Genomic DNA, 112,071 nt, shown 5'->3' with positions numbered 1-112,071 from the left:
CCCCCCCCTCCCCAGCCTCGCTCTCCGAAATCAGGCAGGGCCCAATTATAACCGAAACAGATGTTTTGCATTTGCCGTGCATTCTGACACAAAGTAGACTTCTCCCCTCCCTCCTTTTCTGGGACCGGTAACATCATGTCTCGTTTCTTGAGCCCTTAAGTTCGCATTTGATTTTGTGCCCGGCGCAAAAGGAGGCACAGCACGTGGACGCCTTTCCCCCCAGTGTCTCGGTGTCTGCGATGCCGTGGAAAAAGATTTGCCCCGCTCTGGAGACGTGCAGCGCGTTTTGGACCCCCTTAACTCGCCATTGTGAGCAACCCCTTCCTGCAGTCATCCAGAACTCTGGCAAACAAGAGCACATTCCTAAACTGATCCCTGCAGGCATGACTTACATTCTTCTAGTCTTCCAAAATATTTAGCTTTGGAGCTGGCCTCATGAGGAATTTTTAAATGACAGAATTTTGACCGTCGGTATTTTCATACGAGATCATCGGAGCTGCTCAAATTGTGCGGCTCGTCGTGCTTTCGAGGCCCTATGCAGTTGGCTTTGGGCACCTTCTGTGCCTCGATGTTGTTTTCTAACAGGCACCAGGAATTTGCTCCAGAAACAAAAGGTGTATTTCAAGTGCAATGTTATTATCATACAGGTCACAGATAAATTTCTTTTTCTCTCTAGGAACTTTGTGTAGCCAATAATAGGGAAATTGGTTTGGGGGGGGGGGAGAAGAGAAGTATATTCACATAGGAATTATAAATTTATGGGGGAAAATATTTATTTTTAAAAGCTTTTTTTGCATCTGCTTTTATATTAATTCTTAAAGAAATATTTAAGCATTAAGTGGGGCAGGAGCTCAATAATTAAAATGGAGTCGAGGTTTAATAGCAACAGGCTATGTACTGAACTGTGGAGCTACTGGAAAGACGGGTTTATACTGGGATCATGTTCCTAAGCAGATGTGGGGGTCAAGTGACCTCTAGTGGGGTTTCCCAGGGCAGCACCTGGAAAACTGCTACGCTAGGAAAAGAAAAGGAGGAGCTTTGCCCACAAACTGGAAAGTTTAGGGTGCCATCTAAACCACTAGTTTCAGAACTGGCATAATTTTTCAGGCCTTCCTCCATAACCACAGCTCTGGGTTGGAGTAAGTTCCCGGAGTTCATGAACTGGTAATTGTGGAAGCTTACCTTAAGATGGTTTCAGAAGAAGGTTAGACAAACACGTGAGATAAAAGGCTATGGATACCCTACTAGTCCTCATGGCTGTAGGCTAGTTCCCAGGTCCAGAGGCAAGTTTGTCCCAGAATGTCACATGCTGAGACAAGGCTCAAACTGATTCAGTACTGGTTTAAATTTGCAGCGTAGACGTTCCCCTGGGTCTCTGCTGTGTGCGTTGTGCCTGATATTTCTCATGCAGTGGCAAACACTAAGAGAGCGTCCAGTAGCTCCTGGCAACTCTTTTAACTTTCTTTTGTACTATTTACATGTAAAGGGATTCCCCCCCCCCCCATTCTTCCACGGAGCGCTTTCACTGTATGAAAATAGGAATGTGAACGTATATCACCTTGTTTATTCAAGCGTCTCGAGCACTTACCGTATTTTTGTATAAATAAAATGTTTTAGATTAAATAGTTGCGGTTTTGTTTAAAAAGGTCCTTATCTGTAAACAAACCAACAAACCAAAACACCTCTTGTAAGTTTCTTTTCAGAGTGGGAGCGATCATCAGTTGGACTCGGTCACCAGATTTCTCTGCAGCAGTCCAAATGAAGAGACTAGTATCCTTTTTCTGTGTTCTATTCATTTCATACCTATGCTCTGCACATAACAGCCTCTGTGATTAAGAGGATTGGCTGGGTTAAACATCGAAACATATAAAAAAAATAAAAAATTGTCCAGTAGCACCTTTAGAGACCAACTAAGTTTGTTCTGGGTATAAGCTTTTGTGTGCATGCACACTTCTTCAGATACACTGAAACAGAAGTCACCAGACCCTTATATATAGTGGGAGGGTGGGGTGGGGTTTTTCTCAGGAGGGTAATAGGAGATGGGGGATTGACTCAATGGGTATGGTAAACCTGTTGGCGACTGTTAACGACTGCAATTAGTTATTAGTTATTAGTTAACGACCGCAATCAGTATGGTAAACAGGTTTACCATACCCATTGAGTCAATCACCCATCTCCTATTACCCTTCTGAGAAAAACCCCACCCCACCTTCCCACTATATATATATAAGGGTCTGGTGACTTCTGTTTCAGTGTATCTGAAGAAGTGTGCATGCACATGAAGGCTTATACCCAGAACAAATTTAGTTGGTCTCTAAGGTGCTACCGGACAAATTTTTTAATAAAAAAAAATGTTTTGAGTGCGTCAGACCAACACGGCTACCTACCTGAGTTAAACATTGACAAGGAATGCTGAAGTTCTAAGCAACGTGCACAGCTTTTTTTAATAATAAAAAAGTGCACTATGTGGTCTCGAGGCAGTAAATTGTGTGTCAGGTTCTGATCCCCCCCCCCATCTGTAAAATGGGAATTCTAGGTATACATTATGCATGGGGTCATTATCAGGATGAATAATTTACACATACAAGCCCCTCAATCCTTTCATTTGGAAACCGTGGTGTCAGAGAGTCTGCTTCGGAGTCTGGTTTCAAACAATTCTTCGCTGGGTCCCCTGTACAGGGAAGGTCGTGTAAGGTCAGTAACTTTTGATGACTACCCTGATGACTACGCTCGCTCCTGGCGTGTTCTCATTTTAGGTATGGTACTTTTTTGGTGGAGATTTCAAGGGCAAACTCAGCCAGGAGACGGTTTGTATGAAAGCTCAATGAAAGAAGTTAATAACACTACACACACAGAGAAAATTGCATTATATACCGTTTTGTTCTTCTGGATTATATATATCAGGGGTGGCCAACTTCCAAGAGACAGAGATCTACTCACAGAATTAAAAACTGGCAGTGATCTACCCCCATTTTTTAGGGGTTCAGGTCACAGTTGTAGAGGTTTTTTTTAGAGAGGGGGTTCGGGAGGCTGAAGTTGCTTTGCTTATTTTAGGGAGGGGGGGGTCGCCACATTTTTAAAGTCTTTTGGGAGAAAGAGAAACAACTCACAAAAGGATTGCGTGCGGGGGGGGGACAGATTCGGTTTGTAAACTCTGTCTTCAATGGAGGGCGGGGTGGGGTGAGGGGGCAGGGCCGGAAGGGGGCCAGCGATCAACCGCGATAGACAAAAACATTGCAGGGATCTACCAGTAGATCGCGATCAACCTGTTGGACATTCCTGATATAGATAACACAATTAGGTAAAACAAAAAAAATTCCTTCCAGTAGCACCTTAGAGACCGACTAAGTTACTGGTATGAGCTTTCATGTGCATGCACACAAAAGCTCATACCAATAACAAAATTAGTTGGTCTCTTAGGTGCTACTGGAAGGATTTTTAAAATTTTGTTTCGACTACGGCAGACCAACATGTAACTACAATTAGGTAAATCTAACTAATGGCTGATTGGTGAAAGTGTGTATTACAGCATCCCATTTTAAGAATATCAAAGAGAGAGAGAATACTAAAGGCTTAAACTGGTTTCAACTCTTTTAGATACAGTGTTACCTATGGTTAAGAACTTAATTTGTTCTGGAGCTCTGTTCTTAACCATGAAACTGTTCTTAACCTGAGGTACCACTTAGCTAATGGGGCCTCCCACTGCCGCCGCACAATTTCTGTTCTCATCCTGAAGCAAAGTTCTTAACCTGAGTTATTATTTCTGGGTTAGCGGAGTCTGTAACCTGACGCACCTGTAACCCGAGGTACCACTGTACAGTATATTCTTGATTGAAAGATTGAAAGAAAAACACATAATTGCAAGAGCACAGAGCACATGGGTACTATTTCTTTTCTTTTTGTGTCTCAAACTGTGTTTCGGCTCCAACGGCTTGTCAAAACTACAAGCTAAGAAGGGTTTCAGGAAACATGTTTTTGTGGAAAGCTCACCAGTCACGATTTCATAGTGCTGTTGCAAAACTGCAACTCCCAGGGTTTTTGCGGAGGGAGTCGACTCTGAAAATGCTTTCAGACTCCTCCTTGGTTGTAGTGAAGTTGTGCAGATTTTGAAGGACTTGTGTGTAATGTAAAGGAGGGGTAGACCACACTGCTTTGCTTGCAGGAGCTACCAAGGAGATGTTGAATCAGTTCCACACTTGGGAAGTGAAAGAAAAGCAGTTTTGTTACTCTGCTAGGATCTCTCTCTCTCTCCCCCTCTCTCTTTTAATAAAAAGCACATCTGTTTTGCTGTTTTCCACAAACCACATTTGCTTCATTACATTTGTGTTGTCGTAGTTGCTTGTGTAGTCCTGCTTTAAGTGTTTAGGTGTCGCCTGCCATGGCAGCAGAGGTCTTCTCTAGGGCTGCAATATGGGGATTGGTCAACCCATCTCAAGCCCAAAAGAAATTCTAAAACTTGGAGTGGCGGGAAAATAAAGTTGGGGCAGCCACTGAAAAGACCTCTGCTGCCATTGAATGGCACGGAAGAGAGGAATGAATGGGTGCAAGTGGGAGCAGTGGATCCATTCATGCATCGGTTGGTTGGTTTCAGCTAGACTGGTGACTGGGAGTGGCCGCCGGGACCACATAACACCGGTCCTGAGAGATCTGCATTGGCTCCCAGTACGTTTCTGAGCACAATTCAAAGTGTTGGTGCTGGCCTTTAAAGCCCTAAACGGCCTCGGTCCTGTATACCTGAAGGAGCGTCTCCACCCCCATCATTCAGCCCGGACACTGAGATCCAGCGCCGAGGGCCTTCTGTTGGTTCCCTCACTGCAAGAAGCAAAACTACAGGGAACCAGGCAGAGGGCCTTCTCGGTAGTGGCGCCCGCCCTGTGGAACGCCCTCCCATCAGAAGTCAAGGGAATAAACAACTACCTGACATTCAGAAAAAACCTGAAGGCAGCCCTTTTTAGGGAAGTTTTTAATGTTTGATATTTTTGTATTTGATTTCTGTTGGAAGCCGCCCAGAGTGGCTGGGGAAATCCAGCCAGATGGGCGGGGTACAAATAATAATAATAATAATAATAATAATAATAATAATAATAATAATAATAATAATAATAATTAGGGGGGAAACTGATACGGCTTTATTTGGTTCAATTTTTCATGGATTCCAAAGGAATCCCTGTTCCACACAGAGGGCATTTAAAATAGCCTCTCTTAGCTTGTTCCATTAATATCTTGTTGGATGGCTGTAGCTCAGTGGTAGAGCATCTGTTTGCATGCAGGTTAAATCCCTGGCATGTCCAGGTAGGCCTGAGGGACTCGTGCCTGAAAGCCTGGGATAGTATAAAGGGATTTCCTGTGTCCCTATTTGTGTTCTGCTGCTTATTTGTGAATGATTTCATCCTTGCCTGGTTTGTGCCTTGTGGCAGAAACAACGAATGAGAGTGTTGGTATGAAGGCATGAACTTGCGGTAAACATGCATCTTAAAAAAAAAAAAAAATTGGTGAAAGGCTCTACTGCAACCTGTAAAAATGGTTTTAGAAAGGTGTAAAAGCTGAATGGTCATAAGGATCTTTATATATAGAAAGACGGGGTGGAGGAGTAGGAGTCTTCATTTTATTTTATTTTGGTTTTTTTAGAAAGGTGTAAAAGCTTAATGGTCATAAGGATCTTTATATATAGAAAGACGGGGTGGAGGAGTAGGAGTCTTCATTTTATTTTATTTTGGTTTTTTTAAAAAAGCCCAGCCACATTAAATCCATTCACACATTTTAACATCACTGCTGGTTTTCCATGGGGGTGGGGGGGGGGAAGAAGGGAGATTTCATTCCAGCCCCCAAATAACCCCCAGAGGGACACCTGTGGGGAAATGTAAAGGTTGCTGATGCTCTTGGGAGAGCCCCTTTAAACTAGTAAGAAATGCAAGACACGCCTATCGTAGGCTATACCAAATATATATTCGGATCATGTTTGGATTTGCTTATTCTTTTCACTGCTCAGTCATCAGACAGTAATCCTCCCTATAAGAAGTGTGTGGATATATATAGGCTAACATGAAAAATGCACAATGATTTTCAAAGGCGCATATCTGGTGTAAGACTCATTACGATGGATTACTGTCAGACTCTTTTGACATCACAAGGTAAACAAGTGTTGTCACAACGAATGAAGGCATGTTAAGACGAGGCTTGGGGAATCAACCTGCAAGCTCTTTTGGCCTTGAAAAGAAGGTAGAGCAATATCTGCCAACACATTTTCCAATCAACTCGGTTGCATGCCGTTGTCATCCTATAGATGTATTTATTCCATACTTTTTTTTGCTGGCAGCCTTTAATTAGCGTGTCAATCACAACTGCAGTTTAAGAATCTCCCCCTCCCATCCCCCGATAGCATAAATCAAGGCTCAGTAGCATAAAGTTGTGGGAAATGGCAAACTACTTTTAATGTGATGGAAAACTTTCCTCCTAACTCATTATTACCATTAAGAAGCTGCCTCCCAATAGATCAGACTATTTGCCCATCTAGTTATACTGGCAGTGGCTCTCCCGATATCTTGGGCAGAGATCTTTCACATTGCCCGATCCTTTTAACTGGAAATGTATTGCACCTGAGATTTGTGTGTGCAAAACATACTTTATATTGGAAGTTCGACAGCAAGAATCATTCAGTTTGTAACTTAAGGGTCAACTCTGTTATTGGTCAGGCAGCTAGCCAAAAGGAGGAGGAGGAAGGGAGGTGTTGCTTAGCAACCAGTGAAGGTGGCATGATCTTTAGTGACGAGAAGCCTACTTTTGTTCAATTTTCTGGGGTAATAATAATAATAATAATAATAATAATAATAATAATAATACCACCTTTATTGTCAGTGTACAAACTGTGTACAATGAAATTGCAAGGGGCAAGGCTGGTGTATTTGGACAAATAGGGGCACTGCCCTGCCAACCTCAGTTTGCCCTCAGCTAGTCCCAATCTGCCCCCTTTCTGCTTAAAAACCCGCTCCTTCGTCTTGGTGTAGTCATTGCAAAACTCAGCAAGGAGGAGAATGGGGGCAAAACTAGCATTCGTTAGCTCTGGCGCCACCTAGTGTTTACCTCCCTGCTTTCTACTCCAGCACTTTTTGTTGGGCGGCTTTTGAAGACTTGCTGGTAGCCATTTGTGTTTTCTTCTATTGCTTTTTTATTTTAGACTTAGGGGTTAGTTTGACTGCTTTTTGATGACTAGTTTCCTATTGGTGCCCTTTGTATTGGTTCCTTTTGAAAGCTGGCTCTGATGAGACAAGAGTTATGTGTTTTAATAAAATAATAAATAAATAGAGCGGGTTCCGTTTCTTTTCTAAACATGATTCTCGGTAAACTAATTATTGTGTTAATTACGGGAATGGATTTTATAATCACAGCAGCTCCTGCAGCAATCATAGCGTGGCCTGCAGAGCCGCAAACTTCACTAGTAATTATTTTGCAGGAGCGCATTAGAGGCAATGCTGAACAAATCTGCATACATTAGTAATTCCATCTCCCACCCCATGTTTCTCGTATGACTTCTGTTTCAATGACTATGTTAATTGACAGCCGGAAGTAATGGAGAAGAAATTGCATGCACCCTTTAAGCTGCATGTACTTCCATTTAAATTGACAGTGTTTTATTTATCCTTTTGTTATTTTTGAATTGGCGGCAGAATTAAGCATTCTAAGCTATGTTCATCTCCCATAGGTGCACGTTAACCGCAGCAAGACTTTGGTCTAGATGCCGCTACGCACCAAATGCATCTCCCAGTTACCGAGGGGCAGCTTGACACCTCATGCTAGAGAGTCAGGTGAGCAGAGCGAGGTTATTCCACTTATGGAAGTATCGCCTCTAGAGAACTAGCTTATGCTGATTTGTAGGGCCTGCCCACCCATGAGGCAAGGCAAGGTGACTGCTTCAGGCGGCAGGATCCACAGGGGCAGCAGATTCAGTATTCCTCCTCTACACTGGCCTCTTTGTGAACAGGTGCTGCTGGTCTTCTCCCACTCTTGTTCCTGATGTAGATAGTCACTTACCCCTTCTTGCCTGGCAATGCCATTTTGTGGTTCGCCTCAGGTGCCAAAATGTCTTGGGTCATCCCTGCTGATCTGGCCCTTCCACAAGTGCTTTGTTGAATGGAGGCCAGAGGCTATTAACTTTCCATTTGCTGAGTTTTTCTATCTCTTAACTCCTCCTCCGTATCGCTCATTTACAGCGAGAACAAAACACAGAGGGAACAACTTATGAAACGACTCTCCTGTTGTCCTGTCACACGCTGTTAATTTGGTCTCGCATAAACTTAGCAAATCAATATTGCCCCAGACCCTGTGCAATCAGGTTCTGCACTCACCAAAGCACTTGCAAGAAGCAGGGGGAAGAAATGAAGTCTCATTCTCGGGTGAGAAATACTTTTTGAGAACTGGGGGAAGGGGGCAGATATTGGCACAGCGCAGGAAGAAGAGCAGCAGCACCAGCAGGGAACTGGGTGTAGTCTTCATCTCTCAGCCTGAGCAGTGTTGTTGCTGAGAAAATCAGGAAAACTGGGTGCCATAGCCACTTACACCTGCTCTTGTATTTACTGCAAAATGGCTCAGTGAGATTAAGCAACGAAAGCTTTGATTGAGACTGGGCAGAGGGGCAGGGAGCATCGATTTTAATAGCCTTCTAATGGACACCGTATTACTTCTGAATTATCATTGCATGATCATCTCTTTACCTGCACTCAGCTACATTAATCAGCCAAATCTCTTTTATGCTAAGTGATAAAAGCAAACTAACTGAGGACACAACTATGTTTCTCAGGTGCTGGCTGTTACACAGATGGGATGAAAACATTCCCTTCTTATAATGAGCACTGCCATTGTTTATTAAATCCGGAATCCCCTTTTCCTTTCACACAAGATGCTACACTGAGACTTTAGAGGTGTGAACATAGCAGCCAACTACTAGGGGCTGAGGGGTCTTTGGCCTCCCCAGTAAAATATTTGAGGGGGCCGGGCCCCAAAGTTGATGGGTATTGCCATTCAAACGGTGTGCGTGCATCATGTGGTTGTTTGTGCAGGTTGGGGCTTACCTGCCCCCCCCCATTTTATTCAAGTTGCCAGCCTTGGGTGTGGATATGCAATGTTAAAGAGAGATGATTCATCTACTATGCTCTGCAGCGTTGCTGGGGAACCTGTGGCCTCCCAGATGATGTTGGACTCGCCCTCCCATCTTCACTAGCCTGTGGCCACGGTGGCTGAATTTGGTGGGAGTTGGAGTCCAACAAGGCCGCAGATTTTAAGTTAGTCCCTCCACGGAAATCAGTTGCCGAGACTGGTTTTAATTTTCTTGCTGCTGAGCAAAATTGCTGTATTTTTCCATTTCATCTTAATAGTATTCCTGCTTAATTATTTTCAAGTAACAAAATTAGTGCAGCGGGTAATTTAACATTTGAAGCGCAAGGATCTAATTTTGTACGTCTTGCTTTAATTTAATTTTTTTTTTTTAAAAAAAACTTATTTTCCCCACATTACACAATGCATTTGCCAACCAGAACAGCTTCAAGTTCGTCCAACCTGCAATTAGTATGTTTAATCATGACATAGTGAATTTGTGTGCAATTACATTATTTGTACAATTACAATGCTTCAGCATGTAGTAATAACATTTTTGCATAGGATAGTGGCCAACCTGCAGGTGTAAATAAATAGGGGAGTGGATACTTCCCAGGCACTTGATAACCAGCCTGGATTTGCTGACAAAATTAAGGAATAAGATTATTTCAGATTCACAGTGATAAGTAAGAAGGGAAAAGAATTTGGCCATCTGGAGCTGTTGCAACAACACATTGTGTGCTAATTCAGAAATAAAAATTGGATGTAGCATAAGCTCATTATCCAAGCTGCCTATGAGAGACCAAAGCAGTTTGGTTTCTCAGTCATTCTAATGGTTTTTTTATAACTCCTGCTAATGGCAGGAATCCTTTATGGGTGGCACTGTGGTCTAATCCACTGAGCCTTCGAGGCCTGCCGATCAGAAGGTTGGTGGTTCGAATCTCTGTGAAGGGGTGAGCTCCTGGTGCTCTGTCCCAGCTCCTGCCAACCTAGCAGTTCGAAAGCACGCCAGTGCAAGTAGATAAATAGGTACTGCCGCAGCGGGAAGGTAAACGGCGTTTCCGTGTGCTCTGGCTTCTGTCATGGTGTCGTGTTGTGCCAGAAGCAGTTTAGTCATGCTGGCGACATGACCTGGAAAACTGTCTGTGGACAAACGCCGGCTCCCTTGGCCTGAAAGCGAGATGAGCGCCACAACCCCATAGTCGCCTTTGACTGGACGTAACGGTCCAGGGGTCCTTTACCTTTTTACCTACACATCATTTCCTTGCTCATAGGATTACAAGTTGGTGGGTTAAAGTCTGGCAATGGAAAGGGCAGCAAAAGCAGGCATAACAATTCCTTGGAAACTCGCGAGATCTGAACTGTGGGTACAGAGCATCCATTCCTGTCCATAAGGACTGTTCCAGAAGACATTTAAATGGAGGTATAACCAAGGGGTGAAGAACGCACTCCTGCAGTGAATGACGGAAAGCTAGCTGAGAAAGGGACTGAGCAGAATTTGTTAATATATTATATTTCCACCCCACATTTCCTGCGAGGAGCTCAAGGTGGAAAACATGGTCACCCGTCTCCCCATTTTATCCTCACAACTACTCAGTGAGCTTCCTGTCTAAGTGGGGACTACAAAACAAGACAACAAAATAGCTTCTGAGTAGGTAAGAGACTCACCACCAGCAACCCAGGGCAGTACTGTATATATAAATTGATTTAATATTTAAATGGTAAGGAGGTGTCCATCAGAAGGAAACTTCTCCTGGGACTTACTCAGGCCTACTAGTTCTGGGAAGCTGAGAAATACGCGAGGTCCCTCTTTAACAAGCATTCAAGCTCCATTTTTAAGAAGAAGAAATAGTCTGGATTGGTTTTTAAGAGTTATCAATGCCTTTTTATTCAAACATTCAACTAAGAACACATATATTTTGCACATTAGATTTAAATGTGCTGCTACAGAAAGCACTTCTAGGCAATTTGTTATGCACTATACGTATCACATAGATCTCACAGAAGCAGGTAAAATACAGATCTCTAATAAATTAATCATTACACGATGCCTGCAAATATAGCAAAACTTCTACATACAGCAATAATGGAAGAACAAGACCATGAATTACAAAGCAATTTGTTAAAACACACTGCAATAAACAAATTAAATAGAATGGATTAAACCTAGCATGGGTCTTTTCAGCTTCACAGAAGTATTTACTGTAAAATTACGTCTCTGGATATTATGGACAGATTTCAACTTATTGCAGGCCTATATTATTTTTTTAGTGTAATCGCCCCATTTATACTCTGCTCAAGTGAAATTTGATAGTTTTTACATCTTTAGAAACACACCAGTGGATGAATCGATACAGTAATCCTTACCTTAAATAGCCACACAGCATAAAAAAATACAACTCTAGGAGATATATACACACACACATACACATGTGGAATTTATTTAACTTCAATAGGCCTCTAAAATGCTTAAGAAATACCTTGCTGATGTTTTAGCAATAGAAATTTAATACAAACTGTCTTAGAAACTGTGTACAATCTCTCCGCCCCAAGATAAAAACAGAAAAGGATGATGTGCAAATTACAATAGGATGGATTCAGACTGAATCACACTTTATGAACTTGGATCCCATTGAAATCATCACCCACTTTCCCCTTGATTTTAATGGTACCTAAGTAGAATTGACTTAGTCTTCCCCCAACCCAGTATTTTGTATATAACATTTTGGATGTTTCCAGGAAAAAATGGTGGATGATAATGAGTGCACAACACTTAATTTACTAGTTAGTAAGAAAAAAACCACCTCTTGCATAAGTAGAGCCCACCAATCCTGAATGTCTAATCTTCACAATGCATATAAAGGTAATTTTTTACTTAATACCCACTGATCTAAACCTGGCCCTACCACAGTGATGGCTTAACTCCATTCACTTTAATTAATTTATAACAATATATGTTAGTGGTTAATGAGGCCCATTTTAGCATTCAGTTATCAGCCAATGACATATCAACGTTAGACACTAATTTCCTGTTTTGAAAAGCAGTGTCTCTTTATTACAAGCAAGGCTACAAAGAATGACTGCCACTTCTCCAGGAGTTCCTGGCAGTGGCTTCAGCCAGCTGGGCACTTATCTATGGATTACATAGTCTAATACCATCATGTCTCAAACATTCTTACAGTACAACCCTAGACATGTCTACTTAAAGGTCAGTCCCATAGAGTTCAAGGAGGCTTACTCCCAGAAAACTGGGTATGGGGGTGGCTAACCTTTGGCCTTCCAGATATTGTCAGACCCTATCTCTCACCAGCCCCGGTCAGCATGGCCGATGGTCGCAGATGATGGGAGTTGTAGTCCAGCAACATTTGGAAGGCTGCAGGTTGGGCGACAATGCTGTAAACTCTGCACAACTAAGGAAAGCCTAGCGCTGTGACGCATCAACTACAAGTCTTTGCCTAGTGAGTCAATCTCATCAAGCAGGAAGTCCATGTCCTCTCGGCTCACCTGGGGGCTGATAATGACTTGGCGGAAGAAGTTGACTTTGCCACGATGCGGCTGGTACCCCAACATCATGCTGCCTTTCTTCATCAATCTCTCTTTAATGATGGGTGCAACCTGAAGGAAGGAAGGAAGTCATATATTAAGGGTGACAGTTTGCAAAGGGACTCAAGTTGGCAAGAAAGGGTCGAAATCCTTTAAAAGAAAATGAAAAAAAGGGAGAATTATTTATTGAATTTATATACCGCCCTATACCTGGAGGTCTCACGGTGGTTCACAGTGATCCACATATATGTATCAAACCTTACATATGCTTGGTTTGATAAGAACCTGCAAGTTTGTACTGGCCTCCTTAGGCTCTGCTTGTTTGCTCCACCAAATCCCCCCCTTCCACATTGCTTCTACATATGGAATTCTGTCCCACAAACTTTCTGGTGAACCCAGCAACTGACCTCTCTCCCACACGCAGGGAGATGTGCACACAACAACACATTGGCAGGATCATGCCTCATATCAGCAGAATTAAAAACTATGGTTTAGATAAAGGGGGGGGGGTGCAACCAAGCAGCTAAAATTAACGTTATAAAACAAGCACAATAAAATATACATGGCGCCCCTTTATGGGTGGTAGCATACATGCTCATAAGCAAGAGGTGCTCACTGTTTAATACCCAACCCATTACGTTACAAAACTCAAAATAGTTCACTGGATCTGCATTGTCAATGGCAGAAAATGACAATTTTGCAATGAGCGGCTAGAACCTTATTGGCACAAAGGTGGAGAACAAGTACAGTGCACACTAAGGCAGTGTAAAATGTTCAAATATGCTGAAGTGGCTGGTCTGACGAACAGGGTAAGAGAAAACGAAGATAAAGAATATAAGGAGGAATGGATAATGTTTACTGAATATTTTAAGAACCAGTGTAGACAAATACATAGCTTAGCAGGTCTCAAGTAAATCCACCAGAGTTGAAATAGCTAGAGTATTTAATAGATAACCAACTGGATGATTAAAAAGCTGTGGATTACGCGGAGTAGTAGAAAAGCAAAGGAATCGGGGAAAGTGTAGAAGGGAAGTCATAAGGTATATACATGCTGTATTTGGTACGAAGTTTTAAGTGGGATATGGGGAGCGGGAGGGGGTAAAATATGCTCTGTTCCTGTTTTTGAAAATGCAAATAAAAATAGAATAAAAAAAAATTCTGGCGCACCGCTTATTTTGTTATTACCTTTGTTTTTCTCAGTCAAAAGAATACACACAAACTATTCAGTTAGTTAATGTATTGAGAAATAAATGTTGGATTAAAACGTATCACTTGAAAATGAGAACTACAAGGGTTAGATTCTGCTCCCTGATATAATCTCTCTTCAAAACAAGCAATGCTGCTTGTTTTGAACAGCTGGCCTTACAAGCAGTGTCTTTTTGGGAGTGGGGCATGGTATCCAATGGAATGGGACATTCCACAGCAGAGTCACCAATTTGGGCAGGTCCCATCTCTGCAATACACTGACTATAATGCCTGTTGGAGCACTGTACGACCAAAGGCCTCCTCAGCTGAGGACAGCTGGTCCAATCTGTAATGTCTGGTAAAGGTGGAAGATGATGACCAAGTCCAACATGCGCCAGAACGTGAGATGGACGAAGTAATTTAAGGGAATCGTAAAGCCATGAAAATATAGGCATTAATCCACCCCACTAAGGTTGCTTTGGAAACTTTAACCCCTCAGGTAGACGGGTGAAAGGATACAAATAGTCTGTTTTCCTCCATGGCGGCCATTATAAAACAGCAAAGAGGCACACACACAAACACACAGATAGCCTCTGATTTTCACCAAATAAACTCAACTCCTTTTGCCATACCATGGACCGGTAGAATAAGGGGGCAAAAGCCTCACACCAAACCACTCAACCCCGATTGCCACACTGTGGACCAGGAGGGGGGGAAAACAGAAGCTAGACACACATTCCCCTTGTCACAGCTACCGACCGGGAGGATAAGGACGAGGGCAGGCACTCCGTCACTGCCAAAGCGAACTGGGAGGCACTCAGGGCTCAATTTCAAAGGCAAATAGAAGCAGGCAGGCAGGGACGTAATAGGAACGCTCATTCCGTTGCCTGTGTTAAAACAGCGAACCGGGAGGAAGTGGCCAAGTCGTTTTTAAATCAGAGCAAGAGAATGCAAACGCCACACCACCAGTCACACAACTAGCACACACACCAAAACGAAAAAGAAATACAATTGTGACCCCAGAAAAATGGTGGCAGCCGCTGAGGGAAAGGAAAAGAGTGTGCCGACAGAGGGCCGGCGCTCCTGAAGGTGGGAACAGCCGTTGGTGCTGTGGCAAGGGCAAGGGTTCTGGAAAATTTATCCAGGTAAGTAAACAACTAAGGAATAAAAGAAGGGTGGCAAATAAGCAGAACGACCAAACGTAGAGAGCAAATGAAAGGGTTTGTTTTTTTGTGGAAAAAACCACAATGTACGGACAAAGAATGTAAAACTAAAACGACGATAAGGAAAATCTAAAGAAAAAAAGGAGGTTTCAGAAATTAGTAAAAATCTTAGGTGAGTCAGGAGAGCTGGGAGAAACGTACTGTCTGCGTCTAGATACGAGGAAAAACTTAGGGTTTAGCCTACTTCCCACAAGTCTTTGTTCCCATCTAGTGTCTCGTGACATGTGAACATCCATTCCATTGGATACGACGCCTCACAAACTAAAACTAGTATATAACTCAACCTTTCCCTTGTTCTTCACCAGGTTTACACAAACACACAAAACCCAAGTTCACTTTACAAAGGCAACAAGCTGGTGGTAAATTATTCTTATACACTCAAACCTTTTTCTCATCGTGGCACAACTTTCAGATATAAATATTTCTGATAAGGAGGAAGGATTTCATGAAAGGAGAGGACACAGCATCTTCCATTTTGCAAATTAAGTCCAAAATAACACGTAGCGCCATCCTACACATGTTCAGGTTTACTCAGAGGATATTGAGTTCATTGGGACCACTTCCAAGTGAGTATGCTTTTAGGATTGCAGCTTCAGCGTGTGATCTCAGGCACGCTTACTTGAAAGTGTGTGCCATTCAAATAGGCGTTCAGAAAAGGAGTGTTGTTCGTAACATAGGTGTTCCACGAATAATCATAGCACAGAAATTCACCCAAGAGTAGCCACATCTAGGTCTTCCCAGACTATGCTGGAAATCTTTGGCCTGACAAGTGCTTATTTAGAAAATAAATACTTGCCATATAACCTTCAAAAATACAGCTTCCTTTCAACCTGCTCTGGGCTCCTTCCTTGAAATGAGCAAATATACTGCCTGCTTTGATTTTGAAACTCATTTGCTCAACCTCAAAAAGGCAGTGTCAGAAGTTGCCGATCGATCGATCTGATATGATGATGCCTACCTTTACTTAATAGCATTAGTTCTCCTGCAACAAAGATACACTTCACTTGATAAAGCCCAGGCAATTAATTTTAATATAAATGTCAGAAAATTACTCAATATATTTCCCAACCTATCATATTGTACACACATCCCTTGCTATTTTAATATCTAATGTGCAAGAAAATGTTGGCTTGAAATCAATGTTAGATTCAAAAGATGGCATGTTTTTCACCTGAATCTGCCTCTGCTCATTTCGATTTGCTTTTGCGGTAAGTCCTGCTTTTTTTTCATTATAGGCCAACCCACTCTCTGGATATTAATTACACAACACAACATGACACAAGCACGAATCAATGAACAAAAAATACAGAATGTGATACACGGCCCGAATTTTCATTTCAATTTTGAAAGTAAGGAAAAATACGAGAGAGAGAAAGAAAGAAAGAAAGAAAGAAAGAAAGAAAGAAAGAAAGAAAGAAAGAAAGCAGATATTGTTAATAAGACGTGTGTTGCAAAAGATCTAGGCATAGATTAAGAAATGTATGGACAAGGTTAAATGATAATTAGAATTGTTGATACCTTATGGAATTCCTTTCACCCCCTTAACCAGCCTTGTAGAAAAATTCACTAGACTGGAAAAAGAATTTTCCTACCATTTTTCTGTGCAGCCAGATGTGTCACTGGGCTGTTTTGAACGGGTAAGCGACATCTCTAAAAGGAGTAAGAATAGCTATAACATTCTCTCTTCAGATGATGAATGTAACCTAAACCTTGTTTTTGTGTTTTATCCCAGACATGTTCGTAATATTGCTGCTCAGTTCATAATCTCATCAATAGCTTGCTTTCTTCTTAAAAAATGTTCCCATACAGAAGAATGGGGATATGCATAAAGCAATGTTGTTGCACAACCTAAATACTACAGTACTTTAAATGAAGCCCATGTAAAAATTGAAGCGGCTTAGCTAAGTTTCTTCCCCGTGTCCTTGTTTTGAAATTTGTAGGAACTTGGCCTAGTGAGGGTGGACCTAGGTCCAGGAACAGTAATTTATTCTTGACCTATTTTGGAGCAGGAGCTTAAATTAATTTGAATTTGGGAACATTTCACTGGCCTACATGCCAATATTCAGTTCTAGTGCTTGAGGACAACCCTGTGGCTTAGTGAAATTATCATGAGTAACAGTGATAGATGCTCATCTTGTAGGATGTGCTTGGGTACTTTGCAAAGACGAAAATGTTTGGGAGATTGTCAATATTTCCCTGCTCCTATGTTTGTTTGTTTTTAAAAAAGTATTACTTGGCTTTCCTCAGTCTTATGCATTGTTCCCCCCCCCCCATGTCATTTGTATATCACAAAAATAGCATAATAAATGTGGAAAAATATCTACAACATAGGTTTCATTATTAGTGGTCAATGTATGAGTTCTTGGTTTATGAATTGGTTTAAACAATTAGGAAGAAGAAGAAGAAGAAGAAGAAGAAGAAGAAGAAGAAGAAGAAGAAGAAGAAGAAGAAGAGGGGGGAGTAGTGGGGGGGGTCGGGTGGTTATGCTTCTACTATTCTACTTAGTGTGTGACAGCGGTTGTGTCAGCATTACTTGTATGGGTTCTCTTACTATTCACTTGTTGTATGCATTGTGATTCAAAAATTGTAGGCTCTGAAACATGATTTTTAAACATTGTGTTTGAGACCTTACAAGTTCTGGAGGCTGTCACTAAAATACCTAAGTCTCTTTCTTACCCAGGCTTCCTTAACTTCAGCCCCCCAGCTGTTTTTGGCCCACAACTGTTTTTGAGCCCGGTTTGGCGGGGAAGGGCGGGGTATAAATAAAAATTTATTATTATTATTATTAACTCCCATGATCCCTAGCTAGCAGGACCAGTGGCCGGGGATGCTGGGAACTGTAGTCTCAAAACATCTGGAGGGCTGAGGTTGAGGAAGCCTGCTCTTACCTCACATGGAAGAAAGAGCAAGCTTGTTTTCTCCTGCTCCGGAAGGTAGGACTTGAACCAATGGCTTCAAGCGCCAAGAAAGGAGATTCCAACTAAACATCAGGCAAAACTTTCTGGTGGTAAGAGCTGTTTGACAGTGGAACAGTCTCCCTCAGGAGGTGGTGGACTCTCCTTCCTCGGAGGTTTTTAAGCAGAGGTTGGATGGCCATCCTGTCATGGATGCTTTAGCTGAGTTTCCTGCCTTGCAAGGTGTCAGATAATCCCTTCCAACTCTACAATTCTATGATCTCATAGCAGACTTTGCAGTGGTCCTGACGCAGTTGTGAAACGGACTGTGGGTAGATGCCAATCATAAGGACATTCCCAAGTCCAAGACAAAAACACCGAAACAAATCACTGCTGTAGACTTTTCTGGGCTGAAATGCAACCCATGATACCACTACCGTCATGTGTCAGCAAAATTCAGTTACCCATTCCCTTTCACCAGTCATCATTCTCCCATGGCTGAAAGGAGAGCAGATTCTCTTAATCACTCCTGAATGCTTTTTCCTTTTCCTTTTCCTTTTAAAAAAAGCAAGATAAATTTAATTGAAATGAAGAGCAGCATTGTTTCAGAAAGAGCTGCAGCCCCCAGAACACATTAGAGAATCAGGTACAAAAATACCAAATAATAGGTCTTGATTTCAGTCCTAGGAACTCATCACAACCCCAAAACAGGCCATCACTTCACGGTGTTAAAACTGCACCCTTCATTTACTGGCGATTAAAAAAAAATCAGTGAAATGCCACAAATACTTTGCTTGTTTATTGCTTTGTATTGTGAAATTGGTTGCAGATGAATGCAAAGGCTTTTTTTTTCATCTCCAGCGGTAATTAAAACCAAACCCAGGTCATTTGTCAGCTGTCACCCCGACTGGGATAAACGAAATACCAAATGTTGGCACTCCCAATTGCAGCTTTGGTCCTTTTGCCAAAGCAGTCTGTAAAAACCCAAACATGTTTTTCTTTTGTCTAGAATTTGTTCTGGGCCCACATCCCTAAACCACTAATAAATTATTGCTGTGCATGAGTGCACCAGAGTTTCCCTTGCACTGCATCGTACAACAAAATGGAGAGATAAAGGCATTTGTCAAAATAATTGTAACCGCTTCCACATTCCTCAGAGCTACTGGATGTTATGAAGAGGAAGAAACAGATGCCTCCGTATTTGCCCTATCCGTTTCATTTATGGGGTGTGTGTGTTCTGGCTTAGACATGTTTAGTCATAATTCCAAAGATGGCAGGTTCACCTCATTGACTTTACCACCAGGCACATAAGCCAGATGACCAGTCAAGTGTCTTTGTTTCTGTCAGCTATGATATGGGGAATTGCGGCCTTAAACATCGTGACCTGAAAGCAGACTTGAGAAATACTGCGATTAGCTAAACAAAAACTATGTAGAAAACCCAGGTTGTGAAACACTAGGGCTGGAATCCAAAGCGATACTGCATAGGAGCGCCCGCCCTGCTGTATTCTCCTGTGGTGCCCAAAAGCAGCTGCCAAAAGTCAGGAGACTCTCTAGGACTTGGGAAAAGGAAATTAGCAAAGCCCCATTAGGTGCACTGAAGAGTTTCAATGTGTTCTGTATATGGAATAAGATCAAAAAGCCTAGTGCTTTCTGGGAGCAGAAGACCTTCCTTTGTTGTTGTTGTTCAGTCGTGTCCGACTCTTTGCGACCCCATGGACCAGAGCACGCCAGGCACGCCTATCTTTCACTGCCTCCCAAACTCATGCTAGTCACTTAGAGAACACTGTCCAACCATCTCATCCTCTGTCGTCCCCTTCTCCTTGTGCCCTCTATCTTTCCCAACATCAGGGTCTTTTCTAGGGAGTCTTCTCTTCTCATGAGGTGGCCAAAGTACTGGAGCCTCAACTTCAGGATCTGTCCTTCCAGTGAGCACTCAGGGCTGATTTCTTTAAGGATGGATAAGTTTGATCTTTTTGCAGTCCATGGGACTCTCAAGAGTCTCCTCCAGCACCATAATTCAAAAGCATCAATTCTTCGGTGATCAGTCTTCTTTATGGTCCAGCTCTCACTTCCATACATCACTGCTGGGAAAACCATAGCTTTAACTATACGGACCTTTGTCGGCAAGGTGGTGTCTTTGCTTTTTACAGAAACCAGGGACTAAATTCCCATGTGCTCTACTATGGATCCTTCCCAGTCCTCAAGGCTTAACCGATGACATGGAACTAATAGTTATAAAACAACTTGTTTAAACAACTTTTAAGAAGTTATGAAGCTTTTTCCTCATTTGTCATGCATTGTGGGGCGAGGGAGGGCAGGGACCCATGAAAAGCCATGAAGACGTAATGAACATTGTGCTGGGCTTGGCTACGGAAGGGTCCAATCCTGGTGGCGTCTCTGTTCTATTTATGTGCTTGCAGTTCTTTCTGAAGAAATCTCTGGGAAGCATACATGCAATTAGCTTGTTTCATGCCAGTTATCTATTTGATTTGTATACCGCTGTTCATCCGTAGAACTCAGCGTAAAGATACAAGATTAAAAACACAAAATACATAATGAAAACAAGAAAATAATAAAGGTAAAGGTACCCCTGACCGTTAGGTACAGTCACTGACAACTCTGGGGTTGTGGCGCTCATCTCGCTCTATAGGCCGAGGGAGCCGGCATTGTGGCCAGCGTGACTAAGCCGCTTCTGGCGAACCAGAGCAGCACATGGAAAAGCCATTTACCTTCCCGCCGGAGTGGTACCTATTTATCTACTTCAGTGTTTTTCAACCTTTTTTGGGCAAAGGCACACTTGTTTCATGAAAAAAATCACGAGGCACACCACCATTAGAAAATGTTAAAAAAAATTAACTCTGTGCCTATATTGACTATATATAAAGTAATTCTCTTGAATTTTTCAATTTTCCCCACGGCACACCAGGCAACATCTCGCAGCACACTAGTGTGCCGCGGAACAGTGGTTGAAAAACACTGATCTACTTGCACTCTGACGTGCTTTCAAACTGCTAGGTTGGCAGGAGCTGGGACCGAGCAACGGGAGCTCACCCTGCGGCGGGGATTCGAAGAGCCGACCTTCTGATCGGCGAGCCCTAGGCTATGTGGTTTAACCCACAGCGCCACCCGCGTCCCCTAAATAATGGTAAATAAAATAAGAAGATGATCTTGTTGGTGTTCCGCAGCATAAAAACGCAAAACACAGAATAAAAATTGAGCAAACCAGTAACACCCCTCGCACAACCATGTTTAGAAAGATATATAATTGCTCTTCCAGGTAAATAAAGCTGGGAGACAAGCCTGCTGTGAGCCTTCTTTTAGTCATGCTATTAACATCCCAAGGAGGAGGAAGGCGGAGAAGAGAAATTTTGCTACCCTGCTGGCATGACCCTCTTGTTCAGCCTCCATGAGATGACTGCAGGGAGAGGAGGGAGCCTGTGCTTTTTAGAGCCATGGTCCTCCAGGCTTACGAAACGAGCCTGCAAAGTAGAGAAGGCTCCTTGCTGCACACAGATGGCGTCCAACTGATGGAGAGTGACAGAGGCAACTGGGGACGAGTGTGCTTGCTCCCTTCTCCTCCTACATGCAGAAAAGGTGGTGTGTAGATAATAGCTACCAGCCAACATTTCCTTCAGTGTGAAGGAGGAACTTGTATACAAGCTCTAACCTCTTATCTACTTCTTCCACACACTGGTTTTCATGCCACAACCACTCTTCCTATAATACGAGTAGCATTTAGCATTTAATGGGATTTATATACCACTCATAAGGTCTAAGCGGTTTACATAAAAATAAACATTAAAAACACTGATAAAAATCTAATGTCAAAAGCAAGTTAAAGATTGATCAAAAGCCAAGTAAAACCAGATTTTTCTTTTTAAATGTACCTAATAAAATAAAATTGCTAATTAAAATTGTATTACCCTAATGGGGTAAAATTAAACAGGAAAGTATTTAACAATGTAGCAAAGCTGCCTGCCTAATATCAATCCTTGCAAATACAAAGCACGAAGGTCACCAAGAGCACGGAAAATAAAAATTAAAGGTGGTCTATTAATTAGCAGAAGTGATCCTTATCATTGTAGTGAGTCCCGGTTGGTCAGATCAAAAGTACAAGAGCTACGGTGTTAAAATCTGTATCAGTATCTATCTATAGTTATTTGTTTACACACAACCAGGTCATTTACTTAATACTCATCTATAAAGCATGTCATTAAACTATTGTTCAGATCAAAGTCCCCAACCTCTTGCAAAGTGATCCCCACCACCCCCCAGAGTAAATAAATTGCAGCAGGGTATCTCAAAAGAATATTTTAAAGATCTTTTCATAGTTTGTGTGCACTGGGATGAATTTTGTTTTTTGTTGCTCTCTTCCTCTAGGGGAACAAAAAAAATCACAGTACGAATGTACGTTCAGTGGGAAAGGATGCATTATTTGATGATTGGCTATTAAAAGGAGAGAGAGAGAGAGAGTTGTACAGTACTGTAGAAAAATAAATGTCTCATGAGAGATTTGGAACGGTTCCCTATTATTCACACTGAATATTACCGTTATCTGAGCTAGCATGTGTAGCATCCTCCAGATTTGCATTGCAGTAGGGATTAAAGAGTTATAATGATAGTTGTGCCTCTGTTTTAGGTAGCTCTAAAGGGAAGCATTAACATTTGAGTAAGCCCAAACTCTTGTATACGGTTTAGCACGAAATCATTGCAACGACCTTCAGATAAACTCCAAGGAAAGTAAAAGAATCAGCAAAATATGCAGTGCTGCGTGGCCATACAACCTCATTAAAAAGAACTGGGGGAAACTTCCACTTCAAAAATCTATCATCCATGTTCTTTATTCTAATGCCTTTCTTGGGATTGTTTAAAATCGGTCCTTCACATCTCTGCATATTGAACCAAGAAGATACTATTGCAAGCAACTTGCATGTGGCAGTCATGTGTGGACCAAGGCTGTGCTGAAAATTTCTCTTGTGTGTGTGTGTGTATATATATATCTATATATATCTATATATCTACATATCTATATCTATATATCTATATATCTATATATATATATATATATATATATATATATATATATATATATATATATATATATATATATATATATATATATTCCTTACCTTTCTCTATCAATTTATGAGAAAAGAACATCTGAAATGTGAAAGAGAGGGTAACATTTTGCAGAAAGTTCATGGGCAAGGTATATTGCTTATTTCACTTTCAAGTTGGCCAGGGGGTGTTTTTGAATGCCCTTCCTTTCATTCTCCAAAGCATCTTTCCAAAGGTCTACATTATGCAGCCTCCCTAGCTGCCCACATTTCTGGAAAACTTCATTACATGCTCACTCGGGCTTTCCTGTAAGCATGAGAAGGTGGGGAGGCTGCCTGACGTTTTCTAAATAGTGGTAAACTGTGAGTGTTTTCTTTAATGGTTTTTTTTAAAAAATATTTATTATATTTGTATACTGCTAGCACATTTGCAAAGCAAAGCTGGGTCTGGTATGGTTTCGAATTGGATGGGGGACCACATGTTAAGATTCCTGCACTGCAGGGGGTTGGGCTATGATCACAGCATAAAAATACAAAATGAGAATACAAAATACGTAATAAAAACAAACTCCCACTTCCACAAACACATTTTAAACAAAATAGAATGTTAATCAGCCAAAGGCCCAGCTTCTTCGCCTGGCGCCTAAAGATATGTGATGAAGGCGCCAGGCGAGCCTCCCTGGGGAGAGCATTCCACAAATGGGGAGCCACCACAGAAGAGGCCCCGTTTTTGTATTGCCCCATACCTCTCGTGGAGGATGCGCACAAAGAAGGGCGTCAGATGATGGGTTGGTTCATATGGGGAGATGTTGGGGGTGGCGGCGGTCTGTGAGGTATTGTGTTCCTGAGCCATTTAAGGCTTTATGGGTCAGAAACAGCACTTTGGGTTGGGCCTGGAAACCAACTGGCAGCCAGCATAGTTGGACCAGGATCAGTGCAACATGCTCAAACTGTCTTGCCCAGGTAAGCAATCTGACACGCTGTAAATTCAGGTTTTCTAAACCTAGTTTTTCCACCCAAAAAACTAGGCTACAAGTTCATTTGTAATTTTTTTAAGGCATTTATAAAATCTTGAGAGTGCTGGTGTATTCCCCCCCCCCTTGAAATCCTCATCATTTTATTGGGCTCTGTGTAAACTTTCAAAGAGATCTGATCATTGGTTATGGAGGAGAAAAAATAAAATGTACACATCGGTATATTGTGCCAAGGGTCTCAAGAGGGACAGAGAACACAGATTTAACGGAACTTTGAAGTGCTATAAAATTTAAACCATGTGAGATAGAGGGGGAAAAATTAGGGGGTTTCTTTCAACCATAAGGGAAGGGTGTACACCAAATTTAATCAACATCCGAGATGGAGAGTGACATGACCTCGTTGAAATGACGTGGAATGACATGTTTTTAAACAGATGGTTAGCCATCTCTCAGGGTTTATTTAGCTGTGATTTCTACATTGCAGGGGGACACATGTAGATGACTTTTTCAACTACCGGTAGATGATTCCTTTCCAACTCTGCAATTCTATGGTTTGTTGGCAGCTTAAGATCCAAAATAGTTTTTAACACAGGTATTGCTCACAATATGCCTTTTTAAGCGATCCCAGGAGCATTCACTTTTTAAAAAAGAGAGGTTATCTATGCATATTTTCCTGGGATAGTCTCATGTCAGTTTCATAATTCTAGCTGCAATGTGTTTTTAGGATTAGCCCTGGAAAAGCTGTGTAGATCATCACAGTGTAACTTTTCCCACTTTTCCCCAATAAAATCTTCCTGGGAATACCAAACGTTACATTAGAATCAGTTCTAAATTAAGAGAAAATAACCATATCCGATGTCCACGGAATATTTCTGCTATTTCTTTCTTTCTCTTTCTTTCTTTGCTAAAAGGAAAAAAGCTGTTCACCAGTTGGAATTCTAATTCTCTTTATAGCTATATTGCCAATAAACAATTTTATTAAATGCAGTTATATGGTTCTCATTAAATATTTTACAACTGCTCCAATAAAAACTTTAAAATTAATGCTTGCCCTAAAACGCAAAAGAGTAGTAACCTTTGTTATGTGAGAACATCCCAATCCAAATATTATAATTAAAAATGAGTAGCAATAAGCCTTCACCATTGATTAATTACTGATTAATATTTTAAGCAGAGTTAAGAGTTCACCTTTTCAGAAATTTTAAATCTAGAGCCACTTCACTTTTTCCAGAAAGCCCAAGGGAATCATGAATAACAGTGGAAATAATTTGCAGGGGCTTTAGCTATCTGCTAATGTAAAAGGACATATTTATTATTTACTGCATTTTACAAATTACTTTGAAAACAAATGATGGGGGGGGGAACACAGTGATGACAATATGGATCCTGAATTTTTTGTTTGGAATATGGTTATTATTTATGGTCCATAAAATAAAGTGATGATTTTAAAAAATGTTTTAACCACTGAGTATCCTTCAGAAGGGACCCAGGTGGCGCTGTGGGTTAAACCACAGAGTCTAGAGCTTGCTGATCGGAAGGTCGGTGGTTCGAATCCCTGCGACGGGGTGAGCTCCCGTTGCTCGGTCCCAGCTCCTGCCCACCTAGCAGTTCGAAAGCACATCAAAGTGCAAGTAGATAAATAGGGACTGCTCCAGCGGGAAGGTAAACGGTGTTTCCGTGTGCTGCTCTGGTTCGCCAGAAGCGGCTTTGTCATGCTGGCCACATGACCCGAAGCTGTCTGTGGACAAACGCCGGCTCCCTCGACCTATAGAGCGAGATGAGCACCGCAACCCCAGAGTCGGACATGACTGGACCTGATGGTCAGGGGTCCCTTTACCTTTATCCTTCTTCAGACAGGAATGTTTTGTTGGCGTATTCACAACCAGAAACAAATTATGCTGTAATAATTTGTTGTGGTGGGATGCACCATGAAGAATTTTTGGCCTTTCAGCCTTATCGTAACCACAACCAATGCTTAAAAAAGTGAGCACAGTGTTACAATCTGCCACATCATGTGCTTACTCTGTATAGATGCTGCTCTTTATAGCAAAATTAATAAAATGCGGTGAGTTTTATTCAGAGCCAATTTTCAAACAGTGTTTTCCAGCTGTGCGGTTTAGTGGTTTCCACATGCCACACTTTAATATGCTGCTTAATACAAAAGTCTCGAAACCGGTGGAGAGCCAGCTTAGAGGGTAGAAGGAGTCGTCGAGAAACACAGAAAAATTACAACTGAGCTGAAGTGTCTCGCAAACTATTTCCACTATTACAGTGGAAGGTCCCCAAAAACATGGTGATTTAGGGGCTTGCAGCTAGTCCAGAATCCAAATGCCAGTTTGTTTGCTGGAGAGGACAGGGAATTAAAGAACAAATTAGTTACCATAATAATATCGGGTGCTGGTATCGCATGAAATCAAGGTCTAGAATTACAGTCTTGAGCCTCAGGCTCCCCTTGAATGCAGAGATCATAAGTTCTGGTCCAGGGTTGAGTCTCCTTGATGGGAAACATTGGTTTGCAGGCAAATTATTGCACATATAAGTTTGGATGAAACAGCAAACTACGGTTTGCTCCTAAACTAGGATTGGGAACTCTTTAACCACCACACATGAGGTGGTAGAAGGAAGGGGAAATGGAGATGAAGACCATAGCTTAGTGTCACATCTAAGTAGGGTCATTTTTTAATAAGGTTTCTTTATGCTGATTCCTCCCTGCCAACTTAGTAATCTCGGTTGAAAAACCTACCTTTCGAAGGAAAGGACTAGGGTGCTTCTGTTTGTAATCAGTAAGAAGACTCCTAATCTTCTCATTGATTTTTCAAACAGGGAGAAAGTAAAGGAGGTGGGAGAGCTGAACCGCACAAACACTTACAGAGTCCTCTATATGGATTCAGGTGCCAGTTTAAGAGAAGGTCAGAAATAAGATTTATTGACCTCATATTCTAGAGGCCAATATTTATTCAAAGAGCTATAAATCTCGCTGTTTTGGCTCTCCAACAGATGTTAATCCTCCTATTATTCAATCCGTTCTATTAGTGTTAATTAAATTCAGTACACTTGTGAGTCATGTGTCAATATTCATTACCACAACGCAAGTCGCAATTACCGTAGTCCCGATTATTAAATCTAATAATATTCAATATATCAAAATGTTGCTGTTTTTTAAATGCCATCACTTGTATTTCTGGGGGGGAAAACACCCTGTATTTATAATTTGTGGGTTTAGCTTTTCCTTATATCCGCTCCGGCCTGAGAAGAATATAGCACTGACATGACAAACGGAGATGTGGAAAGTTAAGAATGTAGGCATCTATAAGCACACGTGGAGAATTAGAATGATGTTAAAAATAAAATAATGAGAAAACATTTCGGTCTCTGGACCTAAAACCAAATGATTCCTTTCTTTTGAGATGCTGTGGTTGCAATACACTCTCCTGCTGCCATGACTCCAGGATACATACTGAACAGTTGTCACAAGCAAGCAATTTCTTACATCTTATTATATACACTTTCAGTTTTACATTGCTGCATTATTACTTTTATGGAAATACCTGGGAATCAGAAGCGTTATTCTTTTACACCATCAGATGCATTCCAAACTGAATTAGGACGATGGCATATTAATCTTCTCTACTGCTTAGTAGTCTGGGTGCATTCCCTGACGGCAGCAAACATCGCTAATGTACAAGTAGCAGCTAGCTTCGCCCTAAATTATTTTAGTTTACTTTCACACCTAGAATGAACGTTAGGCTCACTCTCTCTCTCTTTTTTTATATAAAGCTAGCTGTTCATAACGTTCTGACAGTTTTGTGTAATTCTGATGCAGAAAGCCATGCCTTAATATAGCAGCTATACTATCACAAGGATTTTGACATGAACGACATGGAACAGAGAGGTAACAGCAAAGAAAGGTGTTTAATTTTGCTTGTTCTTCCATGTTTCAGAAATTCAGAAACCTAAAAGGCATTGGGCTTAATGGCTTACAAAAGCCTTTCCGGGGCCATTACGTTGGACCCCTTCCGCCATCTCTAATAATGCAGCCCAAGAGTCGGCCCAGTAAATGGGAATTTGAAATGCAGAATAAGTTTATCAAAGCTTCAGATAAGGAATTGAAATTCCTTGCTTGGCTCTGGAGTTTGGAGCTGCCCTGGCCATTCGTTACAGCTTCCATTCCAGTGGCCTCTCATGCCACAGTGCGCCACAGTCTTCTTGTGACTTTATTGTGTGTCTTTTAGCAAACCGGTGGTTGTATTTAGCATACTTGGTTCAATTACGGGTGCCACAGCTGTACATTCAGGTGCAGAATCGTGAGACAAAAGTACTGTGATCTCCTTTGCTATTTTGGACAATATAAGTGGTTCAGCGGTAAAGTGAAATTGCTTTGACTTTCCTGGGCACCTATGATTGGAGAGAACAGAATGAGCCAAGTTCTCTTATGACAAGGGATAGCTGCTCTTCACTGAGACGTCAAAGGCGAACAGTGCTGGAGTGACGTATTCCCCTTCTGAAGACAATATGGGAGTAAAATACTGCTGTTTGGAAAGACGGGTGCGAATGCATCCAGAATCAAGGGGGGAAATACTCCTCTGATAGCACAGTGATGCTCTGCTACACAGAATGCACCAGTCAAAGATGTCTTGAGATCTCCATTGTCAAGATTATTGCATAAGATTACTCCATTACTCCTGTTGCAGTTGTGCCCTGCCACCATATTAATTACTGGTTAAAAGTTGCCATCCCCTGGCCTGCTGAGCTCCACATTACATGTGCTGTGAAGACATGCTGGGCTGATGTTTCCAAGTATATAAAAACTTGTTTTTTATGACCTACAGTCAATACGAAATAAATAGCCACATTGTAAAATTCGTGACCCCATGGACCAGAGCACACCTATCCTCCACTGCCTCCCGCAGTTTGGCCAAACTCATGCTACTCAATTCGAGAACACTGTCCAACCATCTTGTCCTCTGTCGTCCCCTTCTCCTTGTGCCCTCCATCTTTCCCAACATCAGGGTCTTTTCCAGGGAGTCTTCTCTTCTCATGAGGTGGCCAAAGTACTGGAGCCTCAACTTCAGGATCTGTCCTTCCAGTGAGCACTCAGGCCTGATTTCCTTAAGAATGGATAGGTTTGATCTTCTTGCAGTCCATGGGACTCTCAAGAGTCTCCTCCAGCACCATAATTCAAAAGCATCAATTCTTCGGTGATCAGTCATTATATATATATATATATATATATATATATATATATATATATATATATATATATATATATATATATATTTTCTGTAACAGTTCCAGTGACTGATGCTACTACTACTTGAACATTTGTTTAGCTCCGACAGCTTTCGAAGTGCTGGAATCAACACTCTGGAACTGTGAAGAGTTCCTGTGAAGTATTACCATATAATGTTTATGAGTCAGTCAGACAGATTTTTATTGTTTGTGCCCAATGGCCAGTACAATGTGACTCACTAAAAAAAACACAAAAAACCCACAACCACAAACAAGATAACACAAATGTAGTAAGTTAAAATACATCGCAGAGTTCCCAGAATCGTTTAGATTCATAAATGCATCTTGGCAAATCAGCACTGTTTCTGGAGAAAAAAAGGTAGCCCATAATTGTCTTACTGCTAATGTATATTATTACCCAATTGGTAACAAGTAACCCCCAGCCAGCGACCATCTAATTTTGAAGTCATCTGACTGATGAAATGAGCAGAGGAATCTATTGCTAGGTGAGTTGTATAAAGGGACCACTTTTGGTTATCTGTTTTAACACAGATTGAGGAAATGCCATGGCTCAGTGGTGGACATCTGCTTTGCATGCAGAAGGTGTCCGGTTCAACCCTTGAACCCAGGGAAGGATGCCTGCCTAAAAGCAAGGGTTGGACTAGATGACCCTTGTGGTTCCTTCCAACTCTACAATTCTATGAAAAAGCAGCTCTTCCTATGTTTTCTACAACAGTTCCTTCCCAGCAAGCCTACAACTAAGCAAGGAAGGTTAGCCGAAGACAGGGCAAATCCCTTTTCACATATGTAGTATAATTCCGGAGTTCCGAAAGCTAAGGAGGTATTTACATAATAAATATCTTCATGTATCTGAGAATCATGGTTCCCCAAGACTGTCCATCTCCCCATAGCCCAGGCTGCTACTGCAACAACTATAAGAAGAAGAGGAAGAAGAGAAGAGTTTGGATTTGATATCCCGCTTTATCACTACCCAAAGGAGTCTCAAAGCGGCTAACATTCTCCTTTCCCTTCCTCCCCCACAACAAACACTCTGTGAGGTGAGTGGGGCTGAGAGACTTCAAAGAAGTGTGACAAGCCCAAGGCCACCCAGCAGCTGCATGTGGAGGAGCGGGGACGCGAACCCGGTTCCCCAGATTATGAGTCTACCACTCTTAACCACTACACCACACTGGCTCTCACTTTTCTGCCCAGGTTTCGCTGCTTCCAAATATCATTGGTTTCAGGTTCTGACACACACACACACACACACACAGAGAGAGAGAGAGAGAGAGAGAGAACCTTGTAAAAGGTGATAAACCAACCAAGAGTTGCTCTTTTAACTGCCTTGGGAACTACTCATAGCTTCCAAGACACAGATTGGCCTTGCTGCTATAGATTAATTCCTCTGTTACAAGAATAACAATCTAATTTTATTCTGCAGTTATGGGTCACTTTATTATGGTCAGCTGGTAACGATAGGGAGAGAAATGGCTTCTTTTATGCCGCAAAATAAACAGCACGATAATTGCTGTAACAATAGCATGTAACGATTTAACAGTTCAGCATCCCTCCAAACCTTCCCTTCCAAAAGGATTGTGGGGGGAAAAGATTAATCTTTCTGGAAGTGGAAAGAAAAAGTTTAAATGCTTGGCAAAGGAGGTAGTCGATATGTTTTCATTTTCTGCTGGGTGACTGAGGGAAAGGAGGGGGGGGGGTATCATTTACGTTGCTTTTGATCTCCATCTAGCGAGTGAATTAAGGAACTGCGCACACGGCGGGGATAATTTCACAATGGGCTGTCATCTCTACAACAGGATTGGGATCACTTTTCAGCACGTCCAGTGGGCTCCCTTGAAAGGCTGGATGTTTTAAATGTTAAAGCCAGTATCTTCAAGTATCAGATGTCCAAGATATTTTGGGTAACAGAAGGCAAAATCGCAGGAACACAATTTAGCAAAAGTAAAAGCAATTATTGATAGAGACGCATACGAGGTAGCAGAAGAATACAATGGACTTCGAACAATACAAGCCAAGGCCATTAAATGAACACAAGCCATTATGTAAATAACATTATAGTTCTTCAGATATATAGGATTGCATCTCTTTTCCTACTTTTTCAAATACCAATTGGAGACTATACATGGGTGACAGCTATTAACCCATTATTCAATCCATTACATATTCCTTTCAGGAAAATATCACTCCTGTAAATCTTGCTAAGATTCTGTGGCATGCTCCTGGACATTTCAGTGCAACCAAAGGGGTTGTTACACCAAACACTGTGGTCCAAAAATGAGCAATCTTTCATTTGTAGAAGAGAGGTGAATATATATATAAAGATAAAGGGACCCCTGACCATTAGGTCCAGTCGTGTCCGACTCTGGGGTTGCGGTGCTCATCTCGCTTTATTGGCCGAGGGAGCCGGCGTACAGCTTCCGGGCCATGTGGCCAGCATGACTAAGCCGCTTCTGGCGAACCAGAGCAGCACACGGAAACGCCGTTTACCTTCCCGCTGGAGCGGTACCTATTTATCTACTTGCAGTTTGACGTGATTTCGAACTGCTAGGTGGGCAGGAGCTGGGACCGAGCAATGGGAGCTCACCCCGTCGCAGGGATTCAAACCACCGACCTTCTGATCGGCAAGCCCTAGGCTCAGTGGTTTAACCCACAGCGCCACCCACGTCCCATATATATATATATGTCATCTCTTGTGTTTTACAACATTATTTTTAATGCAAAAAAAAAAAACCCTGCTGCAAAATTTTGCAGTTGAGGTGGTGGCTGGTCAGGTGTGATGGAGAGATCAATAGGCAAACTATGTGTGTGTATGGGGAAGGAGAAGGCAACTAGCTCTCTATGGCTTCACTTGGCTCCCCCCCCCCCAAGTCAGGCAGTAAAAAGGCTATGCTGGCTAATGTTATTTCCACCATTTGAAAAATGATGCATTTGTAAAGAAATGCCTAGTTAGAAATGGGTAAGCTGAATCCCAGTACATCCTCAAAGTTGGGAAAGATGGAAGGCACAAGGAGAAGGGGACGACAGAGGATGAGATGGTTGGACAGTGTTCTCGAAGCTACTAACATGAGTTTGGCCAAACTGCGAGGGACAGTGGGGGATAGGCGTGCCTGGCGTGCTCCAGTCCATGGGGTCACGAAGAGTCGGACACGACTGAACGACTGAACATTATTATTATTATTATTATTATCATCATCATCATCTCTCTTCAGGATCTGCCCTTGCTTAAGTACATGAAGTCATCCTACCAGTGCTTTTTTTTTTCTTAATAAATGTTTAGGGGTACTCTCATTTTGACTCAAGAAAACCACCATTTTATAGTTCAAATCAGGAAAAATAAATACAGTAAATGGACAAAAGTACAAAGATTCACAAAATGTTTAGGGGTACCCCTGCACGCCCCCCCAAGCACTGGATCCTACCCAGGAATATTGGACATATACAATTGCTGTGTGGAAATACATCTACAAACCTTAATATGTAAATAAGAGAAAACTTCATTGACCACTACTGTGAAGGCATCTTCAAATTAAAGTTCTGTTTAACAGGCAGGCCAGGGGATTATCAGATCATCGCTCCTGTTTAATTTTACAAAACCTCCAAATGCTAACGTTTTCTAAAATATTCTTACTTTATCATGCATCCTAACAGTGACTGGGGCGTGGATACCTTCAATTTTTTCCTGAATTAATATTAGGTGCATATTGACTTTCAAGTTATGCAGTAGTAAGAAATGCCTATCCACAAAGCCCTCCTTTGTATCTCTGCATGAGTCACTGTTCTGGATATGTGTTCTGCTTTGAAGGAAGGAAAAAAAGCCCAGGGACAAGCTCCCTGCAATGGCATGCAGAGACACAGTGAGCAGGCTCCCTTAAATCCAATAAATTTTGTTACATCACTAAATCGGGAGTGAGTGAATAATCCAGCCACTCTGATACAAAGACAACAGAATTAGCCCTCTTTGGGAGAGTATGGTTGGAAGGATGCAATGCCAGATTAAAAATGAATGTAAACATGCACTGGGCAGCCTCCTTTGGGTTCACAGAAGACTTTAGAAACTTATTTTTTCCTTTATAGCCCACTAATGTGTTCTCACACATTTGGCGAAATTAGGCCCTAACTGATGTTTTCTGAACCTCTTTTAACAACTTTTGTCATCCTGCTGGCCCCCATTTTATAAATACTATACTTTCCAACAAATAATAGTTGTACTCAAATATAGACAGATCAAATTTACTAATGTCCCGGACAATCTTTCCCGCAAAATGAGAAGTTTATGATACACTTACTGAATTTATACCTGCTAACAACCAATATTTGTAGGCGCTTTTCTCAGCTTCAATAAATAGACCTTTCCTGTTTTACCAAAGCCACCTGTAAAAAACCTATTCTTACATAGGGATTTGTGTCCTATTACTTTACTCCTAAGCACCCTTACGAGGAAGCAAATCCAACTGAACACAGTCTCTCTCTCTCTCTCTCTCTCTCTCTCTCTCTCTCTCTCTCTCTCTTAAAAAAGATATGAATTAAAGACTCAGAATTCTTAAAAAAAAACCAAAAAAAACCCAGTACATAAAGTCTCATATAAGAAAAGAAAACAGATTTTTGCCTGGTGGAAGGCGGAAGACAATACTAACAAGCTGTAAATTATTCCCTGGTAGTAGCTTAGCTCCCCAGAAAAAAACAAACCAGATCATCCTATAAATGCATCAGAGGGGAAATATGCTGATGTTCAAAAATATATATTAAAAACTGGAGCAGATTTTTCTTTTAGATTAAGATTTGCATGATTGCACCAAGAAGAGATTAACAACATGCACACTAATTAGAAGTTTAAATACATTTCTGTTGCACTGGTGCCCCCTGATGGCCTATTCTTTCACTGCTGGTCAAGACTGGTTTGATAAATGTTGTGTGTGTGTGTGTGTGTGTGTGTGTGTGTTTTGTTAAAAGATGGGGTAATTCGGATAAAAATAAATTTTTGGGGGGCATATTTCCTGTAACAGTTCACCCTCATTTAAAGCTGATGGAATTAAGAAGATAATTATGTGATGAGGAAAGTATAAGGAAAGGGGGGGGGCGGGGTGAGACAGGCTTTCTTCCTTCAAAGACATGCTGGGATATATATAGTGGTATCTTGGTTCTCAAACTTAATCCGTTCCAAAACCAAAGCGTTCCAAAACCCAGGCGCTCTTTCCCATAGAAAGCAATGCAAAACAGATTAATCCGTTCCAGACTTTTAAAAACAACCCCTAAAACAGGCAATTTAACGTGACTTTCACTATCTAACGAGACCATTGATTCATAAAATGTAAGCAATAGACAGTGTACTGCAGTCACACAATCAATCAGTAGCTGAACTGGGTTCCGCACAGTCACAAAAACAAAAACAAAACAAAGAGCCGCAGAAACAAAAACTCAAAATAAATAGCAAAAACAAACAGACCTCAGCGTAACACTCAAAACGGAAGTGTGGCACTCAAATTGGAAGTGTAACACTCAAAACGGAGCACGTCCGGCTTCTGAAAAAGGTTCGCAAACCAGAACACTTACTTCCGGGTTTGCAGTGTTTGGGTTCCAAGTTGTTTGATTACAGAGACGTTTGAGGACCAAGTTACCACTGTATCACTTTTTTTTTTTGCCAGCAATGGATACTATGTGCCTTGCCATTTCTTTTTTTCTTCTTGTAAAACCCGAGCTGCAACTGCTTTAGGCTCTGGTGAAGTGGAACAATTCTGAAACACACCGACTGGATTACAGCGAAAGCCACTTGCCTCTGGTTTTATTTTCCCTGGCATTTGGTAAAAGAACAGCAGTGGTTCCATGCTTCATACATATGGCTGACTGGCAATGAAGGGTTGTTGTAGCCAATGCTAGTCCTATTGACAGCAGACCCATTGAAATGGATGGACCTAAATTAGTCATAGTCATTAAATTCAGAGGGTCAACTTTGAGTAGGACTAGCATTGGATACAAGGTGACCTGCAAGAGCCGGCGCCATTTTGGTTTAGAATAAATGTAATAATAATAATAATAATAATAATAATAATAATAATAATAATAATAAAAAATTTTTATTTATACCCCGCCCTTCCCCGCCAAACTGGGCTCAGGGCGGCTAACACCAATAAAATCACAACAAAAACATAAACCAATTCATTAAAATACAGATTAAAATACAATTTAAAATTAAATCTAAACTTCAGCCTCATTTTTAAGTAGCCCACCAATCACACCAAAAGAACGAAACATCAGGGTTAAACTGAAACCAACCCAAAGGCTAGGTGGAACAGCTCCATCTTGCAGGCCCTGCGGAAAGATGCCAAATCCTGCAGGGCCCTGGTCTCTTGTGCCAGACTGTTCCACCAAGTCGGGGCCAGTACTGAGAAGGCCCTGGCCCTAGTTGAAGCCAACCTAGCATCCTTGTGGCTCGGGACCTTATGATTAAGGAATGAAGAATTCGCTCCTTGATATTGCTACAGCAGAGAATGAGAAGTCTCTTGCAAAAGGTTGAAACAAATCCCTTAGCATGAAAGGTTTAAGGAGGGTGAAAATACGGTCCTCATATTTTTATGGAACAGTTTGTTGCAAAGAATGAACTCTGTTAAGAAATCACTGCAGTTGAGAGATGGTCATGTATTGATGGATGCAGAATTGTGGATTGCTCTTAACATTTTCATCAAGTAAGAAATCCGTCCCTTGAAAAGGAAGCATTTTCTCTAACAGAATATATAGTCAATCCCAATGAAGACTCAAGTGAGAAATGTTTAAGGAAAAGGAAAACGTTCTGAGGATGCTGAGGAGAACGAAACAGATTTAGAAGGTAAACAAAAGTTTGTGATGACTTTGTTGTAGAACGGGGGGGGGGAGAGATCCTACAAAATCAGCTTTGGGTTTATTTCCAGGTGCTTTTGGTAAAGAACATTGGCAAGGCAAAGAAAGATGACAGCATCCAGATATTACTGAATATGTACTCAGAGGACATTGATTCTGTTGTTTTTAAAGATGAATTGCCACACTTCCTGCATTTTGTCAACAGTGTAGGCTTTATATTTTCACATGGCACTTTACAAGCTCGTTATTGGTGGTTCGAGTGCCAAATTTCCAAATGTAGAGACAATTTATATCATTTTATAACATTACCCACATCAAATGCAACTGGTGAAAGGCTAAAAAAAAAACTGTCTACTGTATCTCAAGAGCATTTAACAAGTTCAACAAATTTAGCAATCAAAAGTTTTGTACTGCATGATTTAAATTACAACAAGCTAATCACTGATTTTGTGCAAATGTCAACGATAACATGTAAATATTTTAGGGATACATAGGAAGATTTGACCCAAATCTTTAATTTTCATTCATTTTGTTCCTTTATATAAATTTTCAGATGAAGTGTTTTCTTTTTACCTCTCTATAGGAGTGGGTCATTAATTAGAAACCCCAAAAAGCTATTTAATATATTATACTAGTGAAAAAAAGACAAGCCATGTTATTAACTAACTAATTCTTAGCTCTGCCAAAGGTTTGGACATAGTCATGTCTATTTAGATGAGCACAGGGTCCTTAGGACTGTAAATCTGCCACTGCAGTTGGTGGTGCAAAAATATTTTACTTAGGCTTAAAGAAGAAATATCAATGATAACTAATATTGCTCGTTTCTATGTCATAACACATAGTGCTTATGGTTAGGAAATGGCTGGAATTCATTTTCAAAAATTAAGGTCAGAATGCAAGATGCTCTGTTTTCATTAAGTAACTATAATGAACTGGCTTCTAACAATGAATGCTTAATTTTACACGTTAATGGTAATGCTGCTATGACAGACTGAGCAAATAATAGCAGCCCCCCCCCCCGCAAACACACTTTCCCCTTCCCTTCTAACTTGGCCTTCTCCAGCCTGGTTCCCCCCAGATGTTCTGGACTACAACTTGTGTCTTTGCTGACAACTGGCCATGGTGGCTAGGGCAGATGGGGGCTCTGTTTAGGATGCCATTTTTGATGAGCGACTTTCCTATGCCTGATGTCAAATACATATACCAGGTACAAGAAACAGGTAGGTAGCCGTGTTGGTCTGCCACAGTCAAATCAAAATAAAATAAAAAATTCCTTCCAGTAGCACCTTAGAGACCAACTATGTTTGTTCTTGGTATGAGCTTTCGTGTGCATGCACACTTCTTCAGATACACTGAAACAGAAGTCACCAGACCCTTAAATATAGTGAGGGAGTGGGGAGGGGTATTACTCAGAAGGGTGGTGGGAATGGGTGATCAGCTGATAGGTGTGCAGACTGTTAACGACTGCAGGTACAAGAAAGTTCAAGCTGCAGCTGCTGCAAAGGAAGAAACAGGAGTGTCCATTCGTAGGAAAAATATGCTGCTTTTAAAATTTTGTGCCTTCTCCTGTCAACCGGCGGGAAATGGTAACTTTTGCCCACAAAGCATTTTTTTTTGGGGGGGGGGGGTTCTGCAAAGGAATATACTTTGAGTGTGCTCTTGGGTCTTCCTTATTAGCCACAACTTGATTTCAATAATAATTATATTATATATCCCTACCCCTGGGTGTGTCTGTAGTCAGCATACAAGTGACTCCTTGTGTCGGTGGATGATGGAAGCCAAATTTACCATCTTCACAAAAGTGTCCCAACGTAAAGCACTTTATTTTCTAGAACGTCAGTGAAATGTTTTGCTTTTCTTTCCGATGGGACAAAGTAGAGAAGTTTCCTTAGCGACATTACTTGGGGAGGAGACAAAACCGCCCCCTACTCATTGATAATCAAGCTGGTCTCTGTCAGCAGAATCCCAACCAGTTCCTTCGTAAAAGTACGACAGAACACTTGAAAAAGAACTTTTATCATGTACAGACAGAGCAATATAGGAATGAGCTCTCACGGCATGTGTGGTCTTTCTGAGGCACCTAGATCTGTACAGCGGTACCTCCGGTTACGAACTTACTTCATTCCGGAGGTCCGTTTGTAACCCGAAACTGTTCTTAACATAAGGCACGCTTTTGCTAATGGCGCCTCCTTCTGCTGCTGCTGCGCCACTGGCGCCCGACTTCCGCTCGCATCCCGGGGCAAAGTTGGCAACCGGGAGCATCCACTTCTGGGTTAGCGGAGCTCGGAGGAGGGCGGTATGTAACACGAGGTTCCACTGTACTGAAATAACTCAACACACAGTCTATTTCACAAAACATTGGTCTTCAGGCCAAAAACAGGAATGGGTCACACTCTCTAATCACAACTAATTAGGGGCTGAGATAGCAGGTGCAAACTAGCTGGAGTCACTTCCATAATCCATCTCCATTGTGCAGGATTTGTCTTTCTAAAGTGTATGAAAGCACGTATTTCAAATTGATAGCATTTCACGGATGAAGGAAAGTAATGTTTGAATTTCAGCCCCAGACCCACAAATGCATGACACAGAGCAAAACACCATCTTTATAGCACTCTATAGGTCACAAACATCCCTTCCTGTTGGGTTTAATTGCGTAATTCTTGTAAGTGAGAAGAAGCGAAAATTCCACCAGGGGGCATGTACAGTACTAGCAAAAGCAGCTCAAGGTTTATCCCACTATCTACAAAGCTACAGAAGTTTCAATTCAACAGTAGTTTTCATCATAAGGTTAGCAAAAATTATTGTCATATCTGCAAACTGCTAGCTGTTTATAACATTGGGTTTCCATTTGCCAGGTTATATTTTTGCACAGACAGAAATGCTTTCCTTGTTTCTTACACCTGCATAATCATGCTTATTCAATGAGCCCTGTTTAGCAAGGGATTCACGATCACAGTCATCTAATTGCTCACAGCTAATTACAAGTGACATAAGCTCTTAAGGGCAAATACTGATTACATCTTGGCTTTATCATAGTCACCATATTTATTTCATAAAGTAAGCCAACATATATAATAGACGCGCTAAGCCCAAGTGTATGAATCAGTGCTTTAAGCACTTAACATCTTTTAAGGGAACAGAATCATCTACTGGGATTAGACATTCATAAAATTGTTGGTTCCTTAAATCAACCTGAGACAGCCAGTTTAGGTTAAATGTGAAGCTCCAAATTGTACAGATTTGCTCTGTATGATATCAAGAGGGAGACAGGGAATAGGCTCATCCATCTTGGCCTCAGGGTGGCCAAAAAACAGGCAGTCAAATCCAGTTGGTTCTCCCCACTTTGACAAAGAAGCTAGGACTTTAATTGAGGAGTGCAAATAAAACCCACAAGCAGCAACAGAGACCACTTCTTTCCATGTGAAAAGAACAATGATAACCAATGCATTCCATCATTTTAAGAAAACTTTACAACAGGTAGTAGATTAAGTCCTAATCCCATTTACCTAGGTGCATGTTTCACTGAATTCAATAGGATTTGCTTCTGAGTAGAAATGGCTAGGATTGGAGTATTAGTGTATAAAGGTTGCCTCTAAACAAGACTTCAGAAACAAGAAAAGCAGAGAAGCACCTAGATACATCAATTAATATGTAAATAATGTATACTGCAAAGCCATTTATGCATCAATTTACGCATAATGTGTTCATAATAAAAAGTAACCTTAATTGTACAGACCTACATTCAAAAGCTTTCCATGCTGCAACAGGGGTTGAATGGGCAGCCTGAAGGAAATTCACCTGCTAATCCATTTTCAATGGATTCCTTTTACATCTCTGGTCCTTCAAAATGTTGTTGTGATATCCACTCCCACCTGTCCTAGCCAGCATGACCAACGGTCAGGGATAATGAGAGATTAATCCAGCCACAGCAGAATCTAATATCCAGTAATATAGGACCAGAATTAACTACACATGTGCTCTGCTGTTGAATTTCAGCTACATTTGGCTTTAAAGCTACTTTGGCTTTATATTCCAAGTGTTTAATATTAAAGATAGCAGGAGGAGGGGTGGCTGGAACAAGGCACAGTAAGCAGTACAAGCTATTCTGTATCTTGCTTATTGCATTTCCCCCCTTCAATTAACTTGCTGTTCAACACCTTTTATCAAAAGAATCAGCTGCTAAATGCCCCCCCCCCCAGCTCTTTCTTCAAGCTCAGGCATTTCCCATCATTTATAAAGGTTACCCCCCCCCCCAAATAAACTCTTTGCTATGAATTCTACCAGAGTAGTGCATGCTCTAGTTATCTCCTGCCTGGACTACTGCAATGCGCTCTACACGGGGCTACCTTTGAAGGTGAATCGGAAACTGCAATTAATCCAGAATGTGGCAGCTAGACTGGTGACTGGGAGTGGCCGCCGAGACCACATAACACCGATCCTGAAAGATCTTCATTGGCTCCCAGTACGTTTCCGAGCACAATTCAAAGTGTTGGTGCTGACCTTTAAAACCCTAAACAGCCTTGGTCCTGTATACCTGAAGGAGCGTCTCCACCCCCATCGTTCAGCCCGGACACTGAGGTCCAGCTCCAAGGGCTTCTGGCAGCTCCCTCGCTGCGAGAAATGAGGTTACAGGGAACCAGGCAGAGAGCCTTCTCGGTAGTGGCGTTTGCCCTGTAGAACGCCCTCCCAGCAGATGTCAAGGCAATAAGCAACTATTTTACTTTTAAAAGACAACTGTTTAGGGAAGTTTTTAATGCTTGATGCTGTATTGTTTTTAATATTTGGTTGAAAGCCGCCCAGAGTGGCTGGGGAAACCTAGCCAGATGAGCGGGGTATAAATAATAAATAATTAAATTATTATTATTATTATTATTATTATTATTATTATTATTATTATTACCCCATTCTGATTTCTAATTCCATTTACAGGCTGTACCAGCTAACCATGCTTACTAATAAGTCAAGTCCTATTGAATTTAATGGGGCTTGCTCACAGGTTAAGTGGGGTTGGGATTTCAGACTTAAGATTCCCCCGCCACCCCCTCATATTATCCATTGATAATGCAGAGCAAGTTCCAAGGACAATGTTAAATGTCTAAAACAGGTAATGAATGCTCTGTCTAGACAATGGATGCAGGCAGAGTTGTTCATCTTCGCTCAGCTCTGCCATCTGTTAGCAGCTTTGATAGCAAGCGGAAGGCTTGTATAATGTCTGCATCTATTATATTAGGTGGGGGGGAAACGTAATTAGCCTTGTCTAAACTGAGATCGCTGCAAACTTTAGAATCCTGCAGATACCTATCTAGGTTCAAAATAACACTCTGAAGGTGAACCAGGCTTGTGAGCACGTGGCAAAACCAGATTTCACTTTTATTCCAATGCGTATCAGGAACATAAATCTTCAACCAGTGTACAGGACTGTGGTTGCCAACTTATTCCCTCCTGATAGGGCTCCTGTGCCTTTAAGAGCTAGAGGACAAGCAGAAATCCAACAGATGAAGTTATTAACACAGTGCATACTGGGAAAAGCACCACCTGCTGAATTTCTGTTTGCCACACAACCGGCACTTTTTTAAAAAAGCAGGAACTCGAACTCAGTTCCGGCACCTCTCAGGTGGGCGCCATTGCCATTATAAGAGAACAAGGAAGGTGTTCATGGAGAGTTCTGGCATCTCCTTCTCTAGAAAACCAGCCCTGCACGCAACTGTTTAAAGCACAATATCCAAGTCAGAAATCCTATGAACAAAATACGGTACTCACATGATTGAGCTTCTCCCAGAACTCCTGCCCTTTTTCCATGTTTCTCAGACTAGGTGGAATGTACCAGAAGCAAATATTTGCATACTCCGGCTAAAGGAGAGAAACAGTTTAAAGTTTTCAAGTTGCATAGGAAGAAAGTTGGCAAATCTACCACTCATTTTGTACATGTACGAGAGTCAATACAGGAAGAAGGTAAATCCCACTTCACCCATGACCTTAATAACAAGCCTGCCCTGCCAATCTCATTAAGTGTCATTAACTGTCAATTTAATATTTCTTTATAGCAACACAAAGGTTGACCTTTTACTGATTCCAGGTCTTTCATTCACCCGTAATTGCAGCGTGGGATTCCATTCTTTCAAGTAATGTGTGAGTATATGTGTGTGTACACCCACCCACCCACCCACACAAGAATTAAAGAATGAAATTCCCCTCTCCGGCTGGATCTAGACACATCAAAAAAGCATTTCAGTAGTTTAAAGCGTTGTAAATTTAAACGGGAAAACAGGTAGAGAAAAACGGGACTCCACGTCGCTATCTGGTGGCACAACGTTATATCTCACATACAACGCATATAAATCGCTTTTTCTTCACCAGGCTAGCTGAGTCCTCTATCAACGTTTTCGCTGAAAATATTTTGCAAAGGAACAATAGCAGCTGCAGCACATTTCCTCCCGCACATAGCCAGTTCTTTCCGAACACTTCCGATTAATAAAAGTTGGCGGGGGCGGGGGGGGGGGTAGACCATAATGGGCGAGGGAGAGAAGTATCTACAGCGCATTGTCATTTCCCCCCAGTGTGAACACTACCTCAATTACAGTTCTAATCTTCCTCCCAAGTGGGTAGAAACTACCAGCTGTGCTAAATTCTTTCATGAAAGGGCACTGGTTCTTTTCATAATATCATTTTCTGCCTTCCTTCAAAGAATGTATTAAATACGGTTTAATCATCAAGGAGAATACGGTTGTCAGCAGGAAGAGATCAGCAAGCATGCCACCTGCTGCTATGAAATGAGATGAAGTTAAGCTTTTCCTCTAGCATGAACTGGGCCCAGGTATGCTATGCACAGACTTGCTCTTGATGAATACTGAATTTAGTTTCCAGGGACAGAAAGGGAGAGCCCTATCACCTGACTATTTTGCTAGGCACAGATAAGCCATTGGGTCATTAAGACTCAGACTTCCTGCCGTACTAAGTAAAGCTTGTTCCTTATGGAGCAAGCAATCTGGGCCTATTCATTCAAGAAGAATTCACACTGGCAGCATATGTTGTTAAAGTTTTATTTTGCTTTTTTAAAGTTCTCGGACAGCAGCTCAGTTAGCTGTAGAACTTACATTCCAAAGGTCTGCTCTCTCGGAAGCCATCAGGCTGATGATATGAAATATAAATTCAATAAACAACAACAACAACAACAACTGCCTACATCAACTAGCTTTGCACCACCAGTTTCAAAATGATTGTACATGCACAATATTTGTATAGCACTTGGCACAAACCTCCAACAGCAGCTGGAATCCTTCTCTCTTCTTAATTTCATCCACTAGGTATCTGCAAATAAACATAAAGATATGCATGAATACACTAACTTTTGAGTTTAAAGATCCTGCCAACCGCCTACATTTCTGAATATGAGATGCATTGTTAAACACGCGGTTGGTGTAAATTACGAAGCCTGATCCTTAGCTACAAAATTTACCATGCCTTGCTCAATGTATACACTCATATCTAAAGAATATACATTTGCTTTGGACTAAAAGACACGGAACTAATTCTCCAATTCTACTCACCATACCAACACAAAACTGGTCCAAGAAATTAGAGAGAATTTATTTGCCTAAAATGACTACTGTATGCTTGGTGGGGTTTGCAAATGGAATATCGGTGGGCCCTTCTTATTGATCCTTCGCGATGGAACTCAAAATGATGCAATGGTGACTGAACGTTTCTGCAGAATAACTTAATATTAATTCCCTAATTCCCAAGGTACCCAAAGTCTACAGTCATGAGAAAGTGTGTGTGTACACACACACACACACACACACACATTATAGTATTCCTGTTCTCTGACTAGTGTTAAACTAAGGCTGTGCAGAAACATAGTATGAAAAAGGAGCCACTGCAGTTTCCTCGGGGGGGGGGGGCTTCTTCCTGCCATCACAATGAATGGCAGAAATACTTAGCAGTGATTCAGTTGCTGATACAGTCATTTGTCTTGCCTTTTCCCCAAGACTGCAAGGAGGGAGTCTGGGGTTTTTGTTTTTTTTAAAACTACTGCATGTACATTATTTGACTAAATGTGAATTTTGAACTACTTTCAATTTGTGGAGGACAGAAGAAATATTCAGTGGAATAATGTACATGTTGTTGCTTTTGCTGTCATCTGTCTGTCTCGAGAGACAATGGAGAGTGCGCCTTTGGAGGTGAAGTCAAACTGCTGCACTAGCAGCACCGAAGTGATGTTCCAAGGTGTGCAAGCCTGTGTGGTATGCATGGGCTGCCCAGATGACAAGACACTTCTCTCAGCCTCACTGATGTGGTCCAAAGGAAAGCAGAGCAATATGTTTGCACATGTAGCGCTTCAAATATTTAAAGGAACAGACAGCCTGCCTTCCCTGCAGGGAGGTGGGTTTATGACATCACACGCCCCAGCCTATCAGCACCGAGCACAGCCGTTTTCCGCAGTAAACATACAGAAACCATTTCCCCTAAACTTGATCAAAGGCTGCACAGAACCAGGTGAGCGGACTTCCACAATAGCCTTTCCTTTTACTGTCCTTTGGTGGCCTGACTTCCACAGCAAACCCTCAAGCACAAGAAGTAAAGGATGAAGTCCAAAGAAAATATGTAAAATGAAATACAACCTAGTTTTAAATGGTTGTGCACTTTCAGAACCATCCATGTATACGGCAGTAAAGATATTTTTATCAAGACTGCCCAGGGAGTCAATGAAAGGAACACTCTACAGAGTGTTTATGTCAGAGCATGGGGAGTTGACAAGATGTTTATTGTTAACAAGACTTGCGCATGTGACTTCTTTCTCTTCAACGCATATCCATGCAACCAAGATTGCCATGGTGAACTGTTGCCACTAGCACCAACACTGTCTAAATGAATGCACTGTAACAAAAACGATAATTTCAACTCATGCTTATCATTGCATTAGTATCATTATAACCTTCAATTGCCTGGAATGCTCTTTTTTATTCCTTCTCAGAACACACTGCACAGAAGGTTGCTATTATTCACATTGTGCAGACCAAAAAAAGAAGGCAGGGCGAGCACACAACCAAGGAGCACGCAGCAGCGATGCTGTGCCACAAGCAGCGAGGCAAACATAGCTTTGGAACATATTGCTCAAAGCTCAAATTAACAAGAAGGTTTCTGCAGCACTGCTACAAAGCTCACACAATGTCTCCTTAGGGATCGGCTGAGCCCTCTGTTGCACTTATCTGGAATGCTAAGGTCTTGTAAGGAAAATGACTCAACACAAGTCTCGGATCTTCCATCTAATTAGAAGCGGTGGAGCCCAATACTGCCCAGAAAGCATGGGGAAATGCTAATAAATGGTGAAGGTGCACTGATGGTGCAAGACACAAACCACACTGCAGCACGAGGGCGGGGGCAGAACCTTTGCAGTTCAGTCTGGCAATGCAAAAAATTCTTGACATCAAAATATAAGGTCAGTAGGCTAGCTCCAGAATGAAGACAAGTCTATATTCAGGGTCCTTGAAATATTATCTCTGCAGCATCAGAGTGAAGCTTACTGTAACATATCCGGAAACATGCAGTACAGTTGGTCATGTAGCTAAACAACCTGGCTTATTGCCCAGAGAAACTGATGTTTCAGCTGTAAAGTCTTGGTGCCTAATGCTCCAGAGCTTAGCTCCTGTGCTGAATATCGCTGCTGGTCATTATCAGATGAAGGCAATTTTCTCCTTTGGAAAACAATGCCACTTTTGCTTAGATACACCACTGGCTAAATGCTAACCATCAAAGGCAAGTATTGATCTCAACAGGATCATTAATCTGAATATTCTTAGCAAAGTGAACTTGGGGAGAGTGACCCTGATGAGCAATTCTTTTGCTGGTAGGGGGGAATCAACCAACAGACTCTGAATATACACAGGATAATAGGATGTGCCTCAAATGGTTTGTTCAGCAGGCTTCAAGGACATCTATCTAGCAAAACCACAGCGGCTTTGTTTTTCAGAGTATTTGCCTCTAGAGAACTTCATCTCTGACTGAGCCCATGGAAACATTCTAGCTGAGTCTTTTCTGCAGCTGTAATCCTGGAGGAGGAGGGGGGGGGGACCCAGGATATTACCAGATGAAATCAGAAACCATAGGATTGCTTCTGTACTTCTGTGAATGTCCTGGGAAAATCGGGCAGGCTCGGAGATGTAAACGATGAGTCCAGGACCCTGGGAAATGTGTGCCAGGCATTGGCACTAAAAGAGGCCACAGAGCTTGGGACCCTGTGCTGCTGCCACATGCTAAAACGGTTCCCTGACAGGGTGGCCGCGCATGGCCAAGTGAGGAAGGCAGTGGCCAGTGCCAACAGCAGTGGCACCATGGGGGGCTGGAGCCCTCACCATGCACTCCATCAAAAGCCCCCGGAAAAATATTCCCCCCAGATGCCATTTTAGGCGTCCAATTTCCGTACATCCAGAATTTTCTGGTAAGCCTACATTAGGGCACTTAGTAAAAAATACATGTTAAGCTTATCACAACAGCTCAGTTGGTTAGAGCATGGTGCTGATAATTCCAAGGTTGCAGGTTCGATCCCTGTATGGGACAGCCGCATATTCCTGTATTGCAGGGGGTTGAACTAGAATGATCCTCAGGGTCCCTTCCAGCTCTACAACTCTATGATTCTATAACTTATCATTCCTTGACACGATTTTATACGCATGGTGTCAAAACCTTCAGAATTGAAAGGCAGTACCTGGCTAACGCAAGGGCCCTGTTTACTCTCTCCTCCAGGCCAGTTGTGCCCAGGGCCTTCCAGGTCATCCAGAACTTGAACGCATCTGCTCTTCTGCTACACTGGATCGATTTGTCACCTGTGTCGTAGCTGACGTCATAGAACTTGTCTTGCTGGAACAGGTAGGACGCATTGGCAGAGTAGCATCGCTTGAGCAAGTCCTGTTATAAGAGGCAACATGAGATGAAGCAGCGTGAGCCTTACCTTTGCAGTATTTGTGACAGGTAATTAAAAATGCTGGAATGCAGTAATGCAGCTTGTGCTTCCTTTTTGTGTGTGGAGCACGAACCCTTTAAGTTCTGGCTTTGCTGTAGGAGCTACGGTTTCAAAACAGAAGCCATGGTTACCAAGATACCAGCAAAGTAATGAGCTCAGAAATTCCAAACCTCTTTGGGGGAAAAAGGACCAAGATTTAAGGGAAATGAATTTGGGTAGCTGGTGGCTAACTTATCGCCATCTGTATTAGGAACTGAATTTCATTCCATAAATTAGTAGGACCTTGATTTTATTCACAAAACAGACCTGCCGTAATTTAAATTTAATGCAAGGCAATGGGTGGAATTCTATAATTACTCGGCACATTCAATCCCTACAAACCTTGTGCTTGAATTGCACTATCCAGTTCTGCACTTGTCCTATAGCTGGGAATAACTGCTGTAAACTCTTTCCAGAAACTGACTCAACAGTAGCCAAGGAGCTCCAGGAATTTGTATTTAAAACACAGGCACACAACATCTCAGGCCAGGATGTTTTTATGTTTGTTTCTCTCCCCCCCCCCAAATAATAATCCTATCCTCACTTACTTGAGAGCAGGCCCCATTGAACTCAGCAGGGCTTATTTCTGAGTAGACACGTATAGGATTGCACCGTTAAGTAAATTGCTGCTGAATATTGTTCTAGGCTACATGATGTTTCTTTCACAATCCTCAGTGGTTTATGGGCTTCAGAGACAAATGCATGGCCACATGCTAGAAGGTTTTCCACATTACCACCTGCACCGCTAGGCAGTGAAATGTTTCATTATTACCATGCGCAGCCTCTAAATATTATCATATAACTCTCTCACTCCGCACCATAAAGATACACTCAAGTAGAGCATCAACTCTGATCTCTCTCTAAAATTCTATAGTGCTTCACATTTAAAACCAGGCAGCAGGGAGACCATTTTATTACACGATGATTCCAGCTTTAAAATGAAATTATTTCACTCAGTGATTCATTGGCTTCTTACTCTCCAAATTAATTCCATAGAAAATGCCATTGCAAAACATCTGAGTGGTGAAGAGCACTGGAATCTTAAACTGCAGTGAATGTGCCTTGAAAATGAATTTCAGGGACACCACCTGCAAAGAGAATGCAGGAGGGATGGGAAACACAGGACTAAAAGTAAGAAATTGAAATGTAAAGGCGAGGCGTCTCAATAAACAGTCAATATAAAGCCTGTGGATAGCAGATACTTGCTGTGCAATTTTTATTGGTTTCAGAAGGCCTGTGTAGTGGGGAGGGAAAGGTAAGAGGTGGAAAAATTATTAAATATCCTGAGGCAGTTTTAGGCGAATAGTGATTCCAGAGACTCTCACACAGGGCTTTGCAACCTTGTGGTACACGATATGAACCATCACATGGAAGATGGAGCAAGCTTGTTTTCTCCTCCAAACCCAAACCAATGGATTCAAGTTACAAGAAAGGAGATTCCAACTAAACATCAGAAAGAACTTTCTGACAGTAAGATCTGTTTGACCAGGCTTCCTCAAACTTGGCCCTCCAGATGTTTTGAGACTACAATTCCCATCATCCCTGACCACTGGTCCTGCTAGCTAGGGATCATGGGAGTTGTAGGCCAAAAACATCTGGAGGGCCAAGTTTGAGGAAGCCTGTGTTTGACAGTGGTACGGACTCCCTCAGGAGGTGGTGGACTCTCCTACCTTGAAGGTTTCTAAGCAGAAGTTGGATGACCATCTGTCAGGGATGCTATAGTTGAGATTGCTGCATTGCAAGGGGTTGGACTAGATGACCGTCGGGGTCTCTTGAAACTCTACGCTTCTACAATTGTGTGAAAGTGGCTCTAGTTTATCCAGCAACCTGTGTCTTTGCCTCTTTATTTCTTATCTCCTAAAGCAAAACACCTGAGTAGCGATGAGCACTGGAATAGTAAACCACAATGAACGTGTCTTGAAAATGCATTTCAAGGACAGCAAAATCATCCAATATAAGCACTGTATCTAAAGAGCAAGCTGAAGGAATGAGAAACACAGGGCTAAAAATAAGCTACTCAGATTAAAAGGTGAGATGTCTCAATTGCTATGCAATTTTTATTGGTTTCCGAAGTTTTCTTAGAATTCTGACAGTCTAACCTTTGGTATTTTCTCTCATGGTTATACAGAAGATTGTTGGAAGAAGACATAGAATGGCCCTCCCATCCCCACCCTCGAACTATAACATTTTATAAACCTAGGATTTCTAAGACTACGTCTTGAACTTAACCATTAGGTTTAGGAATCTACAGATAACATTCTAGTAACTGTTGAGGGCTGGTACAAAAACCTTTTCAGCAGAGAACCTCAACTGATATGTCAGCAGATGAATATTTAATGCTACTATCACTTTTGTGCACAGAAAATGTACAAAAAAAAACACATCGATGAGACCTCTGGGTATAGGGTGGTATATAAATTCAATAAATAATAATAATTCCAGGTAGTTTCTGACAGGTGTGAACTATGGGAAAGATTCTAATCTCACATCTTAGCTACTAAACCACATGAGCTCTGAATATCTGATTTTTGTGTTAATAATTTATGATTACTCAAGGTCAGCCAACATAGTATCTTCCAGGTCACTGGCCGGGGTTGATAGGTATTGGGGTTCAGCAGAATCTGAACAGTACCCTAGACTTCCTGTCGATGTCTTGGGAATGTAATATATTCCCAGCGTGGTCTTCGCAGCTGGGTACATATGAAGAGCCTGCTGGATCAGGCCAATGACCCTTCTAGTCCAGGATCCTGTTATCACAATGGCCGACCTTTTTCCAGCACAGTCATCATAGCTAGAAGCCACTGGTATCAGTATCCTCCAAAAATATGTCAAACCCTCTTTTAAAACCACCCAAGATGATGGCCATCACTGCCACTTTTGGGAGTGAATGCTGCAGTTTAACTATGCGCTGTGTAAAGAAGTAGCTCCTTATACCTCCCTGAGTTTTCCAACATTTAGCTTCACTGCACGTCCGCGAGTTCTAGTCTTGCGAGAGGGTGAAAAACTCATGCACTGTCTCCCATGCCATGCATGGTTTTATACATTTCTGTCTTAACTTGCTCTTTCTCTGGACTAAGAAGTCCCAAATACTGCAACTCTCAAAGGGGAGTCACTCCAATGCTACAATACAGTGGAATCTCAGAAGCCAAATGCCTTTGAACTCAAACGTTTCGGCTCCCGGACGATCGAAAACCGGAAGTAATTGTTCCGGTTGTCGAACGATTTTCAGAAGCCGAACGTCCAACGCAGCTTACGATTGGCTGCAGGAAGCTCCAGCAGTCAATCAGAAGCTGCACCTTGGTTTTCAAACTGTTCCGGGAGTTGAATGGACTCCCAAAACGGATTAAATTTAAAAGGTACGACTGTACTCTTTTTAAGGTGAGGTGACCAGAAGTGTACGCACACCATAGATTCGTATAATGGCATTATGAAATCAGCACTTTTTTCTTCAGGTTCTTTCCTAACAATCCCTAGCATAGAATCTGCCTTTTTCACAGCAGCCCAACACTGAGTTTACATCTTCTCCGAACTATCCTTTAAAAAATAAATTTTAAAAAAGTTTATTGATACTTATTCAAAGATATACAAAAATACATACCCATTACAAAGTATCTTTTTTATAACGCACTGAGATAAAACAGCTACTTGGTCTAAAAGAGAACAAAGCCAGAAAGGAGAAAAAGACAAGGAGAGGAGAAACCTAAAGAAAGTGATAAAAGGGAAATAAAGAAAAAACTAAAGAAGGATAAAGAAGAAGAATAAAAGGACCTCTGGATCTTTGTCATTCCTTAAATTCCAACCATTCTATCTTCTGTAAACCAGTATGTTTCTAATCCTCAAATCCAGATTTTACAAGTTCATTTTCTCTTTCATGCAAAAAGCCCGTAAGAGATTTCCAACCCTTAACAAATGTTGGTAATGAACTTTCTCTAATTAAACATGCCATCTCAGCCAAGTCCAATAGATTTATCAGCCATTCTTCTATAGTGGGTAGGGCTGTGTCTTTCCATATAGTGCATATAGCAATCTTGCCGCTTTCACAGAACTATCCAATACGACCCCAAGGTCTTATTCCTGGTCAGTCACTAATAGTTCAGTGTATATGTGAAATTATTATTATTATTATTATTATTATTATTATTATTATTATTATTTTGCAACGACATACACCACTTTACAAAGTGATGCATGCAAGCTGATAAAGTGACAGGCCTTAAGAAGGACCATAGCTCACTGATGGAAGACATGTCCTGCATGAAAAAGGTCCCATGCCCAATCTCTGGCACATCTAGTTAAAAGGAATTCAATACAGGCTACTGTCAGTAAGCATACCACATCCTTCAGACTCCATGGACCTACTTTGCTTTTAACTAGAACTCTGAGGGCCACCACCTGGAACCAGGTGTAAAACTGTGGTTCAGATAGGGGCATACCTGCTGCCACCGATGAGCAGTAGGGCTGGCTGTGATAATTTGCACCCTCAAGTCTAATTCTGGGTTGCTACAAGTGAGGGATCCTAATGCAAAAGTCTAAAACTGGCCAGCAGAACAGCATTCAGACCTGCGTGCTTACTTGCATTTTCTAAGGACAGCATATTGTGTCGACAATCTCCAACAAAAAGCCCAACTATAGCCAGGAAGCAAAGCCTTACTGTATGCTTGTGAAACATGGACCACTTATAAATGCCATCTCCAACTCCTCGAAAGTTTCCATCAATGGTGTCTCCGGAAAAAATTACACATCACTTGGGAAGACAGGCAAACTAATACCAGTGTACTGGAAGAAGCAAAGATTCTTCAACATCAACTTTGTTGGACTGGTCATGTTGTGCGGATGCCTGATTATCATCTTCCAAAGCAACTACTCTATTCCGAACTTAAAAATGGAAAGCATCATGCTGGTGGTCAACAAAAGAGGTTCAAAAACTCTTTCAAGGCAAATCTTAAAAAAAATGTAGTATAAACACTGACAAGTGGGAAACACTGGCCTGTGAGCACTCCAGTTGGAGAACAGCCTTTACCAAAGGTGTTGTGGGCTTTAAATACAAATAATAAATTATTATTATTATTATTATTATTATTATTATTATTAGACACTCAAACTCAGGATGCAAGGGAGAAATGTGCTTAGAGGAAGGCACGCTTGGCAAATCCACACCATGATCAACTCCCGCCCGGAAACCAATGTCCCCACTGTGGAAGGACGTGTGAATCCAGAATTGACTCCACAGTCACTTACGGACTCATTGTTAAAACCGTGTTTATGGAAGACAATCTTACTTGGCTACGAGTGATCGCCAAAGATCACTCAGGGAGCTACTGGTAGACACCCCATGTTTCCCAAGTTGCTAAGTTCTGACCACTGAGTCACAAAACTGAGCACATGAAAAAGTGAGAAATGCTACAGAGAAGGTCTTGAAAGAGTAAAAGGATGAGAAGAAAAGTCTCTGCATCAATCAGGTACGAATTCTGCACCAAATGTTTTGACTACAAAATGCTGCACACATATGGAAGTATGGAAATACTTGGAAATGCATTAGAGGCACACAGGTCAGAATGGAAAGTTGTGGGAGAAGGATGCAGATTGATAACTGGGCGAGAGGCGCTGAGCAAAAAGCTACTGGAAGCATGTAGTCAGAAGGTGCTGGGGAAAAACAGAAGAGCTAGAAAAGAGAATTAAAGCCAGTAATGGGAGCGATTTCAATTCTGATTCAGCTCTGTCCAATAAGTTGCTTTTGGAAATATAATTGGCCTGCAAGCCAGTGTTCAGGTTAAAGATATCCTGCCCAATTTCCCAGCAGAGCATGAAGGCCATAGAACCGCACACCAATTCATAATGATATTGCCGAATATCATCTCACAACGGAGCACACAATCCACTTTTAAATTGAATATAGAAGATGTGCACTGTGAACAGACAGAAAATAAGTTTAGTATTTGATGCCACTTCTGTGCACCACTTCTTGCCTGCCTGCTGTAGGAAAGAGTTTACAAGGACTCTGACATTATGCCTAATGAAAGTGTCTGTATTTCTGTAACTGAATGTACAGCCTTTAATCTGCATTACAATATAGCACAGATAACTCTGTCAAGCTTATAATAAAACAGAGGGGGGAATGTGTCAAGGCAAAACCTAAAACATATGCATACCAGACACAAGCTATTCAGCATCATGTACAAAACGCAAGTCCTGGATTGAAAAAGAGCCAATTTTCTCATCTTACGTCCTTCTATGGGTACTGACAGGTTGCAGCAGAGCCTTCTTCTCCGTGTATCTATCTTTTCAATATTCATCTACTAAAACATTTACACCCCGCATTTCCTCGCCAAGAAAGCAGAGTGAATTAAAACAACAACTTAAGCATTTCTAAAACAATTCATAATAAAATAATAATAATAATAATAATAATAATAATAATAATAATAACCTTAAGCATCTATAAAGCACTAAAACAGCACACAATATTAAAAGTACAAATAGCTTAAAAAAAAATTTTTTTTTTTAGCCAGACAGCTTCTGACAATCTACTTCAGGAAGAGAGCAGCCATTTATAGTCCTAAAAGGGAAAGTTTTAACAATCCTTTAGGGAGGCCACTGGAGAGAAAAGACTAGATGTCAATCGGTCTTGCTCTAAATTTAGCATCACTGAGGGAGAAGGTTTAAAAGATGCAAAACACCCATACGTAATGTAACAAAAGAGGCCCCCCCTTTCTAATCCAGCATCCAGATTCTACAGTGGCCAACCAGTTGCCTTTGTTGACCCAAACACAGCACATGATAGCAATATCCTTCTCCGACAGTTGTTGTGCAGAAAGTGGCGTTCAGAGGCACCCTTCCCATCCTGGAGGCAGCATGTAGCCATTGTGACCAGCAGCCATGGATAACCTTAACTTCCATGGGTTCGTCTTCTCAGCCCTTTTAAAATCCATCTATCCACCTATCACTACATCTCATGGAAGCAAATTCCGTCAGTTTAACTATGTGCTTGAATGTCAGGGACTGGATTGAAGGGGACGAGATGGAGGAGGAATGGTGGAGATCCCCTCCCTCCCCCCGCGCTTCTCCTGAAGCTTCCAGAGAAGAGGAAGGCAGCATTGAATTACAGCAGTGGTTTGTGGAAGGTCACAGCTCAGAGACAGACGGACAGAGGAGTTGGGAGAAAGGAGGGGGGAGACAGAGCCAGGGGAGGCAGAGCAGCCAGCTGACACGTTCTCACTGGAGAGTATTTCTGAACCGCCCCCCCTTCTCCCAGAACTTGGCGTTCATTGAGAGTGCGAGAGCCAAAGACTCAGAGACAATTAGCCCCTGGCAGCCACCATAAGGGGAAGTGCTGTTGCTAGGGAGGGAGGAGGGAGGAGCTCAGTTGGAGCAACGCCATTAATGGGAGACGGACTGCCTTCCTTCGTCTCTCGCTGTGATGATTGAATAAACTCATTAAGAACTCTTCTTTGTTTTTCTATGCTTCTTGCTGCCACCGGGGGAGGGATAGAATTCCCCGAAGAACATTGAACAAGATAGATAGATAGATCAATGGAAGTCTCTAGGAGAGTATTATCTATCTATCTATCTATCTATCTATCTATCTATCTATCTATCTATCTATCTATCTATTAAAAATATTTATATACCACTGTATAAGAAAAAAAAATCACAGCCGTTTACAGCAGTATGAAAACATAAAAATCAGTCGATAAAATCATAAAATGTTAACAGAAGAAAACAAACACCAACTGACCATTGTTGGGGGTGTACTCTTAATTGCCTGGCAGAACAGGAAAGTTTTCAGTAGGAACTTAATATCCATGTGCAGTATGACATCTCACAAATGGGTGGCTTGCAGATCTCCACGGGCACCACAGTTCTAAGCAATTTGTGCGACAACCTCCCTGATCAGGTGATTTTATCCAGGGTTGTCATAAGATGGAAGAAATCTCTGCTGATTAAGCAAGGATTTTAGACCTTGATGCATGTAAGTTTACATTATTTGAAAAATAGTTCTAAAGAAAAAAATAAGGACCTTTCCCCCCAGTCAATCAAAATGTTTTCAGACAATTCACCTAACCCATTAACTGACTAAACATTGCAGCCCACCCCAACAAACTGACAAATAATTATGCATGGAAATTAAGAATGAGCAGCACTTCGTCAGCAAGAAGCAAATCATCTTCCTCATGAAGATGGGTGGCTGCAGTGGAGTGATTAACAATGCAATCCTAGACATGTCACCTGGAAGTTAAGTCCTCATGTATTCAATGTGTCTGGCTCTCTATTATGTTTGTGGGTTGCAGTATGAGGAAATGAGCTTGGAGCCACCAAGTCCTCTGGCTCAAATATCATTTCAGCAATGAGCTCACGGTGGCCTCAGGCAAGTCCTAACCCCTTAGCCTTAACCCAAGAGGAAATAAATGAAGAAATTGAAACATTGACTCAGGAAATAGAGCCTGCAGATTGAATGGCAAAAAGAAGGAAAAGACCGGCGAATATATCTTTGTGATCAGGCATGTCCAAAGTCCGTTTCGGGGGCCTAATCCGGCCCGCCGGTTGGTTTAATCCGGCCCCTGTGGCAGTTTACTTCCTGGGGTAAAACCCTAAAAAGACTCAACAACTTTGGGGTAAAATCATAAAAAGAAGCTCAACAACCTCAATCCTAAAAATAGGTCAATAACTCTTGTTGGCCCTTTGGTCAGCCCTCACGGCCCTTCACTTCATCAAATCTGGCCCTCTTTGAATAAAGTTTGGACACCACTGACTTAGATAATTATCTCAAAACTGCAGGAATTCAACATGTGTGTACTTTCAACCACTTCCAAGTATGGAAACAGGTATCTTCTCAAAATACTGTAAACCTTAAACTTCCCCCCTCCCTCCCTTCCTTCCTTCGCAAGTGTCTTGGTTGTAAGCATCCTTGGATGAAGAATGAAGAATCAGGGGTATACATATGAACCCAGCCTTACAGTGGCCATGGATATGTTTTTATTTCATGCCTATTGCTGCCCATCTGCCATCACTCCCTGCATCTCTCCCCCCCCCCACTGCAAAAACAAAAAACAAAAACTAAATTACTGGTAGCAATTCTTTGAGAAACTGTGTCTTGGAATACAAATTATGGAAAGGTTTCTCGGTTTGCAAACATTATTCTCCAGTGGTGGAACTCGACCTTTCAAAGTTGTGGAGCAGACTTCCTGACGCGGTTTCTGACACCCTTGTCAGTTAAGCTTGAGCCATATTGTGCTTCGATACATAACCATGTTTTCTTTTTCCGTGTAATGCTTTTTGTTCTTTTATATCTGTCCACCAATGCATGAGTATCTCACACCTGTCTAGCCACTGGTATATACAGACACAGAGTTAGGATGCAAACGAAAACTCAGTGATTCTAATGTGCTACCCAGGCTCTCAATGCTCCTTACGATGCTGATGAACAATTCATGTACATTATGAACTGTGTGCATGAAACATCTTCCCCTGCCGAAGTGAATACTCATGCAGTATTTCTATATGTACATTCTGCTCTATGCCAGCACAGATTAACTGGATCCAAAATAATTACAGACAAATGATATGGGGGGGGGGGGAAACATGGTTGCTAAATTTACAGAAATCTGGAGCCTTTATATATTTGATGAACCAGGGTGGATAAAAATCAATTTTTAAAAAAATTAAAAATCATATTTTTAAAAAATTTAAATTGGATTTTTAAAATTTAAAGTGGATTTTTAAAATAAAATGCTTTTGGAGGAAAAATCTTTCTAAAGATAGTTTTCTATTTAAGTTACATTATAGTCCAAAGGCTATTCATCAGGAAATAGGAATTTGTTTTAAGTTTTTAATATGTGCTAAAAGTCAGTCTATTGTGTGTGTTTGTTTGTTTTTTAAATTGTTTAACTACATCAGTTAACAAACATGGATACATATGCTATACTGTTATTATTTTAGTTAAATAAATTGTTTAAATTGTTATTAAGGAAACAATAATTTTTCTCCTTCCATTAAAGTATAGCAGAAAAGTTGTCCAAAAATAAACAGTTAACTTAGTAAACGTCACAATGATTTCATAATTTCTATCAATGTATTTCTAATAGTATAACCAAATCAGTAATTTTTTATATAACTGTAAAAACTGCTCTGAAAATATATTATTCCAAAAATGAAACCTTCATCTGGTTGTAAATATTAATATTATACCAGCAAGAATGAGTCTTTATGTAAAAAAGAAGTTTTAAATCAAGTCTTACTGACTAGTGATTTAAATCGTGATTTAAATCGATTTGATTTAAATCAAATCTACCCTGTGATGAACAATGTTGTGATTTGGAGATGCAGTCAAACATCAACTTTTGGTATATATATATTTAATGACATTATATCTATATCATGTTTTTTCAGTACAGTGAACATTTTATTTTCTAAAGGATCTCAAACATATAAAGGCTGCATGGCAGCTTACTTGGTTATGATTCTCCTAGCTAAACAGGCAGACACTTAAATGCAAGCTTGTGTTGACAGGGTTCGTTTAGGGAAAGGTTTATTTTAACAGGACAGCGTGGGAGACATTGTGCTCTTCCCCAGAACTTCCTGTCAACGTAAGAGGACACCCAGCAATTGCTTTGATTGATCTGTACTTTTACAACAGATTTACTAATCTCTGCATTTCACTGCCTCTGCAGCCCAAGCGCTTTCCCATTTCAATCAATTAAAAAACCCTTTCACCTTCCCCCAACTTTTTTTTTGTTAATTCAATGACATTCTAACATGCCTTCCCATATTTTCCTAAGTCCTATTTAAGTCATTATTTGCCCACTAATGCATTTAACTTCTAAACACTTCCTAATTCCGTTGATTCAGAAAAGAAGGGAAAAAAATATATCAAATAGAATAATAAAACGTTAACTGTATCTATATCTGTAGACTCCAATATAAATTTCTTAAATTTGATCCGGATCCAAACCTATTTAAAGTCATGCAATCTACAGTGGTACCTCGGGTTAACAACTTAATTTGTTCAGGATGTCCGTTCTTAACCTGAATATGTTCTTAACCTGAGGTACCACTTTAGCTAATGGGGCCTCATGCTGCCTACGCCGTGCGATTTCTGTTCTCATCCTGAAGCAAAGTTCTTAACCCGAGGTACTTAACCCGAGGGTTAGCAGTCTGTAACCTGAAGCGTCTGTAACCCGAGGTACCACTGTATTGCTACTTGAAACGGGCATGCGCACACTCCTAAATTAGCTAATCAGAGCTGCTAATTTAAAAATACTGGCAGTTAAGTAGAAGTTTGGGTGTCATTCACATGCAGAAATCACGTATTTTCCGCCACCCCTCATTAGCACCTCATGTGCTGTTTGCATTGTCTGCAATGTTATGCTTTTGTATTGGAAAACCTAAGTTGATTTATCTATTTTCTCAATGCAGCAGAAACACACTTCAGTTGCATTAAAAAAGACTTACAGAACTGTCTTTCACCAGAAGGGCACAACACTGGATCCCTGCCATTAGCATCTTATGAGGATTCCATGCCACCGAATTGGCCCTATGAAAGTGATAAATGGACAAAAGCAGACAATTACTTTGCAACTGCAGTGTGACCGCATACGATAAAGCAGACTTTTTCTTCATCTTTTTTTCCCCCAGGTTTCCAATCATCATCCTCATAGTGAGCATGACACAATTTATCCAAAACGAAGCGTGAGTGTCTGTGGTTTCAATGAGAAATGATGGTCTCCCTGAAGTCAATGGGACTTCCAAAAATGCTTACGTTTGGCTTCAATTATCCCCTCTCCAAATTAAACGCCATCTACCTGTGGATGCCTTGCAGAAGTTTGCGGTGCTTCCTCGACAGCAAAGCTGAGCCTCCCCACGATGCCTGTGGAGATATTTATTAAAAGTTATAAAGTGTTAGTTCAGCACTGTATAATTTAATTGTTACTCTCTTCATAGGTCCAGTTACAGGTAGGTAGCCGTGTTGGTCTGCCATAGTCAAAACAAAATAGAATAAAAAAATTCCTTCCAGTAGCACCTTAGAGACCAACTAAGTTAGTTCTTGGTATGAGCTTTCGTGTGCATGCACACTTCTTCAGGTGTTTTTAATGTTCAGACGGCAGCGGCGGTACTGACTGGATTCTCTTGATTGCGCCACTTATTTCAAAGAATCCAAAAGAAGATATATACTGGCTTGAATAAGGCCTTGCTTACACAAGCACAGTATGTCACTGTAAGTACCTTCTCTGAGCTGTATACGTACACTGCATGGGTCAATCAGTCTAAAGTCTGTTCGAAATTCTTCAGAAATATTTTACTATTGTTCTGCCAGCAGAATAAGTTACGGAACATTGGACAGCTGAATAAAACCAAAGGTGTTTATTTACATGAGTAATCATTGAAACTAACCATAACTAGTGAGAATCTTCAAAATGAATTCTGGAAGATTTATATTCCCATCTCTTTGTCTTTTGCATACATTCAAGCAGAGTGAAATCCAGCAGTTATTCTGTCTAACTTGATATTGCATAGCCCCCAACATTCTTTCAATGAAAATGGGCAGCTGCCAACTTATGTAAAAACACAACAAAACATTAAACATTAAAAAACTTGACTATACATGGATGTTAGTTACAGTTACAGGGGGGTAGCCGTGTTGGTCTGCCATAGACGAAACAAAATAGAAAATTCTTTCCAGTAGCACCTTAGAGACCAACTGAGTTTATTCTTGGTATGAGCTTTCGTGTGCATGCATCCTTCTTCAGTGTATCTGAAGAAGTGTGCATGCACACGAAAGCTCATACCAAGAACAAACTCAGTTGGTCTCTAAGGTGCTACTGGAAAGAATTTTCTGGATGTTAGTTAGTTAGTTAGTTATCTCTTTGGCTCTGAGGTTGCATAATCCCATACCCTCCAAGATGAAAATAGGAAAGCTATGGTTTTCCCAGTAGTAATGTACGGAAGTGAGAGCTAGACCATCAAGAAGGCTGATCGCCGAAGAATTGATGCTTTTGAATTATAGTGCTGGAGGAGACACTTGAGAGTCCCATGGACTGCAAGAAGATCAAACCTATCCATTCTCAAGGAAATCGGCCCTGAGTGCTCACTAGAAGGACAGATCCTGAAGTTGAGGCTCCAGTACTTTGGCCACCTCATGAGAAGAGAAGATTCCCTGGAAAAGACCCTGATGTTGGGAAAGATGGAGGGCACAAGGAGAAGGGGACGACAGAGGATGAGATGGTTGGACAGTGTTCTCAAAGCTACTAACATGAGTTTGGCCAAACTGCGGGAGGCAGTGTAGGATAGGCGTGCCTGGCGTGCTCTGGTCACGAAGAGTCGGACACGACTGAACGACTGAACAACAAAAACAAAAGGAAAAGCGGGACATTCTGGGATCAAATCAGAAACTGGGACGGTTTCTGTGCATCCAGGACTGTCTCTGGAAAATAGGGGCACTTGGAGGTCTTTGCATTATTGTCAATTTAAGGAATAATTGCAATGCTGGACTGCTTTAGGAGGAAGGGAAGAATAAAAATTTAATAAATGATAAAATAACCAGACAACACTGCAAGTTCCACACACAGCCACTACTGAAAGTGCTATGCCATCATGGAATATGCTCTGAAGTTGTGGAATATTCATAAGCATTCTAGTTGCACAGGTAGAATTCAGAACATATGGAAGGTGAAAGGCCATTTCAGCAGAAAAGAGTGTTTCATGGGATTTAGGAATAAGAGAGCAGACTCATATAGGATCACGCTGTATATAGCCTTGGGTCATAAATAACAGCCTATATTTGGTGATCTAAATCTGTTCCCAAGCCACTACAAATTTAGCACATTTTATTTATAGTTTTTTCTCAGGAGGCCTGAACAGAAGAGAGTGATAAATTACAGCAGACATGCCCTTGATAGACTCTGCATCCCTCCCTCTGGGATCAGCTCACACCTGGAGACATTTTTCCACATCCTTAAACAAACAAAGAGACTACTTGGGCCAACTCTGTAGAGAAATCTTGCCACCACAATTATGAATGGTGCCTCTTCTTCCCAAGGGAATCAAATAACATCTCTATGACAGCTACATCAGCCGATGACATGAAACGTAATACTAGGGAAGCAATTTATTTTTAGCTTCTCCAAATGATTTACTCTGAAGAAATAAAGAGCCTTATCAAAGGCATTATTGCCAAGCAATCAACAGCTCACTGATTCCGAAAGAAGGCACTTTTGACAACAAAAAGATTTGCATATTTCCAATAACCCATCTGCAAGAAGATCAGGAAAATAGCAAAAACTCTCAAATACAGTGTGGGGGGGGGGGAAGCTTACCAAACTTTCATGTTATGTTAATCCTCCTTAGCTGTGTTTGCAAAAACTGCTTTACTGAAAGCCTACACTACAGTAATACCACTTAGGTCAGTGGCGTAGTGAGAGTGGGGCGTTGGGGCGGTTCGCCCCGTGTTCCAGCCTGGGGAAGGTAACACACTGCGCCACCCCCCACGAGTGCGACTCCCAAGCCACCGCCCAGCAGCTCTTCCACCCAGGCTGCTGGGCGGAACCCCTTTTCCGTCCCTTCCGTGTGGTGGCTGCCGGGTGGCAGCTTGGGAATCGCACTTGCGGGGGGTGGTGGTGGCCGGGAGACAGCTTGGGAGTCCAGGTGGACTGCACATGTCCACAGCAGCCCGCAGGACTGCACATGTGCGGACATGCGCAGTCCGCCCGGGCTGCACTCCATAGTGCATGCTTCATGATGTCATGACGCTTACGCTACGGAGTGAGGCCCTGCCCCCAGGGGGTGCCGCTTGGCTTACTTAGGTAATTTGAAAATTATTCAGTCATTCACCATGAATGGATATTTCTGCAAGTCATACAGTTTTGGAATGTTTAGATGTTAAGCAAAAAGAACTGTGCTGGAATTCCCATAGTGAAACTTACCAGAAGAATAAGAAATCATGATAACAAACTTTTTTTTTTAATAAAAGAATGGAAATGGTTTATTGAATATTTACAGATAAATTGTAAACAGATAAAAACACTGGCAGGATTCTTGTAATAACCTGCAGCTATATAAGAGTATGTACCGGTATATATATATATATAAAGATAAATAAATAAGTTAATTTGGATATGCAGATGACATTAAAAATAAATTTAAGGAACCTTAGAAAGAGGGGGAAGGAAGTCAAGTTTTAAAATTAAAATCAGTGAAGAGTATATATCTGAAAAGTATTTAAAAAAATTATAAAGGAATTCCCATAGAGAAATAATGTATTGCTAAAGGATAGCGCCACTGGCACAGAAATGGAAATCTAGGAGTCATTCTAGATATTTAGGATAAATAACTCAACATTCACTAAACAATAGGATAATAACCTCCTAACCACCATCGTCCTGGACTCAGGAGACCAATGGCTCAGCCCACCAGACTAATATTTTCTGACTGTCTCATGATGTTTCAGGAGTTTGAACAGACATGGGGAATTGCTCCCACTGGGAGATTGCAAGCAGGCTTCAGGGCTCTCCCCTAATCCTCTCATAGTGGCAAGAAGGGGAACACAGTGACTGGAAGAAGTCCCCCTCAAACTCCCCTTCTTCCACTAAGGAGCCTATGAAAGAACCATGAGCACCTTGGAGGAATAACACAACCTTTGAGGAAAAGTCCAAGTCTACAAATAACAACACCCTGAAGATTCCGGGCCACACAGAGATTAGACTGGCCTCGACCAGAGCCAGGGCCTTTTCGGCTATGGCCCCGCCCAGCCTGGTGGAACACTCTCTCGCAAGAGACCAGGGCCCTGCGAGATTTGACATCATTCCACAGGGCCTGCAAGACGGAGCTGTTCCGCCAGGCCTTTGGTCAGGGTTCAGTCTGACACATTTCTCTTTGTATAAGAACAAGCATGAAGGAGGTTTCCCAGCCCACGCACAGGTCCTTATAATATCAGTGGAAATGGTTGGTCCTGGCGAGTATTAACCGCTTTCAATTTTAACCTGAGGATTATCATTTGTCCAGTTTTAATTTTAATTTATTTGAATTAATTTTGGGATGCATTTTAGTCGATTGATTGCTTGCTTTTATTGTATTATTTATATGATGTTAGCTGCTCTGAGACCGGCTCCGGGGAGGGTGGGGTAAAAATAAAATTATTATTATTATTATTATTATTATTATTATTATTATTATTATTATTGCTGTGCAGGCAAGCTCTTAATATTACACAATGAAAAACTAATGTAATGTGATACAGGGCTTAGATAGTGGAAGTTACAAAATATGTTTGGGCAAAACAACCTCTCAAGCTAAGCTACATCAAAATAAAAATAAAAATGCTCTGAACTCTTCAGAGGGAGACGGTCCACAGATTTATACATTTTTTAAAAAAATGTAGTTCGGTTTTTAGAACACCATTAGTTGAGTTTGCAAAATCGGCTGCACTTCCCCCCCCCCCCAGCAAGTGTGAGAATGGCTCCGCGGTTAAAAAGAAGGATTAATAAAGTGAAACAAAGAACAAATGTTAATAAAACTAACTTACATCAACGTGCAGCCAAAGGTCATGTTTCTCGCAGATGTCGGCAATTTCATCCAGAGGATCAAATGCTCCCAGAACTGTAGTGCCTGCTGTAGCACTGACAAAAAATGGTGCTGAACCCTGTGGAATGATCCAAAACAAAAGATTGTTTGCACTGTTCAAATTCTCCAGTGAGGGTGACACACTAAATACAATAAGGTCTGGGAATCTAGGACAAGACTAACAATGTCTACATTTTACATTCTAGGCAGCAAACTGGTCTTTAAAAGTATTCTATCCGAAACATTGAAAAACCTGGGTTACTTAAAGTACCAGAATGTCAAACATCAACTGTCAATGATCAATGCTCTCTCGCGGTATTATACAATCTGGTCCCAAAATCTTTACACACATGTCACTGGAAGCAAACTGATTATCTCTTTCTCTAAATTCAGGTTGGAAAGATTTCCGTTATGGCAGGGCTAGCTTAAGACATCTGCAGTACCTGAAGTGGAAAATCCAGATTGCAGCATAAGCAATGGTACACCCTCCCAAGTAGTGGAAAATATAACCAATAAACAATTGACAATTTCCTGCCTTTTAGATGGTATCAAAGAACACCGCCCCCAGAAAAAAACACCTGATGGTGCTGCCAGGTTCTGCTTCATGGCAAGGCAAGGCCAGCCCTGCACAAGACTACTGCAATATTTAAGATGATGATGATGATTATTATTATTATTATACCCCGCCCATCTGGCTGGGTCCCCCCAGCCACTCTGGTTGGTTGGGTCAACTTTAAAGAAGTGGGTTCTTCTGTAAGGGAAAAGTTGTGCCTGGAATTAAATGCCTTCCTGAATTTAATGTGAATCAAAACCAGCAGCTGAGGCATGTGGGGGTAAGTACCCAAACCTTTCCTCCACTGCTATGGTCCTAATAAACCTGCCACACCCCAGATTGCAACTTGCTTCAGGGGGGAAGAGTGATTTTCAGCAAGCTCACAGCATGGGAGACAAGGATCAATTGCTTTTAAATGTAAAAATAATAAACCGCGCCCTTCCTGTGTGCCATGCTCCTGATCTGGATCAGAAATCCGAGGGGCTATTTCAGATTCCCCCCCCTTAAAGGTCACATTTCATGCAGTAACTAGGGGGTGCATGAGAATCGCGTTGCACGTCCCAAAAGAGCCTTGATTCTTTGTGAGCGCTCCAAACACAAATGCACTAGCCATTCTAAGCAAGAGAGCACAAAAGGGATTTATCCACTGTAAGGGGAAAGTGCCCTCCAGCTCTTCAAGGGACTATCACATTCCCACCAGGAGGGCAGGTTCAGTATGGGTCCCAGATACACTAAACCCCAAGAGTTCTCACTAATGGTTCCTCGTCATCCTGGGGGGGGAGTGACAAGTGGGGTGCCGCAGGGTTCTGTCCTGGGCCTGTTGTTGTTCAACATCTTTATAAAGTCAGGCATTGGCAAACTCGGCCCTCCAGATGTTTAGGGACTGCAACTCCCATCATCCCTGGCCACTGGTCCTGTTAGCTAGGGATGATGGGAGTTGTAGTCCCAAAACATCTGGAGGGCCACGTTTGCCTATGCCTGATAAAGCACTTGAATAAAGGAATTGGGGGGTGCTAATAAAATCTGCAGGTGATATCAAACTGGGAGGGGTAGCTAATGCCACAGATAACAGAATTGGGATTTAAGAAGACCATAACAGATTGGAGAACTGGGCGCAAACTAACAAAATGAATTTCATTAGAGAGAGATGTCAGGTTCTACACTTAGGCAGGAAGAACCAGCTGCACAAATATAAAGTGGGGGACACCTGACTAGCCAGTAGTACATATGAAAAGGATTTAGGGGTCTTAGTAGACCACAAGCTTAACACGAGTCAACAGTCTGATGCAGTAGCAAAAAAAGCCAATGATATTCTGGGCTGTGGGGACAAAAGTAGAGTGCCCTGGTCAAGGGAAGTCACAGTACAGCTCCAGTCTGCCTTGGTCAAACTACGCCTGGAGTGCTGTGTCCAGTTTGGGGCACTACAATTTAAGAAGAATAAGCTGAACGTGCGGCAGAGGAGGGCGACCAAGATGATCAAAGGTCTGGAAACCAAGCCTTAAGAGGAACAGTTGAAGGTGTTGGGTATGCTGAGCCTGGAAAAGTGGAGACTGGGGGGTGGGGGTGGGGAGACATATCATAGCAATCTTCAAATATCTAAAGGGCTATCACACGGAAGATGGAACAAGTTTGTTTCCTCCTGCTCTGGAGGCTAGGACCTGAACCAATGGATTCGAGTTAGAAGAAAGGAGATTCGGACTCAACTTCAGGAACAACCTTCTGACAGTAAGAGCCATTTGACAGTGGAACGGTCTTCCTCGGGTGATGGCAGACTCTCCTTCCTTGGAAATTTTAAAGAAAAGGTTGGGTGGCCATCTGTTATGTACGCTTTAGTTGAGATTCCTGCATTGCTGGGTGTTGGGACTAGCACAAATGGACATGATGCACAAATGGTGCATTGGGGAAGGTAGTCTTTGTGCCCTATTTTGCAGATACATAAAGCTCCACTGCCCCTGCTGCTGCCCCCTTCCTAATCTCTTTCTCTGTGTAAATTTGGAAGCTCGATGGGAGCGGCAAAGGAAGGAGTGGTATGGGTTCAAGATGTATACTGAGCCCTTTTCTCAAATAATGAACCAGAGGCACTCACTGTTATAAGCACCTTTTGACTATTAACACATTTAAAGAAATGCACAGTGTAGCCTCGAATTTCACCTTTGTCAGAAACCACAACGTGAGCAGATGACAGCATAACTAGGTAGGGTGCTACTACTACCACCTCGCCATAGCCATGCCTTTCTATAGCCTAGCTATCTTTCTCCCTTCCCTGTTACTTTCTTCTGAATTAAGAGTAAGAAGAGTCCCTGGTATTAAATGCTAATAACAACATTCAGTTGATGATAGGACTAATTAGCTCAGCTAGGAGGCTACCCATGCAAGGAAGAGATTCCTCACCTCTCAGGGGATCTTACCCGCATTACATAATTAGTGCTTATTTTTCCTGCCATCAACAATCTTGAATCTGCCGCCAAATGTAAATAGAAGGTCTACAAAAGGACAGGATGTATGTGCGGCAATTTCCCATGCAGTAGCAGGAGACCATGTGCATGAGAAGTGGACAAGACAGGCCCGGAGAGGCAGGACGCCCCAAAAGCACAAATCCCACCAGGCACCAGGTGTGGAACCACCACAGACTGAAGTTATTGGGATGAGTAGACTGCAGGGATTGGATGTGTGGCAACTTCACGTTCAAACCCCTTCAGAACTACGGTTATGAAAGAGCCCTGACCCAATGACATATTAATCACAATTGGTGAGATCTTGAGGGAGGGAAAGCCCTGCTACTAGGTAGGATTTGTAGACAGGTAGCTGCATCCTATGGTCCAAGGAATATGTAGCAGGGCTATGAAGTAGCCCCTTTTGACCATTGTGTGCCATAACCCAACTCTCTCCAAACTTCAAGAGTAGCAGCAGACAAAATGTTAGGTGCTGCAGTTGGAAAGCAAAAATCAGATAATGCTGATGTGCATAAACTCGTTGGGTCTCCATCTCAACATTGGCATCGTGATCACGCAAGTCTTCATCAATCCGCTGGAAAAGACTTTCCACCCAAAGTATTAAATTTACAACAGGAAGTAGGATTTCTGTTATTTGTTTCCAAAGGTATGAGTCTCAATTGCCGCATAGCACTAACACTAAAATTTCAAAGTGCACACTATGGCCTGGTTTGCACAACACAGTAAGCCAAACTATGGTTTACAGGGACCGTGCAAACCATGGTTTAGTGTGTCACCTGAACAGAGTCTCATATTTAAGCTCTCTCCTCACTAATTGTGAGCTGTAGCAAGTTTTCTTCAGGTGACAATACTAAGCCAGGCGTGGGGAACCTTTGGCTGCCCAAATGTTGCTGAACTCCAAATCTCATCTTCCCTGGCTATTGGCCATGCTTGCTGGAGATATAGTTCAACAACATCTGGAAAGTCAAAAGATTCCCCACACTTGCAGTAAGCCACGTTTTTGGCTTACCCCCGTGTTGTGCAGGAGCAAAAAGGTATGGTGAGAAACAAAGAAGCTGAAAACTCTTATTTGGGAGCCTGCATCTTTCTGCGGTCCCAGAAAGTCATAGTTTCATTTACTGTACTGTGCAAACCAGGCCATTATATGCAGCTGTTTGTGAACAGGAGTGGGTGGAGCCTTATATTGCGTTTATACATTTGCTGAAGCTATGGAGCTAACAACACGCCCATCTGCAGTACTTAGGACCTTTCTTTTAAATTCTTCTCACTGCAATATCTTAAGAAACGCTATCTCCTGAAAAGCCAAACACAAAAAAACACTAAGTAAAGTTTTCCTCCCAAAGCAACAACTGTAAGTTTTCATTACGTTGAACTATTGATTAAAGTGACTTTCAGGTTACGAACTTAAAACACTGAGCAAAAAAAAACCAAAATAATTTTTGCTGCAGCCAATGGAATAGCCTCATAAATCCCACTAAACTGGATTCTTTTGGCTTTGATGAGACTTTAAATAGGTTTTTAGCTTAACATTGGGGGGGAAAGGAGGAGTACTTTTCAGAAATTGTCTTTTCACTTTGCCATGTGACACTGGAGCTAGCTGAAATGATTGCCAAACGCATTTTCAGCGGAAAATATTTTTTAATGCTTCAATGATATTGACATGCATTCGGGCAGAAGGAAGGAAAGGGGAGAGATCCTGTGCATTAAACAGGCTTCCCCCACCCCCTCTTCCTTCTTTCTCTCCACACTTCATTCTGGATAATTTTAATGTGAATTTAAAACCATAATCTTCCATGAATGTCAGGCTAAAATAAAATCATACTTGCTGCAGTCCAGTGACTTCTTCTGGGGAAAGGTAGCTTCACAAGCAACTTTATTCAAACAGGCATAAGGATTCGTAGAGAGAATGGCACATTGCCTTTGAAAAGCACCTAGAAGTTTCAACTGGTGCAGAGTACAATGGCCCAGTTATTAATAGGGGCTGATCACCACAGCCAGCATCTAGTGAATGTTTTCACAGATTGAACAGTTTGCTTCTGGACCCAAACCAAAGTGCTCATGCCATACCCTCCAATATTTCTCTGATGAAAATAGATATGTTCTGTTCCATAATGATAATTTTACTATTTTGACCCCCCCATGTCTTCTTGGGTTGCCCCAGGGCAGCTTCCAACATATATAAAAACATTAAAAAAAACTTTAAACATTAAATAAAAACCTTCCCTATACAGTGGTACCTTGGTTTAAGAACAGCTTAGTTTATGAACAACTTGGATTAAGAACGCTGCAAATTCGGAAGTAGGTGTTTTGGTTTGTGAAGAAGAAGAGTTTGGATTTGATATCCCGCTTTTCACTACCCGAAGGAGTCTCAAAGCGGCTAACATTCTCCTTTCCCTTCCTCCCCCACAACAAACACTCTGTGAGGTGAGTGGGGCTGAGAGACTTCAGAGAAGTGTGACTAGCCCAAGGTCACCCAGCAGCTGCATGTGGAGGAGTAGAGACACGAACCCGGTTCCCCAGATTACGAGTCTACTGCTCTTAACCACTACACCACACTGGCTCTCAGTGAACTTTACCTTGGAATAAGAACATGTTTCGCTTCCTGTTGAGTGTGTTCCATTTGTAAACTGAGTCCCCCACTGCTATGGGAACGCATACCTTGGTTTAAGAATGGACTTCCGGAACAGATTAAGTTCGTAAACCAAGGTACCACTGTACAGGATTGCCTTCAGGCAGCTCAGAAGTTGGATAGCTCCATACCCTCCAACATTTCTCCAGTGAAAATAGGGACATCCTAAAGAAAAGCAGGACATTCTCCAAATCAGGGACGTCCCTGGAAAATAGGGTCTGTCATGCTCACCACTAAAGCTAAGTGGCTGACCAGGATCTGGATATAAAAAAAAACCCAACTTCTTCCAGAGGGATCTTTCTACCAATTCAGATCCTCTTCAGAAGTCCTTCCCTGGATGTCCGTGTCGTCCAAAGTTCGGAGGTGACTCAAGAAGGTCTTTTCAGTGGTGGCACCCAAATTCACTTGGCACCACCACTGTTGTCCTTTAGGTGCCTGTCAAAGTCTATCCTATTCTCAGATGCTTTTAATGGTGCTGGAGTCTCAGCTATTTATATTTTCTCTGCTCGCTTCACTGGCTCTTGCAAATTGCTTCTTACCTGTTCTATTTATTGTGGATTATTATATTTTGCTTTTTTTACTGCAAGCTGCCTTGAGGCTCTTTTGGGAAAGGAGGGGGGTAAACATACCTTAAAGAAAAGAAAAGAAAATGCTGTTCCTCCACTGAAGTGAATGAGAAAGCAGGGAGCTCTGTGTGCACATTGCAACAAATGAAGAACTCTGGAACCGTGTTAGGGAGCAACCCTAACACATCACAACACAGACAGAATATCCCATCAAGAGGATACACACAACATAGTTCTTTTTTACCCAATACCACAACAAAAAATGGTAATGACACTACAACTTTTTTGGGGGGTGGGGGAGGGTTAGATAGATATTACAACCATCAAGGCCAATCAATATGAAAACTATAGGATCAAAATAAAACTATTTCAAGCTGCAGTTTGCTTCTTTTACTGTTTTAAAGCCTCTATTTCTGCCGGACCAAGATTGTGTGTATCATTCTAATTTTGTGTTTGCTGTTTTGCAACTTTAAAAAAAAAATTATTTGGCACATAAAAGTAACTGAGGAAAAAACCCCTCACAAAATTTGCATTTATAGGGAAAACCTCTTGAATGAATTATATACCATAACAAATTTTGTTTTCATGGGGCAAGGTCTCCATAACTGGACCATGTATCCACCTTGCATTTTCTCTAATGCTTGAAGAAGAAGTCGGTTGCATTCAGGAACCTGCCCTTTAGACTATCATGAGCTGAGGAACCGGAAATATGTTTCCCATGTCTCTGTATCTGTGGATCTCCTTTCAAACATAATGAATCTGTTCTGTGAATACCCAATGAAAACACAGGCACCAATCTTTTTCTGTAATCTGTGAAGCACTGCACAGCAAAGCAGAAATATGTCGTCTCCCACACCAAACACTGTTATCAAATGGCATTCAGCAGAGACACTTGCAAACATGAAATGAGATAAGAGAACATTTCAAATGCTTAATTTTCATTTCAAGGAAATGAAAACATATTAAGCACAGATAGGAGCATCCGTAAGGATGTTTTTAAAAGAAGAGTGCGGGACAAGAAGCTATAGCCAAGTACTGTTTTCACTGCAAAACACTTTAAAATCAAAGGAGATTTTATCATCAATAATCCATTTAAACAATGAAGAGAATGCCGTTTGCTTGTCAATAGTTATTTTGCCCAGAAAAGAGCAGCTGATCTTTTATTCATGAACAGATTTATTTTAATTCTATTCCACATTTCTCCTATCTGCTCAAACTGAATGAAATTTCTGATAAGATGCCACAGTCATTAAGCATATACTGTATCCTGAAGGAATCTACTGGCCTACTAAAGCTGGGATGTTCCTTAATTTTGAGCACAATTATAGATATAATCTCAGCGAGAAGCATAATGAGAATGGCTCGGGTTTGCAGTGCAAGAGTTATTATTCTGTGCCGTTTTGTGAGTTCTGGCATTATTATTTTTTAAGTGATGAACTAGAATACCTGGAGGGCACACTGCCCATTCACGACTTACCGTGCAATCTGTAGCAAAGCAGACTGGACCTGAAACATTTGTAACACAAGAAACTACCCTGTTTTAACTTTCATTCATGTTCATTCACCCTTTTTCCATTCTAACAACACCACCATAAATTGAATTTATGATTTTTGTTGTTGTTATGGCCATCACGGCCTTTCAACCACCGCTAAAAAAGAAATATATGCATACTATACAAAATATACACCATTACAATGTAGTATCACCCTATTTGTACATAATATATATATACACACAAGCTGAGACAAATAAGCTTCTAAAATTCATTTCCAATCAGATCTTTACTTTCCATCATATTATCCTTAATGCACCTTCTTCTCAATTTTTGAGCAGCAGCTGCAGCTGCAAATCTTGTGACGTTGTGTTGCAAGATTCACATGCATGATCCGACGAAAGAGGCTGAGGTGGAGAGCCAGGACAGGCCACGATTCATCCCCCTGGGAGCGGGCCAGGGCGGCACTCATTGGCCGGCTGGGCCGACTCCACCCCCAGAAAGCACCTGCCCAAAACAAGCCAGCATTGGTCAATCGCCGGCTGGCAGCCATCCACCCCAGCCATTCGCCAGGTCACTACCGTGGCCCGTGGTCCGGGCGCAACACTGCCCCCCATTGGAGCAGATTTCCATACACAAATGCACATAGGTATTGCTTTCACAGGGCACACATACTCTCTCTTGCTCTCTCACTCTCTCTCCCCCTCTCACCTCTTTCCTTGCCCGCTGCACTTGTTTCTCCAGTTCCTCAGGTATCATCTTACCTCTATGGGACACAGATTTAAAACTTTTCAGTTATGTAATAGGTTACTCGCTTTCAGCACTACTTCAGCATTTTAAAAGGATCATCAGGCGGCTTCGACGGCTTCGGTCGCCTTACCTTTCGTCACTTTTGACGAAGTAAACGTTTTGTGTGCCGATCCCCAAGAACGATGCTGCCTTCTTCACGGAATAATGACACTGAGTAAGGGTAAAAACCAAACAATTAACAGCAGGCATATCGCCGATAAGTTTCCTGAGGCACACACGTTGCCGATTTTGGGCAAAAATCAAGGCTTCACAAAACCAACGACAGCCACAGAATTGGAAAATTAAGCGAGCATTATCCTCCCCTCTCAAAACAGGGGAGGGAGGGGGGGAACGCTGAGCTTTTTTAACCTTAAATTTAGTTAAGCACTGGACGTAAACCCCTGGTTTCATGGCTCAAAGAAATTGCTCTACTGACTGAGCTATCTAGAAAAATATACGAGAGCTTATTTATTTTAGTAGAATAATAATGATAATACTAAAATAGGGAGGAATAAGAAACTGGAGCAAATTGTTATGTTATTTAAGGGTTAAATTAATATATTTGCCAACCACCCTGAAAACGCCTTAAATTGTTCCTTCGAATACAGCAGGTGAAACCAGGTGGTTAATTAATTCAGTTTTCTTCAAGAGAGTTCACACAAAATGCAGTTAAGGAGGAACATAATTATGAAAAATACCACACTTTAATGTGTGGGTATGAATATATTAAAGGTATTCAATCCTGTCACACTTTTTTTCTGATGAGATGGATCGCCCCACCTTTTTGACAGGGCTTCCCCTTCCCCCCATTTTTAAATAAATGCACAGAAGATACCATCAGCTGCCACCAGCCAATCTTTTCTAACACGGCACATTCACAAAGGCTTTAGAATCCATTCACTCAGAGTAACATAACATACATAGGTAGATAATTAATCTTCTGTTACATTGAATTACATCAATAATGAAATACGTGTGCAAAGCTGCAATGTGGCACTCGCTAGAGATTTGGACTCTTTAAGCAGCAAGGTTTCATTCGAATTGCGAGTGATTCTCACAAAACGGCTCCTTATTAGTAAGCTATGAGTCACCTATTAAGCTCGATCAAAGGGAATGTGACATTGAATTACTAGAAAATGTCAAAACCCCTCCGGGCTCAGAAAATAATAGATCAGCAAAATCTCCAAAGTGGGCAGTGGGATTGGGGGTGGGGGGCAAAGGCAGCACAATGAATCACAGCTCTTGTTATGAACGGTATGTAAGTATGAGAAGATCACAATTAAGGGCCCACGATAATTTGGTGCTCCTCTACTCTAATTTCAGTTAGCTAAAACAAACAATGGAGTTCTCAGAGTACAGAAATAATGGAGAACTGTGGTTGGTCCTGAAGTGGAAGCTTTCAAGAGAGGGGGGCGCATGCAACCTTTGGCTCATGTAGCCACATTCCCACAACAACCAACCATGGCTTGTCATTACATCCATACCTGGTCAAAGCCCCCCAAAATTTACTCCAGACAGTTTATAGAAGTGTTTTAATGAAGTATTCCGTCTGGCATTTTTCTTACGTTTTGATCTGATGAAACTACCTGTACATATGTTATGTACTGAGTTGAATAGGATCCAAAATGCAGCAGTCTGATTGGTCCTAGAACAATAGGATTGAGATTGCAGCAGTCTGACTGGTCCCAGAACAATAGGATTGAGATTGCAGCAGTCTGATTGGTCCCAGAACAATAGTGTTGAGATTGCAGCAGTCTGATTGGTCCGCAGGAGCCACCCAATCCAGCTCCAGGTGGAAGTGAATCTGCACTCCGATTGGCATACAGGAGTATCCCGGAATTAGCCAATCACGTGGGGCCCATTGTGTAAATAGTGTATATAAAGCAAACGTTTTGGGGGAACTGCATTCCTCACTACTATGAGCTGAATAAAGAGCATGAAATTCACACTTGACTCTGAGTATATTTCAACATATGAGGTGTTCTTTCACTGAACGACAATGTCTCAGGCAACAGCTGGGTAGCTGACAGCAGCCCATAACTGTTCCTGGGACAAAATGTCCCTGAGAATGATGCAATGCCATAGTGTTTTGTTGTTGCCAAGGGCATCCTTGATGGCAAAAGGTGGCTGCCCCCATAATATAGCATGGTTTGTCCCAGTAACAAAACAAACCCTTTGCCGCCTCTTACTTGAAAGGTAAAGGATTCAACCTCCTTCCTACCCACAAATTATTAGAATGCACCTTCCCCGCAAAAAGACATTGAATATCCCAGACACACTTCTAAAGAGGATAAACATTCCCACAAAAGTGGGGAAAACATTTCGCCGTTTCTAAATTGTTTTGTCATGGGAAAAAAATGCAGATTAATGCAAATTGCTGTTAAAACACAATCACTGAAGAACACAACATTCCATTTACATCAGCTTGAAATAAGAAACTCTAAACAATGCATTTCAATTTGTTCCTGGACTGTATTGTTGCCTCTTGACAAACCATTAAGAACGGGGGGGGGGGTGTTTGTCACTTTTAGGGAGATGTGATTTGTCATTATCAGTTGAGTAGCGTGTAATAATCAAGTAAAGAAAGCCCCTTGAAGTACAAAACAGATATTTTTGTTGTGCCGTTGTTATTTTTTATTTTAACTGAGAAATGAGCGTGGAACAGTTCTGCTTTAATTTAAAACAGTATCTCTCTACTCCCAACACTGGAGCGGTAGGTGGAAATAAATGGATGTTTCGTCACTTAACTCTCTCACTATAGGAAAGCTATCTCCCAGGGAGAGGAATACAGCAAGGAACAGAAAGACTGCAGGGTAAGCAGACATGTGTGTCTCTCTCCCCCCACCCCCCAATGTAAATAAAGTCCATCAATAGGATTCTCACTGAGGGCAAAACTTGCAGGGAGGAGGAGGAGGAGGAGGAAGAAGAAGAAGAATAAGAATAAGAGGAGGAGTTTGGATTTGATATCCCACTTTATCACTACCTGAAGGAGTCTCAAAGCGGCTAATATTCTCCTTTCCCTTCCTCCCCCACAACAAACACACTGTGAGGTGAGTGAGGCTGAGAGACTTCAGAGAAGTGTGACTAGCCCAAGGTCACCCAGCAGCTGCATGTGGAGGAGTGGAGACGCGAACCCGGTTCCCCAGATTACGAGTCTACCGCTCTTAACCACTACACCACACTGGCAAGAGGGCAGAGCAAGTGAAGTGGTGCAGAAACAGCATATTGTCTACTACATGAGCTTAGAAAAGAGCAGAAGAGAAACAGTTCTGGAAAGATTTCCAATGAGACTTCTTACAATTTTATTTTATTTTTTGCTAACTGGGCTATGTACACACTTCCATTTACTCTGCATCCACTGTGATCCCACCCAGTGCCGGATATACATATAAGCTAAAAAAAGCTACAGCTTAGGGCCCCACTCTCTTGGGCCCCCCCCAAAAAAATTAAAGAAAAAATAACACCTGGATGTACATTTCCAAAATATAAGATAAAAAAACAAATAAAATAAAACCTACATACAGCAACAGTGTTTTGTGTTGTGTAGGCTCCTATGATGTAAGTAATGGACCCCGCCTGCTATATAAATGGCCCCATTACCTTCAATAGCTTAGGGCCTCATCAAACCTAAATCCGGCCCTGATCCCACCAACACAATCCATATCAATCCTGCCGTTTCTTATGAAATGCTGTGTTTCCATGCATTTCCCCCTCAACTAACTTTTGATCCGAATTGAGGAAAAAGAAGAACCGAGCTGTGTTTTAACCGGGTAATGTGTACACAGCCTCATAGATTCAGGAGCGGACAGAACCAGTTAGTTGAAGCCTGGATCCTAGATCAGCATTGATTCTCTATGCTAGTGGTAAGCCTTTTATGCTTGCTATAACAAATACGTTTCCTCGAACAGGGCCGGATTTAGGTTTGATGAGGCCCTAAGTTACTGAAGGTAACTGAAGGGCCCTTTATATGTCCAGCTGTCCTTTGTCAACAACAAACTGTCCCTGTTTTTTGTGTTGAACATATGCTTATATGGTCATTTATGGACCTAATAGGTCTCTAAAGCCATTTGCACATGTTGCAATGCAGAATGTAGGCACCCTATATATAGAAATGAGCAAACCAGTGATATTTTAGGGAGCAAACTAGCAGGCACGGCCCATTACTTACATCATAGGAGCCTACACAACACAAAACACTGTTGCTGTGTGTAGGTTTTATTTTATTTGTTTTTTATCTTATATTTTGGAAATGTACATCCAGTTTCCCCCCCCCTTTAATTTTTTGGGGGGCCCCCAAGAGAGTGGGGCCCTAATCTATAGCTTGTTTAGCTTATATGTAAATCTGGCACTGAATCTGCCCTCCAGCATAATGTACTGTTTGAGTAATTACAAAAGAGGAAGGGTGGTTACCTCTTCTGACGTAAATACCACCAGTCGGGGCATCCCGGAAAGGCCACTTTCCTTTATGTCAGGGCAGTATCTGTATCTTGCTAAGTTCATGGCATACATATTAGAAACAGAGCCGCCTTTAAAAAAGGAAAAGGAAAAGATTCATGCAACACTCATACTCATTAATACTTTGCATTTCCAATTTATAAGCACTGAGGAGCCCAATGTTTTGGCGTGGACATTTGCCATGTCAGCAAAGGTTTACCAGCAAAAATTAGCCACATCAAGGTACAACTTTCTGAATGTTTAACAGGATTTATATACCACATATGATTTTTTTAAAAAAAAACAACCTCTAAGATGATCACATGAAACCATATGAAATACGCATTTAAATTATCAATGAAATCAGTGTGTTAAAACAAGCTGACCTGATTTTTGTAAGGTAAACAAAATCTGAAGTTTTAAAAATAGATACGCAGTAATACATTTAAAAGATAAAAGCTTTTAACAGTGCGTGAGGAAAAAAAGTTTAAAAACATTTTAAAATTAAAATAAATCTGGGCTTTTGGTTACTTTCGAGGTTCCAATGGTAACCTTGTTGAAAATGCTTTCAAGGATATTGATGAAGAATGAATGAATAAATAAATAAATAAATAAATAAATTATTTTATTTTATTTTATTATTTGTACCCTACCCATCTGACTGGGTTGTCCCAGCCACTCTGGGCAGCTTCCAGCATATACAAAAACTTCCCTATACAGGGCTGCTTTCAAATGTCTTCTAAAGTTTTATAGTTGCTAATCTCCTTGTTATCTGATGGGAGGGCGTTTCACAGGGTGGGCGCCACTACCGAGAAGGCCCTGTAACCTCACTTGCCTGGTTCCCTGTAACCTCACTTCTCGCAGTGAGGATCATATTTGGAAGATCATTTGTACATTGGTAGCACATCTGAACCTCAGAGCACACTGAGATGGTACAGATCTGGCCTCATATTTCACTGCTGTGGAAGGAACCACCATGAACTATGCAACACAAATTGCTTCTATCCCTCTGTAGGGACACAGGTGGCACTGTGGTCTAAACCACTGAGCCTCTTGGGCTTGCCGATCAGGTCGGCGGTTTGAATCCCTGCAAAGGGGTGAGCTCCTGTTACTCTGTCCCAGCTCCTGCCAACCTTGCAGTTCGAAAGCACGCTAGTGCAAGTAGATAAGTAGGTACCGCTGTGGCGGGAAGGAAGGAAGCCTTTGACTGGACTGAACCATCCAGGGGTCCTTTACCTTACCTTTTTTATCCCTCTGTAAAAACCAGGTTGCCCAAGCAGGGAAAAGTACCTGCCTAAAGCAAGCCAACTCCTGTATGAACAATGCCTAAGAACCACTCATGACCTAACCAAGGCTTTACTCCAATACACAGCAATGGCAAAAGCAGTAAAATATAACTTTAAATTAAATCATATGCAAGAAGAAAAGGGGGGGATACCTTCTTACCTGGATTAAATATACCGTCACCTTCTTCCCACCCAATGAATTCAATCATTTTCTTTAGGACTGCTTCTTCCACTAACAGAAACACTGGGGACACTTCATAGGTGTATCTGAATATATATGAATGTGACATAAAAGGCAACTGTCTGAACAATGCTTTGACAAAATGTGTTGAAGAAAATTGAATGAAAAGGTAGTGAGGTAGAGAGCATGAATAGCTGAACAAAGAAGAATACGAGCTAAATGATTGATCCCTTCCTTGAGTGTAGTCAGTATCCCAGGGTACCATGGATAACAGCATGAGGTTTTATAGTAGACTACAGACAATGGCAACAGGGGAAAAAATGCATATGATGTGAACTGAGACTTGAAGCTCTTGAGTCTGTCAGCCTCTTCAAGTCCCCCCAGGTAATTTTTAGGACCCCTAGAATGAAGTGGCTTACCACAAGACCATCAGCTCAAGGGTGCTCCAAATTTTAGTTTTGCCAGCTAAAGATCTGGCAAGTCCGGAAAACTACTGGTAAATATGCTGTACCTTTTATACTGTATAATGCACCATTACACTGGCCATAAGATTTCACAGTTCTTGGTCATGTGACACCCCCTGCCTCAAAGCTAATACTGCAACTCAATTCTTCATCTGCCATTACTTTCTATGGTTTTGAACATGTATTTGTGGTGGGCTCAGGGATATACACAAAGGTGGCATACTTGTACTTGACCAGTGTAGAAGGATAGATACCAAAAACGTAGGTAATGTATTTTGTGGCTAATGAACTTCTTTTGTTGTTTCCTTTGCGTCAACAAGAGGAAGGTACACAGTAAAAGTGAGCTTTAATAACCTCCTGCGTATGGCAGTGGTGGGGAACTTAGGGTTGAATCCTATGCAAACAGAGTGTTGGACTAGTGTTTGGCCTGATCTAACATGGGTCTTCTAACATTCTTAAGCCAAGAGTTTCCTCTACATCTTTACTTTAGTGTCTATACTGAACTTACAATATGACAAAATAAGCTTTAACTCATCCTTCATCTGAAAAACACACCCCTATCATCAATGCTGTTAATGCACATGGAAATCTGCAGGAAATAAGAATTTGCTGCACTGAAACAGCATGGCAGACCCAGCAGATCAATTAAAAACAAAATGCACTTACACACTTGGGTTTAATGCTTCAGTAATGAAACGCGCTGCTAAAGAGTAATAATCAATACCAGCGTACAACTGATTAAAAAATCTTGGGTGATCTGTAAATTAAAAAGACATAAATCTGGTTAGCATAAGTGGTGCATGAAGACCAATGCACAATCCCTCCTCTCCGTTTCAGCTAGAGATGATGCTCACCCCTTCCTGATAAATATCAAAGGGCAGAGGATGTTCATATCACTTGCGTGAAAAGGGAGGATTTTTAAGTCCCACAAGTACCTGCAGGAAGAGATACACTGTGTATCACTTGCAGCCTCTTCTGAGCAGATAGAAGCTCCGCGCTGACTGTTAACCCTTCCCCCTGGCTCTAGCCTTTTTCCTTTACCTGAGAGATGGACTGTCAGGGAGGGACAAAGGTAAAGCACAGGACCACTGCAAAGCTGATTTTGAGCCAGGCCTCTTCAAGGCACACCTGCTTATTGAGACACCTGTGTCCCCTGTAGAATTGGGTCTGAGCTATTTGATGAGGTGAAACGCCTCCCCCAAATGAAATAATAACCCCAACTCTGCTTCTAACTACATAAATACAGAGATCTCTAAATTGAAACTGGGTGGCATAAAGACAAAAAATATAGTTTCTTGTTTAAGTATTTTTTTTGGGGGGGGAAGGTTGTCTCCGTTTCGTCGCTAAGAAGGTAAAGCTCTCCACACCTAATTGCAGGGGTTCTGGAAAAACGGAGCTTTTGAAATTTCTATTATCTGCCCTCTCTTTCTTTTTTAGTTTTATTTCATTGATAATAACAACATAATATAACAATACATCCCAAAAAAAGAAACATAGAAGAAAAATTCCAAATCTTGCTTTTTACAACACATATCCAATAAGGGGGGAAAAGAAAAAAGAACAGAAAAGAAAAACACAAACACAAAAAGAAAGAAAATAAAAGAATAACATTAAAGAAAATAAGAAAAACTAAACTAACCTCTTCTCGTGACCGTATTCATCTTTACAAAACCACATAAATAGACCACACAACACTTCCTTTCAATCTTTTTAAATCTTTCTGTATTTCCTTGTCTTCTCAAACCTAATTTTATTGTTTTATATAAATCAGTATTCACTCCTTTTTCTCTTCACGAAGTTATTCTAAACACAACCAGATATTTGCTTTTGGACCTTGTTTTTTTAAAAATATTCATTCAAGCAGTCCCATTCCTTTTTCACTAAACTTTTTGTCTTATGTCTTACTATGTCCGTCAATTTCTATATACAATGAGGAGAAGTTTACCCAATAGGAATAGGGGATATATAGAGCACATTGGGATTAAAAATCTGCATGGAAAATTACGGAGACTTAGTGAAGACCTTCCCCTTTTAACAAACCTTTGAAGGAGTGGTCTTCCCTGGTCTGCACCTGTACTAGAATTGTTTTTACATGTTTTAATTGTTTCATCACTTGAAAGGAAGGGCAGGATATAAATTTTCATATTATGTTGTTGTTGTTGTTGTTGTTGTTGTTGTTGTTGTTTTGTTGTTGTTGTTGTTGTTGTTGTTGCAGTTTTATCATTGATGTTTATGCTCTTCACAGCCCGGATTTTTTTTTTTCTTAACTTAGGCAGTATATAATTGTTTTGCAAATAAATATATTATTACACTGCCCATAATTTAGGGGGGGGGGTTCTCCAAAAGTTTCAGAAAGATTTCCCCCCCCCCTTATCTATACTTTCTAACTTATGCTGTCCCCTTTAAGAGACACACACACAGGCTCTGTTAAAAGACGAATAATTAAAAGCTTATCAGAGTTTGTTATCTTACATGGGAATAGTTCAAGCTGCATAAGCAATAGGTAAACAGCATCAATAATGAGAAAGAGCATATTAAAGCTATCTAGCATTCCGTGACAAAAAATAGTTAGAATTAGATCCAAAGCTACAACCTTGATCATATGGGATGTTAGAACATTAAAGTACACTTGGGAATTTTACCTCTGAAGTATTGATTAGCTACAACCAGTGCTTTTTTCTTCTTCTAGAAAAATAGGTGCTACTACTCACCATGAAGTTGTTACAGTAAGTGCCACACTTTTTTACAACAACAAAAAGAGGTGCTGGTTCTGTGTACCATTGAGTACGCCCTGAAATAAAGCACTGTCTACAAGTCCTAGAATACCTGTTCCCTGAATTGCCAGCCTTTTTCCACCTGGCCTGGGAAGGCGGGGCCTGGGTTGACTCCAGCTACAAAATCAAACAGTACTTGATTCTCTTGCTAATTATGCTGTTTTAAATGTGCATTTTATATTCCTTTAGTAATGTTTTCTTTTGAAATGCTTAAGATAATTTTGTTTTGTTATCTTTGCTGCACTGTGTGTACATTCTGTAGTTGACCTCCTTTGTAATGTTTTATTTTGAAATCTTTAAGGTAATATTTTAGTTTCCATTTAGTTATGTTGCTTTGAATGTATACTTTATATTTGGCTTTCTTCAGTAATGTTTAATTCTGGATAGTTTTATTTGATGTTTTAATGTAGGTTGTAAACTACCTTGAGATTCCCCCTGCCTTAAAAATATAAAGCGATATAGAAATGAAATTAATAATAATGGCAATAGATTAACATTTACTGTGGGCTCTGTCTGCACATTTATTTTCCTCCCACACCCCTACATAATAAAAGCTTTAGAAGAAGCCGTGAAATATTCATTTCTTCATAAAGTTAGGTTTAAACTTAATTATACCATGATTTGCATTTTCATTTTACAGGAACATTGTCCAATATATTCCTTACCAATAAGTCTTGACATCATGAGAAAAAATATCCTCAGTCTGTGATATTATATAACGTGAACCAGGGCCATCATGTACTGATTTTTTCTGCTGACCGCCAATGGCATATTGGCAGGGAAACTCAATTCATGATGTTCCCAATTCATACAGTAAGTGCAGCATCACATTAAGGCAAGACATAGAAAACTCACCCACAGATGTCAGTTTTCAGAAACTGCCCCAGAGCGACAGTAAAACAAACTCTTACAGACTTAGGTTCCTGGCTTCATAAACCACAGTTTATGGAGTCAAGAACGAATACTTGAGCCATGCCATTCTTCCTGCTTTCCATTTACACACCAACTTCAGCATTAGGATGTTGCTTTGTTTAAACCAGGAAACTCTGTTGGTTAACCAACCAGAATATTAAGCCACAGGGATGAGAATCAGGAGGCGATGGAGAAGTGCACAGCCCTGATGCTCAATCACAGCTTCATAAACCATGGCTTATGAAGCTGGTGTCGTACATCCGAAATGGGCGTTATGGGCCTTTCTGGTTTGACATAGCAGAAAATGAAGAATCTGTCAAACTGTCACCTTGTTTGTCAGACAGCAAAAGCAAGAACAGCCTGACGTTCCGAAAACCTATTTCTAAGAGCATCATAGTACTTAATGGAATAAAAACAGTAGATAATAGGCATAGGATCCGTACTGGTTTTGACACTGAAACGTATAATATCCTGGCAAAACTGCAGGAGTCTCTGATGGGTCTCTCCAGTGTCTTTCAATTCCAAATCAAGCAATGTTTTCAGCTTTTCAGGAGGGTGCCACTCACACACCTAATTTGGGGAAAATATCGGGTTAGTGGAAAGAAACTTGCCAAGGACACAGCTTTCATATAATATCTCCCACTACCAACCCTCAGTTAAATACACAAATGTAAATAACTAAAAAGAAGTCTTTAAAGAAGAATTGTGCCAATTTTTAATCACATACAGTCGTACCTTGGAAGTCAAACGGAATCCGTTCCGGAAGTCCGTTCGACTTCCAAACGTTCGGAAATCAAAGCATGGCTCCTGCAGCCAATCAGAAGCCACGGAAGCGCCATAAGACATTCAGCTTCCAAAAATAGTTCGCAAACCAGATCAGTCACTTCCGGGTTTGCGGCGTTCGAGAGCCAAAACGTTCGAGAACTAAGCTGTTCAAAAACCAAGGTATGACTGTACTAGGAAAAAAAGTGGCTTTTTGTTTAGGATAATGGCATTTGTGGGACAAGGAAAGTGATGGTTTATTGCGAATTATGCACTGAAAAGTATTAGATCACTACCTTTTCTGTGACATCCGCCGCTTTCTTTATCACTTCCTCCATTATGATCTTGCTGGCCTCTTCCACGAATTTCTCTCCTGCTTTTGTATCTGCCACTGGGCCGTTTAAAATTACGCCATCCACTAAGATTGCGTTCTTCTTTCTCTGCAGTGCTTCCCGCTGGTTATTCATTTTAGCTGTAAATTAGTAAGATAAAATGAAAAAAACAGTGACAATTGCATCATGCACTGAATTAAACTAAGACTGTCACAATTATAATTGCAAAATGGCAGGAAAAGATGACAGCCTTATAAGTATTTGCTGGTCCTTTTTTTAAGATAAGTGTGGGTGGATTACTTTTTAAAAAGCTAAAGGACTGTCCCTGCTCAAGTGGTGATTAGCCTAACATTAGGGCTGCCAAACATCCAGATTTTCCCAGACATTGCCAGGATTTCAAAGGAGGAATTGACATTGGGGGGGGGGGGTCCAAAATGTGGCGCTTTTTCCTGGATCTTAGGCAAGTCAATCAAAAAATTACTCAACAACTTTCAGAGTCTCCTGGTTTTTTACTTTTTGAAATATGGCAACCCAACTTAACACGAAATCCATCACCCTCACTTTAAACATGTTTCAAAAGGGCATTACGCAACATGAGTGAAACATGCGTGCTTGCTCATTCTTGCTAGGCCATAGTTTTAATTTAGTTTTACAAATGAAGTAGGCCATTCGGTTGTTCGTGTGTAGGCTGCTTTGCAAAAAGGACCATCTGCAGAGGGCTTTGGAAATAGTCTTTCAACGCCGTAACATTGAAATGAGCTTCATCTGGACAACTCTTGAATGGCTATTTCAAAGTTTTATCCAGCTGGCTCATGATGTCATTGGTTCAATTACTATGGGGTTCAATTACTATATTCCAAGAGACATATTACCCAAGTAAGAGACACATTAATTGTATTACAGTTTGGTTTGGTTTTGTTGCTATTAAACCCAAGAGATGCCATTTATTGAACCCATAGAGTCCTGAACAGATTTGATCCTGCACACTTTATTTCTCCTGATACAGTCCCCTAGTGATTCAAAGGTCAGTCAAGAGAAAACCCTTTGACCATGCTATCTGTGCATTTAGCAGAAGTGCAGAAATAACCAATCTTACGTTGCTCTTTTCCATAAGATTTCCCAAATCCCAAGCTTGCAGGTGAAGTTTTAAAATATGTTTTTGACTGGTTCCAACTTTTGGAAGTTGTGTAGACTGGAAAAGAGTGGGATGATCAGATACAAGCAAGAAACAGCTTTTGAACTCTTGAGGCTTGTTTAGAAATAAGAATGTTTTTGTGGTGGGGGCAGGTTACACTTGTGAAAGTATCTGGTCACTAAGCACATTCTCTGTTTCTATTGATTGATTGATTTGATGCTTTGAAATATTTTTTTCCTTCTGACTACCCCCAAACCTTTGAAAAAGTACTAGCTCGGAAACAGAACTTCAAATCAAATAAAACGGTTCATTCTATTATCAGTTCAGCCTCTTCCCAGGCCTATTATTCCTATACAATTATCAGAAGCAAAGTATAATTTGCAACACGAAATGTTTTTTAAAAATAAAAATTAATTAATCTGTGAATTCTTGGTGTGAGCAGTTCTTTGTTCACACTGCTTATTTTCTTCCAAGCTTTCCTAGAAACCACAAGTTGTTTATATTCCAGGAGCTGTCAATGATCTGGCATTTTTGCATTGCCATTTTCTGAATGGTCTGCACAGCCCAGTAACACAATGACACCAGTTTTGCACTCGTAGAACATGATAAACAATACATAGCATCCAACCAGGAGAACTGACTGTATAACTGGGGAAAGCAGCAACCCAACTTTCAGTGCAAGAAGCCATACCCAGTATCTGACAGTATTATGAACTGGCGGGAATCAGGGCTAGCTGAATTTGAACTACAAGGATATAAATATCTGAAGTACCCATTTAAGCTTCTATCTAACAACACACTTGACAGTCTGAATCTGTACTCCTGGGACCACGATTGCCAATGGCTGGGTTAAACCAGCACGTTGAAAACATGTGGAAAGGAAGTAGATCTGTGAGCAGTGTCTGGTATCATGTATGTGCAACTTTCACACTGCCACAGCAACAAATGAGATGGACTGCAAAACGGAACTTGTGCCATCTCATTTTGGACTCACAGCTGTCCATGGAGGCGCAGGTTAATTCTGTGTCCAGGGCAGCTGTCTACCAGCTCCATCTGGTACGCAGGCTGAGACCCTACCTACCTGCAGAATGTCTCGCCAGAGTGGTGCATGCTCTAGTTATCTCTCACTTGGATTACTGCAATGTGCTCTATGTGGGGCTACCTTTGAAGGTGACCCAGAAACTACAACTAATTCAGAATGTGGCAGCTAGACTGGTGACTGGGAGCGGCCGCCAAGACCACATAACACCGGTCTTGAAAGACCTACATTGGCTCCCAGTATGTTTCTGAGAACAATTCAAAGTGTTGGTGCTGACCTTTAAAGCCCTAAACGGCCTCGGTCTAGTATACCTGAAGGAGCGTCTCCACCCCCATTGTTCTGCCCGGACACTGAGGTCCAGTGCCGAGGGCCTTCTGCCGGTTCCCTTGCTGTGAGAAGCCAAGTTACAGGGAACCAGGCAGAGGGGCTTCTCGGTTGTGGCACCCACCCTGTGGAACACCCTCCCACCAGATGTCAAAGAGAAAAACAACTACCAGACTTTTAGAAGACACCTGAAAGCAGCCCTGTTTAGGGAAGCTTTTAATGTTTAATAGATTATTGTATTTTAACATTCTATTGGAAGCCGCCCAGAGTGCCAGCCAGATGGGCGGGGTATAAATAAATTATTATTATTATTATTATTATTATTATTATTAACTGCTGGGCCATGCACTAGTCTAGTCAAGTAACAGTCCCCTCATAGGGTGTACATGCGCAGACACACACATGCACAAGAGAGAGAGAGAGAGAGAAAAGGAGGGAGGGAGGGAGACAGAGACACGGAGAGTGGATCTAGACTCAGGAAAACCCCCCACTATAAATAAGTCAGAAATTAGATCGTTATAACAAACAAAAAAATCTCTATGGAAAATTGTGTTTTAAAATTTCCTGCTCTCTGACGCCATCTGGTGTTGCACATTTATAGCACATTCAAACTGCTGTTTCTTTACTAATGTAGCTGAGTCCAGAAAGAGAGAGAAGGAATCTTGGAGAAAACACAAGTTTCAGGTATACACCTCCAAGCTTGCAACAATAACTACTACCATGATGGTACTCTAAATCTAAGCTTTTGAATTACTGACTATACAGAACAGCTCACAAAGAAGGCCTAAATCAGCTTTCACTCAAATCAGCATGATCCGTAATGCTGGCATATCATGTTGAAGTTAAATGTATTATTTCTCACATTATTCAAAATTGTTTAAAACTACTATTGGGGTGTGTGGAGTGTTGTGATCAATAAAATGTGTGTGTTACTCATGTGACCGTCCAAAAAAGCAAAACCTCTGGATTTTTCTCATCCTCTTAGGCAGCAGAGCATGAATAAGGATGTGTGTGCATGTGTTCTTGTGCATTTTCATTCATACACACATACATACATACATACATACATACATAGTGCATACATGCAGAGAGAGAGAGAGAGAGAGAGATTGTGCACTGTAAAATAAAAAAAATAAGAAAGAGTACCGCATGGTTTTCACAATATAAATAGAGCAATAACTCACAAGAAGGGGATGGGAGCTTGGTGCTAGACAAACAGAAGACCAAACTTCACTCGCTTAGTCAGATGGGTACATGAATTGCAAACTGATGCAAGAGAGGCTCAGCAACCAGTAACAGATCAGTAATTTGATCAGCACACCCTGGCCTCTGCCAGCACACCCTGGCCAGCCAGGGAACCAAAAGTCACTGGGCAGCTGTACTCCCTGCCTCCCAGTGAGAGCATCATGGCAAGCAGGAGACCAACCTGGTCCCATCCATCAGCCAAAAAGTTGGCTCCTCCCTCCCTGTCTGAACGGACACTAGTTTCCAGGGGACCCTGCGACTGGCAGAAGCAAGGGGAAATGGCTCTCTGCTGAAGAGACGATGCCACCAGTTGAAAGACTATCAATCAAGGGAAATCAGGTTGGCCCAAACTGGGCATAAGTGCTTTTAGCTCAGCACTTTGTTCTGGCTTTAAAGAGCTGGTTTCCTACCTCTACCTGTTACTCCCCTTTCCTTGTGTGTCTCGTCATTTTTTTTTAGTTTGCAAGCCTGGTGGCAGAATTCTATCTCTTTGTCTCTCTCTCTCTCTTTATTGATACGAGCTGCTTTGAGAAACAGCAATTGTCTGCAAAGAGGGGTAAAAAAATATAGTAAGTAAATAATTGAATGTGGTATTAGAACTATGCATATTTAGAGCATCAACATCTCTTAAAATATCACTATCCATTACTTATTCATGGTAACTGCCAAGAGAAACAGACAGTGCTTCAGAATAGATCTCCTGTTGTACCAATTAAATTTTAAAGATGAACCACAATGATTTAAAGCTGAATGCCCTACAAGGAATATTGGTTTGTTGCCATCGTACCGTGCATTGTGTTTAAAAGCTTCTATCATTATTTATGAATGGCAGGGAATTCACTTCTCATGCTGATTTCGTATAGTCGCCACTCTGTGAATTTACACCATTAAAATAATGGTCAGTCTCAAGATGAAACAAATACATTCCTCCGCGGTAATTCTATTTTGTGTATTTGCCGAGCTACAAAAAGAAAGTTTTGTCGACAGCGGTGTGGCTTCCGGCATGCAGCGCTCTGAAGTTTTCTAACGTGGTCAGAAATTTGCAATGCAGAAAGCTAAGATTCCATTTGCGCAGAAATAGCACCTGAAATACTTCTTTTTCCAGACTACATTGGTGAGAAATTATGTGTCTGACTTGTTGCTGGCATCTGTCTCGAGAGACAATGGATTATGCCTCCAGGGGCAAAGTCAAACTACTGTGTTAGCAGCACAGAAGGGACCTCCCTGGGGCATAAGCCTGGGCAGGATGCTTGCCCAGATGTCAAGACCCAGCCTTGCTGATGTGGTCCAAAGGTAAGCAGAACAAGACGTTTGGCACCAGCTGGCTGTAGGAGCTACCGGAAGGAGGCGTACAGGTCGCCATCCAACCATTTTAGGGACTCTACTCCCCAAGATATCCCCGCAAGGCTGCAGAGGCTTACGATCAGTTTTTCTTCTCCCAGATAGACCACCTTCCCAGGTTGACAAGCCCCATCTAAATGTGTCTGAATGCCATAGTGTCTGGGGTGGTTGTGGGGGGCATGACCCCAGGCACACAATTTTTGTGGGGGCGTGAACCAGGCACCTTCACATAGGTGAGCCCAGCCCAGCCCGGCCCAGTGCTCCTCTCCAGCTGTCAAGAGCTGCATCGGGCTCCCTCCTACGTGGGTGGGCAGGGGGCTCAGTGCAGCCCCGCTTTGCTCTGGTGGGGGGTGGTGCTGCTCCAGCAGCATCACGGTCCCAGGAAACCATGGCTAGGTTTACCCTGGCATGCATATTCAGATACAAACCCAATTTAGTCCAAATTACTGGTATAGGGTTATAGGGTTGTTGTTGTTGTGAATCAGATTAAAATGGGATAATCTGGGAAGGCATTTTGGTTAAGAGTGTTAGGTGGCTGCTGCGCAAAACTAAAACGTGCACGATCAGCAGCGATACCACAATAAACTGCAGCGCGGAAGTGCACACATTTAAAAAACAAGAATGTATAAAATTACAAGCAACAGTAGGTTGTTTCGCCTCTTACATAGTACATCATAAAAGTCCTAAGAATAAATACTACGTAATCTTCATGCATCCACTGTATAATGGAATTTCAATAAAACTGCAAGCTCTCAATGCTAGAGAACTCACAAATTATGATACAAGAATAGATAAAAAAATGTTTAAAACAATTGCTTTGTTTGCAACAGGATTTTAGACACTTCCAAAACATGCAACGCAATACTAAACATTTTTACTCAGAAGTAACCAACTAAAATTTCAGAGTACCCTCCCCCAAGAAAAAATACATGGAACTGCAGCCTTATAGCACAATTCTACGCATGTTTACTCTGAAGGAAGTCCAACTGTGTTCAATGGGGTAAATGTTGGATCCCATTCAGATGTGTGCAAATCATCTAGCTTATTTATTTAAAATATTTATACAGCGCATTTCCACTGCAGAGCTTACAAGCCTGTACAAATCAGATAACACACATGTCAAAACAAGTCAACCCTAACAAACAGCGGCAGCTAAAAATGTAAGCTCTTGGTTACCTTTCAAATAAATCCATTTCAACTTCATTAACAATCATAAGCAGCCATAATATAGTAAGAATCTGCAGTTCTCAATCCCTGTGATGTGTTTCCCCGACCTCAATCTACAAACTTCAGACTTATGTGACACCATTGCTTGCATGAGCAGATTATGCCACAGGTCAATGCTTGCACAAGCACACAGTGCAACATGAAAGAAAATATGCACAAGTGAAAGAATCAATTATGGTATCAATGCTTTGGGGAGTTAATTTTTCAAACTGAGCTTCTGGAGCTCTGGAAATTTCTCAGGAGTTCTTCAATAAGAAATTTAACAGTGGTACCTTGGTTCTCAAACACCTTGGTACTCAACAACTTGGAACCCAAACACTGCAAACCCAGAAGTAAGTGTTCCGATTTGCGAACTTTTTTCAGAAGCCAAACGTGCTCCGTTTTGAGTGTTACACTTCCTATTTGAGTGCCACACTTCCGTTTTGAGTATTACGCTGAGGTCTGTCTTGTTTTTGCTATTTATTTTGCGTTTTTGTTTTTGTGGCTCTTTTTTGTGACTGTGTGGAACCCAGATCAGCTACTGATTGATTGATTGATTGATTGATTGTGTGACTGCAGTACATGGTTTATTGCTTTCATTTTATGGATCAGTGGTCTCGTTAGAAAGTAAAATTCATGTTAAATTGCTGTTTTAGGGGTTGTTTTTACAAGTCTGGAATGGATTAATCCGTTTTGCATTACTTTCTATGGGAAAGCGCGCCTTGGTTTTGGAACGCTTTGGTTTTGGAACGGACCGATTAAGTTTGAGAACCAAGGTACCACTGTAATGGCAGTGCTTTTCCCTCAAAGCAGCCTGCAACTCCTGATCTTGCCCTGCAGTGTTTAGCATCTGAGATTGGTTTTGCTGCATTCAATGCATTCTGAGTTGACACTGGGCTGCAATGTGGCCTACGAATCCTGGCCAGCGATGCTCCTGAACAGAATAATCTCGCCCAAAGTCATGACGGTCGCGTGCATCTTGCAGTTTTTGGGCTACTCAACCATGCAACCTAAAACATTCCCCAGGACTTTTGTAACGGGCAAGAATTTTGTGGCAGATGCACTGAGATTCTTTGGCAGACAAACCAATATGGGAAGAGTTCCCTGAAAGCAGAAAAGTGTGGGACATAATACAAGGGAAACTGCCAGAGGCAAGCAGAAATCGTAAGCAAAGCAGAGAATGAACTACTCTAGTTGTTTTAATATTCTCAGTTATTTAAGATATAATTTGAAAAATTAAAAACTGAACCGTGACTTCTTCTGACATTTTAATGGCCAGATATATCACAGGAAGTTGCCTTATACCAAGGCACATATCTCTTTCCCAGCAACAGCCAGGGTGCTGTTATCTGGCTGCCACCCACAGGATAATTAATCATTCAGGCATAAAGCTTTTCTTCGGGAGAGGCCTGGAAGCCATTTGCTGCCTATCCCTGTTTTGGATTACTTTTAAATGAACTGCTGTAGTTTTCCATACTTTAGTGCTTGGTGTTCCACACATACCACTGACTTTTACCAAGACACAAATCCTACACACACACACACACACACACACGGGGGGGGGGGGTTAGCTTGAATTACTTAAAGGAGAAGAGAGAGAGAAATCTGGCACATAAAATACAGCTTGTCTAATAAGCATGAAAAATTGAGTTAATGTGCAACAACGATCCCAATGCATTAATGTGATAGCAATTTCGGAAGCTTAATTGACAAGATAGTTTAATGAAGTATAGGATGTTAATTTGTCATTTGTCGTAAGTTTTCCTTAATACCATCTTGCTAAAATTGACTAGAAAAATGTGAAACGGAGAATTTCCCCCCCTTATACATATTCCTGATCCCCCCCACACACATTTTTTTGGTCCACTGGTCAGCTGGTACAATCATACCTTGGAAGTCCAACGGAATCTGTTCTGGAAGTCCTTTCAACTTCCAAAACATTTGGAAACCAAAGCCTGGCTTCTGATTGGCTGCAGGAAGCTCCCGCAGCCAATCAGAAGCCGCGGAAGTCCCGTCGGACATTCGGGTTCCAAAGAAGGTTCACAAACCAGAACACTCACTTCCAGGTTTGCGGTGTTCGGGAGCCAAAACGTTCAATTCACAAGGCGTTCAGGATCCAAGATATGACTGTACTAACAGATGGACACCATTAGCTATACTTGTTACATAAAGTATTTTTGTGTGTGTGTTTTGAAGTGTTCTGTTTTATTTACTATGTTGTAAGCAGCTCACCTCCCCATCATTACTCCACGGAAGCAATTGCGTGGCAAATTGTATGCACCTGTACAGCTGATCTAGTCTAAAGATAAACCCATAGTGTATCCAGTAAGTTCCTTCAATGACTTATCCCTCACCGCAAGACGTGAAGTTACAAGGAACCAATATCCAACCAACAGTATACCACAGTTACGTAAATACATAAGCAAACACACACCAAACGTAACCAGCTGAATGCATTTACAAATAAATATTGACCACTACAAAATGTGTAGCCAAAAGTATATAATATAATAATGAAGAAACAACAAATGAAGAGCAACCAAGTGGATGAAAACCCCAATGGACTAATTCAAAAGTCATAGCAGTCTTAGTGTTTTCTGTATATATAGAGAGCCAACAGGTGCAAAGGAAGGTTTGATAAAGTTTTTCAGGTTCCATATGAATCTTCAAAAGGTCAACAGGTGTGCACAAGTTGTTGTAATGGCACAAGTTTCAAACAAGGGTTCCCGGAATAGTCATCCTGTTTCGCTCATATGGGCTTCTTCAGTGGTACAGACTTCTATATAAATGAATATAGTACAATGTTTAAATATCCTTATCGCACCAAATCAATAATACAAATATTCAAACCCAAATCATACATACCACATATTGTTCAACAAGACCATGATTATAATGACCAAGACATGATATATCATGAGTTGAGAAAAATGTTGAAATATAATTTTGTTAAGAAACCAGAAGCCTTTTTACTAGGTATAATAGGTACAGACATTAAAAAACAGGACATTAAACTTTTCCAATACACAGTGACTGCAGCTAGAATTTTGCTAGCACAAAGGTGGAAACAAGAAGAAATACCTACAAAAGAAGATTGGACAGTGAAATTGATGGAATATGCAGAATTGGACAAAATGACGGGAAGAATCCGGGAACAGCGGGACCAGAAATTCATCAAAGACTGGTTAAAGTTCACGAATTATTTGACAAGCAATTTGCAGTTGAATACGCTAATAGGACTTCAAGAAGCTTTGTAGTTAATGTGTAGAAATATTATTGTAAGTAGGGTAGTTAGAGTGAGTAAGAGATTTATGATAATGTAAGCAATGATAGATTAAAGAAGTATAGTATTAAGATTTAATTCTGAATGCCATGTGGAAGGTCTGAGGGAAGTCAAGGCTATGTTAGCCAAAACTGAAAGACTGTATGCGAATGTGTATTTTATTTTTTGTAGTAATTTAGTATAAAATAATAAAAATTATTTATTAAAAAATGATTATAACGACCAAAGGTTGCTAGCATACTCTGGTTTCTCTTCAGATCATATAAACCTTTCGCCTTTTACAAGGAACCAGGCAGAGGGCCTTCTCGGTGGTGGCACCCGCCCTGTGAAACACCCTCCCATCAGATGTCAAAAGGATAAACAATTACACAATCTTTTGAAGACATCTAAAGGCAATCCTGTATTGGGAAGTTTTTAATGTTTGATGTCTAGTTGTGTTTTTATACTATGCTGGAACTCACCCATAGTGGCTAGGGCAATGCAGTCAGATGGGTGGGATATAAATATTATTATTATTATTATTATTATTATTATTATTATTATTATGGATCAGAACAACATTTGTGGGATGTGTGTTTGTTTTTTAAAGCTCTTTTAAGGGTTATGTCCATTGATTTGCCCTTTTAGGAACAATAAACCTCTTTCCAAATTACACTTGCCTCTCTCCAAGAAGACACAGACTATTCCTGTTATGTCTGCATCTATATTTAGCTTATATGGAAAAGGTCACTTTTACAGACTGACCCATACTTGGAGCTCACACTTCAGGGCAAGCATGAGCTTTCTGTGACAAAAGGCCCCTTTGTCAGAGTCACTGGGCATTAAAAGCATTTGTATTGAAATTAAATATGGGCACTGCTTGAGTAAGCATAGGGCCTGGTTATCTTGCAGCACTGAGTTTCCAAAAACAGTAACTTTCTGAACAGAAGTTGTTACCCGATGCAACTTAAGTTAACTCAAAGAAAAAAATGCTTTGCACTGTTGGAAACTCTGCAAAGAGAAAAAGGGATATTACAAGTGTCTTATTCATTTAATTGGGGGGCTGGTGCAGGATAGGACAAGGCTGGCATACCAAAGAGTCAAATTCAACTGGCCCCGAGGATTCCCCCTAGCTGACCTTGCTTTGCACCCACCTCAAAAGCATTTGCTAGGCTGGAATGAGTCTCTGTGATAAATTGATCTTGCTCACTGACGTGACAATGGAGAGATGTGTGGGCAAGTATAGAAACCGCTGGCGCTGATGCATAGTGTACTATACAAAGGTAAGAATCACATCCATTGTTCACTGGGATGTGAACCCTCCTCCCCCAGCCAAGTGTTTCCCATTCCTGTTGATGTAAAAGTTTTCCTCTACTTATCCTCACAACAGCCTTGCGAGGTAGGCTAGACTCAAAGAGAGGCTAGCCAAAGGCCAATGAGAACCTTCACGATGGAGCAGGGGTCTGAGTACAGCCTCCTTGGTACAATACTAGTAATCGCAATGCTAGTAGTGTTCAAATTTCCATTTGCCCTACGCAGCATGTTTCCTAAAACCTCCAAGAAATGTAGGATAGTCTTTGCTATCCCCTCACCATTTTGCAGGAAAGGAAAGAGAACCTTCAACTGAACCACACTATAAAGACTTGATTTAATTGCTAAGGTATGGAAAGGAGATTCTGCTCCCTCAAAATTAGACTGGCAGAATAAAATGTTAGAATATGCAGAGATAGCAAGATCGACAGCAAGATATTGAGACCACACAGATCAAATACTTAATAGAGAGTGGAATATTTACAGAGAATGCTTAAAAGAACATTGTAATAATCTAAATTTTATGGTAGGCCTGGATTGATTTCTGCATGAAATAAGAGACCTTTACAAAATTAAGACAACCAACTAACCTAGGAAAGATTAAGTTAAGTGTGCAGTCGTAATGTAAATTTGGAATCACAAGGGGGGGGGGGTTGGAAGTCATGTTGGAATTTGTGACATGTTAATTCAATCTTTTCCTTTTTTGTAATGAGTGTTGATCTTGGATTGCCTTCTGTTGATCATTGTGTATTGTATTGTATTGTATTGTTTTGTTTTGTATTTGTTTTGTTTTTAAAACCAATAAAGCATTTAAAAAATATATATATTTCAACTGAACCCAACCTAAAATTCAACATTTTCCATTACATATAGCCTAACTCTTCTAGCAGTGCACACTTTAAATTGCCCTATGTACAGTTCGATCCGTGCCAGTATATTAAATCCGATAATTCAGTCTATTGCGGATAAGCCAGTTGACCTATGTCTTGCTTGGGTTCTTCAAGATGTGGACCCTTACATAACCCTACAGGTTGCTAGATTCCTAACAGCTGTTATTGCGTATAAGAGACGAAATGGGATGTTAGCTGATTAATGAAATTACAAATAAGTTTTCCAAAACGAAATTAGTCACTGATTTTAGTTTTATGCTTAAATTTTTAACTTTTAAAAAAATTTCTCTGAGATATGCTTTTATGGAAATGTTAATATTGGTCCTTGTGAGTTGTGTTTTTATTTGCGGCTTGTACGGTGCCGTTGTTTTATTTGATTCTCCTTTGTTTGTTCTGTTTGTTCTGTTTTTGTATTGTAAGATGGGCGCAAATGCCGAATAAACATCTATCTAAGAGTGCACACTTTGCAAGTGTTCAAAACACAGCATCCACATCTTCCAGTACATAGTTTTGACTGCAAACCTATACAAATAAACTTATTGGGGAGTGAACCCCATCGAATGCAAGTTAAGTTTGCTCCCAAATAACCCTGCATAAAATTACTTTGCCTGTCAACCTTTTATGAAGTTTAAGTGCTTTCTTAGGTACAGTATCAGGGAAGCAGTTTTGAGTTATTTTCTACCTTTTCAGTTTGATGTGCCAAATAAATTAGCCATCAATGTCATTGTGTCCATAGCTATTTCAGTCATGTAAGATCATGGTGGCTAGATTATTTAAAAAGCCCTACCACTAAAACAGCTGGGAAGAATGCTCCAGTACAGGAAACAGATTTAATATACATTGTAAGAAAATAGATACAATATATGGATACAAGAGTTTCATTGTTGATTTAGATTGAATCACTGCTTAGATCTAAGGCAGTGTTTTTCAACCACTGTTCCGTGGCACACTAGTGTGCCGCGAGATGTTGCCTGGTGTGCCGTGGGAAAATTACTTTATATATAGTCGATATAGGCACAGAGTTAAATTTTTTAACATTTTCTAATGGTGGTGTGCCTCCTGATTTTTTTTCATGAAACAAGTGTGCCTTTGCCCAAAAAAGGTTGAAAAACACTGATCTAAGGTATGGAATACTGTAATTTACTAACTCCTTGTTTGGAGGAAAAAAATAGTAACACTTCAACTGGCGCCAAGGGATTATTACAAACTGTGTGTGACTGCCTGAGGGATGGTCATCAATATGTCCAGTTTTTGTTCAGAAAAAAAGAAAAGAAAAAAAGCCATGTTGGCTATAAATTATTTTAAGCAGCTCAGCCCTGTGTGTCTGTCTCAGACAGCACTCTTAAAAATCATGGACATTTCCCCATAGTTTTAAACCAAACCTTCTCCAATTGCAAATCTTCAGGATCCAAATCAACTCTACAGTGGTACCTTGGTTTGCATACATTTTGGATTATAAACATGTCAAACCCAGAAGTACGTGTCCCGATTTGCAACCTTTTTAATTTTATTTTATTACAAAAAAAAAAATTGGAGGCCCCATTGGCAAAAGCGCGCCTTGGGTTACAACCTGTTTTGGTTTACAAACGGAGCTCTGGAACGGACTATGGTTGTAAACCAAGGTACCACTGTACAATCTAATGAGGAGCCAGGGTGGCGGTACCTTTGCGTTTGCTTCTAATTCTCTTTTTGCTGCACCAGCCAGAAGTTAGCGCAGCAGAGGGAGCCAGATTGGGCTTTTTCAACAAACAAACAAAATCGGCAGCCTTTGGATCCAATGAATCAATAACTGGCCCTACTCCTCAACAAGACGCTTAACACTCCACTTTGGGAACCTTGTGTTAGTTACCGCAACCACCCACATTTTCAGCAGGTGTACCAGAGTTCACTATCAGCAGAGAGACCCACCTCTAGGGTCCCTAACTCCTTCCAGGAGCAGTTAGGACTGCACTGTTAGCCACGATTAACTTAAGTCCATTGATTTTATTGGTCTGTCCATAGTAAGACTTAATTGGATTCAATTCAGTATTTTCTAAGCAGCGGGACCCCCCACATTGTTTTATTGAGCATTCATCTCAGTTTGTTTGAAGGGAGGTTAGATGATGCTGAATCTAAAAAGAGAGTCACAAGTTTTATCCCACCCTTCTTTTTGGGGAAAGGATTTTTTTTTTTTTTGCAAGACTCCCCAGTGACTTGTGCTATCTTAATGTTCCAGAAAGTGATCGAACGCCATACATCGGAAAAGTGACAGTTTCCTCACATACGACTTTTCATTTGGGCGAAATTTAGTCAGTTGAAAGAAGCAGAATAAATACCTTGGACGCCAGCATGGACTAAACGGAACTTAATTTTATAAGATTATTACTTTGCATTCATATTTTTCTATCAGTGAAAGCTGACATCAGCAGGAACATTAAAGAGATCTATCTGGGCCAATTCATTCTTCATTGGCACACAGAACTGTAATGTATTAAAGGGGCATGCTGTGCCGGGCAATAATATGATTTAATTTACTTGTTATATGTTTAACAAACATTAAAAGCAAGGCTAAACTGATGTTTTAACTACATCAAGTCATTTGTGTTCAAACAAGACTCTTTGGTGTACAGTTACAGGTGGGTAGCCGTGTTGGTCTGCCATAGTCAAAACAAAATCAAAAATTCTTTCCAGTAGCACCTTAGAGACCAACTGAGTTTGTTCTTGGTATGAGCTTTCGTGTGCATGCACACTTATCTGAAGAAGTGTGCATGCACACGAAAGCTCATACCAAGAACAAACTCAGTTGGTCTCTAAGGTGCTACTGGAAAGAATTTTTGATTTTGTTTTGTCTTTGGTGTACAGTAAGAGATGACAAGATAGTAACTTTTCCCGCTGTATGTAAAAGAGAGTAAACCTTTCGTCCATGGACAAAAAAATCCAAACCCCCCCAAAATGGGTTATTTATTTTGTAAACACATAGGATGGCACCTTGGCAACAACAGGGAGCACTTGTGCAAGAGATCTGCCATGAGACTGGACATGCAATATTCAAGGGAGGAGCCACAGCTGAACATTACAGTCGTACCTTGGTTCTCGAACGCTGTGGTACTCTTACGTTTTGGTTCCCAAACGCTGAAAACCTGGAAGTAAGTGTTCCGGTTCTGTAATGTTTTCAGAAGCCAAATGTCTAACGCGGCTTCCACTTGAGTGCAGGAAGCTCCTGCAGCAAATCGGAAGCCGCATCTTGGTTTTTGAATGTTTCGGACGTCAACCGGACTTCCAGAACGGATTACATTCGAGAACCAAGGTATGACTGTATTGACAAGGCTAGGGTTTCCATACGTTCGGAATTTCCCGGACATAGCAAGAATACAGCTATCAAAAATAGTGTCTGGGTGGAAATGGCCAAAATGACCAGGAAAATCAGGACGCTTGGCAACCCATGAAATATAGATTATGGCAAAAACTTCATTTTTAGAAGATATTTTGCAAAAAAAAAAAAAAAAAAAATTTAATCCAACCAACTCAACCTACAACTTTGCCAAAAAAAAAAAAAATCAACATCTTTTGTGTCTGCATCTTCACTTTCTGAAATATGGCAACCCTAAACAAGGCACAAGCTTTGAGTTCAATCCCTGGAAACTCCATGCGGGGTGGGAAAGATTGTCATCTGGAACCCTGGAGAGCTACTGCCATAGCGGCCTGGTTTGCACACCACACTGAGCCACACCGTGGCTCAGAACAAACTTACAGGCTCCTGAAGAGGAGGAACACACCTGCCCCATACATGTAAATCATCATGTCTTCAAACAAAGAATCCTGGGAACTGTTGTTTGCTAAGGGTGCTAGGAATTGCAGTTCTGTGAGGGGTCCCCTAACAAGTCGCAGCACCCTTAACAAGCTACAGCTCCCAGAAATCTTTGGGGTACGCCATGACTGTTACAGTGGCGCAAGAATGCTTTAAATGCATGACCAAGATCACAGCTGCTTTTACTCCTCTCTGGTCATTCTGCTGCACCATGCTGAGCTAAGCCATTGAAGGACAGTGTGTTGTCTGAACTGGATTCGAATTTCAGTGCTCCCAAACAAACCATGCACCTCAAACCATAGGGTAAACCTTAGCCTATGGTTTGCATATGAAGTACCTGGGTTTGAATTTTTAAGAAACTCGCTGGATGACCTGTGCTTTATCATTATGTCTCAGAGCAAGCTACTGAAAAGAGAACACGGGTGCATGGAGAAAGAGGAGAATCACGGAATAAGTTCCTTAAAGGAAGGACAGGATAATAAAGCATGAAGCTACATTATGCTGCTAAACTAGCAATAAGGGCACACATCATTAGCAACATTTCTTGGAAAGCTGTTTACCAAAATAAAAGTTAGTAAAGGGAAATGTTCACACTGCTGAAAGCAAACTCCACACACTCTAGGAAATACCTAGAAAACTCATTTGTATTTCTCAGTTTTTCACTATCTCTAACCTTTCCAAAGCTTAATCTTCCTATGTGTGCAGTATGAGCAATACAAGCTTATGTTGAATTAGGTGCTCCAAGTCCATGGAAACCGATGGCCTTGGGCACACCCAACTCTGCTTAAGACTGCAGCCTACACCTGCAAGTGTGTTCACCTCAAACAGGTTTCATCTTCACGCTGTAAGTCAACTTTTGGGCCAATCCTACCCAAAGCCAAGCAAAGCTGCTAAGAACTTGATGGAGCTCTCCATTTCTCCAATGGATCAAAGACCTGACTACACTTGCCACCTATGAGCAGGTTGCTTATAGATGGACAAGTATGCTTATCGCATGGACAAGTATAATGGAATTTGGAACTCATTTTTACAAAATACAATAGGTTAAAAATGTAATCAATTGTTATAGAAATACCCTATTCTCCCCTTTTCCGCCCCCCCTCTTTTAATTTTTTTAATGTAAATAATAACAAAAAAGAACTGGATGGAGCTACCTGGCAGCTAAAATCAAGCAAGCCCCATGAAATTTTAAAGGGGCTTGCACTTAAGTCGATTGTGACTAGGATCGCTGCTCAACTCTTGATGATACCAGTGTGGTTAAATGCAAGAACTATTTAGGTAAAGGTAAAGGGACCCCTGACCATTAGGTCCAGTTGTGGACGACTTTGGGGTTGTGGCGCTCATCTTGCTTTATTGGCCGAGGGAGCCGGCGTACAGCTTCCGGGTCATGTGGCCAGCATGACTAAGCTGCTTCTGGCGAACCAGAGCAGCGCACGGAAACGCCGTTTAGCTTCCCGCCAGAGCGGTACCTATTTATCTACTTGCACTTTGACGTGCTTTTGAACTGGTAGGTTGGCAGGAAAAGGGACCAAGCAACGGGAGCTCACCCCGTCGTGGGGATTCGAACCGCCGACCTTCTGATTGGCAAGCCCTAGGCTCTCTGGTTTAACCCACAGCGCCACCCGAGTCCCTAAGAACTATTTACATGGCCTTAAAACACTGGCAGTCCATATAGGTTCCGTGTAAAATGTTGCGGTATTTTCTTTCCTGCAACTGTATTGTATATTTAAAAAAAAATTAAATAAGGCAAGAACTTTGGATCTGCCAGGTCACAACCAGGTTGCCAATTACATTCTGATACAAGCACTGGGGGGTTGTTGTTTTTTACCATCTCCTCTGGGGTGTTTCACTAAGAACTGCATTTTTTGTGCCCATAGCAATGTGAATACATTTTATTGCACTATATCATCATTATCATCGCTGCTCCTGCTGCTCATTATTTAGAAAGTACACACCCACTTGCTAAAAACTGGGTGAATGTGGGCAAAGTTTTGGGTTGCTGGGTTCTCTCCTCTTCCCCCTCCCCACTCCACCCCGCCTTTGAGGGTGTGCGTTTGTTTATATTAAGTGGGTGGCGGCGTGCTCGGGTTTCCCCTCCCAAGTGCCCTTGCAAAGCGAAAAGTTAATGGTGGCGACTGATAAGCGCAGGAACACCATTAGTCACTTGCTGTTGGGGAGAGATGTCTGCTTCCCCTCCCCCCCCCACACGCATGCCTGACTCCCACACACGCACACTCCCCCTCGCTCCCGCCTGGAGGAATTCTTGGGGAAAGTCTGCCCCGTTTCACCTCAAGCTCCCCATTTACTTGGCTCGCGCGCCACCGAGGATGCTGCTGCCCAGGGACAGTCAGGTTGGCGGGGAGAAGAAACACCAAAAGCGACACACACACACACACACAAAATAAAGCACCCAGAACAAAGAAGCGTCCCTGGGCCGGTGCACTTCTGCCTGCCGCCAAAAGGCACCGTCCGCCTCAGGAGCGCCCTTCACGGGAACGCACAAACGCGACCCCAGCGCGCGCGGGAGGGCGGCGGGAGCGCAGGACTTCGCTCCTCCTGCATCCCTCAAAAGGAGGGTTTTAAACCGCCACATTACGAGAAATAAAGCCTCGGGGACAGTATGCTTCTTTACCCTCCTCCTCCTCCATCATCATCCCGCCTTCGCCGCCGGCGTTGCCGTTCATTGGGCGCCGCCACTCCTTTGGTCAGAGAAAGAGAGGCAGAGAGGCGCGGCGGCGGTGGTGGTGGTGGCCGCTGTCGCCGGGGCTCCGCGCTGTTGCCTAGCCGCCGAAGCCGCGACGCAAATGGCTGCAGGTGGAATTATAGCCGGGCTCCTCTTCGCGCCGTGCCCGCCCCGGCGCTGCGCTCGGCTCCGCCCTCAGGCGCTCGGCTGGACTCCTGGTGCCGCCGGATTGCAGCGCGAAGCCGGCTATAAATACCTCACACGAAGGCGCGGAGACCCTCCAGTCTGGTTCCTGGCCGGCGGGGTTGAGCTGAGGGAACGCTCGCGAATGAGGCTGGCAGAATTAAGGGGGCGCCACAAGAGATATTGATAGATATTTCCATTATTTCCTTCGGAAATTCGACCTGTCCCCAGAGGCAGGAACTAGCCCTCTCAATAAAAACATTTTTACCCCCCTCTACTGTGTCTCACGTGCAAATACAGAAAAGGGGAAAGTTGCATGGAGAGGGCCAGCTGTCCACCTCACATCAAATTTGGGGGGCGTATTTCCCCCCCCACACACACATTTTTTTGCAAGAAAACTACGGGGGGGGGAGAGGGGCAAACCCATGAAGTGGTTGAAATTTGGAGACATGAAAGTGCATTATGCAGATATATCATGTAACAAGCAATGTGTGTTGGAAATGTAAATCTGCGGAAGGTACCTTTTATCATATGTGGTGGACATGCCCAAGGGTTAAGGCTTTCTGGGAGAAGATTTATAATGAACTTAAGAAGGTAATGAAAATTACCTTTAGTAAGAAACCAGAGGCCTGCCTTTTGAGCATGACCAATCATGAGATACCCAGTCAGGATAGAGTGTTTTTTATGTATGCCACAACAGCTGCTAGAATTTTACTTGCAAGAAACTGGAAAGGCGAAGAGATTCCGACAGTGGAAGAATGGCAGATGAAGTTAATGGACTTTATGGAACTCGCTGAACTGACCGCGAGACTCCGAGACCAGAGGGAGGAGAAGGTGCAACAGGATTGGAAGAAATTTAAGGATTATTTAAAAGATCGTGTAAAGTTAGATATTTGAGCAGAATTAGCTTATTGTGTATTGGCCTTAGCTAGTTGATGTCAGTTAAAATTGTATAAAAGAAGTATTGTTATGAAGGATTTAAATGTTTAAGATTGTTTTAGGATAAGTAATCTAAGTAATGATTTACACTTGATTAATTAATGTCTTAAAGATTATTAAGAAGATTGGTAAATGTTAAGGAAAAAGATACAAAGTTACCAAAGTATATTGATACTGAACGCAGTTGAAGGAGCGGGGGGAGTCCCCCTTTAAGAAGATAGAAACTAGAATTAAACAATGATAGTTTATTGTTCCTGTTTATGTAGGTTTGTTTTTGTTTTTTTGTTTGATGTGTTTATTGTGCTTTTTATTGTGTATTTGTGTATGTATTGTGTTTTTGTTGTTGTTTAATGCAAAAATAATAAAATATGTTTGAAAAAATAATAATGAAAGTGCATTATGCAGGTGACACGATCCTAAGGACTATATTGCAGGTCTTTTGTATGAAGTCTGCAATGTGCCCAGGGTGGATTTTACCAGGGTTTTGTTAAGAAATGCTTTTCACTGATTTATCTTGTCTATATATTAGGTTAACAGGCCTATAATTTATCGCTGCCCCCTAGCTCCCTTTCTAAAAGTATGTGCTAACACTAGCTGCCTCTGGAAAGTAACATCTTGCTGGCTTTTTTTTTTGTTTGAAAACCAGCGGTTTCATTGGGTGCCTGCCGAGAAACGACTATGTATTTATTCCCCCTCCTTTGTGGGGGGAGGGCTACCTTACATTTGTAGGTGTGTGTATTTGTGTATGCTTCTATATATTTTTTTCTATCTTAGGGCAGTTCACAACAGAAAAGTGCAATATAAAAAACTACAAGATGGAGAGTACAAATAAGAACAACCAACAACCTGCCCCCAACACATTTAAACGGGCATCGGATGTTAATCCACCAAAGGCCTGGTTGAAGAGGAAGGTTTTTGCCTGGTGCCTAAATGTGTATAATGAAGGCACTAGATGAACCTCCCCAGGGAGAGCGCTCCACAAATAGGGGGGCCAATGCAGAAAAGGCCTGGTCTCATGTTGCCACCCTCTGGCTCTCTCGTGGAGGAGGCACACGAAGAAGGGCCTCAGAGGATGATCTTAGAAACTGGGTAGGTTCATATGGAGAGAGGCAGTCCTTGCAGTCCTGAGCCACTTAAGGCTTTATAGGTCAAAACCAGCACTTTGAATTGGGCCAGGAAACTAATTGGTAGCCAGTGCCGTCAGACCAGGATCGGTCTAATATGCTCAAACCATCTTGCCCGGTGAGCAACCTGGCTGCTGAATTCTGCATTCCAAATCATCTTCAGAGGCAACCCTACTGTATAACGCATTGCAGTAATAATCTAACCTAGAGGTTACCAGAGCATAAAATGCCACTTCTGAAATGAAGCATTTATTGGCTGCTACAGCTTCATTTTACTATCTGTATTTTAATAGATTTGTTTTATAACCAAAGGCTTTCGCTGTATTCCCCCCCCCCCCCCGCAGCTTGATCCCTGTGACTAGAAATGAAGGCTGTGTGCACATTATCATTTACTCCAGCTCCAGTGCGCTCCCACTGCTGGTGTTGGAAGCCATGTGCACATGCTGTTAGCCACAATCCATATCTACCTGTTGGAAACATACACCTGAAACCACCTTCCATTCAATTTGAAGATGTAAGCCACATTCACTTTGCAGTTAAGGTGGGGTGTACAGTATACATTTCAGACAGCTGCTGCACATGCGGAAATGACAACCGGGACCAGCCCCCCACATGAGGCAAGGTGAGAAGACCACCTCAGGCAGCAGGATCCACAGGGGCAGCAGATCCTGATGTAGATCTTTATCCTCCCCCCTTTTTTACTGATGTATATCTTCACTCATCCCTTCTTTCCTGGCAGGGAGGGAATGCCATTTTGTGGTTTGCCTCAGGTGCCAAAATGTATTGGGCTGGCCTTGATGACAACACATGTGTAGATGATAATTTCACAAATAAGGAGGGCGAGGGTTGCAGGTGTAGGGAAACCAACAGGTAACATGCTTTGCATGAATACACCACTGCCCTTCTCTGGTGTGTACAGCAATATGCAAATGCAAATTGAAACAGAGCTGGGGGCAGGGGGGACGGATGGACAACCTGATTGCTTCTGAAGCTGCTAATACATACATAGCCTCAGTGATGACAAGTTCTGCCGTGCAGCTCGGTTGGTGGGATGGGGTGAACTTGAATCCTAAAAGATGAATTGTTCTCATTTATATTTTAGAGGCTGCTCGCCGAAGAATTGATGCTTTTGAATTATGGTGCTGGAGGAGACTCTTGAGAGTCCCATGGACTGCAAGAAGATCAACCCTATCCATTCTTAAGGAAATCAGGCCTGAGTGCTCACTTGAAGGACAGATCCTGAAGCTGAGGTTCCAATACTTTGGTCACCTCATGAGAAGAGAAGACTGCCTGGAAAAGACCCTGATGCTGGGAAAGATTGAGGGCGCAAGGAGAAGGGGACGACAGAAGACGAGATGGTTGGATGGTGTTCTCGAAGCTACCAACATGAGTCTGACCGAACTGTGGGAGGCAGTGAAAGACAGGCGTGCCTGGCGTGCTCTGGTCCATGGGGTCACGAAGAGTTGGACATGACTGAACAAGTGAACAACAACAAATGTTTTAGAGGCAGGAGCCTAAAATGCTGAAATAGTAACTCGCTCAAAGTTGCCCAATCCCCCTGTTGCAGAACTGCAAAGGTGCCATGTGTGTAAGAATGGTTACTATCTTAACACTCAAGGAAATGTGATGGGGAGATGTACCCCACTTGTCTCTTTTGAGTGGATAAGGAAGTAGAGACTAAATAAGTGTGACTGATCCGCCAACCAGTATTTCCCCCCTCAAGGCTGGGTGCACACAAGCAGATCAATTAGGTGGAAGACTGCTGAGATAGTAGAATGGACTATAACTCTTCAGGCTGCAGATGTAGGATAACCCCTAATGCTCCCCCATGTTTGTTTGCTTTAAATCCCTGCAAACAGGGGGGGGGGGAAATAACATCAGGGAGAAAGGTTCCATGCCAGCCCTTCACTTACTGTGCTGGCTGTTTGTTTTGATGGAGTTAATGCAGGGTTAGACTGCAACTCCCACCACCCCTGCAAATTGACTCTAGTAGCATGGACTGATGGGAAATGGAGTCCAATCACATGTGGCGGACTACAAGTTCCTCACCCCTGACAGGGGGGTGGGTGGGCATTAATGTGACCTTTCACCTGCATACTATAGTGTTTCAGACCATCCTAGCACAGCATGCTACTCCTTTTAATGCTCTGCATGTGTGTAGACTTTTGCCGCTGCAAGCAAAAAATATTGCAAGTCCAGATCTTATAATAACAATGGCTCAATCAAATATAAAGCAAGGTTTAAATCACTAATCTCATTTTATGGCTCGGAAACTGAGATTGAACTGGAATGACTTGCTCAAGATGCCTACCCGATACTATTTTCCTTCCGCAACAATGGCAGAGCTGCAGGCTCCTACACGCACACTTACCCATGAGCAAGTCCCACTGAATTCAGCGAGACTTACATCTGAGTAGACATACATAAGATTTCACTGTTGGGCACTCTGTGACCAAACAGCAATTGCTCACAGACACTTGCCTCCACCCTACCCCGCACCCTGCCCACTGATCATACCATGAGCTCTTCAAACAAATATTCTGGAGGGGGCAGTTTGCATTCCACCCTTTTGTGAGTGGGCATTGAAGAAACAAGTGCAGCATTCTTTTCAAGGATGTTTGTAGAATTTGCAGCTAAATTAGTAGGTAACAACAGTCTCAAAGCCAACTTAAATGAGGGCCTGTGGAAATAAAAGAAGAAGAAATCCAAGAGTGTGATTGCAGCTGAGTGATTGAAAACACACACAAAGCAAAAGTCCTTCATCACCAGGGAAGAAAGCTTGCCTTTAAATTAATCCCAGATGAGACATTCTACCTCCCTCTGAGCTAGCTGGTAACTGCCTCAGGAAAATGCACGCAGCACCATCCTTCTTCATAACTGATGCTGTTTTCCCTCTTAAACCATCTTAAAAAACCACATTGCAGATTATAGATATTGCTCTTTTCTTATCAGAGAAAGGGGGTTGAGGATTTTACGGCTTTGGGAGGCAAGCACACTGATCTAGGCTAGAAAGTTCTTTGTCAACAGTTTCTTACCCCAAAGTGCTTAGTTCTTCCCTGCTGATTGATTCACCAAATATTTCAGAAAACGCCTTCCTCAATTTTACTGACTCCCCCTCAGTCAACACATTTCACTAATATGTAACAAAAGGACTCTGAGTTGCTTTTATGTGTATATAATATAAATGCTTGCTTGCCACATTTTTAACACTCTGGCCCGATTTGGACATAAGAACAAACCATGGTTTGTTGTTACATACACAAGTCATGGAAAGCCTTTGAAACATGTTCTCCCCCACCCTCTCTTCTTCCCACCTCCTTTCCACGTGAGGCCAGGAAATTAGAAGATTATCTGTTGTTGTTTTGCAAACAAATAGGGGAGAAGCTGTTGACAAACTACAGTTTCATATATATGGGTAAATATATTTACCCATATATATGAAACTTTTACAAACTTTACACCTTGTTACAAACTGCAAATGAAAGCAGTCAGTATACAGCGGTACCTTGGAAGTCAAGTGGAATCTGTTCCGGAAGTCCATTTGACTTCCAAAATGTTCAGAAACCAAGGTGTGGCTTCCATTGGCTGCAGGAACTTCCTGCAGCCAATCGAAATCTGCAGAAGCCACGTCGGATGTTGGGGTTCCAAAAAACGTTCAAAAACAGGAACAATCACTTCTGGTTTCCGATTGTTTGGGAGCCGAAACGTACATGTACGAGTTCCGAGGTACGGCTGTTGCGGTGGGGAGGGGGTCTTCATACCCCTTATTGGAGTCCCCTGTTCATATATACACCAGCTGCTCTACTCTTCTCCCTCCTTGCAGCTGAGGTGAGGGAAGGCCTGCCCTACTTTATTTCACCGCACAATGGGGGGGTCATTTAGTTTATTTTTTAAAACGCTTAAGTAAAGGCATGCACAGCACTCTAATTGCAGCAGCACACAGGAGTCATGCAAGCTTCCAGTGCAGCATCACTGGGATGCCCATGTGACTACACAATGTTGTGCAGTCCTAAAGGCATCTCAGGGAAAATGGGAAGCTTGCATGAACACTCCATGCTGCAAGTGAGCATGGTGCTTTTATATAATGAAGACCCCAGTGGTAGCACTGTTGGGGTGTTCAATACAGCTCTGGCCAGCCCAAAGCCCTTAGCTTCACAAAGCCCCATACCTGCACCTGCTAGTGACCCCTACATGCAGAACAAGGGGCATGTGAGACCAAGGCTTGTTACAGTTCATCCACACATAACAACATACCAGGCTGAACCAGGTATATATGTTTATGTTTATGGTTTGCTTGGTTGTTTTTTTTAATAAAAAAACTATGATTAGTTCTGCCATTCCAAAGTTTAATTAAAATAAGAAAATGGCACTATAGGTTATGTTCCCTGTGTCAGAGCCAAGGGGGTCAACTTGAATAAAATATTGGCAGGGGAGCTGGTGAGTGCCACCCCACATAATTGACCACAAGATGCAGAGCACACACACCATTTAAATGGCATAATGTTAGGATTTTAAGTAGCCTCAGCTGTTACAGCTTGCTATTATGATTAGTGTAAATCACATGAGTGTCTGAGAGAGAGTGTGGGAACAGAAGACTGTCTTATCTCTTCCACCTAAGTGTTGTTACTGTAAGTTTTAGTTTCACTTCTGGTGCGTCATAGTTTGTTCTTATTCTGCCAGAGCTCAGAGAATACAGACGTGATTATGGAGTCTCTGTACATAGACTGTAAATAAATGTAGTTTAGTTCTACGGATGTTTCCTTCTTCTTGCTGCATGATGCTAGAAGACATGTGTGCTCTTTTCATAAGAGAAGGGTCACAGAATTTAGGCACTCTGGACTGAAGGGACATACCAGCCAGAGAGAGCCATCGGGAAGACGCTCAGGGGTCTTGGAGAGAGCGTCATTTCCAACAATGCCCACCAACTTTTGGGGCTCCTTGGCTCCCTCAATTATGTTAGGGCGTGCGTGCGAAGGGACCTCAGCCTCTAGGAGTTGGCTCCTATTTCAGAGACAAATGTTCTTAAGCAGCCATCTTTGGCCAAACCAGTGCTGTTTCTCTAGAAAAAGAGATGCTGGAGCTCACCACGAACTTCTCCCTTGTTCTCTTAGGATGGCAATGGTGCCCCACTTGAGAGGTGCCAGAGCTGAGCTCCTGTGAGTTCCAGCTGGAAAAAAGCCCTGGGGTGAACATTTAGCGGACTGTTTGATGTCCCAAACGAAATCTGGTTCTCTTCCTCACTCTTCTAATCCTTTCTCATCAACAGAACACAGCCTTCAAATCTATACAAGTTTCTTTCATCCCTTCCCTATTTGAACAACTCAATCTTTCCACTCACCTAGCCTATGAAGGATACATTCCATTCTTTCCTTAGGCATTGGGGAAGATATTTCCCCATCCTTCGTCTGCCTCCTCAGTTCCCTAGTGCTCAGCCTCTTTCACTGATCATATATTGCCTCCTGTCCCTATTCTGTGTTGAGATTTATCTTCATTGTTTATTCCATTCCCTACTCCCCAAGATGTCTCCCCAGATCATGGCATGCAGGCCTAGCACTCATGCAGTATATCACCCCGATTGCACTTCGATCCTGTGTGAGAGGTTTTCTCCCAGCCACGGCCGGCGACGCACTTCCCTTATAATGGTTGCCAACAACATTTCCATATCCCCTTCAGCAGTAAGAGTGTTCTGAACTCTATAGCCGTTATTTCTAGGGGGTGGGGGGACAGTGCAGAACGAGGGGGACAGAGAGAAGGAATAATGGGCAGCAGCTGGGTCCTAAACAAACGATGATAATGCTAGTGAATACCTGTTGGTAAAATGTTAGGGAATTACAGTGCCAAAGCATTCGCAGATTACTGTATTTTGCTAGCAGGGGATGAAGATAACCGGACGTGGATGTTGATGGTGTTTTGGAGGTAGAAGATACTTTACGAAAACACTCTTTTATAACGGTAGCTTGGCACTGGAATAAAAGAAATGGAATTTAAAACAAAGAGTATGTTTAGCGTGAACAGCGCTATTGTATTATTTTATAGCAGAGTGAGGTAAATACTGATATGCTTTAGCAAAGTGTCTACAGACAAGAGAGAAGGGAAAGTTGCCATACTGGCCTGTAAACAAGAGAAAAGGCTATTTAGGACAGATGGGTTACAGGATGGATGTCTCTGGCCTCAATTAGCCACATCCCCCATTTTATTTTCTCACATGCTAGTATTGAGTTCGTAGCATTTACTCCCAGGCAGTTGCTACCTTTCTGGAGTAATTAGAAACAGACAGCCTCCGCCATGTGGAAGTATAGTAAGGAAATAAACAACCCAATCAATCTGGCTACCTGATTCATCTTCTGCTATTCAGGTTGTTTCCAAAGACTACATAATTCGTGTGTGCGATGCCTTTCATAATGCAGTGGTACCTCGACTTGCAAATTTAATCCGTTCCAAATGCACATTTGTAGGTCGAAAAATTCGTAAGTCGAAAAAAGCGATTTTGCCATAGGAATGCATTGGAAACGAAAAATTCGGAAAAATTCATAAGTCGAGTAAACCCCATCTAAAACTGCCAACGGGTGTCCTTTGGATGTTGAAAAATTCGTAGGTGTGTGGGCACTTTTTTCATTCGTAAGTCAAAAAATTCGTCTGTCGAGTAATTCGTAAGTCGAGGTACCACTGTAGTATTATATACCATCAGCAGAGGTTCTTACTTTTTGTTGTTTTAAATTAATTATTGTTAAACATTTTCAACTGCTTTACAAAATAAGTTGAGCATGAAAGAACTAATAATCATATTCAAGGCTAGACAACCCTAAGGGCAAATGGGACATTTCCTTCTGGGGCGGCCTGTCCCATTTTCGCTGCCTGAGGTTAAATGGGAAGGGCCGCCCCTGCTGAAGACTTGCTTACCAGGGTTGTGCGGTGATAGCTTCCAGCTAAATTGTGCGAAAGTTCTTTGGTTGGTATCTCGTCACTTTCCCACTTTTGGGTTACAAGTATCCTGGCCGCCATTTTTCTTCTTCTCTTTTGGCAGATCTTGACCTGTAATGGCAAGACAAATTGATGGACTACGCCAAAATGGCCAAATTGACTGAGAGACTAAGAGATAAAGACAATAAGGACTTTTAAAAAGAATGGGAACCATTTATGATGTATTTACAGAAATATTGTAAAGAAATGAACTCACTAGCAGGATTTGACACCTACAATTACAAAACAGAAAAGAGAAAGGACTCAATTTAGAGAATACAGTATTAAGGTATAACTAAAAAGCAGGGAAATCACTATACAACAAACCAGAAGATGAAGTTGAGGGAAGTCAGAGGGGGGATGGGGGTAATTGGGTCTGTGCGTATATTTGAGATAAGATTGTGATGAAGATAAAAATGTAAAAATCAGTTTTAAAGAAACTCATGTGAAAGTTCCACAAGATCTTCTTGGAAGCTACCACTGCTGCAGCCACACAACCACAGAAGTGGAAGGGGTGGCAGGTGGCATGGAGCCCCTACCCTAAGGAATTCCACCACCCAAGGTAGCTGCACACTATTAACTCCATCCATGCCTTCCACTCCCCAGTGGCACCCAGGAATAATAGTTTTATTCTTATTCTTATTCTTCTGCTGCTGTTATTGCAGAGGCTAAATTTTGTACATTCTGAACATTAGTTTTATATCTGTAAAATGGAAATAATAATTATCTCACCATTTTGTTTTATGAAAGACTGGAAGGCTATAAATACCTTACATTTTATTTATTTAGAAACGGTATAGACTGTCCCTTCATTAAAAAAATGGATTTCAGGGCAGTAATTCTGAAACAATACAAAAGATTATGCAACCATATGGTAAAAATGAGAGGAATAAACCTAGTTAATTAGCTGAAAATACAATAATTTAAAATGTCTGGAGGTTGATTTTTTTAAAATAAAGTTTTAACCTGGTGCCTGAAAGAGCATCTCCACCCCCATCGTTCAGCCCGGACACTGAGGTCCAGCGCTGAGGGCCTTCTGACACTTCCCTCACTGCAAGAAATGAGGTTACAAGAAACCAGGCAGAGGGCCTTCTCAGTAGTGGCACCCACCCTGTGGAATGCCCTCCCATCAGATGTCAAGGAAATAAACAACTATCTGACTTTTAGAAGACATCTGAAGGCAGCCCTGTTTAGGGAAGCTTTTAATGTTTAATAGATTATTGTATTTTAACATTCTGTTGGAAGCTGCCCAGAGTGGCTGGGGAAACCCAGCCAGATGGGCGGGGTATAAATTATTTATTTATTTATTTATTTTTATTTTTATTTTTAACTGCTGGGCCATGCACTAGTCTAGTCAAGTAACAGTCCCCTCATAGGGTGTACACAAACTATCTGACTTTTAGAAGACTTCTGAAGGCAGC

At 41.6% G+C, this 112,071-nt stretch overlaps 1 protein-coding gene across 3 annotated transcripts; it reads right to left on the bottom strand.

Moving 5' to 3' along the window:
- Nucleotides 1-11,496: 11,496 nt before the first annotated feature.
- Nucleotides 11,497-101,500, bottom strand: GADL1 (glutamate decarboxylase like 1). 3 transcript variants are annotated; one of them, XM_033165125.1, is made up of 16 exons: nt 101,394-101,500; nt 96,879-96,884; nt 83,186-83,361; nt 82,571-82,697; nt 79,108-79,198; nt 77,957-78,063; nt 76,487-76,602; nt 72,168-72,247; nt 71,999-72,053; nt 63,556-63,672; nt 58,841-58,905; nt 58,491-58,572; nt 46,749-46,948; nt 43,300-43,351; nt 41,804-41,893; nt 11,497-12,702 (listed from the first exon to the last, which is right to left on the bottom strand). In XM_033165125.1, exons 1-16 carry the CDS (start codon nt 101,443-101,445, stop codon nt 12,529-12,531), a joined length of 1,590 nt encoding a protein of 529 aa, XP_033021016.1. In that variant the 5' UTR covers nt 101,446-101,500; the 3' UTR covers nt 11,497-12,528. The 3 variants fall into 3 exon arrangements, with proteins under 3 accessions (XP_033021016.1, XP_033021017.1, XP_033021018.1); XM_033165126.1 differs by lacking the exon at nt 96,879-96,884 and having other exon boundaries at nt 101,394-101,493; XM_033165127.1 differs by lacking the exons at nt 96,879-96,884; nt 101,394-101,500 and adding an exon at nt 87,381-87,510.
- Between the last annotated feature and the right edge of the window lie 10,571 nt (nt 101,501-112,071).

The sequence above is a fragment of the Lacerta agilis genome, chromosome 12 (assembly GCF_009819535.1).
Source record: "Lacerta agilis isolate rLacAgi1 chromosome 12, rLacAgi1.pri, whole genome shotgun sequence".
Lineage (NCBI taxonomy): Eukaryota > Metazoa > Chordata > Lepidosauria > Squamata > Lacertidae > Lacerta > Lacerta agilis.
Note: the sequence above shows the minus strand (reverse complement) of the source record. Positions and strands in the feature narration are given on the sequence as shown.

Excerpts from the sequence above, each read along its gene's own strand:
- GADL1 (XM_033165125.1), bottom strand. The coding sequence starts at position 101,445 with ATGAACGGCAACGCCGGCGGCGAAGGCGGGATGATGATGGAGGAGGAG. Across the intron at positions 63,673-71,998 it reads TGCAGCGGGCAAGGAAAGAG|GGTTCAGCACCATTTTTTGT; the intron begins GTGAGAGGGGGA and ends ATCATTCCACAG. Across the intron at positions 41,894-43,299 it reads GATTCCAGCTGCTGTTGGAG|CCGGAGTATGCAAATATTTG; the intron begins GTTTGTGCCAAG and ends TCTCTCCTTTAG.